This window comes from Leucoraja erinacea, chromosome 11, assembly GCF_028641065.1.
Source record: "Leucoraja erinacea ecotype New England chromosome 11, Leri_hhj_1, whole genome shotgun sequence".
NCBI classification, from domain to species: domain Eukaryota; kingdom Metazoa; phylum Chordata; class Chondrichthyes; order Rajiformes; family Rajidae; genus Leucoraja; species Leucoraja erinaceus.
This window is the reverse complement of record NC_073387.1, coordinates 30,802,836-30,947,014: the sequence shown is the minus strand read 5'-3', so window position 1 is coordinate 30,947,014 and position 144,179 is coordinate 30,802,836. Positions and strand designations below refer to the sequence as shown.

General features: G+C 41.4%; 2 protein-coding genes across 3 annotated transcripts; both read right to left on the bottom strand.

The window, feature by feature from the left end:
* Positions 1-16,796: 16,796 nt before the first annotated feature.
* On the bottom strand, positions 16,797-18,065 carry LOC129701354 (uncharacterized). The gene is given in 2 exon segments (XM_055642489.1): positions 16,797-17,275; positions 17,278-18,065. Coding segments are annotated over 2 exon segments (1,092 nt in total). The 5' UTR covers positions 17,972-18,065; the 3' UTR covers positions 16,797-16,877.
* Positions 18,066-44,893: 26,828 nt separating this feature from the next.
* Positions 44,894-129,877, bottom strand: nsg2 (neuronal vesicle trafficking associated 2). Of its 2 annotated transcripts, none has more exons than XM_055642981.1 (5): positions 129,733-129,877; positions 128,540-128,706; positions 127,982-128,101; positions 60,628-60,738; positions 44,894-46,033 (listed from the first exon to the last, which is right to left on the bottom strand). In XM_055642981.1, the coding sequence occupies exons 2-5, from the start codon at positions 128,666-128,668 to the stop codon at positions 45,830-45,832; spliced, it is 564 nt and encodes a 187-aa protein (XP_055498956.1). In that variant the 5' UTR covers positions 128,669-128,706; positions 129,733-129,877; the 3' UTR covers positions 44,894-45,829. The 2 variants fall into 2 exon arrangements, with proteins under 2 accessions (XP_055498956.1, XP_055498957.1); XM_055642982.1 differs by having other exon boundaries at positions 129,751-129,869.
* Between the last annotated feature and the right edge of the window lie 14,302 nt (positions 129,878-144,179).

The following is a 144,179-nucleotide window of genomic DNA, read 5'->3' as shown; positions in this document are numbered from 1 at the left end:
AAGGAATTGCAGATGCTAGTTTACAACGAAGATAAACACAAAAAGCTGGAGTAACTCAGCGGGTTAGGCAGCACCCCTGGAGAAAAGAAATAGGTGACATTTCAAGTCACCTATTTCGAAACCCTTTTATAGTCTGAAGAAGTGACTCGACCCAAAACTTCACCTATTGCTTTTCTCCAGAGATGCTGCCTACCCTGCTGAATTACTCCAGCTTTTGGTGTCTCTGGTAGGTCAGGATTGAAGCTGGGTCACAAGAGCTGTGACACAAGAGCTGTGAGGAAGCAGCTCTACCTGCTGAACCACTATGCCACCCATTTATCTAAAGTGACTAAACAATGGCAATCCAAATCTGGAGAGCAATCCAGTGAACTGTCAAATTATGAACAAACCAACTGATGGCATGCTTTAGCAAGAATGGTAGCTTCTAAATATATGTATGCACGGAAATAAGTATATTATCTGCTGAGCTGTGTGCATTGAAGAAAGTCCTTAGAGATCATTAGATTCTACTGTAAGTAGCTTTTGGGTCAATTCACCAACTGTAGTTAACGCTAATTCATCTTAGAAAATGTAAGCCAAAATTTCCAGATGAAAAATTTCTGAGTTCAGTGCGACTCAATAGGATAGTCTGCTGAGTAAGTAGAAAGGCCGACACACCAGCAGCTTGCAGGCTTGCTGAGTGCCCTATATAACAGAATGATGCTGCAACACCGACCGTGTTGAGGCTATTTTAATCAAATGCAGCAGGAGGACATCCTCGTATGGCATTGAGTGATAGTACAGACAGTATAACATATGCGGAAGAGAAAGTTGGGCCTCGATATTCCCTCCCCCCCCACCCCCAAGCCTGATCCATCAAGAAACCCTGTTTTCCAATGGACAGCTTCTGAATGACTGAATGAGGTTGCAACACAGGCTTACGAGAACCTCGTTAATATTGTAAATTTAGGCAGATGATGCCCCAAAATCAATCTCACTGCCTCGGGTAGGACCCAACACAGGCTAAATGTCAGTTCACATAATCACAAAGTTCTGCCTTGTCTGGAAGATGCTTCCAATCAGGAATGGTGCTGATTCTGTTTCTGTTTACATACAGGTAATTATTTTTTGTGAGTGATTTTATATGCTGAACATTTCATATGCTGTAATCTGCTTCTTGCTTCTTGCATTATTACTGAGCCTTCAGTTTGATAAGTCACGCCTTCCTTAATTCTTGCCAATTACTGCTGCAGTTGTGGTTTAACCTGACGACGTTAGGAGGATGAGACTGTTTTTGGCTGTCTCCATAGTGATGCATGAGTGTCTGAGAAAGGCAGATTCAGGGGAGAAGCAAAGTAACACCTCCTTTCTTTTCATTGTCAACAGTGTACTCATTTAAAAAAGGAAAATTAGACCTCTAACTGATTGCCATACACTCAAAACCATTTACTGTTCACTGGCAGCCATTTGAGAAATAATTGACGAGCTCATAAAGTCATGCAGCATCTAAGGCAGGTTGGGGAGGATAGGAGCCGCTGTGTATAGTGGCTGACAGAAATTTACCAGCCCTTTGTCTGAATAATCAGTGGCTGGGAAACCTGCCAGCCAGGCTAACGGGAGCTCAGAGTGGTCATCAATGGAGCTGTGGAGCCAGATCCTGCCGTTACATATCCAGTATGGAATGTGAAAACATGCGGAATAGGAAGAGACCATCTTCCTGCAACGTACAGCAGGAGGATTTTTCTCCCTTCAGCACCACTTTCTTGCACTATTTCTATAAACCTTGATTCCCTTAATATCTAGAAATCTGTTCTGAATTAACATAGCAACTGTGCTTCCACAGCTCTTCAGATCAGAGAATTCCAATAATTCACCACCTTTTGAGGGAAATATTTTTCTTTATTATATGCTTTAAGCCTTAGAGCATATAATAAAGAAAAATTATTTCCCTCAAAAGTCTAAGGGACGTAATTATTCTCAAGGAATGCTCCACGGCCCAGATAATTGTCAGGCGAAGCATCTGTTCATCCAGTCATGTTAAACTACTCAATCTGTCCTCTTTCTTCAGACCCACTTTCCTTGGAACCAGTCAGTGACCATTCACTGCACCGCCTCTATTGGCAAGTACATCCATTTTTAGGTCATGAGAATTCCCTGCCACAGAGGGGAGTGGAGGCCAAATCACTGGATGGATTTAAGAGAGTTAGATAGAGCTCTAGGGGCTAGTGGCATCAAGGGATATGGGGAGAAAGGCAGACACGGGTTATTGATTGGGGACGATCAGCTATGATCACAATTAATGTCGGTGCTGGCTCGAAGGGCCGAATGGCCTCCTCCTGCACCTATTTTCTTTGTTTCTATGAGAACAAAGTTGGACACTATACTCCTGCTGCAGTCTCACCAACACCCCATACACTTGTAATAAGACTTCCTTAATCTCGCAATCACCCCCTATAGTTACAAAAGTTAACATACCATAGGCTTTCTCCCCTACTGTGATATGAGCAACTACAGGCCCATATCTAATTTAGCATTTTTGGCAAAGATTAGTGAAAGGGTAGTTTACCAACAAATTTACTGCTTTATGACCCAAAACAATATTTTTAATGTTTTCCAGTCGGGATTCCGGCCACATCACAGCACCGAGACTGCACTCACTAAGGTCCTAAATGACATACATCTAAACAGTGATGCATCAAAAGCTTCAGTTTTGGTACTTCTAGATCTCAGTGCTGCTTTTGATACGGTGGACCACAACATACTGCTTGACAGACTGGAGAAGTGGGTGGGACTCTCTGGTTCTGTGCTGGACTGGTTCAAATCTTACTTGAAAGATCGGGATTATTTTGTTTCCCTTGGTAATTTTGAATCAGAACGTACAAAACTCACATGCGGGGTTCCTCAGGGCTCCATTCTTGGACCCATTTTGTTCAACATTTATATGCTCCCCCTAGCTCAGATCATAGAGCATTTTAACATATCCTACCACACTTATGCCGATGACACACAACTATATATCGCAGTGTCACCACATGACCATAGTCCCCTACACTCACTGAGCCAGTGTGTCAAACATATCAATGAGTGGATGAACCAGAACTTCCTCCAGCTCAATGCAAATAAGACAGAAATTATTGTCTTTGGTCCCAAAAAAACAAGGCTAGAGGTGAGTGCTCAACTCGACTCAATTGCACTGAAAACCACAGACAAAGCCAGAAACCTTGGTGTAGTTATGGACTCGGATTTGAATTTTAACAGCCATATAAAGACCATTACCAGATCTGCCTAATACAATCTAAAAAATATTGCAAGAATCAAGGGATTTCTGTCCAAAGAAGACACTGTAAAACTTGTTCAAGCATATATTTTTAGTAGGTTAGATTATTGTAATGGCATCTTTACAGGTCTCAATAAAAAAATCAATTAAACAACTGCAGCTTACCCAAAATGCCGCTGCCAGAGTCTTGACCAACACCAAGAAAATGGACCACATTACACCTGTCCTTAAATCTTTGCACTGGCTCCCTGTGTGTAAGAGGATAGATTTTAAAATTCTGTTACTGACCTACAAGGCATTGAATGGTCTAGGTCCAAAATACATCTCTGACCTACTTGTTATATATGAGGCGACTAGACTCCTCAGGTCTTCAGGGACAGGTTTACTCTGTGTTCCCAGGGTCAGAACTAAAAAGGCTGAAGCAGCATTCGGTTTTTATGCTCCACACCTGTGGAACAAGCTCCCTGAACACCTGAGGTGTGCACAGACTGTAAGCGCATTTAAATCAGGCCTAAAAACACTGTTGTTTACTATAGCTTGTCCATAACCTGACATGCAGGTAATCTTAACCGTCTAATTTTAACCCTTTTATGTGCTTTTTAAAATCGTTTTATTGTTTCATTGACGTTGTTTTATTATTCATACATTTGTCGTGTTGCTTATTTTGCAATTTTTAATTATTGACTATTTTATTTTTTCTTTCCTGTAAAGCACCTTGAATTGCTGTTTGCACGAATGGTGCTATACAAATAAACTTGCCTTGCCTTGCCTTACTGCTACATGTTAGCCAGTGAACTGTGTACAAGCACATGCGTACAAGTCCTTCTGACCATCAAGATTTCTCAATCCTCCACCATTAAACAAATACCGTGATTTTCAGTTATATTCACCATAGTGGACAATCTCACATGTTTCCGCATTATATTCCATTTGCCATGTTTTTGTTCTCTTTATCAGCTTGTCCATACCCTCCTGTAGGGTTCCATACACCAATCCTAAAAGTTCTCCTCTAGCCTCAGCCCGAAACCCAACAAATGTCCTAATTACTCTCATTCATCACTGTCAGTAAACTGCACCCAAAAAAGCAGAGAGAGGAGAGGGAGAAATGGTTGACATTTATAAATTCCAATGCTGTTACATGCCTGCAATATCGGGATTCCCGTTTAAGCTGTACACTATTTTGTTTTGCAGCTTTATCGTTGTTCTTTCACTGCTGCTGAATCCAAATCCTGGATATCCCCACCCAGCATAACTAGAATGAGTGCAGCTCACCACCACTTTATCAAGGGCAATTAGGGATGATGGCAAACAGCACGCTGATCCCAAACAAAGAATAACTAAAACAACAACAACATTGCTTCAGAAACTAACATTGGATTTATTTCCATTTGAATTCTTTCTCCTTCATTGTTGTTCAAATGAAGCTTGAGGAACATATGTTGACTTCTCCAGGATCTTTTCTTATTTCAGATTATCAGAAGATGCAGGATTTTATTTTGCTCTTTAAGCTTGTTACGTTTCCTCCAAGAAGTTGAATAGCACATGCATAGATTGAAGCGTGTGCAGATTACAAGGATGTGTTTATCTTTTGAAATTTGTTATCGTAAGCCATTTTACTGATGCTGGAATAGGTTTCATTAAACATTGGACCAATGATTTTACAATAGTGACAAAATCAAGATAGTGGTTTGTGAAAAGATGTGAATATTGAGTTAGAAATTAGTGTGAGTTATGGAATAAAGCACATGGAGATACCTGTATCAGTATGAGTGTCACATTTGTAATAATTGCTGAACAGTCACACACTCTGGCATTACATTGGACAGTTGTGGAAATTTTGTTCATGCACAGATCATCACCAAGATTCAAAAGTTGATGACAAGGATTCACAACTTCTCCCATGACTGTGCTGTTCTGCAGTCTTTTCCTATATACTGTAATCAAGAGGAACCAGTGAATTGATGAAAAGATCAGCATTTACAGAATAGAATCAGTGAAAGGCCCCCACAAATTGCTTCTTTCTGAATCGGGCGTACGGGAATACTCAATGTTATTCAAAATGATAATTACACTGAGCAATGATTCTGACCATTGCAAAACAACATTTATTATATCTTTATATATCTGTTTTAATGTCATCAGATTGCTATTTTTGTGACAGGAAACACCATCTTATGTGACCATAAAGTCTAGCTATTAAAATTAAAGACAGAAAAGATTCCCAGATGAGAATGACAAGCTAGATTATTGGCTCTTCAAAACTAATTCAGAAGCATATGGGGAGGTTATTGCTGAAATGGAGGAATTATCATTCCACGTTGGATCATCTGAAAGAAGTGAACAATGTAAAACCCTTTAAAACTTCAACCTGATTATTGATAGCCTATTCTGTTCCTTGCCGTGCAGGTATTATTAATAGCATTCTTTTATACTTTGTCAGGTTTGTTATATAAATTGTTAATTCCTGCAGTACACCATTATAACATCTGGTTTGCCTTGCCTATAGAATTGAATAGCTCGTAATAAATATATGGTGCTATGAACATGGGTTGACAAAACATAGTTATCTATATTACTAAAACTCTGTTCTTGACCGGGTTTGGCGATCTGTGCTGTGATTTCCGAGAGAACGCTGCCACCTACGGCCGTCATTTTTGGCCACCTCGCTCAGATCCCCCCTCCGCCGTATATGTGCTGAGGATTTTTCCCGTCGATGAAATATGACAGAGATATTAATGATTTTACAAAATTCCTCATTCTCTCTGCGGCCCCTGCTGGCGGCAGGGGGGGAGGGACTATAAAACCTGGAAGTGGTGTGCCTCAATTAGTCTCACCAAATGGTGTGCCCCAATCAGTCTTTACAAGATGGAGGAAGGCAGAGGGTCACGTTTCTCTGAGCTGTGAATAAAACTGAACACATGTCCACACAACTATGCGTAAGTACCCTTAATGTGGTTTGAAAATGAAAATATGGTTAAAGTAGAAAAGCACTGCCTGCAAATGGTTGTTTGGGTTGAAATAAAAAGGCACTCCCCTCTCTCTCTCCTCCCCCCCCCCTCCTCTTCCCCCCCCCCCCCTCTCCCCCCTCTCTCCCCCCCCTCCCCTCACTCCCCCCTCTCCTCCTCCTCCTCTTCTCCCCCCCTCTCTTCTCTCCCCCCTCTCCTCCTCCCCCCCCCCCCTCTCTCCTCCCCCCTCTCTCCCCCCTCTCCCCCTCCTCCTCCCCCCCTCTCCCCCCTCCTCTTACCCTCTCCCCCCTCCTCTTACCCTCTCTCCCCCCTCCTCTTACCCTCTCCTCCTCCCCCCCCTCTCCTCTCTCCCCCCCTCTCTTCTCTCCCCCCCTCTCCCTCTCTCCCCTCTCCTCTCTCCCTCTCCTCTCCCCCCTCTCCTCTCCCCCCCTCTCCCCCCTCTCCCTCTCTCTCCCTCTCCCCCCCCCCCCCCTCTCCCCCTCCTCTTTTTTCCTCCCCCCCCTCCCTCCTATCCCCTCCCCCCCCCTCCTCCCCTCCTAACACCCCTAAACCCCCTTCCCTCCACATACCCCATACCCCCTTCCCCTCCACCCTCCCTCCCTCCCCTCTCCTCTCCTCACACCCCCTCTCTCTCCCCCTCTCCCCCTCTCCTCTCTCTCCCCTCTCCCCTCCTCTCTCCCCTCTCCCCCCCTCTCTCTCCCCTCTCTCTCCCTCCCCCTCCCCCCCTCTCTCCCTCCTGTCCCCCCACCCTCCTCTCCCCCATCTCTCCTCCCGCTCTCTCTCCCTCTCCCCCCCCTCTCTCGTTCCCCCTTTCCTCCCCCTCCTCTCCTCCCCCTCTGCCATCCCCCTCTCCCCCTCCCCCCCCCCCCCTCCCCCTCCCCCCCCCCCCCTCTCCCTCCCCCCCCCTCCCCTCCCCCTCCCCCTCCCCCTCCCCCTCTCTCTCTCTCTCTCCCCCCCTCTCTCTCCCCCCCTCTCTCCCCCCTCTCCCTCCCCCCCTCTCTCCTCCCTCCCCTCCCCTCCCTCTCCTCCCCCCCCTCCCTCTCCTCTCTCTCTCTCTCTCCTCTCTCTCTCCCCCCCTCTCTCTTCTCCCTCTCCACTCCTCTCTCCCCCTCTCCTCTCTCCTAAACCCCCCTCTCCACCACCCCTCCCCATTCCCTCTCCTCCTCCCCCTTTCCTCTCCTCCCCCCCCCCTCTCCTCCCCTCTCCCCCTTTCCCCCCCTCCCTTCCCCCCCCCTCCCTTTCCCTCTTCCTTCCCCCCCTCCCCCCGCCCTTCCTACCCCCCCCCCCCCCCCCCCCACCCCTCCCTCCCCCCCCCCCTCTCCCCCCCCCTCCCCCTCCTCCCCCCCTCCATCCCCTCCCCCACCCTCCCTCCCCTAAACCCTCTTCCCTCCACCCTCCCTCCCCCTCCCTCCCCCTCCCTGCCCCCTCCCCACCTATCCCCCTCACCCCCCCTCTCAGCACCCCCTCTCTCTCCCCATCACTCTCACCCTCTCTCTCTCCTCCCCCCTCACCCACACACTCTTCCTCTTCTTCTCCACCCCACCCTCCTCTCCCTCTTGCCCCTCTCTCTGTGTTTCTGTCTCTCTCTCTGTCTCTGCCCCTTCTCTCTCTGCCCTCACTGCAGCATTTCAAAGCAAGCACCACCAACAACCATTTGCAGTGCAGCATTTCAAAGCAACCACCACCAACCATTTGCAGTGCAGCATTTGAAAGCAACCACCACCAACAACCATTTTCAGTGCAGCATTTCAAAGCAACCACCACCAACAACCATTTGCAATGCAGCATTTCAAAGCAACCACCACCAGCAACCATTTGCAGTGCAGCATTTCAAAGCAACCACATTTTCATTTTCAAACCACATTAAGGGCACTCACAGTTGAGTAGACATGTGTTCAATGACCCTCTCGCTTCCTCCATCTTGCAGAGACTGAGTGAGGCAAAACGCCTCCAGGTTTTATAGTCCCTCCCACCTCCCACCAGCAGGGGCAGCAGAGAGAATAACAACATTTTTTAAACATTAATAACTTTTATTTTTCATCGATGGGAAAAATCCTCTTGTCCCCTCTTGGGATTCTGAGTAAGATGGCCAAAAATCACAGCCGTAAGTGGCAGCGTTTTATCTAAAATCATGAAACAGAAAAACAGGAAGTGGTCAAGATTTGACTTTTAGTAATATAGATTGTCAAGCTGGTCTTAGTCAGCAGTTAGCTATACATAGATATTTATTATCAAATCGTATACATTGTGCATAACCTGCAGTAGTGAATGTGACATTTCAGGGGTTTCAGGGTTTCCTTTATTGTCATTCAGACCGAAGTCTGAACGAAATTTCGTGCCTTTTTATAAGGAAAGAAACAATGCACCACATAATAGTTTCCTTGGTCCCCTTAGAGCTATGTTTATCAGTTGCTATGCGGCTTCTAATGGTTAATGATGAATTTTGTCATGGGCCTGACATGAGAGGGCAGTGCAACTAACAGAGATGATGCCTCATGATTCCAGCAGATTGAGTTCAATCCTGACTCTGGTATTCCCTATATGGAATTCATATGTTCTCCCTGGGATTGTGTGGACTTTCTGCAGGTGCTCTGGGTTCCTCCCGCATCACAATAATTGTGTTGGATGGTAGGTTAATAGGTTGCTATGCACTGCATCTTATGCATACAATATGGGGAAGGAATATTCATCAAAATGGATTAGGATTAAGGTAAATGGGATGGCATGGACTCAATAGGTTAAAGGCCTGTTACTGATTTTCTCAATGACGTTAACACTAAAAATGTAATAGCACTGACAACATTTGATCAAGCAGCATAAAGAGAGAGAAAAGGAGGTAAAGAATTTCATAAATTGCAGAGCTCTGGACCCAACAGGCAGCACGATGGCACAGTGATGGAGTTGCTGTCTCACAGCGCCACAGACCCAGGTTCAATCCTGACTGCAGGTACTGTCTGCATGGAGTTTGTACATTCTCCCTGTGACCGCATGGGTTTTCTTAGGGTGCTCTGGTTTCCTCCCCCATTCCACAGTTGTGCAGCTTTATAGGTTAATTGTCTTCTGTGAGATTATCCCTAGTGTTTAGGATACAAGTAGTGTACGGGTGATTGTTGGTTGGCGCGGACTCTGTGGGATGAAGGGCCTGTTTCCACTGTGGCTCTAAAACTAAATACTAAAACTAATAACTAAAACAGCGGTGGCATCTCTGGCTAATAGTTGGAGTAATTAAACTCCAAGATTAAAGGAGCACAACATCTGAGGGTTGCAGTCTTGGAGGTGATTTTCGGGTCAATATGGAGTGAGATAATGCAGAGATCTATTAAATTAGCACTGAAGAACAGCAAACCAAACCAACCAACCTTTAATATTCATTATACCAGAGTCCATCAAAGACCCTTCATCCTCAGTGACAGCCGATAGCTTCTCATGAGATGATGGTTTTGTCTCTAGTGGCATATGCCATCTCTACTTGTCAGCAGTTTTTTCCTTAGCAAACTATTCACATTGTTTTGCAACTATCTGGTTTCATTTCCTTTTTAATTTCCAGACTGTATTAGTTACACATTAGGAAAAGGGGAGATGCAACAAGACTTGTGTATCCTTGTACATCAGTCACTGAAAATAAGCATGCAGGTACAGCAGGCAGTGAAGAAACTTATGGCATGTTGGCCTTCATTGCGAGAGGATTTGAGCTTAGAAGCAGGGAGGTCCTGCTGCAGTTGTACAGGGCCCTGGTGAGACCGCACCTGGAGTATTGTGTGCAGTATTGGTCTCCTAATTTGAGGAAGAACATTCGTGCTATTGAGGGAGTGCAGCGTAGGTTCACCAGGTTAATGCCCAGGATGGCGGGACTGACATATGATGAAAGAATGGGTCGACTGGGTCTGTATTCACTGGAATTTTGAAGGAAGGGAGGGGATCTTATAGAAGCATATAACATTCTTAAAGGATTGGACAGGCTAGATGCAGGAAAAATGCTCCCAATTTTGGGGGAGTCCAGAACCAGGGGTCACAGATTAAGAATAAAGGGTAGGCCATTTAGGACTGAGATGAGGAAAAACTTTTTCACACAGATTAGTGAATCTGTGGAATTCTCTGCCACAGAAGGCAGTGGAGACCAATTTATTGGATGTTTTCAAGCGAGAGTTAGATTCAGCTCTTAGGGCTAAAGGATTCAAGGGATATGGGGAAAAGCAGGAATGGGGTAATGGTTGTGGATGATCAGCCATGATCATATTAAATGGCGGTGCTGGCTCGAAGGGCCGAATGGCCTACTCCTGCAACTATTTTCTATGTTTCTTTGTTCCTATAATCAGTTTCTAGCTTGCCCTCACATTATCCGTCTCTGTAGGAATTGGAAGTTATTCAACATTTTCATATGTCATTTTCCAGCAGATAAGAGACCTGGGCCTTTCTAGAACACAATTTCCTTATTTGTTTTCTCCCCATTATTTTTTCATAACTCATCATTGACATGTTTGTTTAACATCAGAAAAGATGATTTTTGTTTTAAACACATTTGAATGCACTGTTCAATTTACTCTAACCATTTAAGCCATCACAATCTGTCAGGTTATTTGGGGATATCACATTCAGAATGCCAATAATTGAGAATGCACAGACAGTGCATGTCCAGGAAATCAACAGCAAATTATTGACTTACATCTTAGTGGTTGTTAGAGACTGCTTTGGTTGTATTCAATTTATTTAAATTCAAAGCATCAAATGGTTAGATAGACACTTTATTGTGAAAAACGCAAATTTATAATGTTGGTTTTCACAATAGAGCGGTGAAATTGCTTCGCCTGCATGTAATCTCAAGTGCTGACTTCAGAACAGACTAAATAGCAATATGTTTATTTATTAGACTGGATTTTCTGATTAAACAGATTTAATGATATTCACCACGCTCCCTATGGAGGCTTAAATTCCCTAAAGTTGGCGATAGTTGCAACTTAAGAGTCATGGGCCTATCCCACTTAGGCAATTTTTCAGCGGTCTGCCAGTGACTATCATGTTGCCAGCAGTCGCCACAAAAAAAAACGGGAACTGGAACGACGACTGTCAGAGTGGAACACACACACACACACACACACACACACACACAAACACATTGCAAAGGCGGGGGGGGGGGGGGGGGGGGGGCAATGTAAGCGGGGGGAGCACTGTCTGAAATTCACACGGTGCAAAGCCAAGGTGATACAGACACACACTGCGATGAACAGGAAAGGTTGGCGCTGTAATTAAGATGGCTAGCACAGTGAGTCTTTAAAAAAAGGGGGGGGAGGGGGGAGAAAGGGGGCAGGGGGGGGAGGGGGGGGGAGAAGGGGGGCAGAAGGAGGGGGGGGAGAAGGGGGGGGAGGGGGGGAGAAGAGAGGGGGGGAAGAAGAAGGGGGGGGAAGAAGGGGGGGGAAGAAGGGGGAGAGAAGAACGTTTAAGAAGCCAGACAACTTTTAAGAAGCCAGAGATACACAGCTGTGAAATTTGGCAGTCATTTAAGATTACCGGTCGGTTACCCTTGGTTCTGAAACTCCTGGTTACGTTTTTTTTCCCCATTGAGCCAATGAAAATGACCGGTCAGTAAATGCGATTAACTAAAACTACCTACGACTACCTCGACTGCCTACAACTACATGGCGACCCCACTGCAACTGCACCTACGACCACAGGATTATCGATTATCTCCATGGCAACCAATTTTTGGTCGCAGAAAAATTTTCAACATGTTGAAAAATTTGCGGCAACCATACTGAGGCTGCGGCTAGTTCATAGAATGCAGGAAATCCTCCCGACCATGAAGGAGACTCACCAGAGACCACCAGCAAACATGTGCCGATCATGTGACGAGCACAGAGTCTCCTGCACTCGCCTAAAAAGTCGCCTAAGTGGGCAGGCCCATTACTGTCAGTGGTGGACTTTGGTTGTCAAAACCTTAACGACCAGGCATCTCTTTTCCATAATGACCAGAAGAGTTTATCGATATGATCATCTTAACCTCTATATTATGAACTGAGGATCTTGGCAGGTAGGAGTACATTTCTTCAAATTCAACCTTATAATGAGAGCCAGGATATTGCCATGGATGTCATGTGCCTTTTCATGCCTCTTTTGATGATTTCACCATGATAACGCCTTTTTCCACGATCGAGTACCTAAAACCGCCTTTTTTTGCCGTTTTGCTAAAAGGTCGTGCTATTTTCTCTAACCATGATTACAATGACATTTTCTATGTTACTACGTTAATATTAACGTGTTACCATAGTAAAACTTAAAAGAAAACATCCAGCACTGGGGCGAAACCGGTGCCCCCTCCGCCAGCCATTCATTCATTCATGCCGCTACCTGCTGGTTCAGTCTTCTCCAGGATCTATTTAAGAAAGAACTGCAGATGGTGGAAAAATCGAAGGTAGATAAAAAATGCTGGAGAAACTCAGCAGGTGAGGCAGCATCTATGGAGAGAAGGAATAGGGCGGGAAAAAGAAAGGAAGAGGCGGAGACAGTAGAACTAGAAGGAGAGCTGGGAAGAGGGAGGGGGAGGAGAGAGAAGACAAGGGCTATCTAAAATTAAAGAAGTCAATGTTGATACCGCTGGGGTGTAGACTACCCAAGCAAAATACCCAAGCTTGTCTCCTCTCTACATTTACTGCTGGCTCCAGTCACACATCTGAGGCTTTGAGTAATCTGTGTATGGCATTCATTGATGCTGGAATTCCACTGTGGAAATTGGAAAACAGAGGTTTTTTTAGAGAAATACACCGAAGAACATATACCAAGCAAGTCATCATTACGAAAAATAATGTTGACAGCAACTTCAACAATGTTGTGCAGAAAATTAGAGATGAAGTTGCATGCAACAAAATATGGATCTCAATAGGCGAGACAACCTGTGGGGAAATATGTTGCCAATGTTGTCATCGGTAAACTGGAGGCAGGCCAACCTTCAAAGGAGTGTTTGTTGACATCAGAAGTATTGGAGAAGTCAAACAGCTCAACTATTGCTCAGTTGTTTACATCTTCACTTGCTATACTTTGGCCAGAAGGTATAAAACATGAGAATGTTCTTCTGTTAGTGACAAAGTTTTATTCCCCAATATGTTGTATTTGACATGCTTAGCTCAGGGACTTTATAGAATTGCCAAGCACAAACGTGGCTTGTTTCCAAATGTCGATCACTTAATTTCCAATCAAGAAAATGTTCCTCAAAGCATCATCGCGTGTACAGTTGTTCAAGAAAATGGCACCCGAGAATCCGCTACCTCCTCAGAATGTTTTGACTAGGTGGGGTACATGAATCTCTGCTGTACTCTACTATGCTGCAAATTTTGAAAAAATAAAATAAATTGTCAACAGTTTTGAAGAAGAATCTGCTGCAATCAGGATCATCAGTGAAATCATGCAGAAGAAGTCCCTCCACCGCGATCTTGTGTTTATTGCTTCCAATTTTGCAAACTTTCCACTAGCTATCACTTCCCTTGAGGAAAGTGGCGAAACATTTATGAATAACTTGCAGGTTTTCTACAAAGTAACTTACGATATTCGTAAAGTTCCTGGAGATGTAGGTAAAGACATACAAAGAAAATGTGAGAGAATGATTTTAGCTAACAAAGATCTTGAAGAAATACAAAACATAACTAAAGTTCTCAAAGGTAGTTGTAATGCACAAGATATCGACATGAATATAGAGTCTGTAGCTTGTTTCGGGTATGAACCAGTGACCTCAGCTGAGGTAGACAGAAGTTTTCCACAACAGAAGTTTCTCACAACTTTTCTGTCTGTCAGACGGCATAGTTTAACACCAGATAATTTGGGGGGGGAAGCTTGTAATTATGTGCAACCAGGCAACTTTGGTAATTTAATGTTGTATGCCTTTATATTATCATTTTCAACCATATTTTGGTGGTAGAAATAAATACCTTGTTATGCCTTTTTTTTTAATCAATAAATGCCTTTTACATGCCTTTTTTGACATTTTATTATGCCTTTTTGTCTGCCTATTTCGGTGTTTTTTAGTGCCTAAACATCCTGGCTCTACATAATCTTATTTGTTTCTGCCCCTGTTTCTCCGAGACGTGAATTAGGGAAATTCTCAACGTGTAAACAGTGTGGAACTGTAGCTGTGGAGCAGAAATTAGAGCAGCATTTTAATCAGTGATCCCAAGAGCTCATCAAACAGATCTGCATCAACAAGCAAACAGCCTGCAATGTTGCAATTTTGGTCCTGGTCTCTTTACTCTGATATACACAAGGGGCACAGCATTTAATATCTCTGCATATTATTTATTTGAGTGGGGAAAGGGTACAGGTGGAAATGAGTAGAACAGAGAGAAGATTATGCAACACAATCAGTGAATTTTATGAAGATATGTGTCATGTTTCTTTTCCACTTAAAAATGAGAATAGCAGTGGATAAAAATGAACAGTGGACTGGCGTACTGGTCTCCAACCAGTTCTCCCATGAGTACCCATTTTACACTCAGTAAATATTAATTATACTAGACTCGCTGAATGTCCCTATACAGCAATCCAGCAAGCTTAACAATTGATCCAATAAAGACCAGTAGAGATCAGCTGTCATTTCATGCTTTACTGTTTTCAAATATTTAGCTTGCTGGATAGCTGGAAAGGGACATTCAGCGAGTCCAGTATAGTGAAAAGGCATTGCGTCTAACAAACTCTATGAGTAAGGATGACAGCGGATTAAACACAGGTGAGTCAATGTCTGCACATCATGTGGTTATCCCTTTCCGAGCTGCACTTCTTTGTTTATGACAACTTCCTGTCTAATAGGAAATGAAACTTAAGGCTGCTATACCAGAACTTCCAGGAGGCAGCTCTAATACATCTAAACAAAATACAGTCCAGTACACTCCCAGACCCCACGCAAATCTCACATTTAACCCCCAGAGTCCTCAGGAGACAGCAGGAGGACCATTTCAGTGATTGGGCGGATAGAAACATAGAAACATAGAAAATAGGTGCAGGAGGAGGCCATTCAGCCCTTCGAGTCAGCACCGCCATTCATTATGATCATGGCTGATCATCCCCTATCAATAACCCGTGCCTGCCTTCTCCCCATATATCCCTTGACTTCACTAGCCCCTATCTAACTCTCTCTCAAATCCATCCAGCGATTTGGCCTCCACTGCCCTCTGTGGCAGGGAATTCCATAAACTCTCTGGGTGAAACATTTTTTTTCTCACCTCAGTCTTAAATGACCTCCCCTTTAACCTAAGACTGTGGCCCCTGGATGGATGGGAGGAGGGGGAGAAAAAGAGGGGAGAGAGAGGGGGGAGAGGAGAGGGGGGTGGAGGGGGGGGGAGGAGGGGGGGGGAGAGAGGAGAAGAGAGGGGATGAGAGGAGAGGAGAGGAGGGGAGAGGAGAGGGGGGGAGAGAGAGGGTGGGAGAGGGAGAGGAGAGAGGGGGGGGGGGGGAGGAGGAATGGGAGAGGGGAGAGGAGGAGGGAGGAGGAGAGAGAGAGGGGAGAGGGGGGGGAGGGAGGAGGGAGGGGGAAAGGAGGAGGGGGAGGAGAGAGGGGGAGGGAGGGTGGAGGGAAGGGGGTAGGGGTGTGTGGAGGGGAAGGGGGGTTTAGGGGAGGGGATGGATGGGAGGAGGGGAGGAGAGGGAGAGGAGAGGGTGGGAGAGGGAGAGGAGAGGGGGGAGGGAGGAGGAGAGGGGGGGAGAGGAGGATAGAGGGGGGGGAGGAGGAGGAGACGGGGAAACGAGGAGAGGGGGAAGAGGAGGAGAGAGGGGGAGACGTGAAGAGGGGGGAGAAGGGGGGAGAGGAAGAGAGAGGGGAGAGGAGGAGGGGGGGGGGAGAGGGGGGGGGGGGAGGGGGGGAGGGCGTGGGGAGAGAGGGGAGAGGGGGGGGGAGAGGGGAGAGGGGGAGGGGGGGGGGGAGAGGAGGAGAGGGGGAGAGGTGGGGGGAGAGGAAGAAGAGGGGGGAGAGGAGAGAGGTGGAGGAGGGGGGAGGAGGAATGAGAGAGGGGGGGAGAGGAGGAGAGGGGGGGGGGGGGAGAGGAGGAGGAGGGGGAGGGAGGAGGAGGAGGAGAGGGGGGAGAGGAGGAGGGAGGGGAGAGGAGGGGGGGAGAGGAGGGGGGGGGAAGAGGAGAGGGGGGGGGGGACAGGAGAGGTGGGGGGGGGGGGGGGAGGAGGACAGGAGAGGGAGGGGGGAGAGAGAGTGCCTTTTTACTTCAACCTAAACCCAAATAACCATTTGCAGGCAGTGCTTTTTTACCTCTAACCATATTTTCATTTTCAAACCAAACCAAAGAGAAGGCAGGTACGGGATACTGAGTTGGATGATTAGCCATGATCATATTGAATGGCGGTGCAGGCTCGAAGGGCCGAATGACCTACTCCTGCACCTTATTTCTATGTCTATGTTTTTTATGTTTAAGGGTACTCACAGTGCTGTAGACATTTGTCAGTGTCATCAGAGCTCTGATTGAGGCTCTGATTGAGGCACACCACTTGCAGAGACTGATTGAGGCACACCACTTCCTGGTATTATAGTCATTCCCCCCTGCTGCCAGCGGGGGCAGCAGAGAGAATGGAGAATTTTGTAAAATCATTAATATCTCTGTCATATTTCATCGACGGGAAAAACCCTCGGCACACATACGGTGGAGGGGGGCTCTGAGCGAGGTGGCCAAAAATTACGGCCGTAGGTGGCGGTGTTCTCTCGGAAATCGCAGCACAGATCGCCAAAACCGGTCAAGAGTTTTAGTAATATAGACAAGCCTAGTTTTTTTCAATCTTTCCTCATATGACAGTCCCGCCATCCCAGGTATCAATCTCGTGAACCTATGCTGCACTGCCTCAATCACAAGGATTAGAGCTTCTAGCCTCCATCCTTGAAGATTCTGACTTCCACTGTCCGAACCTTCCCATCCTGACTTGGAAAGGTCTTTGGCCATGGCCCTTTCATTTTTTCTGGCCTGTTTGTCCTTCAGGAGGACGATGTCTCCTTCTTTAAGATTTTGCCTTGTGTCCAACCACTTGCTTCGGCTTTGCAGAGTAACAAGATACTCCTGATCCCACCTGCTCCAAAAGTTTCCGCTGGGCTCTGAACAAGTTTCCATTCTTGTTTGAGAAGAACTCCTTTCATAAAGTCACCAGGAGGAGAAAGGGGAATGTCTGTCTTCTGAGTCAAGAGTGTAGCTGGAGTCAGGATGAAAGGTGACTCTGGGTCCGAAGACATAGGGATGAGGGGTCTTGCATTAATCACGGCTGTGACCTCTGCCATAAATGTTGTTAAGACCTCATGTGTGAGGTGGGCTGCTCCATTGTGGAGGAGCATGTAGTCGACAATACGACGGGTGACACCGATCATCCGCTCCCAAGCACCACCCATGTGGGAGGAATGGGGTGGATTGAATACCATTGTACACTTCTGATCCTGGAGGTATTTCTCGACGCTGTCGGAGCTGGTGCTTGAATCACCCATCTTCAGCTCATGACTGGCACCAACAAAGTTAGTGCCGCAGTCTGATCGTATCTGCTTTGCTGGCCCGCTGATGGCAAAAAACCTCCTCAGGGCATTGATAAACCTGCTAGCACTCATGTTCTCTAACATATAAATGTGCACAGCTCTGGTACACATGCAGGAGAACAACACAGCCCATCTCTTGTTGTTGCTGTGCCCTCCTCTTGTATGGCGTGATGCCACCTCCCAAAGGCCATACACGTCGACACCCACATAAGTGAAGGGTGGTGCCACTTGTAGTCGTTCCGCTGGAAGGTCGGCCATCTGCTGGTGCTCATTCTTACCACGGAGTTTCCTGCAGATGACGCACCTGAAGAGGAAACCACTGATGCACCTCTTTGCTCCAACCAACCAGTAACCAGCCTGTCTCACAGCACCCTCGGTAAAGTGCCACCTTGATGTTTCACAACTTTATGATAATGACCCACAAGTAGGATAGCCAGATTATGTCGTCCTGGGATGATTACTGGGTTGGTTTCCTCTGATCCCAGCTTTGCCCGAGTGATGCGGCCCCCCACATGTAACAATCCACTGCCACACAATATTGGACACAGCTTGCACAAAGGGCTGTGTGAGGGGAGATCGCGTGCTGCAGTGGTGCACTACAACTCTTGCGAATAACATTGTTGTTGGACACCCTTTATGATGAGCATCTCTGCCTTCTGCAACTCTTCTAAAGTAGAGCCTGGACGACAAATGTGCCAACCATGGCAGCTGTCACCTTGGTTAGGCTTAGAGAAGGTTTGAGCAATGTGGATTAAGTGTGCCACTGTTCGGACCAGGGTGCTCCACTTGGAGAAATGCTCAATTCTTGAGAGATTCAGCACAGTAAAGACCTGTGGTGGTGTTAGTTGTAAGAGCACGGATCTCACTATCTACATCTGGCTCAATGACCTCAAAGGTCTCTTGAGGTAAGGCATTGCAGTTACGTGGTCCTGACAGCCAGGTGGTAGTGCGGAGTAGAGCTGCTGGGACAGACCGCACTCCATGGTCGGCTGGGTTGTCATCCGTGGGAACAAACCTCCATTGATGAGGTGACGAAAACTGATGGATACGTTGGACACGGTTGTTGACGTACGTGTAAAACCGCCTTGACCGGTTACAGATGTACCCCAGCAGCACTTTGCTGTCCGTGTGGTAAGTGATGTCGTCAAATGTCGAGTCCATCTCCTTCACAATCATCTCTGCGATTTCGACAGCCAGGACCTGCTGCACACAATTCCAGTCTTGGAATAGTGAGCTCTGGCTGGGTTGCCAGCTTTGTTTTCCCAAAGATGAAGCCCACCTCCGTTTTTCCATTTTCGATGGTGACCCTCAGATTGGCAACTGCGGCAATGGCCTTGACTGATGCGTCTGAGAACACACAAAGTTCCTTTTGTAGCATGCTCAACTTTGAGCATGTGGTGTAGGGGCTTGGAATCTGTAGCTTCTGTAGATCCTAGAGCAAGTCCCTCCACTTGATCCACTCCGCCTCCATGTCTTGGGGAGAGGAGAATCCCAATCATCAGCCTGCTTGGAGAGCTCCCTGAGTAACAACCTGCCTTGTCAAGGAAACCTAATGGGTCATAAAGACTGTAACCTGTTGATAAAACACCTCTGCGAGTATATGGCTTCTTCTCCACAGAGCACTGGAATGTTAACGTATCTGCAGCAATATTCCAGGACACACCAAGACTGCGCTGGAAAGGGAGGTCAAATGCGAACACGTTTAGTTCTTTGATGTCTTTCCCTTGATCTTCAGGAGGAAATGCTTCAATGACTGCAGCTCTGTTCGATACAACCTTATGCAGCCTGAGGTTGGATACTGTGAGCATCTCCTGGGCATGATTGAGGACACTGATGAACTTGCGAGTGTCATTGCCATAGGTTGTTTCTTCCTCCTTGGCAGCTCTTAGGAGACTGTATGGGCCGACAGCCGTGAGGGGCTGTTGCCAAAAACATGCACCCACATCCTGTAGTTGATGAAGGTACACAAAAATGCTGGAGAAACTCAGCAGGTGCAGCAACATCTATGGAGCGAAGGAGATATGCAACGTTTTGGGCCGAAACCCTTCTTCAGTAGTTGATGATGTAATTCTCTGGATTGTTGTTACGATACCACAGGAAGCGTAGAAAATCTCGATGATCTTCTCTCATGACGAAACAGTGGAACATGTGCTGAATGTCAGCGATGACTCCCACTGGTTCCTTCCCGAATCTCATGAGGACTCCTAGTAAACTGTTGTTGAGATCAGGCCCTTTGAGCAGCACGTCATTTAACAAAACCCCCTCAAATGGTGTGCTGGAGTCAAACACCACACAAATTTGATCTTGCTTTCTGGGATGGTAGACTCCGAATGAGGGAAGATACTGTAAATAGTCAAAGTCCACAATCTGAAGTTCAAGATCATCTTTAATCAGTACCCATATTATAACGGTACAGCAGGTCGTTGGTTGTTAGTACATTATGACCCCTTCCAAGTCTGACTAGTATAGGAAGTGGGTGTTAGTATGAATCATACAGTAGGATGGGGTTAGTGATGCTATTCTACTATGATTGGCTTTCATGCATAAACCAATCTACAGATACCAACACTCTTGATCAACTCTGCATGCTGAGCATTTTGTCCATGAACTCCAAGTAGTGTGTCTTCATCAGTGGTCATTTGTTCAAAGTCCGATGGAGAGAGGTCAGTCTGTTGTTAGCGTACTCTTGATTATTGGGCAAACGCTGCCTGGGTGACTGAAACGGCAGAAGTGCGACCCAGCTATTTGAGTTATCTTGGCAACACTGGTCATCCATAATCTGGAGAAACCTCAGGTCATCAAATGATGGTGCTAGGTTGTTATCACTAGCAGTGTGACGGAGGACTGACTGCCCCAGATTCTGTCCACATGTAGTCTCCTGTAGACGGGCCATGGACATCAACTCTGGATCATCGTCACAAAGAGGTGAGTAGGTGAACTTCTCCTTCACTATAACATGGCTTGTGCATGGTGTGAGGTAAGTAAGTTGACCATTTCCTGGAATGCAGGTCTTGTAGGTGTCCACTTGAGTAGGTCTACATGCTCCATCAAAACATACATCACCAACAACTAACCATCCCAGATCCAGCTTCTGGGAGAATGGGGCATTGTTGGGACCGTTAATTTGCTTCCTCGCTTTATGCACCTGCAGAATATCTCTTCCCAATAAGACCACTATTTTGTCCTTTGGATCCAGTGGATGAGTCTCATTGGCAATGCGTCTACGATGGCTGTGGTGACGCGCAGCATTGGGAGTGGAGATCTCGGCACGGTTGTTAAGCAATTGATTGCATTCTAGGAGTGGAGGAAGAGGGAGCAATGTCTTCTCATCCACAGACTCCACCATGTAACCGCAAGCTCTTCTACGTGCAGTCTGCTTGAGCCCAGCACATGTCCGCAGTGTATATGGATGGAGATTTCCTTTGATCTCAAAGATATTGAAGATCTCAGATTTTGCGAGAGAATGGTTGCTCTGTTCATCTAAGATGGCATACATCCTGCTAGCCTCTTGATGACGTCCTTCTGGATAGGCTGAGATGACCCCTTCACTGCACACCTCGATGCATCTGGAGGTGATCTCCTGGTTTACCGCTACCTCTTCCTTCCTACCATGCTCAGATGCAGGGGGAGATAGCTTGGACTTCCAAGGGGCTAGGCCTGGATGTAGAGCAGAGAGGTGTCTGTCACTGTTGCACTCAGTACATTTCACTTCTGCTTTACAGTTCTTGGCAAAATGACCTTTGGAGGAGCAGCAGCGGAAACAAATGAAATGTTCCTTAAGGAAGTGTTTGCGGTCTTCCAGGCTCTTTTCTCTGAAGGCTCTGAACATCTTTAATGATGAATCTTAGTATAAATGGGATACAGCTTGGATGGGTCACTGGATTTCTATGTCTCAGGAGTTGTTGGAGATGCTTGTGTCCTGTGGACGGAGATGAGAGTTTTACCATGTCTCTCTATTTTTTCTCTTTTGTCAATTGCTGGATGAGAGAAGCAGAGATTGAAGCTGGGATCCATTCTGGTTTTTGCCTCCAAGTGGATAAAGTCAACAAACACTCTAAATGGTGGGAAAAAAGATGTTGCGCTGGAGTTTATACCTAGATCCAAAGGTGGTCCACTTTTTCTGGATGTTATAAGGAAACTTCTCAGCAATCAGTGCAACTTCCCTGGAGGTGTCAAGGTAAGACAAACCAGGTAGATACCCATCCAACTTTGCCGCTTCGATTTCTGACTGAAGGTCCCTCAGCTCACGTAGCTTGTATGGCTCCTTGATGGTGATCCTGGGAAAGTTCTCAAGCTTGGCAAAGAGGGCATGCTAAATAGACTCAGATGAACCATAGGTTTCTTCGCCTCTGCCAAACCATCATCAAACCTGCTGATGGATGTCTGATGTTGCCAGCCTTAATTCTTGTTGCCTGCTCCGAGGATTCTTTCCCAAGCCATATTATCAAACGATATAGCTCTTCTCCGGGTGAATGGTCCAGGCCTGCTATGGCACTTTGGAAGGAGAATTTCCAAGCCCAGTAATTCTCAGGCTTGTCATTAAAGGCAGCAAAACTCGTTGTAACAAGGTATCTGGTGAGGTCTATGGTGGTGGTATTGATATCGTTGTTGGCTCAAGGAGAGTTGATAAAGCCACTGGGCAGAAAGGTTGAAGTTTGCTTTCTATCCTCCAATTTAGGCTCCATATTTCCTTGGACATTACTGCGATTGTGACTCCTATGAAATGAACTGACCAGATTAGACTTGGTCTGATGGGCGGGCGGCAATGAACCAAATTGTATGCTTTCACTCTCAATATCATAATCGGTGACATATTGGCTTGACTTTAGAAACATAGAAACATAGAAATTAGGTGCAGGAGTAGGCCATTCGGCCCTTCGAGCCTGCACCGCCATTCAATATGATCATGGCTGATCATCCAACTCAGTATCCCGTACCTGCCTTCTCTCCATACCCCCTGATCCCTAGCCACAAGGGCCACATCTAACTCCCTCTTAAATATAGCCAATGAACTGGCCTCAACTACCCTCTATGGCAGAGAGTTCCAGAGATTCACCACTCTCTGCGTGAAAAAAGTTCTTCTCATCTGGGTTTTAAAGGATTTCCCCCTTATCCTTAAGCTGTGACCCCTTGTCCTGGACTTCCCTAACATCGGGAACAATCTTCCTGCATCTAGCCTGTCCAACCACTTAAGAATTTTGTAAGTTTCTATAAGATCCCCTCTCAATCTCCTAAATTCTAGAGAGTATAAACCAAGTCTATCCAGTCTTTCTTCATAAGACAGTCCTGACATCCCAGGAATCAGTCTGGTGAACCTTCTCTGCACTCCCTCTATGGCAATAATGTCCTTCCTCAGATTTGGAGCCCAAAACTGTACGCAATACTCCAGGTGTGGTCTCACCAAGACCCTGTACAACTGCAGTAGAACCTCTCTGCTCCTATACTCAAATCCTTTTGCAATGAAAGCTAACATACCATTCGCTTTCTTTACTGCCTGCTGCACCTGCATGCCTACCTTCAATGACTGGTGTACCATGACACCCAGGTCTCGCTGCATCTCCCCCTTTCCCAATCGGCCACCATTTAGATAATAGTCTGCTTTCCTGTTTTTGCCACCAAAATGGATAACCTCACATTTATCCACATTATACTGCATCTGCCAAACATTTGCCCACTCACCCAGCCTATCCAAGTCACCCTGCAGTCTCCTAGCATCCTCCTCACAGCTAACACTGCCCCCCAGCTTAGTGTCATCCGCAAACTTGGAGATATTGCCTTCAATTCCCTCATCCTGATCATTAATATATATTGTAAATAGCTGGGGTCCCAGTACTGAGCCTTGGGGTACCCCACTAGTCACTGCCTGCCATTGTGAAAAGGACCCGTTCACTCCTACTCTTTGCTTCCTGTTTGCCGGCCAGTTCTCTATCCACATCAATACTGAACCCCCAATGCCTTGTGCTTTAAGTTTGTATACTAATCTCTTATGTGGGACCTTGTCGAAAGCCTTCTGGAAGTCCAGATACACCACATCCACTGGTTCTCCCCTATCCACGCTACTAGTTACATCCTCGACTTTATGCTGGCTTGCGCTATGATGCAGTCCAGAGTATGCTTGTGTTAGTTTTGAGAGTGAACAGGGCTTGGTGATCTATTACGTGACTCTTGTTCTGCTAATAAACCTGCTTCGATGGTGTTGGCTTCTGCAATGGCTACTTTCATCTCTTTCTCTTGCTGCAAGGCATCTAAGGTCGCCTGAAGCCGAGCAGCCTCGACCTTCATCTCTATCTCTCTCTCTGAGCGAATGGTGCCCTGGTTTCGGCTGCATTTGCTTTAGCCCAAGCTCTAAGGACGGCCATGCTGGAACTGGAACTGGCTGAAGAGTGGTAAGAACAAACACTGAGCGATTTGACTTCATTCTGTGAAGCATTGTCTTGGTTGCCTGTTGCCATGGCGTTGAGCTGTGGATGGACAATGTGACGATGGGAACCACCTTGTAGCACAGCTTGTTGTGTTGCTGCCGAGTCCAGTAATTCTCAACAATAATTTTACACTAGCTAATAGATGTGTATTCAACAGAAAAAAAAATACGGTCAACTTCATATGACATTTCCTTTTTACCATCACAGACTCATGCACTGTTTTTGTGCTGCTACCAAAAGAAACAAGACAGAACTAAACTTTGGGGAATTGCAATTAAAAGAAGATCTGGAAGGAATATAGTTTATTTCACATCATCTCAAAGCACTTTACCGCCAGTGAGTTTTTTATAGTCACTGATGTGTATAGGAAATATTTTGGGTTGGAAGCGTTGATTGAGAGTATGTGTTAACTGGAGCATCAAGAATAATTGCGGTGCTCTTCTTTGAAATAATCCAGTTGTTTCTTTTATATCTTCCTGAGAGAAACCGTCACATTTAGTGCCTCTTCCTAAAGTCCAGAAGCGCATCACATCAGATTTTAATTGAGCAACCACTTAACCTGAAATTATGTCTCCTCACTCAAAACTCCCAATAGTAAAAACATTAACATCTACCCCATTTTGTCTCTTTAGGACATTAATTGAACTACCAAACTACAATGAATACAGGCCCTAATTGTTTAGCCTATCTTGATAAAACATCATCTCCTTAGCTCTCCATGTTTAATTATTTTTCATGCATAGAGATACACAGTCTTTAGACTTTACTTTACTTTAGCGATGCAGTATGGAAATGGGCCCTTCGGCCCACCGAGTCTACGCTGACCAGCGATCACCCCATACACTAGCACAATCCCAGACACTAGGGACAATTTACAATTAACTTGTAAACTCGTAATTGTATAACTTGTAAGTAAATTACAATTACAGCAGCCAATTAACTTATAAACCTGTACGTCTTTGGAATGTGGGGGAAACCAGAGAAAACCCACGCGGTCACAGGCAGAAAGTACAAACTCAGCACCCATAGTTAAGGTAAAACCCAGGTCACTGGCTCTGTAAGGCAGCAACTCTCCTGCTGCGCCATTGTGCCACCCATGCAGTCATAAAGTCTGGAAACTGGTCTTTCAGCCAACCATATCTATACCGACCAGAGTGCCCATCCATATTGATGCAATTTTTCAGCACTTGGTGCATAGTCGTCTCATCTCAGAGATTCACATGTTTGTTTGGACAATTCTTAAATTTCTCTGGGTGAAAAAATTCCTCCTTAGATCACCTTTAAATTTCTAAGTCTTAAAGTAAAGGATTAGAGATTTAAGATAGCCCTGTAGTTTTATCTACCGCTGAATTTTAAACATTCTCTTTAAGTCAAAGACATCAAGTGATGAAGGTGATGGTGGAGAAAGCACTCCTTGGTTAAGTGTAGCATGCTTTGCGGAGCTTGGAAGGTATTGACCAGCCCATTGTGAGCCCTTTATCTCACAACACTGAGCACTCAGATCTCACAACATTGGCAACAAACTGGCGTGATGTGCTGCCAATTCTCCTAAAGCTTTTCTACCGGAGACATAATACGATGAGTTGTGGTTCAAATTGATGCATGTCTTTCATTGGGAGAAAATTAGGCAAATTACTTTGAGTTCTGTTTCAATGTAGTCAGCCCAATTCCCTGATTGGTTTGAATTCACACTGAAGTAATTGACCACATGATCTGTTCCTAGCAAGATCAAATTTAGTGTGGTTAGTGTCGATTATAGAATCAACTGTAGAAAGCGTACTATCAGGGTGCATCACAGCTTGGTTTGGCAACAATTCTGCCCAAGACCACAAGAAATTGCAGAGAATCGAGGATGTAGCCTACTTCATCACACAAAAACCAACCTCCCCTCGAACAACTTCATCAATGTTCACATTGCCTCAAGAAAGCAGCCAACAGAATATAGAACCATTCTCACCCTGGTCATTCCCTCTTCTCCCCTCTTTCATCAGGGAGAAGATATGAAAGCTTGAAAGCAATATATTACCAGATTCAGAAACTTCTTCCCTGCTTTCATCACACTATTGAAATCAGCTAGGGTGTAGTCGTGATCTTCCAATCTACTTTATCGTGGATCATGCACTTATTTCTGGAACTAACCTGAGGAATGGCAACATGAAATGCTAAAACCTTACCATTATACCTTGTAATGGTCATAATATTTAAAGCAACTTTTAATCACACCTTTCCATACGCATAATAAATGCCCACCTAAGCATACATTATGCTCTGAGAGTGGTAAAGTCACCAATCTTGCAATGGTGATTTGTCATTTCCTCTGTACAATTGATTTGCATGTAAGCAAAGCGACCAGGCACACATTGAAAAACAGGTGTGAACGGAGAGATCAAATTCTGCATCCAAGTTGATTAAAGAGAACATCAATTACCTGCCAGTTTGCGCGGGAGCCAACATCATTGATTTCAGGGTTGTAGAGGGCTAAATAGAGGTCTGAGAGACTTTTGGTGGACCTAGAATTGAGGGTGACCTTTTCTTTGAAATATGTGATCCTTGGTAGTGGTCTTACTACATTGTGGCCAAAGGAAGAGAGAAAGGGGCCAGAGGTTTATAGAGGAGACTGAAGGAGCAACAAGAGGAGCTCACCTTCAAGAAAAATCAAAGAGCAAAACTTATTTCTCCTTCTCCCCAATGTGCAATGTATCTGGGGTGGGGGGTCTAGGATTTTGTCCATTGGTGTAGACAGAAATCTGTCAGCTTTAACAGACAGCAACCTAACCACATACTCGACCTTGAACAAATCTGTCATTTCCCATGCCATTCAAAATATGCTAACCAGTCTTATCCCAACATCCAACATATCTATGCCACCTACATTTAAGTCAAAGTCAATATGTACAAGAGTAAGTAAAGGATTGAGTATTGTGCCCCATGAACCACAAATAGAAACAACCTTTCAGTAACAAAACACCTATCAACCATTACCTTTTGTTTTCTGCCACTTTGGATCCAACTCTGTGGTTCTCAAGGGCTCCATCGGTTGTTATTTGATCAGCCCTGTCCAAAACCTTGTTACATTCCATATAAGTGATGTCAATTGAACTGTCAACATTCTTTTTTTACTTCCTCAAAATAATTCAAGTACATTGGTCAAGCATAAGCAGTTCATAACAATACTTCAATCTTGATTAATCTCTGCCTTTATATAAAAAAAAGGCTTTATGCTGTCTCTCACGTTTGATTCCAATAATTTGCCCAACCCAAAGTTAACCAACTTTTAATTACTCGGTAAATTCCCTCCGCCTTCTTGAACATTAGTGATGGCAGTTCTCCAATCCTCTGGCACATCATTCTTGATTGCTCCTTTTTTGTTCTTTAACTCAACTGTAAGATTTCATTTGATAGCCCTAACTTTAACCTTCCAATCAATCCAGGAGCCACAGCTGATATCGGTCAATTTCTCCTGATTTGGTGAAGGCTACTGCACTTTGGCCATCATTGTACCTTTGGAAGGGATGTCATCTCCTTCTCTTTGCCTGCAAAGCAGCAGGCAGATTGCAGGTTTCCCAATGGATGCAACGGGCTCTCAATGCCCCATTTCTCAATCAGTAGATTTCTTTCAGCAATCCCCACACATTAACATTATCCTACATATACGAGGGACAATTTACACTGGTATACAAACCCAAGCCAATTAACCTCCAAACCTGTACATCTTTGGAGCAAACCGAAGATCTTGGAGAAAATCCACATGGTCACAGGAAGAATGTACAAACTCCATACAGACAGCACCCGCAGTGAGGATCGAATCCGCGTCTCTGGCGCTGCAAGCATTGTAAAGCAGCAACTCTTCCGCTGCACCACTGTGCCGCCCATACTCTTTGAATGTCCCAACTTTGTGTGGCCAACATTTAAAAACTCTCATGCTTATTGCTAGGCGCCCAGAGGTTGAAGTGGCACAACCATTCTGAGACATTACATCAGACTAATTACATTTCCGCTATTATATTAGTTGGAATCCTAACTCTGGGCAACAAACATTCTATCCTTTCCTTATTCCACTTTAGCTTCCTAGCCATACTTGTGAGAATAATGATATCCACATCCCTGGTGCAATGACTACCTCTATGGCACTTTGGAAGTGAGGATTGCAAAGACTACAGACCTTACAGACTGAACTTTTTTACTAGTTGCAAACCAGGTAAGCAGTGGATGGATTCAATGCTTGCCTCTGCTTTAGGATCGATGGCATGATATGGATGGATAAAAATAGAGGGCATACATTTAGAGGGGATCTAAGGGGGAAGCAGATTCATTGGCAACATTTCAGATATGTGTTAGATGAGCAGTTGAATATCTGATGGTTGGGTCACTCCAGCCTCCTGGATGCTTGGCAATGACCTTGAGAGACGTTGTGCTGTGAGCCAAGTGCTGAAAGGTGGAAATAATAATGGGTGCGTACCCACTGGTCAGCATGTTCATAGTGAGCTGCAAGGTTAGTTTCTATGCTGCATGACTCTATGACTTCATGAATTAGTGCAACTTAGTGTCAGTGGTTGCACTGAAACCCAGAAATTACGATCAAATTGATAACACCCATATGGTATAAGGAAAATAAGTGGAAGAAACATAATGTTCTTTTATCGGTGCCTACAATCAGTTTCTGCAAAATAAAATGGAAATTTTTCAGTGAGTCTATTGCAATATCTCTGTATGATATCCCTGTCATTGTTGAGTAGCTGACAGAGTAAATGAGCTGTCAGATCTACTGCTAAATGAGTGCGTGTGGTAGAGCAGCTGGTGATTGCTGAAATGTTTTGCCTCTTCCACTAAGCTGCTTCAGAGGAATGTGGTCTGTTGGAGGGAATTGTGTTTTTAACCTGTACCCTGAATCTGGACTTCACATGGGGCCCAGTTGCCCTATTAATTACGGCTCAGATACAGACAGAAAAAATATCTCATAGAGCAAAAATGAGTTTCTCAAACAAGTTGGTTTATGCAAAGCCTTAATAGTGTGCACTGCAAAAGACTCTGAGAGAACCCAAAGTGTTTCAAAGATTCGCAGCACCCACAGCATGTTTATATTCCAAGACAGAATGGTTACATGTGGATATTACACCTTTGAAACAATTCACCATTGATCAATGTCTCTGCAGCTTTTCATCTTTGTTTTTCCCTGAGGTTATCTTTAACCTGGTTTCTGTTACTTGTGCATTTTACACCTTTGAAACAATTCACCATTGATCAACGTTTAACTTCTTGTTTCCTGTTACAAGAAACCAATCCTTCAAATTATCTTACAACTAGGTGCAATAAAGGACACCTCTATTTCCGGTATCTGTGGATTTTACACTACACTTTCCCAATCTTCAGGTCATCCTTTCTGGATCACCTTGATGTCACTTCATCCTTGGGTTTGGTAATTACCTATGGATAGAAAAGGTTTTGTGGGATATGGGCCGAATGTGGGCAAATGGGACTTGCTCAGGGCATCCTGGTTGACATATATGAGTTGGGCTGAAAGCCCTGTTTCCATGCTGCACGACTCTATGATTAGAAATATGAAGCTGCACATTCTGAATGTCTCAATGAATTCCCACAATTGTGACACAGTGTGTTCGTTCCTGGGTTTGTGCTGCCATAATGTCGACATTGTGCTCTAAGATGAGTTTGGCACTGGATGCATTCTGTGCACATCTTCCCTGTAGGACATGTAGGCATGACTTGAATTAGCATAGATGAGTTTCGGTAGGTGTATGAGACCCTGAAATTACGTATAAAATGCTTTAAAGAGTAAAACACTGCACCTTAAATTCTCATCTGGGCAGAAAGTAGATATATACAGGTAAAATGCATGTGGATAATAGCAATGGAACAAAGAGATCCATGTAAGATTTCATGTGTGATTACATTTCCAGTTCTATACATTTGTTGGTGTACTTGGTATAAGAAGATGCATCCAATTTGTTTTAATTTGCTTTATTCACGCGTCAGCATTTTAATATTTAAAAATGAGCAAAATATATATTCCCCAATTTAATAAAGCAATTAATGTTGCCTTGAAGTTACCATTAGCAATATATTTAGTGAATGATTAACACATTCATATATATATATATATATATATATTCCCCCATCTGCTAGCATAACTGAGGCATTCATCTGTGTATTTGAAGAAGTTTAGTGTCACAATATTACCCGTTGTAATTTCCAGGCTAATAGAATTATTCGGAACCAATAAACATGGTTCCATTTTTAGATATACTGTAACTGTCATATTTTAATTATATTTGTTTGAATACGTTTGCTCTAAGATTATTTTTAATCATGTAAAATTTTTCTTAATAAAATTAATTCCTATTCATTGATCTCTGATTAATCAATGGGCACCTGTAAATAGAAGTAAAAATACACCTTTTCATGTCTTTTGTTGATGACAATTAAGTAACATTATTACATTCACTTCAAGGAGGAATATGCTTGTTTTGAGGTAACACCAACTCAGCACTAATCTGGCTCCCACACTAACCCACAGGCTGTGTATCTTTCATTTTTGCACAGTTGCAATTACACTCTCGTATTAATATGCTCTGTGATATTTATGTAAATCAATGCTTAAGGAGGATCCGCAATATCCTCAGGAAACATTTAACTTCTCATTTCATTGGTTCTACAGGAACATTGAGGTCAACATTTTGACCAAACAGCATGGCATTGAAATTCATGAGATGGTGAAAGCCCTCAGTGAGCAACTAAACCTCTACTTCACTTTCCCAGTATAAACATCTTGTGTGAACACCTGAACTCTTGTCCTGTGACTTCTACTTAGTGATCTCCCTGGAGAATGTGCAGCTTTATTTAATGAATCCATATTACCTAGATGGAAATGGGACTTTATACAACTAAAGTTCCCTATGAAGACTTCAGGCTCGGTGTTTCGCATATCTCTTTACTTTTCACTCTGCCTCCTAAGAAATCTTTCACTGCATTTTGCAACATCCATTAAGAACTGAGGGTGGACTGGAAATATGTAAGTATGTGTGCGAAAGTGTAGCTGTACAGAGTACCCATATTTATTTGTTCTTGTTGCATTTCCATCATACTTACTTACTTACTTACTTACTGCCTATTATGCCTCCTGGCATGTAGGGCAGCAATGAAGGTCCTCCACTCCTGTCTGTGCTAGGCTAGCTTCTAGACACTACCCCAGGTCAGGTCCATTGTTTTCATTTCCCCTTCTACAGTTCGACAGCAGGTGGTTTTGGGTCTCCTTCTTTTTCCTTCTGTTGCTGTTTCTGTAACATATTTGTTTTATGAAACAGGGTTGTTAGCCCTGTGCTCAACCTCCAACCTGGAGGACCAGTGGGTCGCTCTTTGCCTCGCCTCTACCCTTCGACCTGTCCAGCATGGGAGACCCTAACAGGAGACAAACCTCCCGCGGGCATACCTCTAGGGGTCACTGAGACACACAAGCTCCCCACCATGACAAGGTTGCAATCCAACGGGGAGCATTTCCATCATGCTTCCCCGTTAATGGTGTATATGTAAATTACGCATACAAGTACAATGCTGGCAAGGACTTGGTGGGCCAAAGAGCCTGTCTTTTGTGCTGTACGATGGTGAATCTATGATTCTATAAAACTGGTATTGCACTAGTTTGCCAATTACTGCGAGTTAGTCATGTCTTATTAAATATTGTGTGACTGTGAAACTGCCTCAGTGTTAATTATCATCAGGACCAAATCCGAAAGTAGACAAGATCACTAAAGTGGAAACTGTTTTATGATATGCTACACTAAGTGGGACCCGTTGGATCCCTGTCACATGGAAGGCCTGGTCCCACAACGCAATCCATTCCCCAACGCAATATTCCACCACTCACCCATAGCCCCAAACTGTGCAGGCGTGGTTCATTTCCCCTCATTTCCCAGCACTCCCTCCCCCTCCTCTTCATCCTCCCTCTTCTTTCCTCTCTCCTCCTCCCCTCCCCAAACCCTCCCTCACTTCTTCCTCCCTCTCCTTTCCCTACCCTCAGTCACTCCCTCCTTCTGTCCATAACTCCTCTCCGCTCCCTACCCCCTCCTATCCCTCTATCCCCCACCTCCCCATTCCTCACCTCCCACTCTCACCCCCCCCGACTATCACTCCTGACTTCCCCCACTGCCCTCCTCCCCTTCTATTTCCCACTACCCCCTCTCCTCTCCCTCTATTCTCCCTCCTCCCACACTCTCCCTCCTCACCTCCCCCACATTCCGCCCTCTCCCTCCCTACTCCCTCCTCTGAATTCCCCCATTGTCCCTCCTCACCTCCCCAGGATCTCGAGTTGATGCTCCTCTTCCCCATTGCATGCCCGGAGGACCAGCAGCCGTCGGCATCAGAGCCAGGATCAGTGCCAAGGCCTTGGATCCTCAGCACGGCCTCAGCACACTGCGCAGGCCCGGAGCAGCAGCGGCAGCCATCAGCCTCAGAGCCAGTCTCAGCGCTCAGGCCCCGGACTGTCAGCGTGGACTCTCCCTGCCCCAGAAATTAAAATGGAATTAATCTTACCTGTATCGCCATTGTGAAAAAAAGATTGCGGTCTGAATTCTGGAAAGGCCTCAACTGCGCATGCGCATGCGCAGCTGTGGACCCGTTGGGTGCCCTTTGCGATGCCAGTAAAGATGCGCACAGGAACTCTCCCCAACTGCGCATGCACGGGTGGTGGCGCTGTTTTAAGTTAATTTTTTAAAAAACATTAATAACTTTTAAAATATATGTTTCATTTACAGCACAGGAGAATGGTGAGTAAGGTGGGCCATAAATCGTAGCGCTATTGTGTACCGGTTTTGCGTAAATAGAGAAACAACGCAAACCTGCAAACAAGATGAGATTTTAATTATATACTAGACTAAGTGGGACCCGTAAGGTCCCATGTTCACACAGGAGGGCTGGTCCACCAACACAATATTCCACCTCCACCAATTCCAATATTGGTGGCCAGTGGGGGCTTTCTGGAGTGCTAGTATGGGTGTTTTGGCCGAAGGGACTGGTTTCCAGAGGGCTAATATGGACATTGTGGGCCAAATGTATTCTTGGGGTGGCAGTTCAGTCACTTAAGCTTGATGTGCTGGCAGCTCACTCACGGCTGGTGGGCTGGAAGGTGACACGGTTATTCCTTGAAATTCCATTTCAAGCAGGGTGCAAGGCCACCAAATTCCAATGCAGTTTAGTACCATTTCAAGAAGTGTGCAAGGCCACCAAATTCAAATGCAGTTTCATACCATTTTTTGCAGGGTGCAAGGCCACCATATTCAAATGCAGTTTTATACCATTTCATGCAGGGTGCAAGGTCACCACATTCAAATGCAATTTCATACCATTTCCGGTTTTTAAAGTCCCTCCAGAAGGGGTGTGGCCTTCAGGAGAGAGAATCTCAACGTTTTTTAACACTAATAACGCTTTTATTTTTCATCGATGGAAAAAATCCTCTTGCCCTGCACAGGTGGACTCTGAGTAAGATAGCCAAAAATCACAGCCGTAAGTGGCAGCATTGTTTCTAAAATCAATATACAGAACAACAGGAAGTAGTCAAGATCAGACTTTTAGTAATATAGATACTAGACCAAGTGGGACTCGTTGGGCTCCATCCCCCAATACAATAATCCACCACTCACCAGTTCCCCCAACATAACCTATTTACACCACTCATCTGTTCCCCCTACTGAATAATCCACCACTCACCTATAGCCCTCAAAGGAGGTCTGGTCCCCCAGTGCAACCCATTCCCCAATGTAAGATTCCACCACTCACCCTTTGGGTCCCTGTCACACGGGATGTCTGGTCCCCAATGCAACCCATTCCCCAACATAAGATTCTACCACTCACCCGTTCCCCCAACCCAACCCGTGTCCCCAATGCAATATTCCACCACTCACCCATAGCCCCCAACTGTGCAGGTCATTTAAAACTTTTTTTTTTAAATGCAATTGCATTAAGATTTAATGTGATGTGGGTGCCACCAACAAGGCCATCTTTTGTTATCCAAATCTAACCATTAAACTTTGCTGTGCTGGGTTAGGCTGGCAGATTCTTTCCCTGAAGGACATTTGCGGTTCTGTGATAGAATCATTGTAGTCAGTAGGGCATTGTGACATCATAACTGCCTAACTGCCAGTGCAGATTTGAAGAAATCCAACTGTGAAATGTCACTTTAAAACTTTTAAATCTCCCCCACTATGTCCCTCTCCTTACAACAATGTAAAAACACACTCATAGCTTGTGTATTGGCAGCAGATGTGATGTTATTTTCGGTTTTTGGAACGTTCACTGCAGCATGTGCCTGAGATCCCATTGTGGTGTCATTTTCGGTTTTTGCAATCTTCACAGCAGCTTGTGTAAATGAGATCCCATTGTGATTGGATGACCGTAACATGCCATTGTGACATCATCACTGGAAGAGTCTTCCTCTCAAAATCAGTTATTATTCTCAAAGTTGGCTTTTTTTAAACTTTAAATATCAATAACGTGAAATATAACATCAAATCTGAAGGAAACTTGTAAGAAAGATGACAGGAAAAAACTGAGTAGGTTCTGCAAAAGAAATGTTCTATTCTGTACCATTTTGGCGTAGTTACTTGAGATCGCACGCTTGCTCGCACGCAGACAGACAGGCAAACGTCCAAACAAGACAAAACATTTAGTATAATATAGATAGATATAGATAGATTGATGCTGTCAATCTTCAGGTGGGCAGGGAATGGGCTCCCAGATCTAAGAATAGTGATCTTAATATCTGTAAATGAAAATGAATCCAAAAGATCAGACTGAGCAGCAATGGAAGGAGCTGGCAAGAGAGATATGCATTATATATGTATTATACATCATTATATATATGCCTGCATTATATCTACTGTAAGTGTTCATGTTGCCGTTAAGAACTCACTGTGCCCCACTTAATAACAATTCTTACATTTTTTTATCAGGCACCACTGGTAGTTGGGAGTTGACTGTCCTCATTAAAGGACATTTTTCGCTACCTCTGTAATTCCATGGCAAGTTCAAGGACATAAGTGGCCTCAGCTATTTTCCTTGCACATGAAACAAATGACAAGTGAGAGAATTCAAATGAAACTATTTCATTCACTGGACCTAACATTCCATGGAACATACTGTACACAAGAGCTGCAATTGTACAGCTAACAATGTGAAACACCAAATGCTCTTCACCATATTTGAATCTCACATAGCCATTGTGATACTGAGCTTGAGTTTGGGTTTAGTTTATTGTCACGTGTACCAAGCTACAGTGAAAAGCTTTTGTTGTGTGCTAACCAGTCAGTGGAAAGACAATACATGATTACAATCAAGCCATCTACCGTATACAGATACATTATAAAAGGAATAATGTGAACAATGTTTATTGCAAAATAAAGCCAGTCTGATCAAAGATAATCCAAGGGTCTCTAATGAGATAGATAGTAGTTCAAGACTGCTCTCTAGTTGGTGGTAGGATGGTTCAGTTGCCTGATAACAGCTGGGAAGAAACTGTCCCTGAACGTGGAAGCATGTGTTTTTGCACTTCTATACCTCTTGCCTGATGGGAGAGGGGAAAAAAGGGAGTAGCCAGGGTGCGACTTGTCCTTGATTATGCTGCTGGCCAGGTAGCGTAATTTGTAAATGGAGCCAATGGAAGGAAGGGTCGTTTGTGTGATGGTCTGGCTGCTTCGACAATTCTCTGCAATTTCTTGCGGTCTTGGATGGAGCTGTTCCCAAATCAGGCTGTGATGCATCCTGATAAAATGCATCTGTAGAGTTCAGGTATTGTAACCTCATCACTCTCCACTAGACTCCTGGTGGAACTGGGTTCCTACTATACCCAAACTCTGCAGCACAGTCATGAGCTCAATAAGAAGGGTGGAATCAAAAATGAAGTGTTGGACCCTTGTACCCTTAGATCCAGCTTTAAATGTTGGAGACAAGACAAGATATAATGGGTACTGCAGGCAGACTGGGAACAAAGGAGAACGGACATCTCCCTGGAATACAGCATGAGATTTCCTATTTAATTTCATAAGAACATAAGAAATAGATGCAGTGTTTGGCTGCAGATATGGTTGATTTGATTTGGTTTCAATTCCAATTTCATGCCTGTTCCCCATTATTCTATAGTCCAAACAGCTGAACCATCTATCCAAGTATCAACCCATTGCTTTCTTTCTTTATTTGTACATTTACAGGATGTAGGCAGTGTTGGTAGGTCTGATATTTATTGTCCATCGGATATTGTTGTCGGATCTTATTTACCTGAGATCTATTGCATTTCAGAAGGAAATTGAAAGTTTTTTTGGTTTTTTTAAGTTTTTTTATTTTATTAGAAGTTAGTACAATACAAAACAATGCAGTGGGACCTAATTTTAGGTGCCAACTATGTCATAACGTAATTATACATTCTATGTACAACCTCTAGTTTTATGTTTTTGAATAGGAAATAAGAAAGACAAGAAGAAGAAAATGGAGAGGAGAAAAAGAGGAAAAAAACAGATAGTAGAAAATAGAAAAACGTGAAGTGTGAATATAAGAAAAGAAAAAGTGGAAAGTAGAAATAGGAGAAAAAGACCCTTAAAAGAGAAATTTTCAAATCTTCATTTGGAGATGTAAATCTATCCACGACCTGACCTGAAGTCAGTAATCTTTACGGTACCGCTGCATCACATCATTCCAAAAAGTCGATAAAAGGGGACCAACTCCTAAAGAATTGGTCATATTTATCTATTAGTCGGAGTCTCATTTCTTCAAGGTGTGCTATGTCCATCATATTCCTAATCCACATTTTAACAGTTGGTATAGCTGTATTTTTCCAAAATTTAAGTATCAATTTCTTTCCAATTATTAACCCATAATTAAAAAAATCTTTTTGGTCTTTATTTAAATTGATATCTTCTATTATTATTCCAAATATAATTCATTCCGTATTAGGTTCTATTCTTGACTTGAAAAGCTTTGTAAATATATCAAATATATTGCTCCAAAATTTATTTAACTTTGTACATCCTACAAATGAATGTGTTATATTAGCATTTTGAAAGACTTTTATCACATCTGGGAGAGACATTTGGGTAAAATTTATTCAACCTCGTTTTTTGAATAATATAGTCTATGTAATAGTTTGAATTGATTTAAATTATGTCTTGCATTAATGGAACAATTATGTGTGTTCATCAGATACTTTTCCCATCTATCCTTCGGGATCTTTATCAATAATTCATGTTCCCAATCTTCTCTTAGTTCCTCTGTTGAGGGTAATTCTCTATTTAATATCTATCTATATATATATATAAGTCAAATCAGTCCGCCTGCAGTACGGATCCCTTCCTGTCTTTCGATTCGTTGACGGCTGTTCCTTCCTCAGCTTCCAACACACTTCGAACCAATGTTGCAAGACAGGAACACTGAACTTTTCACTGCTGCAGCAGGCAGGGATTTTTTTTAAAGAGGCAGGGCAGTGCTGGAATCTTACTTTTGAGAACGGCTTCAGTTCCATTGGAGGAGACGGGTGCATGGTGGAATATTGGGTTGGGGGATCACACCATTGGGGGAGTCTAGTATTATTATAAAAGTATGATATTAATTTTTGTGAATCAGCCTTAATATTCATTGCTTCTTCTAAAGAATCTAAAAATATAGTTTGAAATCTATGTGTATATTTCTTTATAAAGTCACATATCTGTATATATTTGAAAGTTAACCATTTCAGAAGGAAATTGAAAGTTAACCATTTTAATGAGTCTGGAGTAAGGACCAGTGAATAAAAATGGCAGATTTTCTCCATCTGAAAGGCATTAATAACCATATAACAATTACAGCACAGAAACAGGCCATCTCGGCCCTACAAGTCCATGCCGAACAAATATTTTTTCCCCTTAGTCCCACCTGCCTGCACTCATACCATAACCCTCCATTCCCTTCTCATCCATATGCCTATCCAATTTATTTTTAAATGATACCAATTAACCTGCCTCCACCACTTCCACTGGGAGCTCATTCCACACCGCCACCACTCTCTGCGTAAAGAAGTTCCCCCTCATATTACCCCTAAACTTCTGTCCCTTAATTCTGAAGTCATGTCCTCTTGTTTGAATCTTCCCTATTCTCAAAGGGAAAAGCTTGTCCACATCAACTCTGTCTATCCCTCTCATCATTTTAAAGACCTCTATCAGGTCCCCCCCTTAACCTTCTGCGCTCCAGAGAATAAAGACCTAACTTATTCAACCTATCTCTGTAACTTAGTTGTTAAAACCCAGGCAACATTCTAGTAAATCTCCTCTGTACTCTCTCTATTTTGTTGACATCCTTCCTATAATTGGGCGACCAAAATTGTACACCATACTCCAGATTTGGTCTCACCCATGCCTTGTACAATTTTAACATTACATCCCAGCTTCTATACTCAATGCTCTGATTTATAAAGGCTAGCATACCAAAAGCTTTCTTTACCACCCTATCTATATGAGATTCCACCTTCAAGGAACTATGCACGGTTATACCCAGATCCCTCTGTTCAACTGTATTCTTCAATTCCCTACCATTTACCATGTACATCCTATTTTGATTTGTCCTGCCAAGGTGTAGCACCTCACATTTATCAGCATTAAACTCCATCTGCCATCTTTCAGCCCATTTTTCCAAATGGCCTAAATCACTCTGTAGACTTTGGAAATCCTCTTCATTATCCACAACACCCCCTATCTTGGTATCATCTGCATACTTACTAATCCAATTTATCACACCTTCATCCAGATCATTGATGTACATGACAAACAACAAAGGACCCAACACAGATCCCTGAGGCACCCCACTAGTCACCTACCTCCAACCCGATAAACAGCCATCCACCATTACCCTCTGGCTTCTCCCATTCAGCCACTCTTGAATCTATCTTGCTACTCCCGCATTTATACCCAACAGATGAACCTCCTTAACCAACCTTCCATGAGGAACCTGGTCAACGGCCTTACGACAGGCCATATATATAACATCCACGGCATAACCCTCATCAATTTCCCGAGTAACCTCTTCTAAAAATTCAAGAAGATTAATCAAACATGACCTTCCAGGCACAAATCCATGTTGACTGTTCCTAATCAGACCCTGTTTATCTAGATGCTTATATATATTATCTCTAAGTATCTTTTCCATTAATTTGCCCACCACTGAAGTCAAACTAACAGGTCTATAATTGTTAGGTTTACTCTTAGAACCCTTTTTAAACAATGGAACAACATGCGCAGTACACCAATCCTCAGGGACTATTCCCGTTTCTAATGACATTTGAAATATTTCTGTCATAGCCCCAGCTATTTCTACACTAACTTCCCTCAATGTCCTAGGGAATATCCTGTCAGGACCTGGAGACTTATCCACTTTTATATTTTTCAAAAGTGTCAGTACTTCTTTTACTTCTTAACAATTAGCTGTCAGTTTTGTAGTTAGCCAGTGTTGATATTAATTTTAGCTGAATTTGAACTTTCTTCTTGAAATTGGTTGGACAATTGACAACCACTTTCTTATCTGGCTCGCGATCATACCTTTACACTGTAATTGGATGTTCAATGAACAAAAGCCCTTGTAATTCATGTACAGCCACACGTTAGGAGATCAGGTGAGTTTATTTCTCATTCTAGGGACAGAGCAGCCCAGGCATGAGTCTCGCAGCAGATCGCCGTCATCATTGGCTTCAGAAACTTTATTTTCTGAAGACCACATGATCAGTTTAATTTGGCATCATGTTCAGCATAAACATTGTGGGCCAAAGAGCTCATTCCTGTTCTGCACTTTTTTGTACTGTTCTATATACTATGATCTCTGGAAGAACATGCATGCTTCACACAGACAGCACCAGAAGTCAGAACTGAACTTGGGTTGGTCAAGTTACACACATAGCCAGTTGACCACATGAGTGAAAGTAGCTTAAAATTCTTATCCGTACAATCATATTATTACTTTGCTTTTTAGTCCATTTGTACTGATTGCAGTACAATCCTTATCGGTATGCCAGGCCAGCCTGTACTGACTTATCACCAGATCACCAGATAGTTATTCCAGTGTTATCACCAGATGGTTATTCTGTGCTTGTTTCTTATGCATCTTACACCACTCTCATTGTGAAATGTAAAGTCAATAAAAAATGGGTCTTGCAGTGATGACAAGGCAGAGAGACATCTACCTTATGAAACTCCCTGTAACAGAAGCAAATATAGACAATGATACACTTTTTTGTATTCAGAACTGTATTAATTGGAGAGTTCTTTGCACCAGAAAAGCTGTTTTTTGACTCTTTACCATCAGTCAGCTCCCAACAAAGAGCGAAGGAGAAATTACTTGCATGCTGAATGTCGTAATTGGGAGTCGAAGGGATGGAAGCGTTGTCAGAGATATTTATGAAATTTGTCAGTCCAAAGGAAAAAAATCCTGTCAGCAAGCTCTCAGTGATTAAAGATGATTTGAACACCATGGGACAGAAAATACAACAGAAAATGCAAAATATAGAGCTTGAAAATTCCCCGATTGTTTCTTTCAACCAGCGTGGAGGGGAATGAATTTAAAATGCAGAAGTAGAAAATAGTCAATACATCTCCTTTCAATAGCTGCCTTATTTATATTATTAGCAGTTAGATTTTAAATTGTGCACCAATAATTTCAACATCTATTTGATTATTATTAGTAAACTGTTAAAATAGTGTGTGCAGCAAAATGAATAGGAAATTAGCTCAAAAACAGAAGGCAGAGATTTGGGGTTAACAATTCAGTTTGTGACTACAATGTGGTAAATTGTTAATGACTTACGTTGGGCATGCAACGCAAAAGATTGCAAATAGAATACAAAAGGAAATGGATAACCTGGGTGGGCTAGCGAAGGATTAATACACAGAAGAGTGAAGTGATACATTGGTATAGAAAGAATGAGAGTTAACGGGGCAGGTTCTTCTCCCTAACATTATGTCTTACTAGACTAAGTGGGACCGTTACGTCCCATGTTCACACCGGAGGGCTGGTCCCCTGAAGCAATATTCCACCTCTCCACCAATTCCAATATTGGTGGCCAGTGGGGGGGCTTTCTGGAGCGCTAGCATGGGTTCTTGGGGTGGCAGCTCAGTCTCTCAAGCCTGATCTGCTGGCAGCTCACTCATGGCTGGTGGGCTGGTAGTGGACTCATGGCTATTCCTTGAAATTCCATTTCAAGCAGGGTGCAAGGCCGCCAAATTCAAGTGCAGTTTCCAACCACTTCAAGCTGGATCCAAGGCCACCAAATTCAGTGCAGTTTCATACCACTTCAATCGGGGTGCAAGGCCACCAAATTCAAGTGCAGTTTCATTCCATTTCAAGCAGGGTGCAAGGCCACCAAATTCAAATGCAGCTTCATACCATTTCATACAGGGTGAAACCACCATAAAAGCACACAAAACACCAAACTCAAAACACCAAAACACCAGTTCAGTAGACATTCAGTGTGTTCAGCTGATTCACAGCTCAGACAGAGTCATGACCTCTCCTCCCCCGTCATGCAGAGACTGAGCCACACCCACACTTCCGGGTTTTTAAACCCCTCCCCCCGGAAAAGTTGTGGCCTTCATGGCGTGATTGACAGGAGAGAGATTCTCAAATATTTTTAAACACTAATAACACTTTTATTTTTCATTGATGGGAAGAATTCTCTGCACCTGCTGAGCAGAGGGGGATTGAGTAAGATGGCCAAAAATCACAGCCATAAGTGGTAGCGTTTTATCTAAAATCAATATACAGTGCAACCAGGAAGTAAGTGTATTTGCAGTAGTGCCTTTTAACTTCAAGCCAAAGCATGCAAACCACCATTTGCAGTAAGTAGTGCCTTTCAACTTCAAGCCAAAGCACCCAAGCTGCCATTTGCAGTAAGAAGTGCCTTTCAACTTCAAAGCACCTAAGCCACCATTTGCAGTAAGTAGTGTCTTTCAACTTCAAGCCAAAGCACCCATGCCACCATTTGCAGTAAGCAGTGCCTTTCAACCTCAAGCCAAAGCACCCAAGCCACCATTTGCAGTAAGTGGTGCCTTTCAACTTCAAAGCACCCAAGCCGCCATTTGCAGTAAGTAGTGCCTTTCAACTTCAAGCCAAAGCACCCAAGCCACCATTTGCAGTAAGTAGTGCCTTTCAAATACAAGCCAAAGCACCCAAGCCACCATTTGCAGTAAGTAGTGCCTTTCAACGTCTAGGCAACGCTCCCTATCCACCATTTGCAGTAATTAGTGCATTTCAACTTCAAGCCAAAGCACCCAAGCCACCATTTGCAGTAAGTAGTGCCTTTCAACTTCAAGCCAAAGCACCCAAGCCACCATTTGCAGTAAGTAGTGCCTTTCAACTTCAAGCCAAAGCACCCAAGCCACCATTTGTAGTAAGTAGTGCCTTTCAACTTCAAGCCACACCCAAGCCACACCCAAGCCATCATTTGCAGTAAGTAGTGCCTTTCAACTTCAAGCCAAAGCAACCAAGCCACCATTTGCAGTAAGTAGTGCCTTTCGTCTTCAAGCCTAAACACCCAAACCACCATTTGCAGTAAGTAGTGCCTTTCAACTTCAAACCAAAGCATTTGCAATAAGTAGTGCCTTTCAACTTCAAACCAAGCCACCATTTGCAGTAAGTAGTGCCTTTTTACTTCAAGCCAAAGCACCCAAACAACCATTTGCAGGCAGTGCCTTTTTACTTCAAACAAACCATATTTTCATTTTCAAACCACATTAAGGGGACACAGTTGAGTAGACATGTGTTCAGTGTTATTCAGAGCTCAGAGAGACGTGACCCTTTGGCTTCATCCATCTTGCAGAGACTGAGTGAGGCACACCACTTCCTGGTTTTATAGTCCCTCCCCCTCCCTCCAGCAGGGGCAGCAGAGAGAATGGTGATTTTTTTTAAAAACATTAATATCTCTCTGATTTGTCATCGATGGGAAAAATCCTGGGGGGCTCTGAGCGAGGTGGCCAAAAATGACGGCCGTAGGTGGCGGCGTTCTCTCGGAAATCGCAGCACAGTTGGCCAAAAGCGGTCAAGATCAGACTTTTAGTAATATAGATACTGTCACCTACCTGAATATGCCACAAATGCCCCACTTCCAGCACATGTAGGGACCTATAATGGCAATGGCATTTTCCGACTTGGTATCCTCTGTGGTATTAGTGGGCTCCTCACTGTGTACAGCACAGCATATGCTCTTCCATAGACTTCTCAGTATTCAGGCTGGGAAGCTATCTGACTACGCCTGTGCCACATTAAATGGCAAAACACAGTAGTCTCCAGACCATAAATGGGAAAGATTGCATGTTGAATGAAGGGTAAGTAGTTAATTAGAACATTGGAGCTAACAAATGAATAATAAAGTTTTAATGAATGAATACACTTTGTGTTATATGTCAAGTGTTTTAACATTGGTTTTTGACAGGTGTGAGTGTTGAAGATATTCACTGATATCTAAGAGCTCCATCTAGAGTTGGTGAGTCTAAGGAAGGTGCCTTGTAGGCTGCTAGATCTATTTTGTGAGTACAGCTGACTTGTGCTGCACTCCGTTATGCTTTAGTGCTATGAGCCAAACTCATGAGGGTGGGTAAGACAGATGGAACAAACAGCTTGGCCTTGGGTGGGCATCGATCTGCTTCAAAATAAACTAATTCTATGCAGCAGCATAGAGATCTGGGTGTAAACGGGTATGAATCTTTGAGAATGGAATTGCGTGTTGTAAGAATTATTAATAAAACATCTTGGAATCCTGTTTTCCATAAACAGGCTGGAGCACAATGCAGGAAGGTTATGATGAGGAGGAAGGAACTGCAGATGATGGTTTAAACTGAAACGTCGCCCATTCCTTCTCTCCAGAGATGTTGCCTGTCCCACTGAGTTCCTCCAGCATTTTGTGTCTATCTAAGGTTATGTTGAACTTGATTCATTAGAACATTGGTTCAGTTGTAACTGGTGGATTGCTTCGCATTGTGGTCATCTGAGATTTATTTGAATGATTCCCGGGATGAGGAATACCAACCATTAGGTTGGACATCATTCTCCTGCGAACAGAAGATGTTTAGAAGATATTTAATTGAGGCACACAAGATTCTAAATGAATTAGATGGAGCATCATGATGTATGTTACTCCATTGGGAGGTGATGGAAAGAACAAGGTTCACAGATTTAACATGTTTGGCAAAAATACGGGATGTGTGGAAAATCCTTATTTTTATGTAGTGAATATTTATTATCTGGATCTTACTTAGTGGAAGGGAAATAGGAGTAGAATTTATCAGGCATTTCAGTAGTAGACAGCATAGGAACTCGTGGGAGAACTGCAGGGGTATTGTAAATGATGAATTTACTCTGTTTGGAACCAGAAAAGGTTTGATGCATCTAATGTGCTCCTTTGATGGCGAGGCAATCTAATGATTCTATTAAGAATGTATGTATTGCCCATTTTTGAGAAAAGATGGATAAAAGGATTATCAAGAGTTCATCAAGTATTCTTATATAGGCTCATCGCTACTATTCTCAGACCTGAAAACAACTGGTGAAAATACAAATCAACTGTCTTTTTCAGCAAAATTAGTTGCATTTGATGTATCTGATGAACTGCAGTTAAGATCAGATATGAATAGCACTGCAAAAATGCAGTCACTCAGTGTAGCCACAGTCAATAAAAGTGGATGATAAATTATTTGCTCAATTTGTTTTATTTGTGAACAGCAGAAAATCCAACAGAAAAAGATTGAAAATGTCAGACACATCTAGCTTTATTTCTTCATCGGAAAATTCCCAAGAAACACAACCAAAAATACTTTAGTTCCTGCTAGATAGTGACAGAAATACACCACAAGGAGTTATAAATTATTCCTTTTCTTTACATTAGCTGAAAATCAACACTTGACAATGAAATATTACATGTGAAAACTTGAGAAAGATGGTACTGCACTTGTGTTAAATACTAATTACAATTCTCTACCAAGCTTCAGCTACACATCTGACAATTCATATGAAATTTAATGCTTAAATCCCCATACTGCATCCCTTAATAGTAAGGACTCGTATGTACAACAGTTAATCACTTTATCCTTTCCCAAGCCATTGTTATTGAACGCAGAAACTGCAGAACACCCAAGCGCCTGCAGGTGAAGGAGAAATGTGTTATCAACTGCTCTTCAACCAAAAGCTCTGTTACATAAGTTTATCTTATCTGTTTTCTAGAAAAGTGCAGCCATGAAAGTGAAACATCGTATGATTAATAGTGTACACGTCAGCTAAACGTGCAAAATTTCATGCACTTAAACTGTTCATGCGGGAAATGCTCTATTCCAAAGAATGATTAAGTGCGCACTGCCTAGGTCTGCAGGAGAAGAGACTCACTGGACATTTGGTTGAGATTATCCTTGAAATTCAATCAAACAATAAGAAGTCATAGACAAAGTGTTACTTCTAGTTACCTATTTAAAAATGAGTTAATAATATGAACTGCAGCAACACCAAACATGCCTTTGTACAAAATAACTTCAGAATCAATTACAAATCAACAAAGACAAGGGACAAAAGAAACAACTACCGTATGTTCCAAATTCTGCTTCTTTTTGGAACTGCAACAACGGTCCCATTATTAGCAACCTTAACACCCTTTACTTGGTTATATGTTTTAGAAAAACATCACCACAGGTGAAGCTGCTCAGTGACTATCACTGGTTGAGGATTTTGAATCATGTTCCACTGGTTTCTCAGCAGATGCAGCAGGCAGCCATGGAGAAACTGATCGGGAGGCGGTTTGTTTAGCCAGACTGTAATGGCTGATGACTGTGTAGAACCGCCCTCGGGAAGTAGAGTCTTGTGCTGAGTAGTAGGCTTCAAGAGATGCTGGTATACAGCGCTTATGCTGCCGGGAGAAAAAATATATAATTAGCATTTCTTGCTTGGTTTTACATATTATTTACAAGAAATATATGTATATTTTATCTGAAAAATCATTATGTAACTAATTAGGCTTGAGGTAACATACTTGTATGGCTATGTAACCTTTAATCTAGCTGAAACATTTCCTAGTGAAGTGCCAGAATCATGGAGAAAATCATACTTGTGATACCCTTTGTTACTTATTTGATTGATTGATTGAGGTAGCCATATATTCATTGTAACAAGATAACGTAGAAGGAGAACATAATTCTTCAACCTGTTAGTCAGAGATTCTCATCTGCACAAGTACTTATTTTTACATTGTAGGTATTGGCTATTAAAAATATGAATGAATTGTAGTTCACTTGTAGTCAAAAAGATTACGGAAAATCATGGGCTATGTGGATTAAGCAGAAAAGTGGAGTTAAATCCAACAGCACCAGAGAACTGGGTTCTATCCTGACATCATGTGCTGTCTGTGCAGAGTTTGTATGTTCTCCATGTGGGTTTACTCCAGGTGTTTTCGTTTCCTCCCACATCCCAAAGACGTGTGGGTTTGTAGGTTAATTGGCCTCTGTAAATTGTCCCTAGTGCGTAAGGAGTGGATGAGAAGGTGAGATAACATAGAACTATTGTGAGCCAAAGGGCCTGTTTCTATGTTGTATCTTTAAACCAAATACAGTTTTATCTTATTAAATGGCAGGCTTGAGAACAGGCTTGAGAACTGAATAACCTACTCCTTATTTTTAACTCTTATTTTCTTATGTCCAAACATTGCTATTTGCTGACCAGCAGCATAGATTTACCTTGAACATGGTTTAGTTCAGAGATTAGTTTAGAGATGCAGTATGGAAACGGGCCCTTAGCCCACCATGTCCGCACCAACCAGCAATCCCCACACTTCAGCACTATCCTTTACACTAGGGACAATTTACAATGTTTTACCAAAGCCAATTAACCAGCAATCCTGTACGTCTTTGGAATCTGGGAGGAAACCAGAGCACCCAGAGAAAACCCACACGGTCACAGGGAGAACGTACAAACTCTGTACAGACAGTACCTACAACCTGAATTCCTTGCGCTGTAAGGCAGCAACACTACTGCTGCGCCACTGTGCCGCCCACAATTATCCTTTATTTGTGAATATTCTCTACTGCCCAAAATATAACCTCAAGTAAAACCCTGTTTAGATATGACCTTGCAAAGGTTCCTTTCTTAAAGTTGACGTAGCTCTGGTGGGCAATACGGAGCAAGTGAAAGGTCATAACATGGTCCTGCGAGCGAGTTAGGCAGGTTGCAGTTTAAATCTCTCAGCCAGTTCATGTCAGCCAGGACAAAAAAAGAGATGCTATAGTTATCCTCAGGCAGCTTTAGTTGTGATGGTAAGATCAACATGAAATCTTATATCTCTCGTTTCACTTTCCCCTGACTCTAGTCTGAAGAAGGGTCTCGACCTGAAACGTCACCCATTCCTTCTCTCCAGAGATGCTGCCAGCCCGTTGAGTAACTCCAGCATTCTGTGTCTAAAATGAAATCTTACTCTTACTTGCTGGCCCACATTCTTTGTTGACATGTCCATATGGTCCCCAAGTGGAAAAAAGCAACAAATGTAATTATCCCATAACTTCCACATCTGAATTATCTACTAACATTTTTTGCCAAGATACAAGTACACAAAAGTATCAGATAATGTTTGATGCCTGTGGAACCTACCTCACAGGAAGGAACCAATGATCACAGGACAGAAAGTAGATTAAAAATGGAGGATAAAGGTCTTGTTTGACCAGCACTGAACTGAAGATATGAACATGTCCGCACCAACAGCATGAACTAAACCTACATCTGAGATAGGGTATTTAAATCATTTGTCTAAATTGCATGTGTCCAAGCAAGTAAAAGATAAATAGTTTCAGTCAAACCAGAATCTGCAAGTCTATTCCAGTCAACAGAACCTGTGCCGGGTGTTATATTGGAAAGCCAAAAACCTATGCTGCAAAAATAATTATCTATATCGTGTATTATATAAATTCAATTCCAACAATCATTGGCAGATATGATTATAGTTTCCTAATCATCTTTGAAACTTACATTCAGCAGGTGAGTGGCACCGGTAATGCCACATGCATTGCACATCCTAAATTATCTTCAAAGGTGCAGTAATCTTTTCTTTAATGGACAGCAATGGTATCAGAATGGTGTCAGATCATAGAGACTCATGGGTAGTGTCAGTGGGTTCACTGAAGCATGTTGGTCAACCTATTGGGATTTTACAACATTCTTTTTCACAGATATCTTTTTGGTACTTGCCTGAAAATTAGCAGATTTATTTAATCTAGTTTTATAGTTCACCATGGTGAGATTTGAACATATTTATCATAGTACTGCACCAAAAAGACATTTACAGCCCTGTGCTCTCAATGGATGCAACACAATTTTTTCATCAGATGTTTTTTTTTTAAGGGCAGCACGGTGGGGCGGTGGTAGAGTTGCTGGCTTACAGCGCTTGCAGCGCCAGAGACCCGGGTTCGATCCCGACTATAGGTGCTGTCTGTGCAGAATTTGTACATTCTCCCCATGACCTGGGCAGGTTTTCTCCGAGTTCTTCGGTTTCCTCCCACACTCCAAAGCTGTACAGGTTTGTAGGTTAATTGGCTTGTTATAAATGTAAATTGTCCCTAATGTGTGCAGGATAGTGTTAATGTGCGGAGATCGCTGGTCGGTGCGGACACGATGGGCTCGATGTTTCCACGTTGTATCTCTAAACTAAACTAAACTAATAATTCGGCACTCAAAAGTTATTGCAACTTGCTGCTGATCAAAGAACAAAACTTAAGAATGTGTAGTCAGTTAATTCCACAAAGGAATAGAACATTTGTGCAGCTTTGTTTACTCATTGTGCCTTGCATAAATACAACTGTGCACATTTCCTAAAGCACACCCTATAATTTTTTTATTATTCCATTTAATTCCTAGTGGCTATTGATTGTGACATCATCAGTTCACTCAGCTAAATAACACGACAGAAACTGCAACCTAGTTTAATTTGAATTGACATAATTCAATGATGTAAAATCACCACGAATTAAATGTGATTACACATATGGGAAATGTAGCATATAATTGCTGAGAATCAGCAAGAGGTAAACTACTGAATTAAAAATCATTTTAGTTTATAATCAGACAGTTAGGAAGCTGCCATCCTTGTTCAATTATACAATACCTGAACAACCTAAATTATATTAACAAATCAGAATATGTCAATATCATTTACATTTACATCTGAAAAAGGGTCTCAACCCGAAACGTCATCTATTCCTTTTTTCCGGAGAACCTGTCTGACTCGCTGAGTTACTCCAGCTTTTGTGTCCTACCTTCGGTTTAAACCAGCATCTGCAGTTCCTTCCTACTCATTTACATTTATGTTTTGTTTCAAATAATTTAATTTACAAAATTATAATTAAACTGTTTTGTGTCCAATATTCGTTTATTAGGGATCATGAATTTAATGCAGTCATTACATCACAGCTCTTAATCTTTGATCTGTCATTTTCACACCTTACCCTTCTAGTCTCCCTCTGCCTTGACTCTCAGTCTGAAGAAGGGTCTCAACCCGAAACATCACCCATTCCTTCTCTCCAAAAATACTGGCTGTCCCGCTGAGTTACTCCAGCGTTTGTGTCTATCTTTGATATATATGTTCTTTCTCAAATTTTTCACAATAAATATTGTGGAACTATAGGTTTTCTCTCCTTCAGGGTGGACCGGACAGGAATAAAGACAGGTTCTGCGCATGTGAGTGTTAAGAAGTTGGAAAACAAGTTTCCTGAATTTCTTGCAGGATTATCTCAGCGCTTCGCATATGATATTTGGGCATTCCTTTTCAATTGCAGAAAATCCTGATTAATGGTGTCTGAAAGTCATTCAACTGGATTCCTTCCAGTAATCTAGCTTTGTGGGGTCCTCTCCTTCATCCACCTCTCTCACCTTTTACCCTATCCACAATTCCCATCAATACTGTTCTTTTTTTCCCATTCTCCATTTCTTTTTTTCACACTACCTTCTATTCTAAGGAAGAAAACATAATTAAAGCACCAAAAGTAAATGTACCAAGGGAGGGGAGCTTCAATATCTATCTCCGTGAATGAATTGACAGCACCACCACTGACCAAGATGCCCGAGTTCTGCAGAATGCTTTTGCCAGACTCGGTCTGTGACATACGTGAGTTAATAAGCATGAGAGATAAATGTCCTCCTCCTCATTCTTCCCATTGCACCTCTCCATTTGCAAAAATGGTAGAAACTGATCATTGCACAATCGTCAGAGAGAAAATCTCATCTTCACACTGAGGACACTAGTACTATTGCAGTACCATACAAAATGATGCAAAGGAGATGCATGCAGAACTTAGCTGGCAGCTCAGAACTAGGTATCCATTTGTGCTGTGCAGCTGCAGAGTACCATAATCTGGATGTTCATCGTACACATATCCCTCAATCACCATTCCAGTCAGAGCAGGGGATCACCCTGGAAAGAGGAGGTTTGTGCCAGGATCAGTACCAGGCATTCCTAAAAATGAGGCAACCTGATAAAACTGGACACAGAATTACAGTAGCGCTGAACAGCAATTGCAGCACTCAACAGACTGAGCAAACAAAGGATCAGATTAAAAATCTGCATTCCTGACACATTCTGTCGTCAGCTTGAAGTTTGTACATTCCCCCCCGTGTCCGCATGTGTTTTCACCGAGATCTTCGGTTTCCTCCCACACTCAAAAGACGTACAGATTTGTAGGATAGTTGGCTTGGTATAAGTGTAAAACAATTGCCTCTAGTGTGTGTAGGGTAGTGTTAATGTGTGGGGATTGCTGGTCTGTGCAGTCCCGGTAGGCCGAAGGGCCTGTTTCCGCGGTGTATCTAAAACTAAAGCTAAAAACTAAAGCTGTGGTGGACAATTAACAAACTGATGGGAGGTGGAGAGATATGAGAGAAACAAAGAGCGTTCACACCCTCAGTGATGGTGAGGTTGATGCAAAAGGCTGAAGTAACTACAGCCAAGTTCTGCCAGAAATGCCAAGTGGATGATCCATCACTGCTTCCTCCTCACATCCCTATATCAGTTCAGTCTTCACCCAATTTGAACCACTTCTCATGATACCAAGAAACAATTGGGAGCACTGGACGTTCCTGAGGTTGTGGGTCGAAATACCATTCTGCCTACAGTTCTGAAGACCTGTACTCTTGAACTTGCTGTAGCACCAACCAATAAATTGCAATGCTAGCATTCATCTGCAGAGTAATAGATATCATCAATCGTGTTATCAAACATTACCTAGTCCCCATTAATCTATTGATGCTCAGATTTGTCAGCACTATTTGGCTTCAGATCATCACTATCTTGGTCTAAACATGAACCAAGGAGCTGAGTATCAGAATAGAGGTGAAAGTGACTGCCCTTGACATTAAGGCAGAGTGTTGCATCAAGGAGCCTGGTAAAGCTGAAGTCAATAGTTATCAATTTGGAAGCGGACCGATGTCATCATATCTCTCTCACTCATAGGAAAATAGTTGTGGCTGCTAGAAATCAATCATCCAAGCCCAGGACATCACTGTCCCCTGTTTCAATAATAACCCACAATAAGGTAAGAAGTGGGTGCCTTCACCAATGTACAATGTTCAACTGCCCAACAAGTGATACAATCTACACCCACATGCATTGTGAACTAGATAACGTTCCACTTAATTTGATAAGTTGTACTCAAGATTAATTCCACTGAAGTGCCAGACAAATCTAAATACTTAACTTTGAGACAATATATTACTACTATCACTGAGTCCCACACCATCACATCCTGGGGCTTTCAATGATTAGGAACTCAATGGGTCTAATGGCATATTGTGGTTACAACAAGAAGTTAAAGGCAAGGTATCCTGTAACAAGTGACTCACATTTTCACACCCAGAAGTAATTCCAACATTTAAAAGGCCAAATTCAGGGAAGTGATGGAGTATTCTCCAGCTGTGTGTTTGAATGTTGCTCCAACTAAAGAAATTCAGCACCATCCAAAACAGTGTGTGGTATCAAGGAGCCTGGTAAAGCTGGTCAATGGGCATCAATGAGGAAGTAGCCCACTTGATTGGCACATCAACCACCATCCTCTCTAACTGCAAGGTGCACCACCTACAAAGTGTATTCCAGTTATTTGCCCTGACTATGCTGGCCATGCCTTCCAAACATGCAGACCTTGTTATGAAGAAAAAGAACAGGAGCTGCAGGATAATTCCACTTCCTCTTCAAGTTTCTCTTCAAGTTGCACATGTATTGGAAATACATGGACATTCCTTCACTATAACCATTCTGGAACTCCTTCCACGACAACATTGTGAAGTTACTTTCACCAGAAAATGAGTCACAGTCTTTCACCAAGTGTAATTAGGAATGGTTGATGAATACTGGCTTTGCCAGCAACACCACCGTCCAATAAATGTATACAAAAGTACAAGGCTGCTGTCAACATCATTGGTGAAATGCACAATGATGATTAACGGGCCAACGATGGTCAGAAAGAGAGATGTCTCAGGCGGCAGGGGGGGGGGGCGAGTTAGTGAAGGGTACTAGGTAGCTTGCTGGCCTTTGAGAAACATCCTGGCTCACAAGCAATTTGCAAAGGAGCTTGCTTCATGTTTTCTGTCCTCCCTTTCTTTCATCTCCCAGCTTTCCCCAAGACCAGGAAACAAAACTGCACATGGTACAAATCAAATTATTTGTTAAAATGAAAGCATTTTAATTACAACATTTGGGCAAACTTTGCATCTAACCCTTGACGTGTTTCAACTGGAAATTATTGTGGTAGAACTTTCAATTGCATGTTACATTTTCAATACAAACCCTATGTAAGTATTGCCATGTTGGGAGTGTGCTGGTTGCTGTTTTGAGCAATTCACATTTGAATTAGTGATATAACATCATTGTTGCCATTTATGGGAGTTAAGACTCAGCCCACGACATTTCATTAGTTTACTTTAGTTCATTCACAAAATTATTTGATTTTAGCCAAAACAGCAATGATATTGTTCAGGACTTCTTTTATATAAAACTTCTTTGTGGTAAGCAAATAAAAATATTGAGCAGACAACAAGTGGAAACCCAAATTTTCATTCCATATGTTTATCCTGATGTTCATAGAGTAAGATGAATATTGTCAAGGTTTCAGTGGAAAGAACAATGCCAGTTTTGTCCTTGTCTTGTCAAACTGTATCAGCTCCACGTTTGGCTATTCCTACACCTGGCAGACATCTTCAATCCACCTTTTCTAAATCAAAGCTCATCCAAAACATTGCTGCCTCTATTCTAACTTGAACCGTCATTTTAGTACTTGCTGATTCAACTGACTCACAGTTAAGCAATCACAGATTTTAAAACTCTTATTTCAAATCCCTCAAAGCCACATCCCTCTTTATTTTGTAATTTGCTGCAGCCCCAGAACCCTCCACTACCCCAACATCTGTGTACTTTACTAACAGTCTCTTTAAGAAAAATAGATAAGATTTTAATGTTACATCACATGACAAATGGGTGATCCGGAAAATCAGGAAGTGGCGGCGCTGCCCAAGCAGCTGCGGCTCGCCTGCAGACCGTCTGTCGTTCCTTTATTTTGTTTTGTTTTTGTCTTGTTAGATGTATGTTTTAGTCTATTTTTAATTGTGTATATGTGCGGGTTGAGGGAATTTTTTTTAAATCTCTTCCTTCAACAGGGATGCGACCTTTTCCTTGCCGTACCTTCGGCTCCGTCTGCGCTGAGGCCTAATATCGTGGAGCTGGCGGCCTCAAACTGGAATCGACCTTGGGGACTCCGGTGGCAGAGCCTATGGACTTACCATCATGGTGCTGGCTGACCAGAGGCTGTGGTGGCGCTGTGGCTGCGACCCGACCGGAGCTTCGGAGGCTTTGGCCGCGAGTCCTATGGACGGTAACATTGGGAGCTCGCAGGTCCCTGGTTGGTGACCGATTTTCGGGAACTCCCGCAACAGCAACTTCATCCGCCCCGAATCGCGGAGTTTGGATCGGCCCATTTACGGAGCTTAAAATCCGCCGCAGGATTTACCTTCAACCGGCGGGGGCTTCAACATCGACAGCCTCAATCGCCTTGACACAGCAGGAGAACAAGCAAGGAAGAGATAAGACTTTTTGCCTTCCATCACAATGAGGAGGTGCCTGGAGATTCATTGTGATGGATGTTTCTGTTAAGTTGCGATCATTGTGTGTTTTGTTGCTTTTTTCTGTCATGACTGCATGGTATGAAATCTCGTTCAAACTTGTTTGAATGACAATAAAGGAAATTCAATTCAACCTAGAATGAGAGAAGGGTTTTAAAAACCCCAGTTAGATTGGCAACAAATGCCCAGAATCATGTTTCATTTCAGGGACTTAACTTTTTGCTTAATCAAACAAAAATGTTTTGTAGATAGTCACAATATGCTGGAGTAACTCAGTGGGACAGGTAGCATCTCTAGAGTAAAAGGAATGGGTGACGTTATAGGTCGAGACCCTTCTTCAGACTGATGTCAGGGGAGTGAGCGGTACAGAGATAAAATGTAGTCGGAGACATTAAGACTGGTCAGAGAACTGGGAAGGGGGAGAGGATGGAGAGAGAGGGAAAGCAAGGGCTACTTGAAGTTAGAGAAGTCAATGTTCATACTGCTGGGGTGTAAGCTACCCAAACAAAATATACGGTGCTGTTCCTCCAATTTACACTGGGCACTCACTCTGAGGAGGCCCTGGACAGAAAGGTCAGTGTGGGAATGGGAGGGGAAGTTAAAGTGCTTATCCTGAAAGCGAAACGACTGCCTAACCTGCGCTTGGTTCGCCGATATACAGGAGGCTGACTGAGTGGAGGTGTGAGCGGAGATTAAAAATGTTTTGTTCAGCTTACTCTGGAAATTAGTTGGGGAGAATCAAGTCTTGCAGAGTAATAATGAAATTTGTAAGGGTAAGCTGCAAGAATCTACTTTAACCACATAGGTTAGGCCTTGGTCATCAATGATGTGTCTTGGCTCCCTGCATTTTATTTCCCCCCCCCCCCCCCCCCCCCCCCCCCCGCATTATGATTGTAGTTTGTGTTATGATTTGGCTTGCTTAATATAAGTATATTCTTCAGAAATTGGTGTTAATCGTATCTTCACAGGTACAGAGCAATATGTCGCCAAACTATAAGCTAACTACGGTGTTAATAGCTATTTCATAAATAAATCGTGGTGTGATTCTATTGTTGGATGTTAGTGTGAAAATATTTTCCATTTTCCATTACATCTTTGAAAAATTACCTCGTCAGGTGTGGACATGCTTACTGTAACTGAAGACCTCGGATTTTGTGACTTTGGCACTGACAAGTAACAGACAAAGTCTGGAAATTCTCATGTTGGAACAGACCTAACATGTCAAATGTACTGAAGCTGGCTGGAACTTTTGGCAGCTCTACTGCAGCAGCACTGCTCCATAGCTTCAATGGAGTTTCAAACTTAGTTTTAAAAAAATTCCCACAAATCCCAAACACATGGCAGAATTAGAAAGCATCAAGTGTTCTTTAAGCTGAGAGGAGAAGGATTAACTTGAGGGGCAACTTTTCGCACACAGGCATACATCGCATACATACATGGGATGAGCTGCCAGAAAAAGTGGTTGAGGCAAGTATCATAGCAACAATTAAAAGACAATTGGACAGGTACATGGAAAGGAAATGTTTAGAGGGATATGGATAAAACACTGGTAAATGAAACCAGCTTATATGTGCATCTTGGTCAGCATGAGAATTAGGCTTCTGTGCTCTTCCATCACCTATTTTCAAAGCTTCATCCTACAATCTGCATTGCGCATGGGAAGTATTGCACTTCAAGAGTGAAGATCGATAGGAAGCACAATTAAAATGCCTTGGTCAAGGGTACTAACAGCAGTACTCCACAGCAGTACTCCATAGATGCCCATTATTCACTTTGAAGTAAAGGTTCACAGATTACTACATCAACAGTGATTCCAATGATTAAAAGAACCATTACATTTCTCAAAGTTACAAGATTCCAATGACTGCAAGGGTTAATGATATATGTGCAATCAGGCACCCCTTAATGTAAATATCTAATTTATATAAATGACAAAAATCTTTCCATTGGCTAATTATGCAACTAGGTAAAGACAGATGGAATGGATATCTTGTCTTACAGTCTCCTTCTCAGCCAGCTTACTCAAAGCCATTGCCACAATGTTCACAAAAAACATGCTGCTACATTGCATTACTTTCTTCTCAGCATTCCTCATTCCCTGCAATCTCATTTCAACCTTTCAAGAAAAATACATATTTTCCCATCCGTTGCAGTACTTTACTTCCTCTGACACATGAACAGGCTGGAAATAAAAGGATATGGATGGCATGCAGGTAGGTGAGATTAGATTAGACTGGCATCATGGTCAGGACAGGCATGGTGGGCAGAAGGGCCTGTTCCTGTGCTGTACTTTTGTATGTTCTACATTCCTCTCAATCTAACACCTGCATACACTGGACAGTTTTTAAACAATGATATCTGCCTTTGTCCATTCCTTCCTGAATTTTACAGGATGCAGGGTCCCCTACAGATAGGAGTCATACTCTGAGCTATCAAAACTAGCTGATCCCTTGATTTATGATGAGGCAAAACATTTCAGTACACACATTTCATCCCATTGCTCTTATGTCGCACTATTTACAGTCAAGGAATTTTCAAGCCAATATTTTTTACCATTCAGCCCTTTAAAAACTTTGGACATTTTGATAAGCAGAAAGCAAATTTCTAAAGGTCCTGTCCCACTTTCCCAAGTTATTCACGTTATTCACAAATTCTCCCGAGTTTTCAAACTTGCAGAATGTCCCTAACGAGTCCGTAGGAGTTTGTGGATATATCGTAGCGGCTCATTATGCCAACCGTAGGTACTTGGGGCTATTGTTTTACTCGTGGACATTTTTCATCATGCTGAAAAGACGTCCTGACTTACCTGATGCCCCGAGTACCTACGGCTGGCATAACGAGCCGCTACGATATATCCATGGACTCCTACGGCCTCCTACGGACATTCTGCAAGTTTGAATACTCGGGAGAATTCGTAAATGACTCAGGAGAATTTGTGAATAACTCGGGGAAGTGGGACAGGCCCTTAACATTGCTTTGCAAATGCATTACCTTAAAAATGCAACTCAAAAGGAAAAATAATTTATCTATGGCTGACAAACGCAATGAAAATGGCATAAATTCACTGGAAGATGCTTTTATAAGGTTTGCAAAAATACCAATGGACCTGGAGATTATAAACACTTTAGAACTCAGCCGATATAAGGACCAAGAAATGTATTAAAAAGTAAAGAATTGAGAGAGGACTGACCTGAATCATTAAAAAAAAATTTTTAAACTATAAGTACTTTTGTAGATATTTAAAATTAAAAGGTTCAGTAAGGGCAAATGTGAGTCCTTTACAGATAAGGATGCGAGACTTTATTGTCAGAGGAATTAAACAACTAACCATGTTATCATTAAAAAAGACACAAATAACTGCCTGAAATATTGAAGAAATAAGCATGAATAAGGAATTTATGGAATAAATATGTAAAACGTTCATGCTAGAAATTGGTGAGCTTGAAAGCAATAAATTGTAAGGATCTGGGTTTAGAACAAGGTGGCTGTGCATCCTCTGCTTATCAGATTGCAAAATTCAATTGATTCTGCAATAGATCATGTGGAGTGAAGGGTAGCAAATATGACTCCTCAATTTAAAAAAGGAGGAAAAGATAAGAAAGGTTATCACCAAGCATTAATCTAATGTTTGGGGGTACTTATATGGATTGAGAATTAGTTATTGGACATAAGGCAGAGTGGAAATAACCAAACCCTTCACCAGTCGTCAGTAGTAGCGCATCACAGGGATACCTGTGAAGGCATTAGTGATCTTTCAAGAATCACTAGTCAAGATTGGAAAATCGCAACTGTAACTCCATTGTTTCAGAAGGGAGTGAGGCAAATGAAAGATAATTATAGGTCGTTTAGTCCGACTTCCGTGTTTGGTAACATTTTAGAGTCCATTATTAAGGATGAGGTGTCAGGGTTCTTAGAAGCAATGATAAAATAGGCCAAAGTCGGCATAGTTTTATCTTGCCTGACAAATCTGTTAGAATTATTTGAGGAAGTAACAAACAGCATAGACAAAGGAGTCAGTGAATGGTGTTTACTTGGACTTTCAAGAGGCCTGTGATATGGTGCTGCACATGAGGCTGTTAAACAAGATAAGAGCCCATGGTATTAGAAGCAAGGGATTAGCCTGGATAGAAGATTGACTAAATGGCTGAAGCAAGGAGTGGGAATAAAGAAGGCCTTATCTGGTTGGATGCTGGTGACTCGTTGTGTTCCGCAGGAGTTGGTGTTGAGTCCGCTACTTTTCTTATGTTAATGATCTGGATGATGGAATTGAGAGATTTGTGACCAAGTTTGCAGATGATACGATGATTGCAGATGGACAGTTTGGGACATTGGGCAAAGTTGGAATACAGCGTAGTAAAGTGATCGGTCATGCACCTAGGTAGAAGGAGTAAAGGCATAGACCGTTATCTAAATGGGGAGAAAATTCTGAAATCGGAGGTCCAAACGGACTTGAAAGTGCTGGTTTAGGATCCCTAAAATAATAATTTGTAGACCGAGTTGGTAGTGAGGAAGGCAAAAGCAATGTTAGCATTCATTTCAAGAGGACATGAATATAAATGCAAGGATGTAATACTGAGGCATTTTAACGCACTGGTCGGACCAAATTTGTAATATTACGTGCAATTTTGGGCTCCATATGTGAGGACGGATGTGCTCCATTGGAGAGGGTCCAGAGGAGGTTTGATCCCGGAGAATGATCCCCGAGATGATGGGGTTAACATATGACAAGTGTTTGATGGCTCTGGGCCTGTACTCACTGGAGTATGGAAAGGTTGAGGGGGGGATCTTATTGAAACCACATGAATAATAAATAGCCTAGATAAAGTGGTTGTGGAAGGATACGTCCAGTAGTGGGAGCATTTAGGACCAAAGGGCACAGCCTCTGAATAAAAAGAGATATCTTAAAAATGGAGATGAGGAAGAATTTATTTAGCCAGAGGGTGGTGAATCCGTGGAATTCATTGCCACAGACCGTGGTGGAGGCCAAGTTATTGGGGATTTTTAAGTGGAGATTGATAGGTTCTTAATTAGTAAGGATGTCAATGATTACAGGGAAAATGCAAAAGAATGGGGTAAAGATAGAAAAATAGATCAGCCATGATCAAATGGCAGAGCAGATGTGAAGGGCCAAATGGCCTAATTCTACTCCTATGTCTTATTAATGATTGGGTCTCACCTTAATCTATACTATTGGGTGTCTCACCTATTCCAAGTTTGCAGATGCTACTAAATTAGCGTACTAGGAAGAAGATTGAAAAGATGCTCAGGGATCTGGGAATAACTATGCACATTTCCAAGTGGAATTTGCAGATGCTACTAAAAATTAGTGTGATCGAGTGAGTATAGAAGAATGTTAAAATTGACAAAGCATGTTGCAATTTGGAGGGTTTATAGAAGATGTCAACAAAATAGAGAGTGAAAACTTGCTAGATGGGATCAGATAAGCAGCAAAGTGAACACGTAGGGATTCTTTGGATCAAGGTTAAGGGGGGACTTGACAGAGGTCTTTAAAATTGTTGCACATGAAACTGAGAGTAGGGAAGACAAGGACATGCCTTAGAATTAACAGAAGTTTAGGGGTATGAGGGGGTCAGCCAGTGGTGGCTGTTATGAGCTTACAAGCAGTTTCGTTTGAATCCCATGAATATGGACGGGAAAGGAAACTTGCTGAACAGGTGTATGGGACTAGGGGAGAAACGTGTTCGGCACGGACTAGAAGGGTCGAGACAGCTGTTATAGGGGGTGAATAGCGAAACTTGGGGGGGATGCAGCAAATACGTGAGATAATCCGGCTTGAAACAGAAAGACAAGCAATTGTGTCAGCCATTATTACAAGAGGATTGATTCATTTGAAGGGATAAATTGCCATTAACAAGAAGACAGGTTCCAGGGTTAAGAGGGGGGATTGAATAGATAAGGCTTTAATCTCCAGTGTATCATTGATTCAGTTTGGGATATTAAGGGAATCAAGGGATATTGGAGGCAAATGGAGTGCTAAGGTAGAAGATTAGTCACACAATGAATAATAGTACAAACTTGCCCCACTCCTATTTCTTATATTATACCCAGGATTAGATCTGAATCAATTTTATGCTGACAAAAATGCAAATATTATCTTTCTTCCAATGAAAGTAAAACATGCATGCCTAGAATTCTCCCCACATGTTCCTTCTCTGGCAGTCAATTTCATAATGCAAGATATATTACTTAAAAAAAAAATCATTTTGTGTCTTTCCTATGCTGCAAATAATGCAAATCATAATGAAATTCTGACATGTTGCAGCCATTGCTCTGCTGGTGACTACAAATTCTACAGTTATTAATCTGATAACAAGATTGATTTACCACAAATTGAACCCCTACCTTGTACACAAATCCATCTGGGCAACTGTGATCGTAGGTGAAGGCTTTGTATACCACAAGAAATACGATACAGGCAAGAAATGCAAGAGCAAGAAAAATGAGAATGGTCACCTGTAACACAAGAAACAGTGAAAGCCAAATGTTAACAGTAATCCTTAGTCAATCAATGGTATGTTCATGCAACATCTTAAAATTTAATATACTGTTTTCACAGTTTTCATGACTCATATTCACATTTTATGGCTTGTTCAATACAAGGGGTCCTGAGTGCCAAACAGTAATCTGAGGCTTCTTGAAGAATTATTCCCTTAACAGTATTTACTGTCCTTCAATCATGGCCAATGGCAGACTGTTTATAATTTTAACATATTTACAATGTTGGAGGATATTATTTATCATATCTTAAGTGTGCTTATTTCCACTGTATCCGCATCAAATTACTGCATGGGAGCGTCCCAAAAGATGATTATATCTTGCAAATTGATTCTGTGACAACGTAAAGGATTTGCACAGTTCAACCTGAAGATACACAAGTCAATTTTGACAAGAGTGCCCTGAATTACAATCTATCACATTCACTGAAAGCATCCCCTTTTTACTGACCACACTTTAGAAAACTTAGATTGCACATAATAGCACCTAATTCAAAAATGTCATGCTCTAGTTCAGACTGACTTTTCAAAGGTGGGGTACTTTCCACCATGTGCTGATGCAGTTCAAAACAAAATCAAAATGATGCTATAGTTCACAGGCAACCTACAATAAACCACACTCGCAGCTCACAGAGGCACTTGCATTGTTCCCAAATAGGTTTAAAATATTTAATGAACTTACATTCTTGCCCTCCAACAGACCTGCTTCAGCATGATGCCCAGTCACCAGCCCTACTGTATGTAAACAATTCCATGACATCTTAAAAAAAGCAGACCCAACTTTTCCCTTTTAGTGAGGCTCTCATCTACCTGCACCTTAATGGTCTTGTTATTTGACATATTTGTCACATGGCAAGTATTTTATCGTTTCAAGGTCATACTTTAAAAGGAAGCATAGATTTTAAAATAAACTATCATTATTGAAATACAAAGAAATTCATAGGCAAGAAACTAAGAGCCATTGGTTTCTCCAGGGCCATTCCATTCAGAATAGGTTATAAAACTGAGAGAACATTATAAACCTTGTAGTTGCAACACACCAGCAAACAAATTTAACCTGACTGCACTAGAAGAGATTTCAGTATAAATTAGATTCTACGCAACAGATCCATTTTAGACCTCTTTGCAATGCTCAACCCTGAATTCCATATTCAAGTTTAAGTAATTTTCTCAAGGCTGCCCCTGAGCAACTGAGAGAGTTTCAGAAGACATCCTATTATTTAAGCTCCAACGTCTTATGCTTTATCTTTGCTTTGCCTTTTTTTTCCTATCTGCTATTTGTTTACAAAATTGAGAACTTGAGGTGTAAGAGGCCACTTGCAGGGCCAGTGATTTTGTTGGGAAGCTATTGTTCATAAATAAAAAATCAAACTCTAATCATTTGCCTGTCTGAAGCTAGGAAATTCTTTGGAGACCTACATCCATATTTAATATGTAGCACTTTAACTACTCCAGTGTCTGTGTCGTTCTACAATATATTCTCTCTTGGCATTTTCACGCTTATTACTCAACATGAATGTTATAAATAAAATAATTTTTACATTTAGAATATAAATACTAAAAGTGACTGAGTATTTTGTGCAGCATTTGATTCTGATTTATAGTTTATATTAATTAGAATTTCAAAATTTAAATAATAGTCCTCAATTGCAATAGTAAGGGTTAAGTATTTACCCACTGAACACCAGTCATTTCAGTGACACTGTCAGATTTGGAAAGTGACTATGCAAGAATAGTTTCCAACAAATACAGAGATTTATTCTGACATTAGAGTGTAACTGAGAGAATAAAAAATACATCAAATACACACTGTAAAGGTCACTTTCTACAGTGAGATATACTTCATAAATAAAATACACGTCAGAACAAATGCACTTCAGAATGTTTGCGCTACCTATTTAATAGAAGCTATGAATTATCAGCAGCAAATAGCTAAGTCAGCATCCTTCAAGTATGACCAGTTTCACGACAGCTAATCCCAAACTATCTCCAATTCTTGCACTATTGTTGCTAAAGAAAGAATTCTACAATTTAGTTCATATTTCTGATGGGAAAATAACAATTCATTGTATTCATTGCCTTGGCCTCTAATGTCCTCCAATAAAATTATGTCTTTACAAAACAATCCTTGTGGAAGCAATAAATATGGCTAACTGACACAAAATAACTCTTTATTTTATTGCTTAAATATTTGATGAAGACCTATTATCCTGGGAGAACTTTAAAGTGAATACATAAAATATCCAATTTATATTTCATCATTAACTGTCTGCCAATCCTAATGTTAGTTTAAACTGATCAAGTGCTCTCTCTCTCTCTCTCTCTCTCTCTCCCTCTCTCTCTCTGATTAATAAGCCTTCCATTCCTTTTGCATTCATTATAACACAATGCATCCTGATGACGACAGCTCAGTACTGAAATTTTTAATTAAGCGGTAAATTTGATGATACATGCATATTGGCTTGACATTTAGTCCTCTTAAATTAGAATATTCATAAGTTAACAAAATTCTGTTAAAATAATTGTATACAACCAGCAACATTAAAATAAATATCAAATACTTTATATTAATCCTGTAATGTACACTGGGGTAAAAGGAACCCATCCCCTTTGCCCACTTTCCAAATATCCATTGCACAAATTAAAAATTAATGGTTTAATTAATAAACATCAGTACGCCAGTGAATTAACAACATTTTTTTTCAGCACAGGAGCTGAAGAAATCATTGTAACCGTAAACTTGTCACGTCTTCAAACACCAATGAAACCACGGGGCAGGAGACAAGCTAAAGTAATTTAGATTTTGAGTGAAATAATACAGAGAATTTGGCAATTCCATCTTATCCAAATGGCTTCATTACTTCACTTAAGGTCCGAAGAAAAGTCAAACATGGATTCACTAAGCTTTATAATGTACTATGCAATTCATCAAAAAACAATGTATAAGAAGACCATGGATGGAAAATTAAATGTGGAAGAACATTTTCCTAGGGGAACTTTATATGCCTGGGGTAGGTATTTTGAGTACAGATTGACAATGCCCAAGGCCTTCTTTCCATTTGGAAGAAACATTAGCTGTGGAGCATAAAGACATTCTAGATATGATCAATTTTCAAAGCGTTTAATGGTGAAGATATAAATGTGCTCTGTCACATGATGCATTAAATGACTGGAATTATAATTCTCTAAGCATAGGTTATCATCTATCAACAGTGAAGATAAGGCTCTGTGACTATTGGAAACACATCTGTACTGAAAAATCATGTCAATCTCCTATGTGGATCATTGGAACAGTTAACAGATGAAAAATTAAACAATAAACCAATTGTTTGTGAAACATTTGTCATTTTACTTGTAGAAATATTATTTTTTATCTTGCATTAAAGTCCTCTACACTTTTCTGAATGTCCTTACTGAAAATAAACAACCCACAAGATTGAAACAGCCTTTGGCTATTAAAATGGAAATAAAAGAATAGGGTTTTAAAGTTATAAAATGCTAGGAAGATGGTTGGATGTTTGTCTTTGGTCAGTACTACTAACACATATTACACCAGTGGATTCAAAAGTAAAATTTGTTCTGAGTCCATTATGGGATATTTACTGCTAGCACGGTAAGACAGTTTCTGAATGAGTATGACAACATCAAGGGGAAATATCTCCCACAAAATAGTTTTATCTAAAGCAGGGGTCGGCAACCTTGTTCTGCATAGGGGCCAGGACGCATGTCTGTGAGCCACATCTATCATGTATACACATGGATCCCGCCACATCGAGGATGCCACTCATACTCACTCGTCCCCGCCCTATTGACAACCCCGATCCCGACCAAATATCATAGAACGGATCTTTGATCCTGACAGTGAAGCCCAGACACAGAAGGTGTGCGGCCATGCTTGTGGCTTTGCGCAGGATGCGGTACAGCCAGAACTCGGCGCCCGGCGACGCTCCGCCATTGCTGCCGCCAGCGCAGGCCTCCTTGCGTCCTTCGGTCCTTGCGCCAACGTGCCTGGGCGCCACGGCCTCGGGCCCGGGATGTACCGGAGATGATGGAAGTCAGCCAGCAGTTCCTCCTTCAGCAATTTATTCCATATGCCCACTATCGTCTGACTGAAAAAGTTGCCCCTTAGGTTTCTTTCCCCTCTCATGTTATACCTATGTCTTCTGGTTCTTGATTCCCATACTCTGGGCAAAAGATTCCATGCATTCACCCTATGAATCCTCATGATTTATACACCTCTGTAAGACCACCCTTCAGACTCCACTGCTCAAATGAATAAGGTCCGGCCCTGCTCAACCTCTCCCTATAGATCAGGACGTTTAGCACAAGTAACATCCTCATAAATCTTCTTGGCATTCTTTCCATCTTTCCACTCTTTGGTCATCCTTCCTGTAGCAGGGTGACCTAAACTGAATATAATACTCCAATGCAGCCTTAACAACACATTGTACAACTGAAGCATAACATCCCAGCTTCTATGCTCAATACCCAGACTGATGAAGGACAATGTACCATAAGAAGGTAGACACAAAATGCTGGAGTAACTCAGCGGGACAGGCAGCATCTCTGGAGAGAAGGAATGGGTGATGTTTTGGGTCGAGACCCTTCTTCAGACTCGAAACGATCCGAAACGTCACCCATTCCTTCTCTCCAGAGATGCTGCCTGTCCCGCTGAGTTACTCCAGCATGTTGTATCTACCTTTGATTTAAACCAGCATCTGCAGTTCTTTCCTACACACAATGTACCAAAATACTTATTTACCTATCTACCGGTAACACCACTTTCAGGGAAAAATGTGTCAATGTATCCCTCTGCCCCACAACACTGGGAAGGCCCTGCACTGATTTGATTTCCCAAATGCAGCACCTCACGCCATTTAGATTAAATTCCATCAGCATTCCTCAACCCACCTGTCCAGCTGATCAAGATTTTGATGTGGTTCTTGATGCCCATCTTCACAGTCTATGATACCACCTGCTTTAATGTAATCTGCAAACTTACAAATCATGCCTTGTACATTCTCACGTAAATCATTGCGATAAACCTTGAACAGCTATGGAGAAACAAGGAACTGCAGTTCATGGTTTGCAAAAATAAAGTGTGCTAGAGTAACTCAGTGGGTCAGGCATCATGTCTGAAGGACATGGATTGGTGATGTTTTGGGTCGAGACCCTTCTTCAGACTGATTATAGTAGGGGGGGACACAGATGTAAAAAGGTGGGGGCAGGATGAGGCCTGGCAAGTGATTGGTGGTTTCAGGTGAGGGAGGTTTTGTTTGGCAGATGGGTGGCCATAGGCTGGCGAGGAAAAGGAGACAAAAGGGTGAAAGAAAAGAGAAGATGAGTGAAATGTGGCCAGAGAAAGGGATATGTGGAGGGGAATGGAGGGAAGGCAACAGGGAAAATGGTTGAAAAACTGGAAGCACACCTAGTGGATCACAGGGAAGAAATGGGAGGGCAGGTGGAGGAAAGAAGCAAAAATGGCCCAGCACCAATGCCTAAGGCACAACATTAGTTCCAGGCCTTCAGTCTGCGAAACAACCTGCCACCACCAGCCTCTGCATGAAGCCAATTCTGTATCTAATTAGACACAGAAAGCTGGAGTAACTCAGCAGGACAGGCAGCATTTCAGTAGAGAAAGAATGGGTGATGTTTCGGGTCAAGACCCTTCTTCTGTATTTAGTTAGTCAATTCTCCCTGGATCCCATGAGGTCTAATTCTCTAGAACAACCTGCTATGCAGAACCTTAACAAAAATCTTGCTGAAGTCCATTAGACAATGTCTATGGCCTTGCCCTCGTCAACGTTCTTGGTAATTTCTTCAAGAAATTCAATTAAATTTGTAAAATACATTCAACACACACACACAAAACCATACCCTCTCTCCCTAATCAGCCTGTCTATCCAAATGCATATATATTTTATCCCTCAGAATATGCTCCTGTAGTAATCTGGTACCTCACCCGTGTCTAACAATAATTCATATTTCTCAGATAGGGCTCTTGCAATTTTTTCTCTAGCTTCCCACAGTTTCCTCCGATACATATGATCAGGCACATTTATCTTTCTTCATTCGCCTTAGGATGTCCAGCACCTCCTCACTCATAACGGTCACCAAGCCATCTCTATTACGTGTCCCAAGTACCCTGGCCTTCATGTCTTTCGCCATGATAGAAACACAGGAGAAATACTCTTTGAGGACCTTGACCATCTCCTGCAGCTCCACACATAAATGACTGCTTTGGTTTCCGAGGGACCCTATCTTCTCTTTAGTTACCTTCTTTCCCTTAATCAATGACAACCCTATTAACCTAGCAGCTGTCTACAATATCCCAGCAGTTATTTGTTTTCTAATTCCCTTTGACTATTTGCAGGCCTATAGTACACTTCCAACAAGGTGATCATCCCCTTTCTCTGCTCCACACATATCTTCACTGGATGATCCATCAGTAATGTCATCTCAGACTACTGCTGTGACATTCACCTTCAACAATAATGCCTGCATCACCTGCATCGTGGCTTGGTTCGGCAATTTGAGCGCCCTGGAGAGGAAAATACTACAAAAAGTAGTAAACACTGCCCAGTCCATCATCGGCTCTGACCTTCCTTCCATCGAGGGGATTTATCGCAGTCGCTGTCTCAAAAAGGCTGGCAGTATCATCAAAGACCCACACCATCCTGGCCACACACTCATCTCCCTGTTACCTTCGGGTAGAAGGTACAGGAGCCTGAAGACTGCAACAACCAGGTTCAGGAATAGCTACTTCCCCACAGCCATCAGGCTATTAAACCTGGCTCGGACAAAACTCTGATTATTAATAACCCATTATCTGTTATTTGCACTTGATCAGTATATTTATTCATGTGTGTATATATTTATATTATGGTATATGGACACACCTATCTGTTTTGTAGTAAATGCCTACTATGTTCTGTGTGCTGAAGCAAAACAAGAATTTCATTGTCCTATACAGGGACACATGACAATAAACTCACTTGAACTTGAAGCTACTCCCCTCCGTTTTTACCTCCACATCTATCACACCTGTAGTACCAGTACCCAGGAACATTAATCTGCCAGTCATATAATTATAATAATAATAATAAATTTTATTTATGGGCGCCTTTCAAGGGTCTCAAGGACACCTTACAAAAATTTAGCAGGTAGAGGAAAAACATGTAAGGAGAATGAAATAAATAGTAGAGACATGACTAGTACACAAAGTAAAGACAGAATTCAATACAAAACACAATATGAGGCAATTAATGCACAGATGAAAAGGGAGGGGGACGTGGGGCTAAAGATAGGCAGAGGTGAAGAGATGGGTCTTGAGGCAGGACTGGAAGATGGTGAGGGACACGGAATTGCGAATCAGTTGGGGGAGGGAGTTCCAGAGCCTGGGAGCTGCCCTGGAGAAGGCTCTGTCCCCAAAACTGCCGAGGTTGGACTTGTGGATGGAGAGGAGACCGGCTGATGTGGATCTGAGGGACCGTGAGGGTTGGTAGGGGGAGAGGAGGTCAGTGAGATATGGGGGGGCCAGATGGTGGAGGGCTTTGTAGGTGAGGATCAGGATTTTGTAGTTGATCCGGTGGGAGATGGGAAGCCAGTGAAGTTGTTTGAGGACTAGAGTGATGTGATGCCAGGATTTGGTGTGGGTGATGAGTCGGGCGGCTGCGTTCTGGACCAGTTGGAGTCGGTTGATGTAGGTGGAGCTGATGCCAAGGAGAAGTGAGTTGCAGTAGTCCAGTCGGGAGGAGATGAAGGCATGGATGAGTCTTTCAGCAGCGGGAGGTGTGAGAGAGGGTCTGAGTTTGGCGATGTTGCGGAGATGGAACCTTTAGCCAGGTTTCCCTAATGGCTGCAACATCCCAGTCGCATGAACCTATCCACACCAAATTCACCCAGCATACGTGTCAGGCCCCTGGCATTAAAGTAAATGCAGTTTAATCCAACAGCCCTTCCCCGCTCCCTATCATACTCGTATCCTGTCTATGGAACTTGCTTGCATCGTGTTCCATACCAATGTCCAGCCTCTCACCTGCCTCACTCCTGCATTGGATCGCATTCCCCTGCCAATTTAGTTTAACCCCTCCTGAGTAGCACTAGATACTCCCTATGTTTACTGTATTAAATTTACTCATCTATAAACCACAAGCAAAATAAATGTATTACTCGGGAGGTTAATGGCATGAGAAGAAATTGAGTGAAACAAATACTCTTTACATTAAGATGGTAAGTCACTATTATTCAGCATGAATAATGTGCATAGTTCCTTGAAGGTGGAATCTCATATAGATAGGGTGGTAAAGAAAGCTTTTGGTATGCTAGCCTTTATAAATCAGAGCATTTGAGTATAGAAGCTGGGATGTAATGTTAAAATTGTACAAGGCATTGGTGAGACCAAATCTAGAGTATGGTGTACAATTTTGGTCGCCCAATTATAGGAAGGATGTCAACAAAATAGAGAGAGTAAAGAGGAGATTTACTAGAATGTTGCCTGGGTTTCAACAACTAAGTTACAGAGATAGGTTGACTAGTTAGGTCTTTATTCTCTGGAGCGCAGAAGGTTAAGGGGGACTTGATAGAGGTCTTTAAAATGATGAGAGGGATAGACAGAGTTGATGTGGACAAGCTTTTCCCTTTGAGAATAGGGAAGATTCAAACAGGACATGACTTCAGAATTAAGGGACAGAAGTTTAGGGGTAACATGAGGGGGAACTTCTTTACTCAGAGAGTGGTAGCGGTGTGGAATGAACTTCCAGTGGAAGTGGTGTCGGCAGGTTCATTGGTATCATTTAAAAATAAATAGATAGGCAAATGGATGAGAAGGGAATGGAGAGTTATGGTATGAGTGCAGGCAGGTGGGACTAAGGGAAAAAAGTTGTTCGGCACGGACTTGTAGGGCCGAGATGGCCTGTTTCCGTGCTGTAATTGTTATATGGTTATATAGTTATATGACATCCAAATCTATTTAAGTGACTACGTGTTTTTGAGAAATTATTACAAAGGAAACTTTTGACATTTTTGGAATTATAATTGAAATTTTCAGGCTCTTCTGAATTGGACTATTGTTTGGAAGCAGGTACAATAGTGGTATTCAGGAGTCTTTTAGATAGGCAAAAAGATCTGCAGGGAATGGAGGTTATGGGTCATTTGCAGGTAAAATTGATTCATTTAATTTAGCATAATGTTCAGCACAGACATCGTGGGTTAAAGGGCCTGTTCCTGTTCTACACCCTGTAACTTAAAAGGTCTTTAACCTGTAACATTAACTCCATTTTCTCACTCCACAGATGCTGGTGAGTATTTTTAGCATTCACTTTTACTTTGGATTTACACCAGCTGCAGTGTTCAGTATCTCTCAGTTCCAGCATGCATTTTGTTCTTTCCTCTGCTATTTTAATCTCCTCCGCACAGATCATCTGTAATTTACAAGCCTTTACCATCTCTCTCAGCTGACACCACTGCTATTTCCATCATTCAGTCACTCTTAGTGTCTTCTCCATCACACTTTCCCCAGGTTCTTTCCATCACTTTCTTTCCTCTGCAGCCGGAAACTTGTGTGTTTCCAACTGTCCCTAATCTTGACAAATAGCCATCAATTTGAAACATTAGGTCTATTTCACTCTCCACAGACACTGCGTGACTTACTGAATATTTCCACTACTTGTTTGCTTTTACTATTGTTCCTAACTGTTCCTTTAATTATTTACTCAGTAAGTACAAATATATTGGAAGAAAATGCAAGGATTTCTGGGGAGAAATACCTATGACTCGTAGATAGGATAATTTGTCAAAAATCCTGCTGGTTCGATTTCTGGTGCGCTCAATGCCAAGTCCTCGTACATAATGACAAATTAGATTTTGGCACCGGCTGGGAAAAAATAAACATGGAATATTCAAAGATGATGACCATGCAGACTGCCATTCAAAACCCATGTTTACTATTCGTTGGAACATGGTTATGTAAAATGGTGGTAGGATGACTGCCAATGTCAACTCAAGAGGGCAGGGAACTGCAGGCCTGAAGGAGATTAATCTAACAGAAAGTAGGATTTGTAAACAAGGCTGGGAATTTTAAAGCTGAGACACTGCATAATGGAGAGCCAATAGTGGTCAGGAAGCAAACTGTGTGAGTTGGACGATGACTGCAGTGTTTGGAAACAAGTTAACAGAATATTAAAGAGCTAGACATCAGAGTGGAAATGTGAAGAAAAGCTCATCATGGGGGACACAAGTGAAACAATAAACAACATCAGCCTCAGCAGTTGCCAAGAAGGACAACAGAATTGACAACAACATATCGTGTTTGTGGTGGGATCAAAAAAAATTGGCTTCAGAATTACCAATATTTCACTGGAAAAATACTGAGCTTAATGCATTCCTCAAGCTGGCGCTCGCTGCTCCCTCACTCCTTCACTCATACTGTCTCTCACACCTTCAGATACTCACCCCCTCACTCTTTCACTTACTCCAGTGAGTGAGGGATGAGTGTCAGAAGGAGTGAAGGAGGGAGCAGTGAGTGCTTCACTCACTCCCTCATTCCTTCAATTACTCGTCCCTCACTCACCCCTCATTCCTTCACTCACTCATCCCTTATTCCTTCACTCATTTACTCAACTCAGTCCAATAGTCTCCCCCTAATACCTACAGTCATGCCCTACCCACTCCTTCAATCATTTTGATTCACTCCTTCAGTCTCTCCCTCCACAGTCCTTTACTCTCCCTCTCACTCCACTCACTAGGGATCATGACAGAAGCCTCCTCAAGGCGATCCACAGAAACGACAACACGATGCACTCTGTGACACGTCGGGCGACCAATTCTGTTAACATGTTGGACGACGACAGAAGCCAACAGCGGGCTACACGTCATCTGACACACAAGCGTACTCCATTTAATTGCAGCTCACTCCTTGTCAGTGCCTCCCATAGAAACATATAAAATAGGTGCAGTAGGCCATTCGGCCCTTCGAGCCTGCACCGCCATTCAATATGATCATGGCTGATCATCCAACTCACCCTTCACTCCTTCACTCAGAGCCTCCTCCCCACTCACACAATCATTTCACACAATCTTTACTCACTCACTTCACTCAGTCCTTCACACACTCACTCCTTCACATGCAATCTGATTCCCTCACATTCCCCTCACTGACCACCTTCTCTCCTTCATACTATCCCCCTCACTCATTTAACACTGACCGTTCACTCCATCACTTATTCCATTCAATACCCCTCTCTCCTTCAGTCACTCATTCTCCACACATTCCTTAACTCACTATCGCTCACTCATTCACTCACTCCTCTCGCAATACTTCCTCATTCCTCCCTCACTCACTTATCCCTTATTCACTCCTCCCTCACACACACGCTTCTTCACACATACTCCTCCCCACCCACTTCCCCATATTTCCTTCACTCACTCCACCCATCACTCCTTCATTCTCTGCTGCTGTTGCTTGACCCCTTCCCCCATTTCTTAGGTGTTCTCTTTTAACCTGCCTGTACAGTAACCTGGTGTTACACAGTGACTCACTAGTACAGTACACTTTAGCCTAATTTGAAAATTGACCAGGATCAAAACTCAGGCTCAAGGTCCCAGGTTTTGCATCAAGCCCTGGGCTGGTTTTAGAAACATTCTGGGGATTGTAAGGGCATTGGATCAACAAAATTGATCAGAATAAAGTTGAATGCACACCCACCCAACTAGACTGAGAGGTTTGGTGGGTTCAACGGTCTCAAAGTTGGACATATATCAGAGAATGGTGATGGACACTTTAACCTTTGCATAGTCACAAAAGGATAATTTGTGCCTCTCACTTGTTCACTCACTCACCCACGCTGCACACTCCTTCATCCTCTGCTGCTTTTTGTTTGACCCCATATCTCTGGTGTTCTCTTTCAACGTTCCCTTACTCTAACCTAGTGTCATACAGTGAGAAACCTCTCCTCAGCAGTGTATTTTCATTGTCTAGTTCTGGAAATTGACCAGGATATTAGTCAGTGGGGGCGCTGCGAGTCGGCTGCCCTGCCAGCAGCGTGTTCGGTATTTCCACTTTATTTTGTGGTTTTTTTTGGTATGTCCAAATGTCTGTTTTTTGTGTCTCTTGGTGTGTCTTGTGTAGGGGGTGGGGTGGGGGGGGGGGGGGGGGGGGGGGGGGGGGGGGGGGGGGGGGGGGGGGGAAGGGGGTAACTACTTTTGGTTGCCTCCTCGACGGAGAGGCAACTTTTTCCATGTCGCCTCCCTCGCGGCCTAACAGCATGGATTGGTGCGGCCTTTCCCAGAGTCGGGCCCCAAAGCTTCAGCAGCGGGCACAGCGTGGACTTTTTACCATCGCGGAGCGGCGAACCCTTGCCGGGGGTCGCCAGAGCGGAGTGCTCCGATCACTGGCCTGGTGACTTTGACATCATGGGGCTGTGGTCTGCAGAGCTTCTAGCCACGGGCGTGGCTTGGACTTACCATCCAGAGCCTGGGATCCCTTGCCGGGGATCGCCAGAGAAGACCTCCGACCGCTGGCCCGCGGACTACGACATCCTGAAGCCACGGAATGCGGAGCTTTTAGCCGCGAGTGTCGCGTGGACTTTCCATCGCGGAGTCTGTGATCACGAAGAGCTCCGACCACCGACCTGCGGCCTATAACATCCTGAAGCCGCGGTCTCTGGTAGGGAGCAGCCAAGTCAGGACCTCCAAGCCGTGGAGCGTCCGTCTGTCCCGACGTCGGAGTTTTGATCATCCCGATGAGAGGGCCTGTACATCGGGCTGTCCGTAGCGGCGACTACGGAGGGTTCATGGCCCCGACCACGGATGAACAAAGGAGGAGGACTGACTGAACTTTGTGCCTTCCACCACAGTGAAGAATGTTGTGGTGGATGTTTATGTTAAATCTTACTGTGTATTGTGTGTTCATTTTAAGTGTATCGCTGCTGGAAAATTCATTTCACTGCACCTTCGGGTGCATGTGACAAATAAAATTGACTTTGACTTTGATCTAAACTACTGTCTTAGGTATGGACAGGGACTGATATTGCTCTGGTCCTAGTTTGAACTCAAGCCCTGTGGGCTGTTGTCAGGAAGCTCTGGCGACTGTAATTACATTGTTCAGTTTAATGTATTGTAGCGTGTATTGCGGTACAGTAAAAAGCTTCTGTTGCCTGCTATCCAGAATATAGAAACATAGAAACATAGAAAATAGGTGCAGGAGGAGGCCATTCGGCCCTTCGAGCCAGCACCGCCATTCATTGTGATCATGGCTGATCGTCCCCTATCAATAACCCGTGCCTGCCTTCGCCCCATATCCCTTGACTCCACTAGCCCCTAGAGCTCTATCTAACTCTCTCTTAAATCCATCCATATGTGCCAAATACATCCATTCCACTGGCCTGATCAGAATCAAAGGAATTGCGGGCACTTCCACCCAACTGGACTGAGAAGTATGGTGTGATCAACCCTCTCAAAGTTTGAGATTTATTGAAAGGAATTAGGATGGATGCTTTAACCATTGCATCATCAAAATAGGTGTAATTTGTACTTGGTATGGTTCAGAATTACAGAGAGGAAAAGATGAGCAGAAAATTTGAGACAGCAGCACCTTTGCAAACCTTTGAGTGGAAAAGGGTTTGGAAAAGGGAATGTGGTTTGTAAAGATGGAATAAAGTTTACTTTTTTAAGGAGATTGACAGCAGTAAATTAGAAATATTGGGCCAGGTTGCAGTGACAAGCCGTGGTATTGATGCAGGAATAGCTGGTGAAAATAACATTTTCAATATGACTGTTATTTCTATGTCATCTTTAACCTCCAAATTTCAATACCGTGAAATTATTTGTATTTATTTTTTTTTTTTTTAATTTATTTTTATTAGAAGCAATTGTACAAGAATAAGATCATCGGCATAACAATTATACAATTATTGTACAGCTTCATTTTTAACCTTATAACCTAAATTTTTTTTTAAAGAATAAAGGAAAAAAAAGGAAAACAAAGAAAGAAGAAGGAAAAGAATGAAGAAAAAAGAAATAAAATAGAAAAGAGCAGGAAAAAGACCCCTAAGCTACCAAAGCAGTGCAGAAGAAAAGAAAAGAAATAAGAAACAAAAAGATGGAGATATACCTTCTGCCCCCACACACCCATCCTGGCATCGGATTTAAATTTAAATTTGTGTTTAACCATTCTGTTGTTGTAAAAATTTGGTAAAGGGTATCCATGTCTTAAGAAATTGATCTGGCTTTTCCGCCAAGACAAGCCTAATGTTTTCCAAATGTAGTGTCTCGGACATATCTGTAATCCACAACTTCACTGTGGGGACTGTTGTCTGTTTCCAAAATTTGAGTATTAATTTTTTCGCCATTATTAGGCCGTAATTGAGGAAATGTCTTTGAAATATCGTTAGCTTAGAGCAGGCTTCTGACATACCTAATATGATCAGTTTTATATCTAAAATATTTTCTAAACATTATCTAGAGTTTTCCAATCATATAAACCAAGGCTTGTGGTTCGAACTTTAACTATTCTGCAACTGCATTACTCCCAAAGGCACAACACAATTGTGAATTGCGATTTCCCACAGGATTTTAGTATTCCTTACAAGAGAGTTGTACCTTCAAGAGCCAAGCAAATCAATATAAATGCCCACTCAGCAGTTTAGGTGTCTTAGTATGTGAAATGTTCAGTCATTACGGTTTGAAATAAAATGAGGAAAGAAATGAAAAGATAATCAGATTAAGATCATAAAAATGTAAAGAAATTAAGAGCAGAATGCATAATTCAACTACAAATTTGTAACTCATGGCACTCCACATAGGTAGCGTTGTTTAGTGAAGGATATTCCAATGACCTCCAGTTCAACATTAACCCGGACAAATAGAACTGTTCTCCACAGCTTTCAAGGCCGAAAAAAATATCCAGTACTTTCATCTTTTGATCTTTAATGAAGCAATGGGGTTTTGTACAAACACAAAAATAATTAATTGCCTCTAATATCAATTACTTTTAACTAGTGTTTCAGACCTTTCAGTATGTGTCAAGCCAGTTATCAGCTGAAACACGTCTGGGATAACTTCATAACCACTACTGGACATAGGGGGCTCTGCCAGAAAATGTGCTGTCAAAGGCCAAACCAGACTTTAAACTATTGCTCATCTCCTTTGGAAAATGTCTTCATCATCCAGTCTTGAACAACTTAACAACTCCAACTGGACATTTCAGGTATTCAGATTTAATGTTTCTATGAAGCAATCTTAGCATTTATACTGAAATGTAAAAAATCTCATACCTTGCCGGAGATGAGATTGTTTTCCAGATCGTATCTCCGGTCACTCCAGGGTCTAACATCATGAAGGTGGAGGCCTTGCTCGAGACTGACTTTGAGCCTCACTGCAAGGCCATGGACTTACCATCGGAGCCTGCGATCCCTTGCCTGGGATCAACGCTCCAACCACGGCCAGCGGAATTCACCATCGTGGAGCTCGCAGTCTCGGGTAGAGACTGATGTCAGGAAGTTCAAAAGTTGCAGGAGGTTCGACTAGCCTCGACCCAGGGTCCAATCACCCGCCGCGGGAAGCTGAGATCCCCCTGATGCGGGAGCTTGATCGCCCCGATGCAGAGGGCTCGACCGCCAGCTATGGGAGCCAAAATCATCCCATTAACGGAAGTTCAAGGCCCCCGACCACGGGAGAACAAAGAAGGGAAGAGATTGAACTTTTTTTTGCATTCCATCACAGTGAGGAATGTGGAGGAGTCGCTGTGGTGGATGTTTATATTAAAATGTATTTGTGTGTCATGTTGCTTATATTGGTATGATTGTATCGCAGATCAAATTCCTCGTATGTTCCAAAACATACTTGGCTAATAAAATATGATTACGATAAAAAACATCCATCCCGAACTGGTCAAATAAATTTACCAGAACATAAGCATCAAGACCTTGACAACTTGAAATATTTTTTTCTAAAGAATGTAATATTTTCAATAGGAACTAATAAAATCATTTCTATTTGAATGTCTTGAATAAAATATACCTGCCGTACTGCATAGGTTCAAAAGCAATGAAATACAGAATAGCTTTTCCAACAAATTATATTATTCCAATAAGTCTGATGCAATGGAAGTGAACATAATTGAACTACAGAGGCTCAAAGCACTCAAGAAACTATTCATCCCATTGTGTCATTGCCAGCCTTTGCTCGAGCAATTTATTGTTCGATTCTCACCAACCCACTGCATCATCTTTGATCAAATATTAATCAATTTGTCTTCAAAGGATCAAGTGCTGATTGTCATAATGACTGCCTATTATAACATACTCCATGCCCTCTGTACAAAGAAACTTCTCCACAAAAGACACATTTAAATTGATGACCATTATCAATGGCTCTCCCACCAGAGAAAATTGCTGTTTCCTATTCAACATCTCAAAGCTCTTTCTAATTTTAAAAGCCTTATTGAACATTGTCATGGTTTGCTGCAATTTCAATAGCCTCAATATTTAAGTTCCTTTTGTGTAACTATATTCTGATAGATTTTCATGGTGACCTCTTAAAGGTTTTTCAATCTAACTATAATTCAAAATTAAAGCACAAAATCATCTTCTGGTGTGTGATGCAATAATCATTGTACATACTTGAGCACAAGATGATTCAGGGCCTATATATGCATGGAATCACGGATAACCGTTATTTATTTAGGATTTGGTGACAATGTGTAGATGTATTTGTGTGAGTGTTTGTGTGGAAATGTGCAGTGATTGGGGCTGGAGATAATTCACAAATTATTCTCAAAATATGAAATCCAAAAGGTCTGGCTTTCCTGAACACCCTTGATCTTTTCTTTTACATTTATTCCTCACTTGACAGCCAGTCAGATTGATGGCCCATTTTTCTATTGTAGAAAAAGACGAGAAGCTGATTTTAAGCACACAGGGTGTAATGAGGGAGTGAGAGAATCAGAGATCCCAAACAACATAAATATGTTGAGACTGGGAGACATACCCCTACTTCTCTAGACCTACAAATAGTACAAATCCATTTAGTTCATCAATAAGGCCACACTTGTCTCCTTTCAGCTGCTAGTATTTTATGATTTAAAAGTAAACCCTATTTAGAATGGAAAATTCTACTCAAAAGATTTTACTGGTGATCTTGTCTCTGAGAGCTGGTTAGTTTTCCCTCCCCTTACCAGCCTCCACTAAAACTTGAAAAAAAGCAAGTTGAAGGCTGGCTATGTTCCCATTTTAGAATTTTAATATACTATCTTTCCATCTGAACCAAGGTCTGCCTATTTTGGACAAATCTATGACAACCCTTTAACAAATGCTTAATGTACAAATCTATTAAAAAATACTGACATTTCAGGGTAGAACTAAATGACTATTATGGGAATGATTAGAAAACTATAGGGTTTATATTATCCAACACGATGGCTTCCATCGCAGGATACCGAGATAAATATTAGATGGTTGAAATACTTCTTCATTCATTATTGATACAATGATACAATTTATTTGTTGTCATTTGAACCTCATTGAGGATTTATTGCCCAAATCATTTGAACCATAAGAACTGTGCCTTCATTGGAAAACTTCTAGTGCTCCAAAATGGATGTGCATGATAGGCTTTGTAACATTGTTCTCCCAGAGCAGGCTCAAGGCTTCATTCCTCGTGATGTAAAATGTAAAGCTAAGTAGCCTAGTAACTTACAAACAGTTGACCAGCCATGCATTTAGCCACACTATTGCTCCCTTTATTAAAGAGACAGTGGACACAGTGCAATAAGCACCAGGGACAATTGGTAGTGTAGCAGCCTCATCTCTGGTGAAAGCTATGCCCTCAAGCATTCTTCTCCAACTAACATCGTCATTGAACCAGTAACAATAGCAAAATCCATATTAAACAGATGCTGCACCACAAAGATTAGCTGCTCTCTATCATTGAATTAGCGTCTGTTCAATGGGTGAGCTTCTGGCACTAGACAATTTTAATAGCTCCCAAAGGAATACTAAGACATCTTTCACTGAAAACTCAGTGTCTTTAATAACCTTAGTAGATTTATTAAAAAAAACATTAATTTTGCTTCCGGTTTTGCATAGAAATTGAAAAATAAAGCAAGAAAGGGATAAAAGCTGTAATTTTTAGCTTTGCTCAGTTTTCCTCTGCTTTAGAGTCATAAAGTTATAAAACCTGGAAACAATCCCTTTGGCTCACAATTTCTATGCTGGCCATCAAATAACCATCTGTATTAACCATATAACAATAACCATATAACAATTACAGCACGGAAACAGGCCATCTCGGCCCTACAAGTCCGTGCCGAACAACTTTTTTCCCTTAGTCCCACCTGTCTGCACTCATACCATAACCCGCCATTCCCTTCTCATCCATATGCCTATCCAATTTATTTTTAAATGATACCAACGAACCTGCCTCCACCACTTCCACTGGAAGCTCATTCCACACCGCTACCACTCTCTGAGTAAAGAAGTTCCCCCTCATGTTACCCCTAAACTTCTGTTCCTTCATTCTGAAGTCATGTCCTCTTGTTTGAATCTTGTTTGAATATTAATCCAATTTTCTCACACTCAGTCCATAGCTTTCTATGTCATTACATTTTTGAGTGCTCATCTAAATACTTCTTACACGTTGTGCAAATGTATCACCTCCAGATTTCCTCAACATGAAAAATTCTTCCCCTCAATATAAACCTGTGCCTGTATAATCATGGACAATTCTGTTAAGCGAGAACATTTTATACCATTCAAAATTATCTCACGTGCTTTCTTAACCACTTTATTTATCTGTGCCCTTTAGGGATTCTTGCACATATACACAGATATCTCTCTGCTCCTTGGAATTCCCAGGACCCATCATCCATTTAGGATATCCGAGCTTTCTTAGGTCTTTGAAAATGTATCATCTCCCATTTTTCAGTAATAACTTCCCTCTACCATTGCTTTCCATATGTATCTTGTCTTATATTTACTTCAAATCTATTATCCTGGCCGCTTTTTATATTATGCAACTTTCTGACTGAGTAAATTAAACAAGTGGATGTTAGTTATGTCATGTGCCATTGAGTACCAAGGAAGCACATTACAATGGAAATAATCCACACCTTTAAACTAGAAAACTAATAAAGCAGTGTTTAAGAGGGAAAAAGGGTCTGAAGAAGGGTTTCGGCCCGAAACGTTGCCTATTTCCTTCGCTCCATAGATGCTGCTGCACCCGCTGAGTTTCTCCAGCTTTTTTTGTGTAAACTAATAAAGCAACCTGAACAAAGTTAATGCCTCAATAACTGTGTTCTTGAAAAGACAGATTATAGACAACTCGAAAAGACAGATTATAGGCAACCTGAAGCAACTATAAAGCAACTATGACAATGATACTACTTTAGGTTTTGGTTTGTTAGTGTCCAGGGTACAGTGAAAAACTTTGTTTTTTATGCTAGCCAAACAGATCAGGTATACCACGCATGAATACAATCTAGTCAAACTTGAATACAATAGATGGAACAAGGGAGAAGATACAGTGCAGAATATACTCACAAACCTGCCAACTAGTCCGATTTTATCGTATTTGTTCCGATTTTTAAGTTAAAAATGTGTGAAAGAGGGAGAGCAGAGAGAGAAAGGGGGAGAGAGAGAAAGGGGAGAGAGAGAAAGAGAAAGGGGGAGAGAGAGAAAGCGGGGAGAGGGAGAAAAGGAGAGAAAGAGAGGGAGAGAGAGAGAGAGAAAGACGGGGAGAGGGAGAAAGGGAGTGTAGATTGGCTTTGCATGTTAGCCAATTAGAATGCTTAGTAATTATAACCCCGCCTAATTATAACATTCATAGTATAAGATCCTACCCACAGTATGAGTAGCAGTGTGAATGTGTGATGACCTGCTTAGAAGTTAATGACCTGAACAATATAGATGCTTGTGTTTCAACCTGTGTGAGTTTTTGTGAGGTGGAATATAATAATAATAATAATAATAATAATAATAATAATAATAATAATAATAATACATTTTATTTATGGGCGCCTTTCAAGAGTCTCAAGGACACCTTACAAAAATTTAGCTGGTAGAGGAAAAACATGTGAGGGGAATTAAATAAATAGTAAAGACATGACTACTACACAAAGTAAAGACAGAATTCAATACAAAACACAATATGAGGCAATTAATGCACAGATGAAAAGGGAGGGGGACGTGGGGCTAAGGATAGGCAGAGGTGAAGAGATGGGTCTTGAGGCAGGACTGGAAGATGGTGAGGGACACGGAATTGCGGATCAGTTGGGGGAGGGAGTTCCAGAGCCTGGGAGCTGCCCTGGAGAAGGCTCTGTCCCCAAAACTGCGGAGGTTGGACTTGTGGATGGAGAGGAGACCAGCTGATATGGATCTGAGGGACCGTGAGGGTTGGTAGGGGGAGAGGAGGTCAGTGAGATAAGGGGGGGCCAGATGGTGGAGGGCTTTGTAGGTGAGGATCAGGATTTTGTAGTTGATCCGGTAGGAGATGGGAAGCCAGTGAAGTTGTTTGAGAACTGGAGTGATGTGATGCCTGGATTTGGTGGGGGTGATGAGTCGGACGGCTGCGTTCTGGACCAGTTGGAGTCGGTTGATGTAGGTGGAGCTGATGCCAAGGAGAAGTGAGTTGCAGTAGTCCAGTCGGGAGGAGATGAAGGCACGGATTAGTCTTTCAGCAGCGAGAGGTGTGAGAGAGGGTCTGGGTTTGGCGATGTTGTGGATAGCATCTGTTTAGTTGGTTCCTCTGTCAAACAGAGTTGTCCTTGTGGGTTAGTTGACATTTGATTGCTGCAGTCTTCAGCGGATCAGGTTTTAGCCCATTGCTGGTGAACCTGATGCCAACCTACGTAAGGTGCTAGACTGTGCCAGAGACATTAATTTAAAACTGAATCCTCTGAAGTGCAAGTTCAGAGTTCCTGAAGTCACCAGCAATGGGCTAAAACCTGATCGGCTGAAGACTGCAGCAATCAAATGTCAAATAACCCACAAGGACAACACCTGGTCCTGGCACCCACCCTGTTTTACTTCAATATCAACCTGCCAGTCACCATCACCTGCGTTGCATCCCAGTATGGACAAGGTGCTGCATGCCTGCAGACCTCTTTCAACAGCGATATCATGCCGGTACCCTACGCTTCGCGCACCCTAACGGATACTGAGCAGCGCTATGCACAGATAGAGAAGGAACTGCCCGCCGTTGTTTTTGCCTGCTCTAAATTCAAAGACTTTATTTTCAGCAAAACTTTTATGGTATCGAGACTGATCACCAGCCGTTAGTCAGCATCCTGAGCAATCTGATCCATGCTGCCCCGGCAAGACTTCAACGCATGATGATGCAGCTACAACGGTTCGATTTTCGCATTGTCTACAAAAAAGGTAAAGACATGCACATCGCAGACACTCTATCGCGAGCTCCACCCGCCACCAGCAAACAACACCCATTTGAACAAGCCGGATTCTCAGTTCTGAAAGTCTCGTTTGTTCCAACTGACCGCTTGCGCCGCCTCGCCGAACACACCGCTGCAGACAAAGCCACCCAGCTGCTAACTTCAATCATCAAAGGTGGGTGGCCAAACAAACAGTCCAACACTCCTTCTGAGCTGCGACCTTATTTCCTGGTACGTGACGAACTTGTACTACAGGACAGAGTGATAGTAAAGGGTCACAAGACAGCCATACCCCTTGCGAAATGAGTATTACGAGGAGATCTTCGGTGGCCACCCTACAGCGTGCGAAAGAAATGATCTATTGGCCCGGTACATGCGGGGAAAAAACAGAATCATGTAACAGACAGGCACCACACCAGCAAAAACAACCTCTGCTGACCCTACCTGCTCCCTCTCTACCATGGTGGTCAGTGCCTGCCGATATCTTCGACTGGCACGGGAAGCACTATCTCATGTTAGTGGACTCATACTCAATTTGGTTTGAAATCCATTTTCTACCAACCATCCTCTTAGAAATAGTCATCCAGAAGCTCCAACAACACTCCTCCTTACATGGCATTCCAGCTCGCCTTCAGACTGACAACAGGACACAATTCACCAGCCAAAAGTTTAAAGACTTTGCCAAACGGTGGAACTTCCAACATGTCACCAGCAGCCCTGAATACCCACAGTCCAATGGACTTGCCGAACGCGCCAAACAACTCATGGAGTGTTCCTATCTGGCGAAATTTGATGTCTACCTGGACCTGTCGAACTTAAGAAATATTGCAAGAGACAATGTTTTAGGCTCTCCAGCCCAGCGCCTGATGTCCCGCCGAATGCGACCTCCGCTGCCCGTGACACAGGATCACTTAAAGCCCAAAGTTTTCAGCCCTGCTGCAGTTCAAAAGCGCGTGCAGTCCAATCGAGATGCGCAGAAACGTGCTTACGATAAGACCAGCAAACAGCCAAAGGACATACCAAACTGGGGATCATTCATCACCCCACAAAGGAACCACGTTCCTACCTGGTCGATGTCGGTGGTATCATCTACAGACACAACCTTCAACACCTCCTTCCAGTGAAGGAACGACGCCCGGCGCTCCAGGGTCCTGACGCACCTCCACTCAACTTTAAAGTGATCGCTGTTCCAGCCGTTCCAGCACCAGCAGCTGCTACTCCCGCATGCTCCCCGCGTCAGTCTGTTCCCCCTTCCCCTTTTGTAACCAGTTCACCGGTGCCCCCGCGACAGTCTTCCCCTATAGTATCTCCCCAAAGCCCCTTGGGCTCACCGAAACGCGCCCTCAACTTTTCGGAGGAAAAGGTTGATGAGGCAGCTCCTTACCGTACGAGGACCGGGCGGGTTAGCAAGCCACCTGTTAAATATGGCCATTATGTTTAACCCCATTATTATTAGATGTAGCAATTTGCATTTAACAATTTATTTACTCAATGTAGTAGTAACGCTTTATCTACTTTTCATTTATAGAAGAAGAGATGTAGATTGGCTATAGCATGTTAGCCAATTACAAGGCTTAGTAATTATGACCCCGCCTGATTATAACAGTCATAGTATAAGATCCTACCCACTGTCTACCAGTACGAGTAGCAGTGTGAACGTGTGATGACCTGCTTAGTAGTTATTGACCTCAACAATAAAGATGCTTGTGTTTCAAAGAGAGAGAGAGAGAGAGAGAGAGAGAGAGAGAGAGAGAGAGAGAGAGAGAGAGAGAGAGAGAGAGAGAGAGAGAGAGAGAGAGAGAGAGAGAGAGAGAGAGAGAGAGAGAGAGAGAGAGAGAGAGAGAGAGAGAGAGAGAGGAGAGAGCGAGAGAGAGAGAGAGACGAGAGAGAGAGAGAGAGAGAGAGACGAGCTATGACATATAATACACAATAAACAAGTTATGCATTCTTGTACTCTTACATGGGTATGACCACACATAATTTTTTTTAAATTTCAGCAAAATGGAATTGCGTAAAAACACTGATTTCCTCAGCAAAATACTGATTTTCAGGTACTAGAATACTGAAATGCTCTGACAAAACTTGGCAGCTCTGAATATATTTTTGCGATGTTAGCAAACTACTAAAAAAAACGTAAAATCCAAGAGCTGACGCGGGCCCCTGGACTCTACCCGTAATGGGCAAGGGCCGGCGCTCGCACTCAGTCAACCCGCGCACTCAGAGTAAGATTTTTAATTTTCAAATGTTGGCAGGTATGTACTCAGCATTGTAGCATATCAGTTCAATGTCCACCATGGGGTAGATGTGAGTTTGACAGTACCCCATCTTATAGAAGGACCGTTCAGACGCCTGATAACAGAGGAAGAAGCTGTTCCTAAGTCTTGTAGTGCCCACTTTCAAGCCTCTGTGGCTTTTTGCCAGACAGGAGCAAGGTAGTTTGCTTCTTTTCCAAGGCAGCATGAAGTGTAGCTGCCGTCCATGGCTAGAAATCTGGTCTGTGTGATGGACTGGGCTACATTCACAAGTCTCTGCAATTTCTTGCCATCTTGGCCAGAACTGTAGGGTAGGGTATTGACATAGATAGAGATTGGCAGACAGGAAGCAAATACAAGTAATTAACGGGTCCTTTTCAGAATGGTAGGCAGTAACTAGTGAGGCGCCACAAGGCTCAGTGCCAGGACCCCAGTTATTTACAATATGTAATAACGATTTAGACGAAGGAATTGTTAGTGTACATTTTTTGCTCTATTTTTTTACAAAGCCCCAGCAAATGAAACCAAGTATGATGATGTGGGAATTACAGAGACATGGCTGCAAGAGGACCAGGGCTAGGAACTGAATATTCAAGGGTATATCTCCTATCGAAAAAACAGACAGGTGGGCAGAGGGGTCGGGTAGCTCTGTTGATGAGGAATGAAATTCAGTCCCTTGCAAGGGGTGACATTGAAACAGGAGATGTGGAGTCAGAACTAAGGAATTGTAAGGGTAAAAAGATCTTATCTATAGGCCCCCAAACAGTAGCCTAGATATAAGATGCAAGTTTCATGAGTTAAAATTGGCATGTCGTAAATGTAATGCTACGGTTGTTATGGGAGATTTCAACATGCAGGTAGACTGGGAAAATCAGGTTGGTACTGGACCCCAAGAAAGGGAGTTTGTGGAGTGCCTCCGTGATGGATTCTTAGAGCAACTTGTATTGGAGCCTACCGGGTAGAAGGCAATTCTGGATTTAGTGTTGTGTAATGAACCGGATTTGATAAGGGAACTTGAACTTAAGGAGCCATTCGGAGGGAATGACCATAATCTTCTACTTCTTCACCTATTGTCTATTGGCTATTAAATTCAACATCTCCAAGTTTGCGAATGACACAAACCTGGGTGGCAGTGTGAGCTGTGAGGTGGATGCTATGAGGCTGCAGGGTGATTTGGAAAGGTTGGGTGAGTAGGCAGATGCAGTTTAATGTGGATAAATGTGAGGTTATCCCCTTTGGTGGCAAGAACAAGAAGGCAGATTATTTTCTGAATGGTGTCAGATTAGGAAAAGGGGAAGTGCAACAAGACCTGGGTGTCCTTGTACATCAGTCACTGAAAGTAAGCGTGCTGGTACAGCAGGCAGTGTAGAAAGCAAATGGCATGTTGGCCTTCATGGCGAGAGGATTGGAGTGTAGGAGCAAGAAGGTCCTACTGCAGTTGTACAGGGCCCTGCTGAGACCGCACCTGGAATATTGTGTGCAGTCTTGGTCTCCTAATTTGAGGAAGGACATTCGTGCTATTGAGGGAGTGCAGTGTATGTTCACCAGGATGGTGGGACTGATGTATGATGAAAGAATTGATCAACTAGATTTGGATCCACTGGAATTTAGAAGGATGAGTGCAGATCTTATAGAAACATATAACATTCTTAAGGGATTGGACAGGCTGGATGCAGGAAAAATGTTCTCGATGTTGGGAGAGCCCAGAACCAGGGGGTCACAGTTTAAGAGTAAGGGGTAGGCCATTTAGGACAGAGATGCGGAAAACCTTTTTCATCCAGAGAGTTGTGAATCTGTGGAATTCTCAGCCACAAAAGGCAGTGGAGGCCAATTCACTGGATGTATTCAAGTGAGAGTTGGATATAGCTCTTAGGGCTAACGGAATCAAGGGATATGGGGAGAAAGCAGGAACGGGGTACTGATTCTGGATGATCAGCCATTATCATATTGAATGGCAGTGCTGTCTCGAAGGGCCAAATGACCTACTCCCGCACCAAGCTCTGATGCAACCTGACAGTACGTTTTGTGTGGTGTCTAAGTTTGTAAGAGTCACTGGAGACATGACTCTTACAGGAAATAGAGGGCTTCTTTGCTGTCACATCAATGTGATTGGTCTATGACAGACCATTGGTAATATTAACACCAAGGAATCGGAAGCTCTCAACCATTTCTACTTCACTACCATTGATATATAGGAAAGAACTGCAGATGCTGGTTAAAATCAAAGGTAGACATAAAATGCTGGTGTAACTCAGTGGGACAGGCAGCATCTCCAGAGAGGAATGGGTGATGTTTCATGTCAAGACGCTTCTTAAGAAGGGTCTCGACCTGAAACATCACCCATTCTTTCTCTCCAGAGATGCTGCCTGTCCCGCTGAGTTATTCCCACATTTTGTGTCTCCCTTCACTACCATTGATCCTGATTGGGGCATATACTCCACCAGGTTTCCTGAAGTCGATAACTAGTTCCTCTGCCTTGTTAAGAAGTAATTGCCAGCTCAACACAATATACTAAATTACATCTTTATAATGACTCCAGTTTGTGCAATGATAACAATATATAGGTTGGAACCAGCTCTTTACTTAATAAACACCTGATCACCAATAACTTGCACAGTTTTTGTTGCGGCCAAAATGACAATAACAAGCTTCAACACAAATTTGATGCAAACATGACCTCCAAGAGCTGAACACCAGGCGAGTAATGCAGTTGTCTAGTGCCAGTCTTGGCTCAGTGGGAGGATCCTTTCTTCTGAGAAAGTAGGTTGTACAAAGCCATGATAATCAAATCAAGATAGAACACTAACTACTTGGCAACAAAAGTGCAGCATTCAACATTATGATTAACCTATTACAATCACAACCACAACTTCAGCACTAGTAAATGGTGCATTATGACACGGGCTGCCTTTTAAACTGTAGCCCCTGAAGTGGACAATGTGCATCCTCCTGCAACATTTGAAGACAAGTTCTCCTGGTGTCCTGGAGTTAACACTTAAAAGATATGTGCCTAGAGATTGGATCACATAGCACTATGCGATTGGAAATCAATGCTCTTATGTGCTATTTTCACATACCCAGCCATTATCACAGATTCGTACAGTTTGGAAAATTGGACCCACCTTCCTGCAAGATAATACTATAATCAGTCTGAAGAAGGTCCTAACCTGAAATGTCATCTATCCATGTCCTCCAGAGATGTTGCATGACCCGCTGAGTTAATCCAGCACTTTGTGTTCCTATCAAAATGTTTGCTAGCATGGATTTATGAAAGGTAAATCATGTCTGACGAATCTTATAGAATTTTTCGAGGATGTAACTAGTAGAGTGGATAAGGGAGAACCGGTGGATGTGTTATATCTGGACTTTCAGAAGGATTTCGACAAGGTCCCACATAAGAGATTAGTATGCAAACTTAAAGCACACGGTATTGGGGGTTCAGTATTGATGTGGATAGAGAACTGGCTGGCAGACAGGAAGCAAAGAGTAGGAGTAAACGGGTCCTTTTCAGAATGGCAGGCAGTGACTAGTGGGGTACCGCAAGGCTCAGTGCTGGGACCCCAGCTATTTACAATATATATTAATGATCTGGATGAAGGAATTGAATGCAACATCTCCAAGTTTGCGGATGACGCGAAGCTGGGGGGCAGTGTTAGCTGGGAGGAGGATGCTAGTAGGCTGCCGGTTGCGCCATGCTGGACTAGCAGTCGCAACTTTTAGCTCCGCTGCTGTAGAAACGCGATTTTTCGCGTTAAAATCGGGTCTGGAAGTCGGGACCAATTCAAAAACTCACCGGAGCCCCGGGACGTTGCGCTGATGACGTCATCAGTAAGCGCCGCGATTTAAAACGGAGGAAAAAGCACTTTAAATGAAAAAAACGTCTCCAGCTCAGAGCCCTCAGAGAAACATCTCAAAACTGCTGAAAACACAGAAAACTGAAGAACAGACCTCTGAGGTGGATTCTGGAATGGCTACAAGATCCAAGACTGAGATGGCTACTAAGGAGAAAAATGAAATGGAGGAGATAAAGAGCTCGGTAAGAGATTTGAGAAAGGATATTGAGGCTGGAAACTCAAAAATGGAAAGTATGGAAAATATGAATGTTAAATCAATGGAAAATATGGCAAACATTAATGCTGGTAATCAAAAAATTATTGACTGCATTGGCATTATACAAAAACGAATTGAGGATGTGCATGAAGAGCTAATGGGGAGAATTAAGAAAGGCGAAGAAGAAACTGAGAAGAAGTTTGAGGCTGTGAATGTAATTGTTTCTTCACATGGAACCGAAATAAAAGACATGGAAACAGTGGTTGAACAAATGGCGGAAGATATGCAGGGAATGAAGCTAGAACTAGACAGCCTCAAGAGTCAACTGGCGAAAGTCTCAGATACATGCCTTGATCTTGAAGCTCGCTCACGACGCAAAAATCTACGAATATTGGGAGTAACAGAAGGGGCAGAGGGGAACAACGCTCGTGAGTTCACTGCCAACCTAATCAAACATGTACTCAATCTACCTGTGGAACCGGAAATCGAAGTGGCACATCAAATACCTAGATTTAAGCCAAGATCTCAAGCAGAGCCAGCCCACCCACGACAGATCATAGTCAAACTTCAGGACATTTCAGCACTTGAAGAGCTGATGAAAAAATTCAAAGCTGGAGTGAAAATGACCTTTGGAAAAGACACTATCAAACTCCTCCGGGATTATCCCTATGAGATCGTTAAAAAAAGAGAAAAGTTTGAACAGACAAGACAGATTCTCTATGGAGTTAAAGATGTTAGATGTGGCGTTTTTTATCCGGCCTTTTTATAAGAATGCGCATTACTTTCAAGGGAAAAGAGAAAACTTTCACTAACTCGGACGCATCTTATAAATATGCCAAAGAGATTGTGGCAGTGGTAGAAACAGAAGATACAAGCGGGATGATACGGACAGTTTCTTGCCTTTTATTATCTCACAGAGAACACCCGAAGACAAGGGAAGAAACAACATTCTCTAAAAGTTTAAAATGGAAGTAAATTTCCACGTGCGTTTGTCTAGACACCTTATCTCCTTTGGACGCCTTGGAATTTAACTCAGACATCCTTTGATCAAAATGAAGGAAAGACTGATAAGCTAAACCAAAGATGAACAGCAGAGCCGAATGTGGAAACATTACAAGGACGAATGGCGAATTAAGATTTTAAAACAGTTTTACAAAATATAGAGAATTAATAATAACTAACAATACTAATATAGAAATATAATGGAAACTAACCTGAACTATATAATGGGTAAAATGTAATAATCTGCTAATAAGACTGACTAGCTCGTATATAGAGATGACAAATTTTAGAATTAAAGTAGATAATACTGAAAGGTTAAGTGTTATGTAGTTCCTGTGAAGAATGGAGGAGACTCAGGCAACTGGCATAATTCCAGGAGCCTGTTTCTGGTTAACACTTACAGCTAACAGCTTACTTCTATCAAAGATATAACTAACTATAAATAATTAGTAGATGAAAGCGTTATATAAATATATAAAGTGTTAGATAAATAAATTTCACAGAAGTTCAACGCAGATCGGATAATGTCTGAATGAAATATATATATATATATATATTGGGTGAAATATTGCTGATTTTGAAATGGCACCGCCTTCTTAGGGATAGAGTAATAAAAGGAGCAGAGCTAACAGTACATCATCAATTTCGGAAGTCGAATAAATGTCGGACCCCACAGACGCGTGGGACACGCATTACAGTGTCGAATACTTCAGACACTGTAATTTTACGTGTCAAATTTTTTTTTATCACAATATGTCACTATTATGTGTTTTTTTTTCAAGGAAAATCGCAAAAGGGATCTACCAAGGAAGTTAATAATATAAACGCCCCCCAACTATCCAGAGTCCTGAGGTACGGATGCACCGTAATAAATAAAGGTACTAAAATCAGAGAAAATGCAAGATGACATACAAAAGAAAATGGGAGGAATCACACTGTGTAGCTGGAATATAAGGGGTATTAATGAACCAATTAAAAGGGGCAAAATACTAGCTCAGTTGAAAACATATAACACAGACATTTATTTTCTACAAGAAACGTACCTTAAACATCAAGACCAGATGAGATTGAGGGCGAAATGGATAGGCCAAACATTTCACTCCTCATATACATCGAAATCCAGAGGCACCGCAATTATTATTCGCAAAGGAATACCATTCAAATCAAAGAATATTATATCAGATAAGGAAGGGAGATACCTTATAGTCACAGGAGAGATTCATGCTACGCCAATCACTTTGGTAAACATATATGCGCCCAATTTTGATAATCCTCAATTTTTTAATAAAATCCTGAATAAAATCGCAGAATTCAACTACCAAAATGTTATAATTGGAGGAGACTTCAACTGTGCTTTAGATCCGTATTTAGATAAATCGATGCAAAAACAAAGAGGTAATATGAAATCTAAAACTAGGGAATTCTTAAATACATATATAAAAAATACAAATATAGCAGACGTTTGGAGGATCGCGAACCCGACTGGAAGGGAATACTCGTTTTATTCAATGGTACATAAAACATACTCACGTATAGACTATTTCCTAGTGGATTCAAAACTAATCCCTTATACTATGAACCCTAAATACCACACCAATACGATTTCAGATCATTCCCCGCTAACTTTTGTTTTAAAATTGGAAGGAATCGCTACGAACAAATCGTTCTGGAGGTTTAACTCACAAATTCTGAAAGACCCACAAGGGAGTATATATCTAAAAAAACAGATGGATCTATTTTTTGAGATAAATGATACACCAGATATATCGCCCACTTTATTATGGGAATCCTTCAAAGCATTTATTAGAGGTGTCATTATCTCGTATCAAGCATTTCAAAACAAAAATAATAAAAATGAACAAAGACAATTAGAAGAACAAATCAGACAACTAGATATAGATAATGCTAAAGATCCAACTATGGATAATAATAAAATTTTAATACTGAAATTTAAGCTAAATAAATTATTATCAGAGAAGAGGATAAGATTATTCCAAATTACAAAACAAGAACGTTTTGAATTTGGGGATAAACGCCATAAACTTTTGGCACGCCAACTGAAAAAATGGGGAAAAGATCATGCAATTTTAAAGATTAAATCAGACAGAGGGGAATTATTAACACTACCTAATGATATCAATAAAAAATTTGCTCAATATTATAAGAATTTATACACATCGAAAACGCTAATAGACAATAATAAAGTTTCAGAATTTTTGGATGATTGTAACCTTCCAAAACTAGAATTAAAGGAACAAGAGGAACTGGGAGCATAAATTACAGCTAAGGAAATAGAAGACACAATAAACACACTTAAGAATGGAAAAACACCAGGACCAGATGGATTCAGTAATGAATTTTATAAATGTTTTTACGACACAGTGACCCCACGTCTACAGAAAATGTATACATACGCTTTTAAAGAACAAACCTTACCTGAAACACTAGCAGAATCAACGATCACACTAATACTTAAAAAAGATAAAGATATAGAAGAACCAGGATCATATAGAGCTATTGCTTTGTTAAATACGGATCAAAAAATATTAGCGAAAATATTAGCTAGAAAACTAAGTCAATATCTCAGTAAATTAATAAATAAGGATCAAACGGGATTCATACCTAAGAGACATTCATTTAATAACCTGAGACGTTTGTTTAACATAATGCACTCCCACAAACCTCAAGAACAAGAGTTATCTATCATTTCATTGGACGCAGAAAAAGCGTTTGATCAAGTAGAATGTGATTATATGATTAAAGTATTGCAAAAATTTCAAATGGGAAAGAGCTTCATCGCATGGATAAAATTATTATATAACAAACCCACGGCTAGAATATTAACTAACAATATACTATCTACGAAATTCCAATTATCAAGGGGTAATAGACAAGGATGTTCATTATCACCGCTGTTATTCGCTCTGGTAATTGAACCTTTAGCTGAAAAAATTGAAAACACACCCGGACCGGGTTACGGACTCATTGCATAAATGTTAGTCAGTTAGTTTAATACGGGGTGAAGGGGGAAACTTTAAAGTCCCCTATCGGCGATTCAAATAACAACTCTAATATCCTTAGTCGGCGGCGTCGCAGCGCTGGGATACCAGCGGGGCGGCAAGCTCCGGAGCGCTGTGGCCGCCGACACACGATCGCGGAGCGTCGCTGGTACGCGGAGTTGGGGGCTCCGTACTATATCACGGCCACAGCGCTCCCCCGACCCGGTAAAATCAGTATACCAAACATCGGCGCATTTAAGCAATGATTTACAGATGTTTAAGGGGGCCGGCGCTTTCCGAGCGGTAAGGCATTGCCCGCTCCCCGCTGGTTTCCTAGCGCTGCGACGCTGCTGACTCCCGGACATTTGCGGAGCGTGGGGCGTCCGGCCGCGGGCCGCGCTGGATTTGGAGCGCCTCGCAGCCAGGGGGTAGAGTTGCCGGGGTCGGAGCTACAACTGGCGCCGCCCGCAGCCCCAACGGCCACAGCGCTGCGGAGCTTACTGCACGTTTAAGCGTCTCCCGGTCTCCAGGGAGGAGGCAGCCGCTACAGTAGTACAGACCTGGGTTGACCGTGGGTCGTTTTGGGTCAAGTTTGGCGCCAAACGCGAGCTTTGGTGCGCAGACGACATCTGGAAAAAATGGCCGGTTTTCGGAGCTTTTCGGTTTCTGGAACACCGGATAAAAGGTTGTGCACCTGTATATCACAAAACCCCAAATCAGTATACCAAACATATTAAACCTAATTGAGGACTTCGGATCTTTCTCAGGATACAGAATAAACTGGAACAAAAGTGAAATTATGTCGATTAAACCGAAAGACTCAACACATCTTTTGAAATTCCCCTTTAAAATAGCCACAGAAAAATTTAAATATTTAGGAATTGAAATCACTAGAAATTATCACGGTATGTTTAACGCCAATTATAGCCCCTTACTTAAGAAATTAAATAATCTAATTAAATTCTGGAAAACGCTTCCGATGTCTTTAATAGGTCGAATTAATGCTATAAAAATGATCTTTTTACCACAAATCCTATATTTATTTCAATCAATTCCAATATATCTTCCAAAGAGATGGGTAGTCTAGCGCTCCCTAACTTTATGTACTATAATTGGGCAGTAAATATTAAAAATATGATTCGCCTGCTGGACAACTCTGCCCAGCAGGTGGATTGGATTGCAATGGAGGGAGAGGACTGCGCTCCGTGTAATACATGAGCGACTCTCCTCTCACCAACGAATCTGAATAACAAAAATTATAATAAAAATCCAATGATACATAGTACAATTAGAACTTGGAAACAAATAAAACAGAACTTAAAATTAAGAAATCTACCTCTGCTAATGCCAATAGTCAATAACCCTTCGTTTAAACCCTCAATTATAGATAAATCATTTACACAATGGGAAAGAACGGGAATCAAAACGCTCGGAGACTTGTATGAATTAGGAAAATTATTATCATTTCAACAATTACAACTGAAATATAATTTGAAAAATAATCAATATTTTAAATATCTTCAAATCTGTGATTATCTGAAAAAATACACAAAAGACTATCATAACATGTCCCCAGACATATTGGATGAAACCATGAAGATAAAGGCTGAATCAGCAAATCTAATATCATACCTATATAATATTATTTTGAATATAGAAATACCTACAACCGATAATATTAGAAGAGATAGGGAACAAGAACTAGCTATAAAAATTTCAAAAGAGAGCTGGGATAAAACACTATATGTGCATAAATGCTCGATCAACATACGACATACTCTAATCCAATACAAAACATTACATAGACTATATTATTCAAAAACTAAAATAAATCAACTTTTCCCCAATGTCTCACCCATTTGTGATAAATGTCAGTCACAAGAAGCTAACATAGCGCACTCTTCTGTTTTCTGTATAAAAATTAAAAAATTCTGGAACGAAATATTTGAAATCTTCACAAAATTATTTAAAACAAAACTGCTACCAAAAGCAGAATGGATCATTTTTGGAATATCGGAAGGTAACCCAGAATTAAATATGTTTCAAAAGAACTTACTTAATTATGGGCTAATAATGGGAAAAAAGCTTATACTCAAATTTTGGAAAAATGCTCCAATACCAACAATAAAAATGTGGATTTCAAACATGTTCGAAACATTACACTTGGAAGAGATGAGACTCCTCCTAGCAGGCAAAGCAGATCACTTCCAAAAGACGTGGTCTGCATTTATGGAACTATTACAAGCATAAGGTGCAATAGTAAGTTAAAACATAAAGGGTACCAGGATCTGGTAACAGGGGGTATAAAATAAATTTTTAATAAAAAAATGGTTGGTAGATCCTTTTTTGTGGAGTTTTGTGATACAATAGAGCGATTGATTTTCCTTTCTTCTCTTTTTTTTCTTTTCTTTCTAGGGTCTTATTTCCTTTCTTTACTTCCTTCTCTAATTCCTTCCCTAAGGGGCTTTCTTCTCCTAACACTTTCCTGCACCTTCACGATTCTTGCTTACTTTCCTTACTTCTTTTATTTCTATCTTTTTTAAAGCTAAAACAAATGAAGTGGTACAACATAATGTAATAAGATATATGTGATGTATTAATGTAATTTACTGTACTGCTAATAAAAATAAAATTTTTAAAAAAAAGTAAAAAAAGAAAAGGCTTTCGACAAGGTCCCACATAAGAGATTAGTATACAAACTTAAAGCGTATTGGGGGTTCAGTATTGATGTGGATAGAGAACTGGCTGGCAGGCAGGAAGCAAAGAGTAGGAGTAAACGGGTCCTTTTCACAATGGCAGGCAGTGACTAGTGGGGTACCGCTGGGACCCCAGCTATTTACGATATATATTAATGATTTGGACGAGGGAATTGAATGCAACATCTCCAAGTTTGCAGATGACACAAAGCTGGGGGGCAGTGTTAGCTGTGTGGAGGATGCTAGGAGGCTGCAAGGTGACTTGGATAGGCTGGGTGAGTGGGCAAATGCATGGCAGATGCAGTATAATGTGGATAAATGTGAGGTTATCCACTTTGGTGGCAAAAACAGGAAAGTGACTATTATCTGAATGGTGGCCGATTAGGAAAGGGGGAGATGCAACGAGACCTGGGTGTCATGGTACACCAGTCATTAAAAGTAGGCGTGCAGGTGCAGCAGGCAGTGAAGAAGGCGAATGGTATGTTAGCATTCATAGCAAAAGGATTTGAGTATAGGAACAGGGAGGTTCTACTGCAGTTGTACAGGGTCTTGGTGAGACCACACCTGGAGTATTGCGTACAGTTTTGGTCTCCTAATCTGAGGAAAGACATTCTTTCCATAGAGGGAGTAGAGAGAAGGTTCACCAGACTGATTCCTGGGATGTCAGGGCTTTCATATGAAGAAAGACCGGATAGACTCGGTTTGTACTCACTAGAATTTAGAAGATTGAGGGGGGATCTTAAAGAAACTTACAAAATTCTTAAGGGGTTGGACAGGCTAGATGCAGGAAGATTGTTCCCGATGTTGGGGAAGTCCAGAACAAGGGGTCACGGTTTAAGGATAAAGGGGAAATTTTTTAGGACCGAGATGAGGAAAACATTTTTCACACAGAGAGTGGTGAATCTCTGGAATTCTCAGCCACAGAAGGTAGTTGAGGCCAGTTCATTGGCTATATTTAAGAGGGAGTTAGATGTGGCCCTTGTGGCTAAAGGGATCAGGGGGTATGGAGAGAAGGCAGGTACAGGATACTGAGTTGGCTGATCAGCCATGGTCATATTGAATGGCGGTGCAGGCTCGAAGGGCCGAATGGCCTACTCCTGCACCTATTTTCTATGTTTCTATGTTAAATATTTGATATGCATGATACAAACTGTCATTATTTATCATACTTGGACATTGACAGGTGAAATTAGGTCATGTTGGTCTGCTGCAGAAAATTCTTTCACAGGGTAGCATGATATCATTGCAACCCATTCACCACAGTAGTGTGATTTAAAGGGAACGTGCTCTTTCTTGGTCTTTGACTTGAATCAACACTTTATCAACACTTAGGCGAAACCCATCATTGCTTCTGAAAGCTTTAATAGTGCCGACGTGGAGATCTGCGTGTAGTTTGCAGAAAATGGGGCAAACCATCTAGACATCTTTCTTTGAAAAACAACTGTAATCTTCTGATACCCATGCTGTGCCATATCACAATATGAGTGACAAGGATTTAGTGGTAAGTTGCCTCCTCACTCCTCACTCTGATTCAAGCATCCTGATCATATTAAAGATTCCTTGAGATAGGATGGTTTAACACGTTAATATGTACACACTCGGATTGGTCAGAGAAAATTCATTCCAATTGAGTTAATTCCTTACGGAGTACTGACAGTAACTTCTCTGCTCTGCAAAATTTTAAAATATTATACATCGGTAATATCCCTACTGGTGAAACCAGCAACACAACAGTTAGGCATGAGGCTATTTGATGTATCATGATGCAGGATTCAGACCACAAATTTCTGTTATCTAATGAACCAGCCAGGTATGACATTTTATTCTAACCCTAATAAATCTCTTCTGCACCTTCTCCAAAGTCTCCGCATCCTGCCTGTAATAGGATGACTGGAACTGCACACAAGAATCCAAAAGTGTCTAAACCAAAGTATTGTAATGCATGATTTCCTGAATCTTGTACTCAAAGCCCCAACCAATGAAGGCAAGCATACCTTACACCCTCTTTACTGTTCTATTTTTTAGCATTGTGCATCATTAGCCTGGAAGAAAAAGTAAAAATGATTTTCAAGTTGCCACAATAACTTGTTTTCCCTAGTTGATTTAGTCTGTGCACAAGGGTGTGTATGGGTTATACAAGGGGCCGAGGAGTCTTTGTCTGCTGCTGGGGAAGTGGCTACCTTTCTGGATGTAAGTTCTGAGAGATGAGTTTAAAAGTAGCAGAGGAGAATAGCCTAACCCAATTCCAAATGTCAGAACATTCCCTCTATATTCATATATTGCCTTTCCATAACTTGTCAGATCATTAATTTTCATACAACATTTTACCCAGCTGCAAGATAATGTAGTTTAGTTTAGAGATACAACGCGGAATCAGGCCCTTCGGCCCACCGAGTCCGCACCGACTAGTGATCCATGCACATTAACACTAACACTATCCTATACACACCAGAGAGAATTTACACATACACCAATCCAATTAACCTACATACCTGTACATCTTTGGAGTGTGAGAGGAAACCGAAGATCTCGGAGAAAACCCACGCATTCACGGGGAGAACGTACAAACTCCGTACAGACAGCAGCCATAGTCGGGGTCAAACCCGGGTCCCCGGCGCTGCAAGCGCTGTAAGGCAGCAACTCTACCTCTGCGCCATCATGTAGTCCTTGAGATTAATTTTGTAGCTAACCCCCATCACCTTTTTTGCATTCCACTCTGGAGGGTTCTGTTGCTGAGAACATATCTCCTGTGCTGAGAACATGTCTCTGTGAAATGGACAGGTTCGTTTTGCAAAATTTCTGCATCTATCAAACAACACGTGCAGAAAAGTTATTTCCAGCTGTGTTGTTTGGTGAAGAACACCTTTTTAAGCTGCAGCTCTGACATCAATTAGCACGCTGATTTCAAGAACTAATAGTCCTGTCCTCCACAGAGTGCCATTTGAGACTGTGATGAGCATTTAAAATGTACACAGATGTTCACACTATGATTACAAATAGGCTGTGTCAACATAATTAGATGAAGACCAACCATACCATGCAGGCTTACTGTTTCCGTTTAGGAGCAACCCAATTTCTAGCAAACAATCTGTACATAATTGTTTGTGGAACTTTAATGCATCCAAATTGGCTGCCATCTCAGTGACTAAAACTCAAAAGATGCCCATGTGTAGGAAGGAACTGCAGATGCTGATTTACACCGAAGATAGACACAAAATGCTGGAGTAACACAGCGGGACAGGCAGCATCTCTGGAAGGAAACATCACCCATGCCTTCTCTCCAGAGGTGCTGCCTGTCCCACGGAGTTACTCCAGAATTTGGGTCTATCTCAAAAGATGCCCTAAGGTTATCAAAATGCTATGTAACTGCTAATATTCCTTTTTTAACATCAAAATACCAGTGATTTAGTGTGTCATCAAGAAGCTGTGGCAACACTTTAGTCACCTGTGATCAGAAAAATATCTTCCAGTAGCCTAAATTATACCTGACAAAGAAAGATGGCTGTAGTAATGAAAGGTGAAGGGAAAACCTATAGCTGAAGGCTTCAGTAATGTAGAAAAGTAACTTGTATTTCACTTGTATCATTTCTGCTATTACTCCCATCAAATGCTATTTGAGCTCAAGGGAAGATCTTTGCAACTCTCCTCTAGTATTTAACTCTTTTGTCCATGGATGCATCAAGCCTCTGATCAAGTGAAAAATCGAGAAACCAAAACAGAACATCAGTAAAAAGATTATTGGTGAATTAGTGCCATTTCATTTTGCTCATAACTTCTTCCATCCCTTTGTTGATAGCTGGGAGAAATTAGGCAGATTGGTAGCTGATAAAAGTGGATTGGCTTTGAGTATTTTTCCAGGACATTACTGATTTATTCTAAACTGAACGTATCTGCCACAGTTAATGTTGCGTTGGAGCTGCTTGGTGTGCCTTGTGCAATGTGCAAATCTTGAACACCACAATGGTCTATTCATCTTTCTTGAAACCAGTATATTCAAATTATTTTTACCATTATGTGAAGTAAACAAAATTAGCTGAAACTTGGGATTTATAATGATGAGGACTTTGGGAGAATGTTGAGTATAAGACAGAGATGTGGAAGCCAGATCATGGGGATAGTTAAAGGAAAAATATATGTTTTTAGAACATTGTATGAAATTGAAGGCTATGGGATACTGGAAGAGAAGTGGAGATGAGGCCAGGTGCAATTTAGCTACAATCATATTGAATGGTGCGGCAGGCTTGAGGCTTACTCCTGCACTTACTTTCTTATAATCTTATATATGTTTCAAACAAGGGCTCGCGCACAGCAATCGGAATATTCACTTCACAAAATTAGCCATTTGGGATTGGTTGCATTGCAAAATAACTGAATCAGAAAATGATCCCATTCACTACAAGGACAAGCAGCAGATGGAAAATTTGGTAATTTCAATATTATAGTGAAACTTCCTTTTCATTTTACCAGTCATTGGCCTAGAATTGCTTCAGCATTTGCAATAGCATGCTACCGAATCATAGATCCACCAAAGCAGTCGGTATTGCTGAATTGGTCTTGCATAAGGCAAGGCATTGTTTTGTACACTACAATAAAGTGCACAAAGGAAGTCAAGGCAAATGGCTAAATCTGGGAGTCGCAGGGTAGATAGCCAAGGAAGTACTATTGGAGGTCTGGTTCTGAGAAGGCTCAGGGTAAGAGATGGCTGCCAATGATCAGTAGTAGGGAAGAACTGGGAGGAATATGCAGTCATCAGTCACAGTGGTGTGAGTCAGAGGTTGAATGATTGGCAATTGAAAATATGAGGTCAGGTAACCTGCAGGCAAAGAGTTAGATGATAAATGCACAGATGTGATGTTGTGACATTGGAGGAGTGGGGGCAGAGGAGTAGGGTATCCTGCAACCGGGGAAAGTGGCAATGTTAGATAATCAATTGATGGGTGGGTGGTTCTGACACTGGGGACGTATGGTGTGGGTGTACTTGGATCTGCTAGGTGAATCAGAGCCACCTAAATTTTGAAGAACAATCTATTCTTCCACAATCTGTTTGTTCCATTAACCATCATTAAATTTCAGATCAGTATCAGATCTAACTGCACACTGTCTTGGCCCTAAAGGTGGTTTCTCCTCTCCAATGAGAACCAATCTAGCCAAGCCCTCACTCCAACCATAATATCTAACCCTGCTCCATCTTGACCCCAAAGGTTTTGCCTTCACTGCAACAGGAATCATCCAAACCAAGCCCTCTCTGAGGAAACAACCCCTAACCAAGCACTCTCCACATCCTGCCCTCACTCCCAACTTTCTGTTCTTCTGCTGCTCTGAAAAAAATTCTGCTCCCCAAAATCTTCCCATCTGCCAAACACAGCCAAATGTGGCCACTTACTTGTGTCCTGGGATTATATTCACAGGACTTCTGGGAACCTCATTCATTTTGGTTTCATAACAACCTGCACTCCTATAAATTTATACAGAACCTACATTCAGAAAAATGCACTCCTCTATGGCCAAGAGGGATTGGGATCATTTAAGCAGCCGAATCTAGTACATTTAGCAATCAAACCTGTCAACATACCAGTGCATATACTTCAACAACTCATTCAACAACCATTAGTGGAGGCAGAAGGAGCCCATAATTTCCTGAGCTTTGCAGTAGGACAACAAAATATTTTTTTGTGTTGCATTGTATTCACAATATTAGCTGTCTTCTTAGAAACTGAAGCATTTCCCAAAACCCACAATAAAAGCACAGCTATTGTTCGGTTGTAGTTGGCAGGATTGACAGTGAATTTCTTTGGTAAAATTACTACTTGGTACCTATATACATAATTTAAAAATACATTTTTAAAAGAGGGTTTTTTGAATTGTCCTAAAATGTCTGCCTTTATAACATTACGAAGTACCCTCGTTAAGACATCATAAAGATTTAAAACTCATTTAAGATATGCATCTTTTTTTTAAAATAAATATTGTTATTAGTAGCATGTATACAAATAATAGTAGGTATGTTACAAAACGTACCTGAATCGTGGCTGAGCATCTGCCCCTCCCCTTGTGTGTGATTTTGGAGCTGTTTGGAGGGGGCGGGTTTAAAACCCGATTTTTACTAGGCTGTTCCAATCGCAGATGTTCAGCCTAGTAAATCATTAACGGAGAATCGCTGCAAGACCCGGTCCCAAAAGCTATTATTAGTTTTATAGGCCTCGAAGAGTAGATATAATAAATTTAAAAGTTCTCGTTCATTCCGCAAGCTCTGGCAGCCCCAGGGTTTTATAAAGCAAACAATTAAAGGTATGTACCTTATTTTTACATTAAATGGGGCATGTATATAACCCTATAATTATAATTTTCTATAGCGAGTAGCTCATTTTGGGCTTTTTATATCCCCCAGTATTTTTCTCGGCATTTGAGGGCACTAATCCAGCGCGCTGTCAACATTCTAAACCTGCGCGTTCCACATGAACCCACTAGAAAACCGATTTATTTACAGCAATTGAACACTAAATTCCTTCCATTTGGCCTATAAATTAATGTAAATTAGATATAAAAATCATGTTATATTGTGAATTATTTGTGAATAATCTTTGGACACTTAGGCTATTTAAAAATGTTAATCTTTCCTTAAGAAATGTGCTTTTGACTATCTAAGATCACAGCTTTTTTGTAATGCCCATTGAAAATCAATAGGGAACAAGATGCTAATTTCCGAGTATGAAAATGGTCATAACTTTTTTAATACTTGAGATATGAAAGTGAATTTGGTGTCAAATTAAACTTATTGTTATGCTTTATCTGATGGGATAAATTGCAGACTTGATTTTTTAAATCTCAAAATTTTGTAACATTGCTAATAATAGTATGCGACAATTTAATTACAGATTTCTTACATAGCTTCAGTTTTTTTTTAAAGAATAAAGATAAAGGAAGAAAAAGATGAGAGAAAGTAATAGAAGAAGTAAAAAAAAAGGGAGACGCAGAAGGAAACTACCAATGACAAGATTATGGAGATAGATCCGGGAAATGGTGAGTATAACTATTCATCCAGTCCCAAAATCAGGTTTCAACCCTGATTTTGTGTTAAACCAATTTACCTTTTCAAATATTCAATAAATGGAGACCATATTCTAACAAAAAATTCTGGTTTGTCAATTAAGACATGTCTTATTTGTTCCAAGTGCAATGTCTCAGTCATTTCCGTAATCCACATTTTAATTGTGGGGGCTGCAGGTTTTTTCCAAAATGTTTGTATTAATTTTTTCGCAGTTATTAAACTGTAATCAAGAAATTGTCTCTGACTTATCGTAAAGTTTGTAGTATGTTCTGATAATCCTAATATTATTAATTTTGGCTCAGGGTCCAGTTGGATATTGATAACTTCAGAAATAATTTTTTAAATGTCCACCCAAAAATTTTGAATATTTATACAAATTACAAAGGTATGCGTTAAGTTGGCTTCTTGACATCTATCATAGAGAGGGGAAATATTTGGAAAAATCCTATTTAATTTTGCCTTTGAATAATGTAGTCTGTATAATATTTTGAATTGTATCAAGGAGTGTCTAGCATTTAGCGAACAGTGATATATATATTGTAAACTTTCATCCCATGTGTCTTTTATTATGGATTGAGCCAACTCATCTTCCCATGCTCCTCTATATGATTCTGAAGACAGAACCTCAGTATCTAAGAGGATATTATAAATATAAGATATTAATTTATTTGTATTGGGATGTCTATTCAAACATTCATCAAGGGTTTCTGGACCCCTAAATCTGTAGTCTTGCGTATGCATCTTGAATGATGAGCATTACTCCTAAACTGCATCTGCATTTAGTCCAAGTTCTACAGCTCTCTATTGATAAAAGACTAAATTAATTGTTATGGATCAGACAGTCTTCCATTAGAGAGTTCCCATGAGGCATGTTAACATTTAGAAACTGGATTGGCATTGCAAAGATTCTGTCGGATTTGCAGAATGCGTCTGTTTTTGTTGTAGATTCTACTAGATATCATTTCTGCTTGAAATCCTGTCCATTGTGAAAATGAACACGACTCTTCCATGTACTATTCATATTAGCACAAGGGATAATTTTCTTTCATGAGACAAGTATCTCACAATGTCATTAATCACACAACCCTCATTTCTGTCTTTCACAATATAAATTGAAACACAGAGCTGCACCTATGGCCAACATGAACAGTTATAACTTCGGGCACTGTGCCACATGTTGTTTTTATTGCTATTCTGATGGCATTGTGGGATTAACGTACCATCAGAAAGAGGAGCACTTTGCCAAACTCCACAGTGCTGCAAAAGTGAGTGTTTTCCTGGTTGAGATGCTCATGCAATAATTGGGTCAGCTGTAACGCTGCAGAAAATCCTCCATTACCAGATGTAATGTTGTGACCATAGCCAGACCAACTGAAGAACCCACTCCCACAAAGTCTTCACAGGCACCGAATCCTATCTAGATGAACAGCTCAAATACTCCAGTCCCAGTAATCTTTTCTGCATGCTTTCCAGCTTAATTTCTAGTTTTAAATTAGCTGAGCAACCTTCAACTGCACACAATACTCCAAATGTGATCTCACCATTTGACTTGTACTGCAGTAACAAGATCACCTTGAATTTCACCTTCCTCACCAAAAGATCTTTCCAAGTCGTCACTCCAGATTTGTGCTTATTTCTCAACTTGAATTTCATTTCTGCATAAATATAACTTGGTAACGAATTCCCAAGGGTCAGTTTCATCTCTTTTGATTTCTCCGAGGAACAGGTAGCAATTCTAATATTGGGAGTTGCTAACATTACAGACAAGCAGTTTTATTGGCTTCTCCAAGTACAGTCAGCCATTGCTTGCATACATGGAACCATAAAGACTCCCATCCATTTTATTGAACAAGAAATTTTGTAATTTCTTCAATATCCAGTTGATTATGGATCACAAGAATAATTTTCTAAGGAGAATGCCATGTTTTTGGGAAGCGCAATTGATGTCTTCATTTTGAGGGAGTTTACATTTTCAGGCATTTTCAGTGGCATGGAGGGATAAATCCTGGGACGATGTGTACCCACTATTCCCAATCCCTCAACAGCAACTGAGCACAGATACAATGTGAGCCACTTGATTATCAGGCTAGAACACACAAAAAAATCGCACTGTCTCCAAACGATGACATTTCACGGCCCCATCAACCCTACAGTGCACAGGAAGCAGAGACTGCAGGCAGTTTGTTGCATGCTGTGCTATCTGGCAAATCGTAGCTTGGGCCTGATGAACAGCAGCAAAGAAACCTGGAGCCCGAGGACTGCGAAGCAGTATCTGAAGAGTAGGAACAATAGAACCAGGAGGAAAAGAGCCACTCCAAGGTCGATGACCTAACTCATCTTCCAGCTGAGCACACAAAGCAAACACACTGAAGTGTCCAGTCCTGCTCTAAATCACCACAAACAGAATCAAGAGGCACCCGGTGACGAAAATACAATGGTGATAATGAAAAGTATCAAAGAAGATGGGACAATTTTCTTCAGTAACAATAAAGACAAGAATGTTTTTTACTTCCAGGTAAAACTAAGATAATCACAGAAATAACCAAAAGGAAATTCCGAAGAAAGCTTTCATACTTTGAGTGACAAGAGCGTAAACCTTGCTGACACAAAACTAGCTGAAACAGGTATTGTGGGTCTACTTAAAAGGAAACTAAACACAGGACGGAGAAATGAATAGACTGGGATTGGAAGAGAGGTGGGGAGAGGCGAGAGTGCAGCATTGACATCTGCATGTTTGTGGTGAGCCAAAGTCTATTTGTGCTGTAAATGTTAGGTGAATCTAAATAAATTACTCTGCTTGGTAAAAGAAAATAGGATGTTAATTTGACAGGGAAAACCAAAGCAGGTCATAGGAAAGAAATTAATGGGGCATTTTTTTCTTTGATAAGCTGGTCATGGTTCTCATTAACTCCAGCCTCCCAGACAGCCTCAACCCACTGCAGTTTGCCTAGCATAGCAACAGGTCAATGGCAGATGTCATCTTCCTGGCCTTGCACTCATCGCTGGAACATTTAGTAACAAGGACAATTTGGCAGATTCCTATTTATTGATTATAACTCTGCCTGCAAAGCAAAATACCAATCAAACTATCTCCAAAATCCCAAACGTGGATCCTCGAATTAGTGACCCGTAGACTGCAATTAGTGAGGATTGGCAACAAAATATCCTTCATGATCATTCTCAACACCAGTGCCTGGCACGGATGTGTTCTTAGCCTTCTCCTATACCCTCCATACATTCATGACTGTGCTCATTCATATTCTGCTCCATTCTCATTTATAGGTTTGCAGATGACACCACTGTAGTGGGTCGGATGTTGAACAATAACAAGACAGAGTACAGAAAGGAGATAGCGACAAGGCACACAGCCCAAGATATATCCTCACTGACTTGAAATGTATGTATTTTGTCAATCTCTATGTGCAATAATCACAACTAGTTGATTCAACATCTGCATATTCTTTTCGGAATTTTTGATCAGAATATATAGTTTGTCGAGAAGTTCAGCTGCTTTACATATTGCCATGCTAAGAATATTTAACTAGGATTTACTTTCATTCAACATAAATAAATTGAAAGAAAATGTCCTCTCTCAAAGCTGGGAGCATCGAGGATAAAATATTTATTTACTGTTTCAATCCTGCTTCCTAAGAGTTGCAAGTCCACAAGTCCATGAACAATTCAGCAATCCCAGTGAGAAGTTGCATGATGAGCTAGAGTGAGAACCACAAATACTCACACAAGATTTCATCATCGGGAAGTTAGGAAACAGATACAATACTCTACACATGTTTGTTTGCAGATGAGTTCAGATCCATCACAGTAGAGATTACCATTTGATTAGTATCCCATATACTTTCCTAAATAGTCTCTCGTTCTAACCTTCAAAATGCACTCCAATTACTTGTCAGGGTTACTCAAAAAGATCGTCCAAACCTAGAACATCAGCAAACCAAGGCTGCAAAAGCTTGGGAACATCTCAACTTACATTTCCATTGCAAATCGCAACATCCTGATTTGAAAATGTATTTCTGCTCCTTTATTTCTAGCTGTAAAGACCTGGAAATCCCTTCAATGGAAGACATGCAGCAGTTCAACAAAGTAGATCACCATCACCTTCTCTGGGGAATTAATGCTGACCTTACCAAGGACACCCACATTCTGTATATGAATAAATCATATAGGAACATAAACAAGCCACTTGACTCACTCGGTGTCGGCAAGTACTTAGTCTTCACTCAAGCATCCCATCAACCATCCGGAGATGATTTTCCAAGATTTGTTGACACAAAGGGTGGTGGGTGCAAGGAACAAGCTGCCAGAGGAGGCAGTTGAGGCAGAGACTATCCCAACATTTAAGAAGCAGTTAGACAGGTATGTGCATAGGACAGGTTTGGAGGGATATGGACCAAACGCAGCCAGGTGGTAGCTGGGACATGTTGGCCGGTGTGGGCAAGTTGGGGTGAAGGACCTGTTTCCACACTGTATTTCCACACTATGACTCTATTGGGTCACTTGTTTTGGCATAATAAAGAGTTTAGTCACAAGATTTCATTTTAATGTAACATCATATATCAAAAATGTATCAGCCATCTTTACAGGCAATAATCACTTCAAAGGTTATGGATGTTACCATAAAAGATTACCTAAATTGCTGTGCTTTCTGCATTCCATATGGCATTAAATAACTTCTGCAAATTGTAATGGTTGAAACAACTGATGAAATGTTTTGAAACACCATATTTTGAATGATGCTTCAAAGAGGCAAGCAGCACTAAGAGATAAAGCACTAACCTACATCTTGGTTTCTCTCTCAGTTGCTCATAGGATATGGATCCATTATTTTAGGAAGTGCAGGGGCATTCTCCTGGTGTTCTACCCAATATTTACACCTAAATCCACTAAATACAGAGAATCTAATGGGTCACTGATGATGTTACTATTTATTAAGCTTTTCTGTAAACAATTGACTGTCTAGGTCATGATCCATTAATTCTTTTTTTTTAATCTCCAATCCTATGTAGTGTGAAAGGTCTTCTCAGCAACAGATAGACAGAGGAAAACATTACATGAGGCCCTGTAATGCTTGAGCAGATGATTTATGAAGCGATATTACCAAACTAAGGATTGAAGATGGTCCCACTGGGTGGCAGTCTTAATTATCTGGTCTTAATGCTGCCTGGATTAGTTGGTATTAGCAACAAGTAGAGGTTAGCCAAACTTGGATTATTTTCTCTGGAAAACCGAAGATTAAGGGGAGACCTGATCAATGTTTTTAAATTTATGAGGCACATCAGTAGGATACAGTCATAACCATTTTCCCAGGGCGGAAATGTCAAAGACTAGAGGACTTAGTTTTAAGAAGAGGGGCAACGTTAAGGGAACATGTGTGGAACAATTTTTTTAAAATAAACGGTAGCAGGTGCCTGGAATGTGCTGCCAGGTGTGGTGGTGGAGGCACAATTGTGCAGTGTCTACCATTCAGTGGTGGCCAGTGCTCTGTTTTTTGCTGTGGCCTGTTGGGGAGAAGGCGCCCGCATAGCGGACAAAAAAGGACTGGACAAGCTGATCAGGAAGGCCAACTCAGTGGTCGGGGCTGAGCAACTAACGGTCCAGCAGGTGGCAGAGGCCAGAACTCTGAACAAACTGGGTTCAATAATGACCAACCCCACTCACCCACTCCACGCCCTGAAGGTGATCAAGAGCAGCATCTTCAGTCAGAGACTGATTGCACCAATGTGCAAAACTGAGAGATATAGGAAGTCTTGTGTACCAGCTGCTATAAGGTTTTATAATGCACAAAAATAATTTTGCATTTTTTTAGTATTCATTCATTGTATTTTAACATTAAGTATGGAAGCTATCTGAGGAAATGTGTGGTGTTATGTCTGTCTTGAAGCTGTTGTGGCACTGTAATTTCCTGTAAAGAATCATTAAACATAGAAACATAGAAATTAGGAGTAGGCCATTCGGCCCTTCGAGCCTGCACCGCCATTCAATATGATCATGGCTGATCATCCAACTCAGTATCCCATACCTGCCTTCTCTCCATACCCTCTGATCCCCTTGGCCACAAGGGCCACATTTAACTCCCTCTTAAATATAGCCAATGAACTGGCCTCAACTACCCTCTGTGGCAGACAGTTCCAGAGATTCACCACTCTGTGTGAAAAAAGTTCTCCTCATCTCGGTTTTAAAGGATTTCCCCCTTATCCTTAAGCTGTGACCCCTTGTCCTGGGCTTCCCCAACATCGGGAACAATCTTCCTGCATCTAGCCTGTCCAACCCCTTAAGAATTTTGTAAGTTTCTATAAGATCCCCTCTCAATCTCCTAAATTCTAGAGAGTATAAAACCAAGTCTATCCAGTCTTTCTTCATAAGACAGTCCTGACATCCCAGGAATCAGTCTGGTGAACCTTCTCTGCACTCCCTCTATGGCAATAATGTCCTTCCTCAGATTTGGAGACCAAAACTGTATGCAATACTCCAGGTGTGGTCTCACCAAGACCCTGTACAACTGCAGTAGAACCTCCCTGCTCCTATACTCAAATCCTTTTGCTATGAAAGCCAACATACCATTCGCTTTCTTTACTGCCTGCTGCACCTGCATGCCTACTTTCAATGACTGGTATACCATGACACCCAGGTCTCGCTGCATCTCCCCCTTTCCCAATCGGCCAACATTTAGATAATAGTCTGCTTTCCAGTTTTTGCCACCAAAATGGATAACCTCACATTTATCCACATTATACTGCATTTGCCAAACATCTGCCCACTCACCCACCCTATCCAAGTCACCTTGCAGTCTCCTAGCATCCTCCTCACAGCTAACACTGCCCCCCAGCTTAGTGTCATCCGCAAACTTGGAGATATTGCCTTCAATTCCCTCATCCAGATCATTAATATATATTGTAAATAGCTGGGGTCTCAGCACTGAGCCTTGCGGTACCCCACTAGTCACTGCCTGCCATTGTGAAAAGGACCCGTTTACTCCTACTCTTTGCTTCCTGTTTGCCAGCCAGTTCTCTATCCACATCAATACTGAACCCCCAATGCCTTGTGCTTTAAGTTGGTATACTAATCTCTTATGTGGGACCTTGTCGAAAGCCTTCTGGAAGTCCAGATACACCACATCCACTGGTTCTCCCCTATCCACGCTACTAGTTACATCCTTAAAAAATTCTATAAAATTCGTCACACATGATTTACCTTTTGTAAATCCATGCTGACTTTGTCCAATGATTTCACCACTTTCCAAATGTGCTGCTATCCAAGTCAAGTCAAGTCAAGTCAAGTTTATTTGTCACATACACATACGAGATGTGCAGTGAAATGAAAGTGGCAATGCTCGCGGACTTTTGTGCAGAAGACAAACAACAAAACAACCAAACAAATTATAAACACAATCATAACACACATATTCTTTTACATAATAAATAATGGAAGGAAAAACGTTCTGTAGAGTTAGTCCCTGGTGAGATAGGCGTTTACAGTCCGAATTGCCTCTGGGAAGAAACTCCTTCTCAACCTCTCCGTTCTCACCGCATGGCAACGGAGGCGTTTGCCTGACCGTAGCAGCTGGAACAGTCCGTTGCAGGGGTGGAAGGGGTCTCCCATGATTTTATTTGCTCTGGAGTTGCACCTCCTGTTGTATAGTTCCTGCAGGGGGGTGAGTGACGTTCCCATAGTGCGTTCGGCCGAACGCACTACTCTCTGCAGAGCTTTCTTGTCCTTGGCAGAGCAATTCCCAAACCAGATGGTAATGTTCCCGGCCAAGATGCTTTCCACCGCCGCTGCGTAGAAGCACCGGAGCATCCAGTCCATCTTTAATAACTGACTCTAGCAGTTTCCCCACTACCGATGTTAGACTAACTGGTCTGTAATTCCCCGTTTTCTCTCTCCCTCCCTTCTTAAAAAGTGGGGTTACGTTTGTTACCCACCAATCCTCTGGAACTACTCCAGAATCTAAAGAGTTTTGAAAGATTATTACTAATGCATCCACTATTTCTGGAGCTACTTCCTTAAGTACTCTGGGATGCAGCCTATCTGGCCCTGGGGATTTATCGGCCTTTAATCCATTCAATTTACCCAACACCACTTCCCGACTAACCTGGATTTCACTCGATTCCTCCAACTCCTTTGACCCGCGGGCCCCTGCTATTTCCGGCAGATTATTTATGTCTTCCTTTGTGAACACGGAACCAAAGTAGTTATTCAATTGGTCCGCCATATCCTTGTTCCCCATGATCAACTCACCTGTTTCTGACTGCAAGGGACCTACATTTGTTTTAACTAATCTCTTTCTTTTCACATATCTATAAAAACTTTTGCAGTCAGTTTTTATGTTCCCTGCCAGTTTTCTTTCATAATCTATTTTTCCTTTCCTAATTAAGCCCTTCGTCCTCCTCTGCTGGTCTCTGAATTTCTCCCAGTCCTCCGGTATGCTGCTTTTTCTGGCTAATTTGTACGCATCATCCTTCGCTTTGATACTATCCCTGATTTCCCTTGTTATCCACGGATGCACTACCTTCCCTGATTTATTCTTTTGCCAAACTGGGATGAACAATTTTTGTAGTTCATCCATGCAGTCTTTAAATGTCTTCCATTGCATATCCACCGTCAACCCTTTTAGAATTAATTGCCAGTCAATCTTGGCCAATTCACGTCTCATACCCTCTAAAGGATCTAATCTAATCTAATCTAATTGTGGCATTTAAGAAGCTTTTGAGAGAGTACGTGGATATGCAGGGAATGGAGAGATATGTATCATGTGCAGGCAGATTAGATAGTTTATCTTGGTATCAGGTGCGGCAGAGACACTGTGGGCCAAAGGGCCTGTTATTGCATTGCACTGTTCTGTGTTCCATATTCTCCATTTAGCATTCTCCATTCATCAAGAGATATTAACTCAATAGTAAATACACCTCTAAATCAGAAAGTTATGGTTTTTGATTCCAATCTAGGTCCATCGGGTATAGTCTATGTTGAAGAACAACAGATGTCCAATATATTGAAACGGTTTACATTAGTTATACATTATGTCTGAACTTTTTGAATGTGACATTTTATAAATAGGCAGTTAATTCAAGGATGCCTGCAAAACAGCCATGAAAAAACAAAGTTTGCTTTTACTTGTTAAAATACTTCATGTGAGAGAAATAAAAGTGGCAATCGGGTTATAAACTGAAAACCCACTGGGTTAGAGAGTACAATGTGAGCAGACAATTGAGAGTGCCTCTATCTATCTTAAGATAATAGACTAGACAGCCACTGTTCAATGGTAGACACAAAATGCTGGAGTAAGTCAGCGGGACAGGCAGCATCTCTGGAGAGAAGGAATGGGTGACATTTCGGGTCGAGACCCTTCTTTAGACATGAGCCACTGTTCAATGATAGGATGCCAAGGAATTAAAAACTGAGTAACCAGTAACTCATTATCATTTTGTCTCTCCCTGGTGATCCTCCACAGTACGTTGGGAATCAAGTGCAAAGTCCACACTGAACATTTGTCTCGAGATAAAAGCCATTATGGTTTAATTCTGCCTTGTCTGCAATCCTTGAATACAAATAAATACAACTTCCAAAATATTTTGTACACCATTTCTGTGTGGATTTGCCTGAACCACCGAGTTACTCCAGCATTTTGTGTCATTCTGCGTGCACTTTCCAGTTTAGGGGAGAACTGTTATGTAGCCAAGTTCATCAGTGCTGGTTAGATGCTGTAAAGAATGATGTTCCCATCTTAGGCACAATCAGGCAAATACAATAGCATCCTGGCACAAAGTCTAAAATCTGGTCTACTGGGCAAACATTTCATTGATTGGTCAGATGTGAACCAAAGTTCCAACAGTCCCATATTTGACTCTGGTAATAAGCCAAATATATGAACTAAAAATTTGGCAGCCTTATGTTGGGTCTCTCTGAATGGGGACCTCCAATTTGATATGTGAAAATACAAAAATTATCTACTGCAGATATCCCTAAAAACCTTTGACCTCCTCTAAATATCACCAAAGACCTAATAAAGAAACCAGACACAATTTCACTTAATGCAGTAATGGTTTATCATCAATGGTTTAGCAGATTATCATTAGACTAGGAGCAGACAGATGTTATTATCAAAAGAATAGCTGCTAGCATTCAAATATAACTAACACATTCATCACAGTATTCCTGCGGGGAGGGAAACTGCAACCTTCACGTGGTCCACCCTGTTTCGACTAACGCAATCAACTCGACATACACAAACAACTGGATCAAATAGAACAAGGTGACCTACAACTTCAGGCTGTGCACACCATACACAAGAAGTATTCCTACCAAACCAACAGAGCTATTGCTTAAAGACGTTCATTCCCTCCATCATCTACAACTTGGGATTGCAGACAAAGCTAAGTATGGGGAATGCGTGGGTGTTGATCTGTAATAAATAGGCAAACATCTCAGAATCTTTCCACAGCTAAAATTAACTTCCACAATGAAAATAATTTAAAGGTCAGAGGTCTGACACAGCAGTACTGCCAAAGTGAAGATGGCACTAAAAGGAACCACTGCAAAATAGTGCAAAGCCAGGGCCTCCTGATCTTATGAAGAAAGCCAACAGGATTCAGATGTTTCGCACAACATTGTTTATAGGACTGCATATCCCCATACTGACTATCGCAAATCGTTCAGATCAGATGATTATGTAAAATTGCCTCTGGTTATGGACTATAACTAGGGATAAGCTAATGAATAAGTTATAGACTAGATTTCAAGGTGCTAAAATCACTTCTGGAGGAAGTCAGTCTGTTGAGCAGAATCTGTGGAGAGAGAAATTTGTCAGCATTTTGGGTTAAAATTCTGCATTAGGATTGAGCGTACAGAGGGAATTAAGCAAGAAAAGAGGAGCGGGGAAGTTGAAACGGGAAAATAGGTAGACCAAAGATAGAAGGATAATCTACGGATAGGGAGATTTTTGGGAAGGGTGTGGGTGGTTGTGAGGTTGGAAGACAGATATGGGTGGGTGATAGGTGGAAGCACACAAGAAGAAAATATTTTTTAAAAGGTCAGATGGAACCAGGTCAGGGGACAGAAGAGTGAAGGTGGAGACTGAGAAGCAGGAATACAAAGGGTACCAATGCTGAAGTCCAATAGGAAGGAATTGAAAATGGCAACCATTAGAGGAGAGTGTGATAGGGTTTGGGTGGAAGGGTTACGTGGAAATAGAACAAAAATGGGAGGCACAAAGTGCTGTACTAATTGAGTAGGTCAGCAGCATCTTTGGAGAACATGGATAGGCAATGTTTCAGGGAGGGGGTGAGGGGATTGTATGTGGGTTAGTTACCTAAATTTGGGAATTCCTTGTTCATACCATTCGGTTGTAAGCTACCCAAGCAGAATAAGAGGTGTTGTTCCTCCAGTTTTGTGTTTGGCCTCATTCTGGTCATGGACGAGACCCAGTATAGAAAGGTCAGTATGGGAATGGAAAGGGGAGTTAAAAACGGTTAGCAACCAGGAGAACCAGCGAGCCCTGGTGGGCCAAGTACCAGTGTTCATGAAAACAATTGCCTCTTCCACCCTGGGTCTTGCTGATGTAAAGAAAGCAGTTTATAGGGAAACACCAGAGCTACATGATCAATTAGATTTTTTTTAAAGAAAGCAATATAATGATGGATTGAGTAAGCTCTTCCTTTCTTTATGTTGTAAACAATCACCTCATGGTTACACCCACAAACTGCCGACTGGTTTATGCATCAGCAATTATGCGTCAAGGTGACCTTCAAAAGCAGCGTTTCAGATTTGCATAACAGGTTACGACTAATAAGTATAATCATTACAGACTTTCCTAACAAAGGTAGAGAAAAGTCTTTCAAGATCTAAATCACCTCACACTGGAACCTTTGCTTCTCTTCTTGAAAGTTACCCTATAGTTTTACATTCTAAAGAGCTTCTTTCTTCTCTTCCTCCTGCTTTCCCAACCCAAATCCTCAGAGGCAAAAATCCTGAGAAAATGAAGTCGAATACCAATTAAGGGCATGACATTTTGCATCATGCGTGGCATTGAAATTGGTACCCTGCATAGCATCAAATTCATGCAACTTTTGTATGCGTGAATTTCACCCCTATTGTAGCAATGTTACAACATTTTGAGATTTTAAAAATCAAGTCTGCAATTTAAAGAATTTAAAGATAAAGCATAAAAAGAAGTTTAATTTGACACCTAATTCACTTTCGTATCTTCAGTATTAAAAAAGTTATGGCCATTTTCATTCTCGGGAATTAGCATCTTGTTCCCTATCGATTTTGCATTGACTTAACACAAAAGCTGTGATCGAGGACAGTCAAAAGCCCATAACTTTCTTAAACATTAAGAGAACTGAATGAAATTTTCAGTTATTACAGATTGAAGCATTCTGAAACAAATATAAAACATCTTACTTGGATGACCTGAAATTAAAGCATATTATTAGTTAACCTAATTGTAGTTAATTACAAAATTGACCGTTGTGACGGAAATAGTAATAAACACGCAGACTGCCTTGAAAATTCAAAAATGTGATATTCTCAAGATTAGAACTTTAAGATTTAAGAGAGTTAGATAGAGCTCTAGGGGCTAGTCAAGGGATATGGGGAGAAGCAGGCACGGGTTATTGATAGGGGACGATCAGCCATGATCACAATGACTGGTGGTGCTGGCTCGAAGGGCAGAATGGCCTCCTCCTGCACCTATTTTCTACATTTCTACGTTTCTATGTAATATTATTGTATTATATGCTGTAAGTCCATAACAGATGGGTAAATAAATTACAATTTCTAGCAATAGACCAAGTCTTTATGGACAAGATCAGTTGCTAGCTGGTACATTGGCATATCATCATCATACTCCTCAGATTGTAACCAATAAGCAACTCTGTATACCTTGCTTTTTCCTCAACTTTTCAATTTTGGCATTGTAAACTATAAGTTTTTGCTCTTTAAACCATACATGACATGCCTTTCTGCCCACTACTTTCCCATTAAGAATGTCCTGTGGATTCTATTTCTTAAGAAAAGGATATTTTTTTTAAATAGCCTAAGTATCCAAATAATAAACTAATCCCATTCACACAAGAATTCACAATATAACATGATTTTTAAATCTAACTGTCATGAATTTACATACCAGATGAAAGGAATTTAATGTTTAATTCCCATAAATTAATCTAGAAACATCCACTTAATATAATCAAAATTTTAATTTATTTGTAAAATACATGGGACTAAAACTGATATCTAGTATAAAAATATTATGGGTAGGCAATAACACAAAATATAGACGATTTAGATGCTCTTATGACATGATTGTCCAAAAATAAGAGCATTTAAATCATCTTACGAGTGGGTTTTTATGGAACACGATCGATTGGAACGTTGCATTTGTGGTGAATTTGAACCCCATATCAGCAGGAAAAACACTGCCAGTTCGTATGGGGCTCAAATCACATTTTCGCAACGTAAAATTAGATTAAAGCCATCCTACAAAGCAAGTTTATATGTAAAATACATGATTTAACCTTTATTTTGTCCCGTCCTTGAGATCCATCACGTTGTAGGCGTTGAGGGCGTCAGAAATCGCTTTTTACTTTAATCAAATTATGAAATTGTCTCACGATTAAATTTAAAAAAAATCGGGAACATAAGTTGGATCAATTATTCTTCGGCAGCCTGCAGCCCGAGGAAATCCGCCTCCAACAGGCAGTAGAAAACGGCATTTTAATCCCCCCCTCAAAGGCGCCAAAGTCGCGCACACGTCCAGTGGCTAAACTGCAGCGCCGCTGAAGGTAATTTTTATAACATCGCTACCTATTGTGTCTGCAGAGCCTTCTTATTTTATGTAAGCAGCTGGTTTATTCTATAACCAGTGTTGGAAAAGGAAGTCGGGACAAAGATTGCCTTACACCACAAACAGAAGGCAAATGTTTCATTTAAAGGTTTCTACATCACATATTCAGCAAGCTCAATGAGACATATCAATATTCAGAGATAATCAGAGAGATGGCAGATGTACCCATTGGCATAGGGAATACCCAGTAAAGCTGGGGACACTAGAGGACCTGGCAAATGTAACAACAGGATCACAGCAGAATGAATGAATAATTAACTCATGACTATCCCCGCAGCGAACTAAGTACTTATCTCTCAGAATCGCAAAAGGGCAACGTGGTAAGTGAAACAATGTTCCCTTTAATTTCAGCAGTTCATGTGCGCACATTTCTTGTATTGTGGAATTGTATATGCTGTTACAAATGTGTGTGCGCACTGAATTCTTGTGCAAATATCAACCTGAAGTTATTTAATGGTATTTTTGCCATAACCTCTCTCTCATGGCTAATAAAACTATATTGCCATTTTAATATAATACAAATGTAATAATTGTAGAAATATGAATGCAGTTTATGATGTTATGTATTCAGTTAAGATTTTGTCCTTTACTTTGAAGCTTGAACTACTTTGTTCAGTTTTGTTTTTCCATTAAACAAACAAGTTTGTATGTAATATGAGTACATTTATGACATACAGATTCTTGAATGCTTTTGTTTTTCAAATGAAACAGTTCTTTCTTTTAACACTGTAACAAGTCCTCACCCACTCCCTCTCTCCTCCCACTTCTCTCCTCCCCCTCTCTCCTCCACCTCTCCCCCCTCCTTGTTCCTTGATGGTTTATTAACAATTTTCAAAAAGCAAATTACGGATGGGCATTTCCCACTAATGTTCAGCTTTTGCTGCAATTGGTAATTATGAAACTGCAATTATTCTGCATAAGACAATGATCAACATGAACTGAAAGCTCCAGGAAAATGAATCCACTGTATTATCTTCAGGCGATTCAATAATCAGAATGTTAAGCTTCATGAATCATGCCATATGGAACATATAACCAAATGCACCCGATCAATGTAAGCTGACGTAATGCATGATATTGCACGCAGACAAACCACATACGGCAAACTTGATAAGATCCTTAGAAACCATGGACATGCTGCTTAGAATTATGAATTATTGTTGTAATTTAGCATGACAGCTAAAGTGGAAATAAAAACATTGGTTTTTTTATCTATGAATTGTGGAGACCTTTGTTTCTATCAATCTGAACAAACCTACCAACAATTTATGTAACTATCAAAATGAATGGAGAACTAATAGTTTATTCGAAGTCCGTACCTTTAAATGTTTAGAATGCATGCCAAACCAAATATTATGTGCAGCTAAAAAGATTACAATTGTGAATGTAGTTTAACTTCAATATATCCATTTTCACAAATGGTGTAAGTACTTTTGAGATAATCTCCTTCATAACTGTAGAAACACATTACATTAATACTGCATAGCCTTTCACGTATCAATGACCAGATCGAAACCGCACAACCATCAAATATTGAAAAAAGGTGAAAATTTGCCAGAATCTACATGTCATTATAAAATAAAATGTAACCAAGATCTAACTAGACCTGCAATAACTTCTGGCTTAGCTTTTGCTACTATACAAAGTAAACATCTTCTCCAGTTTGTAGTTTCATGCAAAATTACACAAGAAACATGTGTTCACATAATGGATCCACTAGGATAATATTAAGCAGGGAAAAATAAAACAATTTATCTGGAATAAACATTTGTCTATTTGTGATTTGCCTATCGTAGGAGATGGTACCAAGGATTGAGATGTGTACTAAATGCTTATTCACTTCAAAGGAAGTTTTACATCAAGAAAATGAAAGCTAAATTATATAGGCCAGTAGCCATTATCAAACCACACAGGCATGTCTTATCTAATGATTGGGATGAATAGTCCAATGAAAATCCATCCCGGGGATTTAATGTATGTTGATGTGGTTTCGCCACAAATTGACTGTCAACAATCATTAGGATTGCTCAGTAAGGTTAGCAAATTGACTTTTAATTTAATGGAGGAAAGAATCATCACATAAAATTCCATGGTGGAAAGAGTAGAACAAACATTCAATGAAAAATTGACCTTTTCCTTGTAATTAATATGTTATGGTTTCCAGACCATTACATGTCTAAATTAAGATGTCAAGCAAAATTGTAGGGTGATAATGTATTTATAAAGCTGTTGGGTTCTAAGGGTGGATTACGTGGATCTTCTGAAAGGTCAAAATGTTCTGTTAATAAACTTGAACCAGGTGTAAAATACCCACATTTAAATCCTGTAAAATAGGGCAGACAGATAAGACTACATCAGTAATTATTATGTCAGTCTGTCATTAGGTAGGGCAAGCTTCTGAAGCAAAACAAAAAAAAATTCCCATATATATTATATATGGTATAAAGTGTAACACAAACTGAAAAGGAAACATATAAAGCACTTATGTCCATCAATATATTTAAAAAGGATGAAAATAATGTTCAGATTTTATAACTCGTGATATTGATTTTGCATATAAATAGGTGACCTGCATTTTCTCATCAAGATTGCTTTTCCATCAAATGCACACTTCTGGCAAAATTTGTTTGCATTTCAGGTTTCTGGTGTTGGTAGGTCTTTTATTTCTATTATAGCACAGGACAAGAAAGTTTTTTTTCTTTCACAATTTTTTTTTTCACATTCTGAGGAATAAAATCTATGCCGAATCCAGGTGAATCTTGTTAGAAATGCTTGAAGCTATCAAGGGTTATTTTTATTTGTATAATACATGTAATAACTCTTTTAGAAAATCAGTCAATTTCAGTTCAAAATAACAGAATGTTCCATCTTAGAAAAGCTCAGTCCATACTATGGTTAATAAAAAGCTATTCCAAAATAATGTCTACCAATTAAAGATTTTCTTTTCCATTGAACTCAATGGTATGAAAACTGGGTGAGCTAAGTACGAATGTACGGTTCATGTTGTGAAATTTATTCACATCGTCACATTTGTCGTATTCTAAATTGGAGGTTTTGCTGCTTTGTAACAAATAAAATATTATGACATACTATATAATCTGCATCAATGGTCGATATGTGTTTGTCTAGCCAAAGATAAAATACAAATCATGAGATTTACTGCTGCAAATAAAGATATCCTGATCAATTTGCAATAATGATTTCCTTTTTGACCTGCAAGTAACAATTTCAGAACTTTAGGTGAGAAAAAAAGAACAAAATATTATCTTTTGTTTTCTTTGACTCTTTAAGATCATGTTGTTGTCTTTAGTTTGATACTAGAAACACATTGCATGCGTGATGAAGGTAACCTTTATCTACATATTATATACTATCCCCTGTATACTGTTTATAAAATGTTATAACCTTGTAATTTAACTGCTAGCTTGTTTCATGTTATATACAAAGCCTTATTTCACTTTCCAACAAAGAACCTTCAAATGATCTATTGCCTTCAGACTGGGAGAATTTGACTTGAGATTACTGCAGGATTAATTATTGTACTGCCAGGGAATATGCTTGGGCTATTGTCAGGTCAGAGCAAAATGTGAATCTAAAAATTGTTTATGTCAAGAGTTTTATAGCTTGTAAAACTAATCATACTGGCACTCAAGACCATAACATCCAGCTGATGACAAGTAAACACTTAAAACTCTAGTCCTCAGCTGAATATCTATTTACATTCTTTTTCTCGAATAACAAAGGTTGATTTTTTACTCATTCCACTGAGCAGGAACAAGATAGATCCTTCTCTTCTTTCAGCACTTGGCAATCTTACGCCAGTGCACCTCTCTACTCACTTCTTTCCCTGCAACCACCACTTTATGCCATGGTGAAAGGTCGCAGAAGAACAGAAGCGTGTACATAACAGCATGGCATAACTGTAATTTTGATCCCAATAGATTTTACTTGAAACTTCAACCGAAAATCTTGTTAAACACACACTCAGAATTTTGTTCATTCTAAACCACAAATCTGAAATAATGCTTCATGTAAAATTATAACACTATTTTTGCAGAAAAAAAGTATATTTCCTGAAGATAAAAAGGCAAATACATATTTACAATCAATGTCAATATCTCACGATCTTTAGCTGTTTCTATTTGATTTTTTCTTTCCCTCCCTTTCTCCTTAATTACCTCATGCTAATAAAATAAATATTTATTTCTACCTATCTGAAGTTTTTAAATGTCTTCTACATCTTTCTGACTAATTTTTTTTTAAAAATGAATCAGATCAATATTTAAAACCATTATTTTGCTAATTTTGCAAAATTCAGATGAAGCACCCTGGATGCCAAGACTAGACTTTCATTTTAAAGTTATTGGATAATGAAAATGTTTGTTAGCTGTAATTATGTTACTGTTAGATTGGTATTTTTTCAGGTCTATCATATTAGAACATTAATTGAAAACTTATTTCCTCTTGTGAGAGGCAAAAACAGCAGGTGGAAAACGTTTAAAGAAAGTTCATAGCAATTCATGCAGCTTATTTGCTTTATGCAATTAGTAAACATTTTTTTTTATGTTGGACTTTTAACTTGATTACAATATACAAATAAGAAATGCAATCCAATTCACATAATTAGACTGCTACTGAGACAACAAAGTGTAATGCAGGATATGTAATGTACACATCACAGAAAGTGCACAGAGGCATACTACTTACATTAAAAACATCTACAGGTAAAGATGTGTTGATAATTGTTACCAGTAATTTGTTAGTAGTCCACCATTCTAGAGCTGAAGACAAAAGCTAGACTGCATTGAGATGTTATAAAGGTTCTGAGTGAAATTTTAAAACACTATGGCAAGAACAATATGAGAGTTACTCTCAAGTGGTAAAGACAGTTTTTGGTTCATTGGCCTTCAACAATCAGGGTAGTGAGTATAGAAGTTAGGACATGATGTTATAGTTGTACAAGAGGTGGATGAGGCTGCATTTGAAGTACTGTGTTCTGTTTTGATCACACTGCTGTAGGAAGGATTGGATTAAGCTAGAAGCTAGAAAGAGTGCAGAGAAGATTTAAGTGGATGTTGCCGGGAATCGAGGGCCTGAGCTATAGGGAGAGATGGGGCAACCTAGCACGTTATTCCTTCGAGCGCAGGAGGTTAAGGGGTGATCTTATAGAGCTGCATAAAATCATGAGGGGGATAGATAAGATGAAATGCACAGGCTCTTTTTACCCAGGGTAGGAAAATCAAGAACCAGAGGACTTGAGTTTTAGGTGAGATGGGAAAGATTTAATGTGAACCTGAGGGGTAACTTTTTCACTCAGAGGATGGTGGTATATGGAATAATTTGCCAGTGGAGGCAAGTACAATGACAACATTTAAAAGACAGGTAGGTACATGGATAGGAAAGGTTTAGTGTGATATGAACCAGATGAAGGTAAAATGGGACTAGTTTAGATGGGACATTGTGACCGGCATGGGGCAAAGGGCTTATTTCCATGACTCTCTTTGACTTTCTTTCTTCCCCTCGCTCTAATCCTAGCCAGTGCTTGGTCATATATTAAAATTACTGAAGTATATTTACCTGGTTGTAATCACACAACTCTTTGCAAAACCATAATGTGTTGAAATTGACCAATAGTTTCCGTACATTACCATAGGGAATATGTTTCAAAATTGCTTCATTGAGTAAGAAATACTTCTATTATTTTAATTTTATGAAGAGCATTATACATATCCATGAAGAATAAAGGTCAGGACTTGATACCACCAATGTTAGATAGGAGCTAATCTGATTGCGATCAACAGTGAAATGAGCAAGGTCAGGCAGAAGGAAGAAACTACTCAACATTACGAACTCTGTAATACACAAACTGTAAATTTATCAAAGTGTTCAGTCCAGATACTGATAATCATGAGCCGCCTTATCAACTGGATAAGATAAAACAAACATCTGCATTTATATGTTTAAGAAGGAACTGCAGATGCTGGAAAATTGAAGGTAGACAAAAGTGCTGGAGAAACTCAGCGGGTGAGGTCTGAAAAAGGGTTTCGACCCAAAACGTTACCTATTTCCTTCGCTCCATAGATGCTACCTCACCCGCTGAGTTTCTCCAGCACTTTTGTCTACCTTCTGCATTTATATAGTGCATTTCAGAACCAGATGATGTCCCAAAGAATCACATTTTCAAATACTGCCACTACTGTAATATAGGAAAGATAGCAGCTAATTTGCATGCTCCGTTCATTCACAAATGGCAATGCAATTACAACCAGTCAATCCACCTTCTTCTAACTGATCTTGATTAAGAAATAAATGTTGTCCAGGAGAGAATTCACCGTCCCTAAAATATCCCATAGCCAAGTCAATGGGCCCTCAGTTTAGAATTCCATTCCAAAAACTACCACTTGCTCTCTCAGTAGTGAAGTGGAATGGCATCCTACATATTTGTGCCCAGTCATGCCAACCGAGTCAAAAGTGACACATTCTGGTCAGTGAGAATTTGATAGAGCATGCATTGCACGTAATTTGGTACATAAATTTACCTTGTTCCATATGGAGATTATAAATTGTTTGCCCGTATTCCATTGACCACTGGAGTTGGTAGCTACATGGAAATTTTACTGTGTGCTCTTTCACTCATCTTTTGCAGCTCTGCATTTAATAAAGTTATTCTACCCTCTGTATTAACTTGGTGACAAAATGCAAATGTAAAAAAATGTACATCATTTAGAATGAATCGAGACTTCATGTTCAATCTGACATCAGGACTTAAAATGATCGTCAAGTCTTCAATTTCACTTGAATTGCACTTGATTTACAAAACATGTGCAAAAATATGAGAACGCGATATAAGCAGGTTGAAATTAAAACAAGAACTCTGCAACAGGGCAGCTTACTAAAGCAGAAATACTGGGAAGGTTCTAGATAATATTTTACATGGTTTTACTTTCCAAAATATATTGTTTAAATTATGTAGCATTTTTCCTAGTAATACATGCTTTCTTCATTAATGTTGAATCTAAATAAATATATTTGGCAGGGAACACATATCACAAATCATTTCTTTTTACATTTTGACAAATATATTGTCCATTAGATTATACCACCTGCTCCTCTGTCCTCATTTTTGTTGCTTCAATAATCAGATTAATTTTAATGACAATGTCAGGATGGTATTTTTGTCACATTCATCCAATTAATATAATTATTTCAAGGCAATTAGGACTCATCTAACTAAGTGGATTATGACATCCTACTAGATGATATGGAATCAAAAATTGGATAGGGCTAGATTCAGAATACATAACTAACTCCCATTTGGCTGGGTGCAGCAAAATGTGTGCTGCTTGCTCATTAATGTGAATGTTTACCACAGTACTTAAAACCAGTCAGCATTTCTTAACTCAAAGGAGTTTAGTGGCTGTAACCACTGATGGAAGTCATTGCAGTTGCAGCAGCTTGTTAAGAACAATAACTGAACCAGTCATTGGAGGTCTTGACAAATGAGGAGGAAAGAGGTCCAACCCTTCAAAGGAACTAAATCTCTCTAGTAGGTACCAATGGTAGAAGGTACAGTAGCTGTCAATGGTAACTTGGGGAGTTAAGCCTCAAGGTCATGATTGGCATGCCATCAAAATCCTTTAACACCTACAAAATAAGCAAATTAAAATACGTGATATTTTCCATTATATAGGAAGTTGCTCAATTCACCACCTCGCCTATCATTCAACTATCAATAGCCAATATCAATCATGAATTAGACCAATCATGCTACAGAATATATTTACACACTTATCCTCCCTTTATGTCTCACAGCTATACATCACTAATTGCACAGTAATTCAACTACGGTAAGCATACCACTTTATCGCATGCACAAGGAAGCACATGACTGGTGCCACAACTGCAAAATGAAAGGGAAAGCCAAAGCTGCGATGTTTAACCACCCAGGAGGGCAGTCACTAGTAATTACTGAGACAGCCATTATGGAAACAGTGGCCAGTATCTGTTAATGATGATGGTGCGCTCAAATCTAATCCTACTTTCAACCTTTCACTTCTCAATCATCCACTGTCTTTTCTGATTGTGGGATACAGATGGTGTAAGCAAACACCTCTCACTTTTATGCTTCCTTCCGTAACTCTATCCTGTGTCTTTTCATTGTCAACACAGGAGTGAAACAGGGACATGATACTTTAGCAGCAAGCTAGCAAAGATGGAGGTGCACTATTAATCTACCAGGCAATTGCAACCCCAGCAGAGGGACTGGCATGTTGAATTCTGTGGAAGTTAGCATTGGATCTATACATGTGTTTGTTGAGTTACTGGGCATGTGTGGCTTGTTTCAAGGGCAAGAAGAATGACTAGACCAATTATAAACTTCTGGAGGAAAAAGGTACAGGCAGTTATTACAGCAATGTACTCACTGTATTTTGTTGGGACAGCCTACAGAAGACTGGTTGCACTGCATAATTCTTGGTGCACTGGAAACTTAATGAAAAGTAGACATGCAATGTCATGAATCACAGTTCTGGCGATTGAAGTCTGCACATAGCTTGGAACCCATCCTTTCCACTGTGGGCATTTTCAGCACTTGCAGACCCAACTTTCATGCACCATCCGATGGCAGGTTTCAAGCTTCCATTGCAGCAGAAGCTGCAGCCACAAGTGCCTATATGCTGCAGTCGATGCCCAACAAATGTCACACAAGCTAGACAAAAATGCTGGAGAAACTGAGCGGGTGAGGCAGCATCTATAGAACGAAGGGAATAGGCAATGTTTCGGGTCGAAACCCTTCTTCAGACAATATCACACAAGCTACACATTGTATTATTTTGTCTTTGTATAGCAGAATTCTAAAGGGCTTTGCAAGTATGACATGATTCCAGCAATCTGCCCTTCAACAGACTACGGCAATTTTGAGGCACAATCACAGATGAGATGCAAGGTGACTTGGATAGGCTGGGTGAGTGGGCAAATGCATGGCAGATGCAGTATAATGTGGATAAATGTGAGGTTATCCACTTTGGTGGCAAAAACAGGAAAGTAAACTATTATCTGAATGGTGGCCGATTAGGAAAAGGGGAGATGCAACGAGACCTGGGTGTCATGGTACACCAGTCATTGAAAGTAGGCATGCAGGTGCAGCAGGCAGTGAAGAAAGCGAATGGTATGTTAGCATTCATTGCAAAAGGATTTGAGTATAGGAGCAGGGAGGTTCTACTGCAGTTGTACAGGGTATTGGTGAGACCACACCTGGAGTATTGCGTACAGTTTTGGTCTCCAAATCTGAGGAAAGACATTCTTGCCATAGAGGGAGTACAGAGAAGGTTCACCAGACTGATTCCTGGGATGTCAGGACTTTCATATGAAGAAAGACTGGATAGACTTGGCTTGTACTCGCTAGAATTTAGAAGATTGAGTGGGGATCTTATAGAAACTTACAAAATTCTTAAGGGGTTGGACAGGCTAGATGCAGGAAGATTGTTCCCGATGTTGGGGAAGTCCAGGACAAGGGGTCACAGTTTAAGGATAAAGGGAAAATCCTTTAGGACCGAGATGAGAAAAACATTTTTCACACAGAGAGTGGTGAATCTCAGGAACTCTCTGCCACAGAAGGTAGTTGAGGCCAGTTAATTGGCTATATTTAAGAGGGAGTTAGATGTGGCCCTTGTGGCTAAAGGGATCAGGGGGTAAGGAGAGAAGGCAGGTACAGGATACTGAGTTGGATGATCAGCCATGATCATATTGAATGGCGGTGCAGGCTCGAAGGGTCGAATGGCCTACTCCTGCACCTATTTTCTATGTTTCTTTGTTTCCATGTTTCTATGTTTCTCCACGGACAACAAATCTTTGCTTTCTACCAATTGCAAATTACTTTTTGTTTATAAGGTTTTTGTTCAGGTTGGATGAAAAAAAATTGCTCAAAATTGATTTGGTTTTGACTTTTATTGTTCACTGTGTCTCAGTGGATGGCAAGAGGCGAACAATAATGAAATGGATAATTCAAATGTGGTCACTAGCACCAAAGATGAAGTGTTTTTTTCTCAGACAGCATGAAAGGGGCCTCAGAAATTGCCTCCTCTCTTTCTGGTCTCCTCCTCCTGCTTGGTGGCAGCTGGGAAAGTGATGATCAACGCTGTGATGCATAAAACGTAAGATTGAATGTGTAGTCCCGTTTTGTTACGTATTCCAGACCACAGCATATTAGACTGTGAATCAGTTTACTCAGTTATGTGGTTCCTGAAGGAGCCAAGAGCCAATCAGTTGGAATGTACCCCCATGGTTTGACACGGTGGTGAAGATTGGAGGGAATATTAACCTGTTTCTAAATAACTAGATTGTGGTTGTTATCCAGTATCAAGCAGTGACAATAATGATTCACTGGAAAAAAATCAAAGCTGCACCTGTAGGGAGTAGAATCTCTTGCAGTTGCAGAATATCACACCTTTCAAATGTAGTGCCCTGATAGTGATACAAGATAGTGATACAATGACACCCTGCACCTTGTGAAGCCTGTGATCTAATTAAATCCATGAGCTGCTGGTACCTGTATTTTAGTCAAAGGTGATGAATTCCATTCCCCAGAAATAAAATGGTCTCCCAATGCAGGAGTGTCATGCTAACCAACCAGACCCTGGCTGGCAAAAAAATCAAATTAGATGGTTTTGCTGTGCTGTATAACCACTGACAATACAATCTTGTCTTTGCAATGCAATGCATCTTCCTACTGAAGTGGATCATCCCTGGAATTTCACCTTGCTAACTTGCATGTACAACTACTTCAAATGGTCTATTGATGAACCTCTTCTCCTTCTTCTTCTACAATGCCTCCTCTGCCATCCACTCCTCCTGCACACCAAGAGGAAATGTCACTAGAGTCTGCAAAGCCCTGCCAGGACGCATTTCTTAGTTTTGCATCACCATTCCCCATAAAGTGCAGAAACTGCAATTGAGATAACCACCAGGAAGCAATATTTCTCTCCATCCAATCTCAACTTCAAAACAGACAGCAAAAAGCCTGCAAATAATTGAAGGTCTATTTAAAATCAAAAACAAAAGCTGCTAATGCTGGAAATTTAAACTAAAAACTGAAAAACTGAAATGCTCAACAAGTCAGGCAGCATCTGTGAAAAGAGAAACAAAGTCAACGTTTCGGGGTGATGACCTTTCACCAATTATCTGATTGGTTAGAGTATTTGTTGTGAGCCAAGCTACTTGGCCAAGAATTTATTTGTGGATCTAGCATCAACAAATTGGCCCTTTGTTGTAAACAGTACACAAACCAGATATTTTCCAGCCTTTGAAAAGAACAATAGATACCAAGTCCCCTTATCCATTAGTCTGCATGTATAACTAGATTTTAAAAGATGCACTGTTGCCCATCTGATTTGTGCATGATTAGAATTAATATTACATTATAATTCTTAATCTAAGAAAAAACTGAACCATCTCCCAAGTTCATTCTCTATTTCACAGACACCATTGTGTGTGAAATATTCAATTCATTTGAACTCACTGATAATATTATCAAGATATGTGCAACCATCTCAGTCCATTTAAAATATAAATGGTTCTCTCTGACAGTTAATATGTTCAATTTATTCTCTGTAAATCAAATGCGCTTTGATTCATAACAATACGATGGACATTTCTTACAATTTGAAAATCAAGTTATCGTGAAAAGGTTTTTTTTATTTTAAAAAATCTACCAAAATGTTTGATTCTGGGGGGGGAGGAGGAGGAAGGAGGGAGGTTCCCGATTTATTGCACGGTTAATATCTTCCTTTGCGATTCTTAATGGCAAGATTTATCCATTCGCTGTGCACATAATCGTCCACTGGGCCGTCGATAATGAATGCATTGAAATATGTTCCCCTTACAATAAAATGAGCAAGTGTTCAAACCTTTACCTTGAGCCTTTCTGACACTCCGTCGTTGAAGCTGATGGTGAATTCAGCTATTTTGGGTACCCTCAGTTTCCCTTTGTTCTTTTGATCGGATTGGAATTCGGTTCTCGTTTTCACCACAACCTATGATAAAGGAAAATCAGGGTGTGCCAGTTCTTTAAGCTGTGAAGTTATTCGCAACAATTACTGAAAATGTATAAATAAACATAATGGCATAGGAGAAATGAACGGCAATTGTGAGGAATTCTATAATCTACATAATCCTGCCCCACCCTATTCCCCTCTACAGACGTTCTTTCCACTGTTTATTCATTGAGGTCAACAACTAATAACCTAATGGGCTGATTCGGTCAATTTCTATTCGCCTTTACTTAACTTTTGATTGACTGGTAGTAACCCTGGAACTCGATCACAGCTATCATAGTCAAAATGGACTCTCGGGAAATATATTGTCCTTTCCACTTAAAGTGAACTTGTTGAAATTCTTTAGAATGATTGAATAAATAATTTTTCTGGCTCAAAAGCTGTGGGGGTGCATTCCGCTCTGAAGACGCTCAGTACCTTGTCTGGGGCCGGGAACTGCAGATGATTCACATCCAAGGGTGTGATCAAAGGGACGGTGTGAAAATTATCATCGCTACAGGACTGCTTGGCATTCTTTTCGTTCAAGTTACTCCCCAGCTTCACCATTGTTCACGAGGGCGGCTGCTTCACCTGCTTTCCCAACCCTGGAAAAATAAGAGAAAGAGGGGATGGGGGAAGACAATGTTTTGACACGGGGCAAGAAGAACAGTTGGCTCCTTCAGAAAAGAAAAGCTTTCCACAGCATCTGCCCTTTAATCCACGCCGTGAATTTAGTACAATGCCATCCTCTTTTTCAGATAGGAATGGGCAAGAACGAGGTTAGAATACTAATTGACTTATTTCGTGCTCACAGTCTAATAAATCCCAAAGCGATTAATAAAACGCCATATGTTAAAAAAAAACCCAATATAATTTAATCATCGCAGTAATCGCACAACACATACACCCTCGACTCAAAGCTGACAGATGTCAGTGTCCAAAAAATATTTCTTAATGCCAGAATTACGTGCAACATTACATCCATGTAGACCGACCACAATTGTGTGCGTGTACGTGACTATAGATAGAATCATAATAACGGGAAAAAGCCCACGCTACTGAATTCATTCCCCTCCCTGTATGACATGTATAAAGTATAACGGAAATCAGCATTCTCGTTTTCATTTCGGGGAATTGCATTCCGAACGATGACTGCATTGTTATCGATACGTCGCCTGGAAGATTATGCGTAAAGACTCCTTAGCACTTGGAGAATTACGAAGAATTACATTTCAAACATGAAAGGCGAAGCAGGAACACTTGCCCATCGCCCAAAGTATTTGTTTTAATCACACTAGGTGGATGACCATATCCCACTGCTATTGCCCGAGCCCTTCCAGCACAACACATGCACTGATCTGCCGGCCACGGTGTATCACTTATACTTGCCTAATTTTCAACGACGATAATTCACAAAGGAATTTTTAATTCTTCCACAATAGGCTAGCACGCCTTTACATTCATTGTGGACCAACGCGAATGAACATCATTCAAACAACTCGCATATCGTAAATGCCAGTCGCATGTTGCCTTTTTGGAGTTAAATGACGTCGGTTGAAATCCGAACAGTCCGAATTACGTTAGATAACATATGTGGCAGTGTTACTGTTATAATCTTGATGCATACTTACAGTGTAGGTGATTTTTACCTTTACAATGGAAGCACCTAATGTCGCAAGATGGCGTTTGGTAAAGGGAAGCTTTTGCGTAGATTCTGACCAGAGAGCGCTCCTGCCGCAGACTGAACAGGTTTGGTGCTGAAAGTGAAAGCTCCGTGCGCTGCGGGACACTGACGTCCAACCCAGAACCCTCGATGTTCCTTGTTGCATTGTGCAAACAACGCCACCTACTGCATTTACCCTGCAAAATTGTGGTGCCGGATACATCCAAGTGATTGCTGTCTTTTCCAACAGAATTCTAACTGAATTTCTGAAACTGCAGTTCTGGGGGAGTTTTCACTTACTTAAAATTCAAAGTGAAACTTGCCCAAACTGGCAGGCAGCGACTTGGTGAATAGAAACATAGAAACATAGAAATTAGGTGCAGGAGTAGGCCATTCGGCCCTTCGAGCCTGCACCGCCATTCAATATGATCATGGCTGATCATCCAACTCAGTATCCCGTACCTGCCTTCTCTCCATACCCCCTGATCCCCTTAGCCACAAGGGCCACATCTAACTCCCTCTTAAATATAGCCAATGAACTGGCCTCAACTACCCTCTGTGGCAGAGAGTTCCAGAGATTCACCACTCTCTGAGTGAAAAAAGTTCTTCTCATCTCGGTTTTAAAGGATTTCCCCCTTATCCTTAAGCTGTGACCCCTTGTCCTGGACTTCCCTAACATCGGGAACAATCTTCCTGCATCTAGCCTGTCCAACCCCTTAAGAATTTTGTAAGTTTCTATAAGATCCCCTCTCAATCTCCTAAATTCTAGAGAGTATAAACCAAGTCTATCCAGCCTTTCTTCATAAGACAGTCCTGACATGCCAGGAATCAGTCTGGTGAACCGTCTCTGCACTCCCTCTATGGCAATAATGTCCTTCCTCAGATTTGGAGACCAAAACTGTATGCAATACTCCAGGTGTGGTCTCACCAAGACCCTGTACAACTGCAGTAGAACCTCCCTGCCCCTATACTCAAATCCTTTTGCAATGAAAGCTAACATACCATTCGCTTTCTTTACTGCCTGCTGCACCTGCATGCCTACCTTCAATGACTGGTGTACCATGACACCCAGGTCTCGCTACATCTCCCCCTTTCCCAATCGGCCACCATTTAGATAATAGTCTGCTTTCCCGTTTTTGCCACCAAAATGGATAACCTCACATTTATCCACATTATACTGCATCTGCCAAACATTTGCCCACTCACCCAGCCTATCCAAGCAAACTTGGAGATACCTTCAATTCCCTCATCCAGATCATTAATATTATTGTAAATAGCTGGGGTCCCAGTACTGAGCCTTGGGGTACCCCACTAGTCACTGCCTGCCATTCTGAAAAGGACCCGTTTACTCCTACTCTTTGCTTCCTGTTTGCCAGCCAGTTCTCTATCCACATCAATACTGAACCCCCAATGCCTTGTGCTTTAAGTTTGTATACTAATCTCTTATGTGGGACCTTGTCGAAAGCCTTCTGGAAGTCCAGATACACCACATCCACTGGTTCTCCCCTATCCACGCTACTAGTTACATCCTCGAAAAATTCTATAAGATTCGTCAGACATGATTTACCTTTCGTAAATCCATGCTGACTTTGTCCAATGATTTCACCACTTTCCAAATGTGCTGCTATCCCATCTTTAATAACTGACTCTAGCAGTTTCCCCACTACCGATGTTAGACTAACTGGTCTGTAATTCCCCATTTTCTCTCTCCCTCCCTTCTTAAAAAGTGGGGTTACGTTTGCTACCCGCCAATCTTCAGGAACTACTCCAGAATCTAAAGAGTTTTGAAAGATTATTACTAATGCATCCACTATTTCTGGAGCTACTTCCTTAAGTACTCTGGGATGCAGCCTATCTGGCCCTGGGGATTTATTGGCCTTTAATCCATTCAATTTACCCAACACCACTTCCCCGGCTAACCTGGATTTCACTCAATTCCTCCAACTCCTTTGACCCGCGGTCCCCTGCTATTTCCGGCAAATTATTTATGTCTTCCTTAGTGAAGACGGAACCAAAGTAGTTATTCAATTGGTCCGCCATATCCTTGTTCCCCATGATCAACTCACCTGTTTCTGACTGCAAGGGACCTACATTTGTTTTAACTAATCTCTTTCTTTTCACATATCTATAAAAACTTTTGCAGTCAGTTTTTATGTTCCCTGCCAGTTTTCTTTCATAATCTATTTTTCCTTTCCTAATTAAGCCCTTTGTCCTCCTCTGCTGGTCTTTGAATTTCTCCCAGTCCTCCGGTATGCTGCTTTTTCTGGCTAATTTGTACGCATCATCCTTCGCTTTGATACTATCCCTGATTTCCCTTGTTATCCATGGATGTACTACCTTCCCTGATTTATTCTTTTGCCAAACTGGGAAGAACAATTTTTGTAGTTCATCCATGCAGTCTTTAAATGTCTTCCATTGCATATCCACCGTCAACCCTTTTAGAATTAATTGCCAGTCAATCTTGGCCAATTCACGTCTCATACCCTCAAAGTTACCTTTCTTTAAGTTCAGAACCATTGTTTCTGAATTAACAAATGTCACTCTCCATCCTAATGAAGAACTCAACCATATTATGGTCACTCTTGCCCAAGGGGGCACGTACAACAAGATTGCTAACTAACCCTTCCTCATTACTCAATACCCAGTCTAAAATAGCCTGCTCTCTCGTTGGTTCCTCTACATGTTGATTTAGATAACTATCCCGCATACATTCCAAGAAATCCTCTTCCTCAGCACCCCTGCCAATTTGATTCACCCAATCTATATGTAGATTGAAGTCACCCATTATAACTGTTTTGCCTTTGTCGCACGCATTTCTAATTTCCTGTTTGATACCATCTCCAACTTCACTACTACTGTTAGGTGGCCTGTACACAACACCCACCAGCGTTTTCTCTCCCTTAGTGTTTTGCAGCTCTACCCATACCGATTCCACACCCTCCAAACTAATGTCCTTCCTTTCCATTGTATTAATCCCCTCTCTAATCAGTAACGCTACCCCACCTCCTTTTCCTTTCTGTCTATCCCTCCTGAATATTGAATATCCGTGGATGTTCAGCTCCCAGCCTTGGTCACCCTGGAGCCATGTCTCTGTGATCCCAACTATATCATAGTCATTAATAGCTATCTGCACATTCAACTCATCCACCTTATTACGAATGCTCCTTGCATTGAGACACAAAGCCTTCAGGCTTGTTTTTACAACACTCTTACCCCTTATACAATTATGTTGAAAAGTGGCCCTTTTTGATTTTTGCCCTAGTTTTGTCTGCCTGCCACTTTTACTTTTCACCTTGCTACCTATTTCTTCTACCCTCATTTTACACCCCTCGGTCTCTACGCTCACACATTTAAGAAACCCTTTCCCTTTAACTCCATCCTCCACTATCCCATTCGACACCCCACCCCCCTTATTCAGTTTAAAGCCACCCTTGTAGCAGTGGCAAACCTGCCTGCCAGAATGCTGGTCCCACACCTGTTAAGATGCAATCCGTCCCTTTTGTACAGTTCCCCCTTACCCCAAAACAGATCCCAGTGATCTAAGAATCTAAATCCCTGCCCCGTGCACCAGTTCCTCAGCCACACGTTCAGGTCCCGTATCTCCCTGTTCCTGCTCTCGCCAGCACGGGGAACTGGAAGCAAACCGGACATAACAACCCTGGAGGTCCTGCTTTTCAACATTTTTCCTAGCTCTCTAAAGTCACGCTGCAGAATATTCATCCCCTTTTTTCCGACATCGTTTGTGCCGACATGCACTACCACTTCCGGATGTTCACCTTCGCCCTTGAGGATTTTCTGCACTCTGTCCGTGACATCCTGGAACTTGGCACCGGGAAGGCAGCACACCATCCTCGCATCCCGTCTGTTGCCGCAGAAACCCCTGTCCGTACCTCTCACGATGGAGTCTCCCACTACAATGGCCTTGCCTGCCTTAGGCCTTTTTGGTTTTGGCTCAACAGCCCTATTCGCATCACAGGCCAGTTCGCCGCTCACGTCTTCTGTCCCAACAGCTTCTAAGCGGATGAACCTGTTTACAAGAGGTACACCACCCGGGGACATTGACATTCCATGCTTCCCTCCCTTTCTCACTGTCTCCCACCCTCTCTCTCTTCCAGTACCTTAGGCGTAACAATCGTACTGTAGGACTTGTCGAGGAACGACTCCGTTTCTCGTACGAACCGGAGGTCATCCACTTGCTTCTCCAGTTCCCCAACACGGCACTTCAGGAGCTCTACCTGGATGCATTTTTCGCATTTGTAGCAGCCAGAGGCACCAGCGGTGTCCTTGACCTCCCACATACTGCAAGCATCACACTGAATCAGCTTGCCTGACATGTCCTTCTTTGGTCTCCTCTCCTCAGCCTCCTCTCCTCGCTGAAGACTCTCGAGCCAAAGACTCACACTTTTCTCACAGGGCACTTCGCTCACTCACTGCCGCTCACAAAGAGCTGTCCTGCTCAAATTGACTGATAAATTGCCTGATTTACCAATTTACAAAGCAAATTTCTCAGTTTTCAACTGTTTTCACCCCTCTCCTCCCACTTGGGCTAGAGCCAATCAATCGTATCTCTTGCTAATCTGTTGCTGCTGTTGTTCCTCCCAAATCTACAGCAGTTCTGAACAAAGACTGTGCATCCTTGGCCTTTAACTGTTTTCACCCCTCTCCTCCCACTTGGGCTAGAGCCAATCAGTCGTATCTCTTGCTAATCTGGTGCTGCTGTTGTTCCTCCCAAATCTACAGCAGTTCTGCAGTAGATTCTGCAGAATTATTGTCACAATTTTCCATAAAATAGAAGCTAACGGGGAGACAATAGTGAGCAAATTAAGTGCTAACTAATTTTATTTCTTCAAAAGCAATCTGTATATCGCCACACACTCCTGGTTGAAGACTGATAGTTTACCAGAACTAGATAGCTCTTTCATCAAGAGTGAAACAGCCAACTGTGGCTTACAGTACTATAGGTTTGAGGAGAATTCAAGAGATCTGGAGCCCAGTCTATAAATATATTTTATAAATATAAATATATTTTACTTTTTGGCTATACAACTTCAACTGCATTCTCCCACCATATATCTACAGAGCACAAGCCATGAGTGTTAGAGAGCTTTCTCAACTAACCAGGAGTGTAAAACACTCAGGGGGCTTGACAGATTCAGCCCACTGATAAGCAGGTTTACTCTTCCACTCAAATCCTCTTGAAGTAGACCAACACATTTGCTTAAATAAGAATACTTTTGCTTGGCTAGATACTAGCTTTCAGATGTTAGCTTTCAGTGATGTGTACAAGGATTCCCAGGATCCTTTGATCAATACTACCCAACCTCTTACCATGAAACAAAACTCCGCATTTCAGATCTTTCGAACTTGTAGAGAACATAACTTTTTCATATTGCATTTGATCTACAATGATGTTGCCCCTTCATTCAGCTTTATCCTCTTGAAGCCTCTTTACACTCTCAACATTTTGCATCATCATCATCAGAGGATAGATGTTTAGGCGACCCTGTTGGAGCAAGTGCGATCCATTTAGTGTTGCGTCAAATTTGGAAATGTTATGGTTAATCCTTGCAGCTAAATCATTGTTACTGATTGTGAGTAATTGGAATCTAAGCACTGTTCTCTGTGATGCTAACTAATGCATGGGAACCATCATCTACAGATTCCTTTCAGGCTGCACACCATTCTGACTTAGAAATATATTGCAGTTTCTTCATCAGTGCTGGCTATAAATACTAGAATTCTCTACGCAACAGCATTTTAGGCATTGATTTGCCAGAAGGATAACAGCAATTTTACAAGGTGGTTCACCAACATGGGCATGTCAGGGACACCAAAAAAAGATTATTATTTTTTGTCTGCAACTAAAGGAAGCAAATCATTCAGGTATACGTCTGTTATCTGAGATCCTGATACAACACCATTCTTTGATGGTTGATTATGCATGGTGCATTTGGACCATTGCGACAAATCAAATACTCACAACCAGCAAAGGTTACTGCCAACAACATGAGTATCACACATACACACATGCAGCAAACAACGAAGGTCATGCTGTCACATGCAATGGAATAAAGCAGACAAATGGTATACTGAAACAATTCTTGCACTCCCGATCACTTTGGCAAAACTCTGCATAGCAGATGTCAAGATTTATGAGGAACCTCTATGGCAGCTGAACTGCAAATCTGTGTAGCGGAGCACAATTTAGCAAATAAAAGGGTGAATTTATAAAAGTAAAGTATTTACAATATGTATCTAACAGGAACAACAACCAAGGCATTCATATATTATCAGAAATCTATTTAAGTCCAAGAAAATTCATACTTTTACAAAGCTTTGTCATCAAATACTTCAAATCTAACTATGCTTTACAAAGCTGCTACTTTGTGCAAAAAACATACTTGCTCATTGGTGTAAGTGATAAAATAGAAGGGATTTAATTAACAATGCAGTATAATTTCGTAAATCTACGTAACCCTGGATTCTCCGAGTAATTATTTTATTTCTATCAGTAGATGCAATTTAATTTTAGAGCAAAGATTTTTTTTTAATAATTAGTTTCTTCAAGAAAGGTTTTTGTAGTAAATGGGACAGAGCACCAGAATCTATATTTATTGTTCTTCAAATAAATCAGCAATCAAGTCAGTGTCATAGATAGATTTTTGGACTATGGGGAATCAAGGGCTTTGAAATCAAGCAAGAACATTGACCCAAGGTCAAAGATCAGATGAACCATGATCTAATAGCAGAGAAGGCTATGCCTGTGCTATATATTATCTTATAATTGGGAACAGCAGAACAGTTTAAAAGGAAAGTTATTTTCAAATTATGTTCTTCATTAAAATAATTAAGAATACCCTGTTCTTTCAGATCAGGAATTGAAAAATGCACATTATGACTAAATTTAAGCATTTTCAAACATTTATGTGAACTTTATGCATATTTTATCCAATTAAAGATTTTTTTTGAATTCAATTTGAGACAAGAAAGCTTATTTGAAACCTAAAATCAAGCACCAGATTTCTATAAAACAAATGTTTAGAGAGGAGTAAAAAAAGTAATTTTAGTCTATGTTTAATTGGGAAATTGTATTTTAGCCTCAGCTGGTTAAAAGCAACCGATAACAGATGGTATCAGCTGCTATGTAGGCCACAGTATGACTAAGTCATGTGATGGGACTTTTGTGACAAACTCTTAAAGGGAAAGGCATTTGGAGAATAAACTCCAAAGAATTGATTAGCTGGGTTATTTCCTAAACACTCATCAATAGAGGCAGCATCCATGGACAGAGAAACAATTAATATTCAAGGTGAATATCCATTCATGCTTACAAAATGTTCCAGGTATAATGACTTAGAATTCCTCAGAACACTATAAACACTCGCTCTTCCCACACATCCTCCTCTCTCCTCTCTCCTCACTCCTCACTCCTCACTCCTCACTGCTCACTAAACCTATCTGCCAATATAGCTTCCACAGACTCACCACTCTCTGTGAGAAAAAGTGTTTCCTCATCTCCGTTCTAAATGGCTTACTCCTTATTCTTAAATTGTGGCCCCTGGTTCTGGACTCCCCCAACATCGCGAACATGTTTCCTGCCTCTAGCGTGTCCAAACCCTTAACAATCTTATATGTTTCAATGAGATCCCCTCTCATCCTTCTCAATTTCAGAGTGTACAAGCCCAGCTGCTCCATTCTCTCAGCATATGGCAGTCCCGCCATCCCGGGAATTAACCTTGTAAACCTATGCTGCACTCCCTCAATAGCAAGAATGCCCTTCCTCAAATTAGGGGACCAAAACTGCACACAATACTCCATGTGTGGTCTCACTAGGGCTCTGTACAACTGCAGAAGGACCTCTTTGCTCCTATATTTGATTCCTCTTGTTATAAAGGCCAACACGCCATTCGCTTTCTTCACTGCCTGCTGTACCTGCATGCTTACTTTCATAGACTGATGAACAAGGACCACCAGATCCCGTTGTACTTCCCCTTTTCCCAACTTGACGCCATTTAGATAGTAATCTGCCTTCCTGTTTTTGCTACCAAAGTGGATAATCTCACATTTATCCGCATCAAACTTCATCCGCCATGCATCTGCCCACTCCCCCACCCTGTCCAAGTCACCCTGCATTCTCATAGCATCCTCTTCACAGTTCACACTTCCACCCAGCTTTGTGTAATCGGCAAATTTGCTAATTTGCGAAATCATGCATTTACAGGGTTGCAAATGCATGATTAGGATTGGTTATAGGATGGGGTGTTGTAAAGTATTGTTAATTATGTTGCAGAGTGTTTGTGCTGTTATCTTGTGATTGGTCGAAGTATGGAGCCTTGTTCAAATTGTTTATACGACCTGGGGAAATGTTTCTTTATTTTGGTAAACTGTCTTCTAACTAGAACCTTCTGTAGAAACAATGTAATGGGGTACTTTGTGATTGGGTTAGGGAACTGTCAATAAATGTATTATATGATCTATATTTGTGATTGGCTTGTAGGGGCTCCCCCCCCCCATATAGTTTTGCGCCACAAGTCCGATACCCTATAAAAGAGGAGACACCACATGGATCGGAGTCGATCTTCTGGGAGTACACTTGGGACTGTGAGACTGTCTGGAGGTGTCTATTTGCACGAGGCTGAAGGGCTTGGACAAGTAGAGACATGGATCAGATCCGTGGTGTTGGTTAGGTATCGTATAGAAAGTTTGTTTGTGTTAGTGAGAATAAAGAATTAGATGATCCAGTGCTTGACTCAGTGTTTTACTGAACTAGACTAAGGGGGTAAGCTGTAGAGAGCATAATTACATTGGGGGCCCCTCCGGAATCTCAATGGAGCCCCAGACAGAAGTTTGCAATCAGGGAGTTGAGTCGTCCAGATTGCGAGGGGCGAAATCGGCGCCATGGTGTGGTTTTCGCATCGGTTTTCCCCACTTCGCTGATTGGAAAGAATCGACCATTCACATGCGTGTGTTGGGGTTCCCAACGAGATCTAAGAACAGTAGTCTAGCAAGCACTGAGGGTAGGGAGAGCGAGAGAGAGAGAGAGTCCTTGCCCGAAGGGTGTGGTGGGAGTTAGGCTCACAAGGCTTTTCTCTAGAGGGCTCAAGACCCCACACCTAGTTAGTCAACAGCTGTTGCAGTCGGGTACTTTTGAGTTGGTCTGACACCAAAGAGAGATTTCAGGAGTTGCAGGCCCCGCTCAGACTGGGATATCCTAATTAGCTGGGGTATCTTATGAGACAGGGCTGAGTAGGGAACAGTACAAAGAGAGGAAGTACTGTATCGTTGCTGAGGGTGCGGTTGGAAAGACACTTTAAGATCGGCATCGAATGCCAGCGTGAAGCAGACACGCGCTGAAGCCAAGTACCTAGCAGGTTGAAAGGAAGGAACCTAGGGGGTTGAAGGCCCCGCCTGTGTGAGTAGTACCTAGAACTTTGGATGTTGAGGACTCCGTAACGGTGCTGGGAACCCAGTGTTGGAGTATAACTGGCTGAAGGAAATACTCGGGGCCAACATTGAGGATTGATTGAAATTAAAGATGCGTCTATTATAATTACTTGAATTCATGGGAAGGGAGCAAAAATAGTGGGGTACGGTAATTAAGAAAGTAAAGGTCTAAAATCTTTAATTCAAATTCTACCAAATTCAGGGCTTCATATTGAAGGACGCTATTGCATAGAGATCTTGTATTTCTATTCCAGGCTTTCATATTGAGGGCATTGGTTATTGTACATTAATAAAAATGTATATATTAGATTGTTGGTTAACTTGTGTGTAAATATTGTCAAAAATTTGTTGATTTAGTTTGAAGTGTGTTTAAAATTTTTGCCTTTGCTTTATTGTATTTACTGTGTCTTGCCATTGATTTAAAGTTTTGAGTGTTAGATACACTGTTGCAATCGTGGTTCAAATCGTGACTATATTGATATAGTGTGATTAAGACTACTGTTAAATTAGAGTCAGAATCGTGGCTGTTTAACCAAGGGTTCGTATCCTTTTAGTACCTGTTAGTGGAAAAAGTAACTGAGGTAGAGAAAGAGTGCCTGGTAGAAAAGAGTATCTTGATGGGAAGTGTACCACTAAGTTTATAAACTTAGAAGAGGAAAGAGTACCTGTTAGAAAAGAGTATCTTGATGGGAAAGTACCTCGCAGCGAAAGAGTACTTTGAAGGGAAAGTATCCTGTATTTAAGGGAGAGGTTCCGTTGGTTGAAAACAGCACGATTTGGGATTAAAAATATACTGTAATTTGTTTTTGGGGTTGTACAGTTAACGAACGTGATATTAGACGAATGCTTGTGTTTTACATCGGAGTGTGTTATTGTATGATAGTAATAAGTGATATAATTTCTTGTCTAAGTACGATTTTGCTTGCGTGTTTGGAGCTCATTTGGCTGTGCCTAGATTAAAGTGTTTCGAGTGCAGGAGATTTACTGCTGAAGTGTGTTTGATTGTTTGCTGAAGCACCTTAACTTGTTTGTCGACCAAGGATTGTTACTTGAAAATTTTTACAGGGTTGGAAGCTTGTGTGAATTTGTGTGAGTGTGAAGGAATTTTTGGGTACCCGAGCTAGAAAGGAGATTTGATTATGTAATTGTGTTGTGAGAAGTGCGAGACTGCTGACGCGCTGCGGAACTTTTGGCCATTGTTTGGGAGCGAGTTTGATAAGTCTAGAAGATTGTGAGTGGAGTGTGAATCGTTGAGAGTTTGTGTCCATTGTTAGCAACAATGGGATATCAGATCTAACGAGATACCATTGAGGACCCCGAAAGCCCGTTACAGTTCGTGTGCAGCGAGTTTCCACAAAAGGCTGAGAGATTAAAGAACTTTTCGGGAGCGCTGAATAGGAAATTAGGAGGTGATTTGTGGCCTGAAGGAGGGGTCGGAACATTGAGGGGAGTGAAGTGTATTGAACAGATTATTTGGCAATGCAGTAATAGTGATGTAGCAACGGAGTTGATAGGATTATGGAGAAAGTATTATGAGGAGCATAAGGGGTGTGGATGTACTAAAGAATTTAAGGAGTGGGAGAGAAATAAATCTCCTGAAGGGAAACCATCACCAGTAGATCTAGAATTTAAGGACCCGGTGGTTGGCATTGACTTTGAAGGAGGAGAAGACGATTATTTGGAAGATTGGGAAAGTGTTAGGATTAGGAAAAGTTCACAGCCTCCACCTTGTTCCTCTTGCGTTCCCCGTACTCCATCCACACATTGTACAGCTTGTGCACACAACAGCCATTTAGAGCCTGCAGCACCTTTAACACCATCTGTAGATTCCACAATAAAGCCTGCTTTACAAAAAGTACAGGATTCTTTGACTCCAACCGCTCCATTATTGCCAGTTGGTCCAGTAGCACACAGTACCAGGAGTAAAACAAAGAAGATAGCTCCCGAAAGGGCGGAGAGAGAGGTTATTAGAGACATAGTACAACCCCCAGAATACTTTTGAGAGAGTACGCCCAGACGAATTAGACGAGTAGCCAGGGATCAGAGAGGTTCCTTTAAGAAATACCGTAATCCCCCTAGTGAAGAGGAAGAAATATTGGAGGGTGAAACAGCAGCGGGAGGCACTGAAGGAAATCCCGATATGGTTAATATCATGAGAGCAGAGCAAGTATCCTGTAGGCAGTCGCCAGTCAGGGAAATGCCAAATCCAGCTTTTGGTCCGATTAGTGCAGAGGGTGCAAACAATCCCCAAACTATTGATGTATATACCCCATGGAAACCCAATGAGATGATGGCAGTACTGAGCAAGATACCTGATCATAAGAAATCACCTGCTTCCTTTGTGGATTACCTTAGAACCACAATACGTGTGTATCATGCAGACTCTTGAGATTTATGGGCTGTGATCCAGCAGATAATTACTCCGACAGAGCATACCAGATTCCTAGCAACCTTAGGACACCCAACTCAAGAAACACTGGCTAATGTGATCGCTGATAATAGTGCAAGAGAAGATGCAGTTTTAACTGCCCTTGCGAATACTCTTCAGAAGCCGATAGATATTGCTAGGATTCTGGATGTGAGACCAAAGAAAGGAGACGGAGCAGATTAATATTTAGAAAGATTCTCTGAGTTATACCTGGATCAGTCAAGTAATCTGAATTTTAGGAATGGGGCAAATTCTCCTCAGTACTGTGCAATATTATTGAACTGCCTTCCAACTAATGTAGCTGAATCAATTAAAACCAATAGTATGGACTGGTCGAAAAATAGTTCCAGTCAGATGACTCAGGAAGTGAGATATCACTGGAAAGATATCAAAAAGCAGGAAGGTCAGCCTGCAGTAAAAACGAAAACAGAATACGTAATTAAAAAGGAGGCGCCAAAATCTGACTCAGGACAGTGGAGTCCTACAATATTAGCAAAGCACGGAACTAGAGAAATTAGAGCTCCAGAATATCCAGATCACTTCTATGATGATATGCCTAGCAATGTTACAAAATTTTGAGATTTAAAAAATCAAGTCTGCAATTGATCCCATCAGATAAAGCATAAAAATAAGTTTAATTTGACACCTAATTCACTTTCATATCTTCAGTATTAAAATGGTTGTGGCCATATTCATACTCTGAAATTAGCATCTTGTTCCCTATTGCTTTTCCATTGACTTAACTCAAAAGCTGTGATCGAGGATAGTCAAAAGCCCATAACTTTCTTAAAAATTAAGAGAACTGAATGAAATTTTCAGTTATTATAGATTGAAGCATTCTGAAACAAATATGAAACAATCTTACTTGGATGACCTGATATTAAAGCATATAATTAGTTAGTTACCTAATTGTAGCTAATTTCAAAATTCAATTACTAGATCTAAACATCTATCTATTTCTTAAGAAAAGGTTAACATTTCTAAATAGCCTAAGTGTCCAAATAACATTCACACAAGAATTCACAATATAACATGATTTTTAAATCTCATTGTCATGAATTTCAGATTCAGATTCAGATTCAGATTCAATTTTAATTGTCATTGTCAGTGTACAGTACAGAGACAACGAAATGCATTTAGCATCTCCCTGGAAGAGCGACATAGCAAATGATTTGAATAAATAATAATAAGTGTCGGAGGGGGGGGTGGTGATTGGCAGTCACCGAGGTACGTTGTTGAATTTATAGGCCAAATGGAAGGAATTTAGTGTTTAATTCCCGTAAATTAATGGACATTTAAATCATCTTGCGAGTGGGATTTTGTGGAACGCGATCGATTGGAACATTGCATTTGCGGTGAATTTAAACCCCATATCGGCAGGAAAAATACTGCCGGTTCGTATGGGGCCTAAATCACCTTTTTGCAATGTGAAATTTTGATTAAAGGCATCCTAAGAAGCACGTTTATATGTAAAAATAAACAGCTTACCTTGCTTTGTCCCATGCGTGAGATCCGTCCCGTTGTCGGCGTTGACGGCTTTAGAAGACGATTTTTATTTTACTCCTGCCATTAAATTATCCAGCGCTGTTTTTAAAAAACTTGATAAAACGCAAGTCGGATCGATTTTTCTTCAGCAGCTAAACAGCCTGACAAAGATCGACTTCAACAGGCTGTAGAAAACGGCATTTTAAACTCACCCCAATCTCAAAGGCGACAAGTCGCGCACATGGCCAGTGGCAGAACTGCAGCGCCGCTGAAGGTAAGTTTCGTAACATACCTAATATGCCTGCCTTAGAGCCGATTTCCCCAAGACCAAATTGGAGAAGAAATAAAATACTAATACCAGATCACTAGTGGTGAGACAGGGCATTGGAGTAGGGCATATACTTGTGGTGGGACAGGGCATTGGAGTAGGGCATGTCCAACTAGGGGGCGAATTGAAGGAAGGGGTCAGAGAAGAGACTCTCAGGATCTAAGGGACTCTTGGGATTCTAGAGACTACAGGAGCTCTCAAGATCCTAGAGATTCCAGGAAGTCTTTAAATCCTTGGGATCCGAGAGAACAGAGAGTAAGCTGGCCAGGAGATCAGGGACTAAGAAGATCAACATCTTTTTCACAGATCAACCTATTTTTGCAGTCCTGATTAGCCAGCCAATCCAGAATCAATGGACAAGATAACCTGACCCCCTACCCCTGAACCCATCAAAATAATTTATCGAGATGAAGAAATTAGGTATGCCATTACAATAAACACTGAAGATTGTGTAGTCCAGAATCAAGAAATAATTATAAACAGCCCTATACTTACCCTGATAAATATTTTAAAGAAAATATTAACCTCAGGGGCTTGCTTCAATAGTAACCAACTAGGTGACTGGAGCAGGGAATGCCCTTTATGAAGACAGAGAAGGAGAGAATGGAGCAAGAGCCATGGGGAAGCTACAGAGAAACTAAGAAGGGAAACAAAGTAACTAGAATAGAATAGAATAGTTTCTTTATTGTCATTGTAACATGAACCATGTACAACGAAATTTAAAATGTCA

Excerpts from the sequence above, each read along its gene's own strand:
- nsg2 (XM_055642981.1), bottom strand. The coding sequence starts at position 128,668 with ATGGTGAAGCTGGGGAGTAACTTGAACGAAAAGAATGCCAAGCAGTCC. Across the intron at positions 128,102-128,539 it reads AGTTCCCGGCCCCAGACAAG|GTTGTGGTGAAAACGAGAAC; the intron begins GTACTGAGCGTC and ends CCTTTATCATAG. Across the intron at positions 46,034-60,627 it reads CAGATGGATTTGTGTACAAG|CATAAGCGCTGTATACCAGC; the intron begins GTAGGGGTTCAA and ends TTCTCCCGGCAG.